The following is a 144,179-nucleotide window of genomic DNA, read 5'->3' on the forward strand; positions in this document are numbered from 1 at the left end:
TTTTCTGTATGTATGTATGTGTGTATGTGTGTGTGTATGTGCAACTTTTTTTTCTCACTCACTTTTCTCAGAGATGGCTGGACCGATTTTCATAAAATTAATTGCAAATGAAAGGTCTAGGTGCGCCATAGGTTGCTATTGAAATTCATTGTAATCGGATTTTTAGTTTAGAGGTTATGTATCAAAATGTAAAAATCACGAAACATCAATATCTCAGAAACCACATAACCGATTTCAATAAAACTGGTTTCAAATGATTGGGCTGTCTCCAGAACCCTTAACTTTTGAATTCCGTTATGATTGAACATATGGTTTAAAAGTTATGTATAGAAAAGTTATCCTGAGGTTGTTTAAACTCACTCATTTTTCTCAGTGATGGCTGAACCGATTTTCATAAAATTAGTGTCAAATGAAAGGTCTAGCTGCCCCATAGGTTGCCATTGAATTTCATTGCAATCAGATTGTAACTGTGTCCGTTTTTCATAAAAATGTGAAATCACATAATAAAAGTAAACATATTGACTTTCTCCTAACGATCACTGGCAGAAAAAAAAGGTAGAAAAATGATGGCCGAATGTCATATACTACTCAACTCAGTTCGACGAATCGAGCATTTTCTGCATATATGCATGTATAGGTGTATATGTTTGTGCGTTGGTGTGTACGTATGTATGTGCATCTTTTTTTCGCACTCACGCACTCAGAGATGGTCTGACCGGTTCTTTCTGTCTTGGTGTCAAATAAAGGGTCTATTTGCCGCTTAGGTTGCTATTGAATTTCATTGTAATCAAATATTGGCGCTGCGTCAGAATGTGAAAAACGCTCTTATATCTCAGAAGCTATGAACATAGTTGAATTCAAATAAATGGGCTTTCAAACCCTTAAACAATGAATTTCATAATGTTTAAACATGTGGTTTGAAAGTTATAGAAAGCAACGAAATCCGCAGACTGTTTAAAACTATAGCTACGATCAAAATATGTGGCCTCAACATCATTTAAATTTAATATTGTACTATTTCAATGTTTGCGGCCTTGCTCGGGATTGAAGTTGAAATTAAAAGTCATTTCTATCATTTCAGTTTTTGCCTTTCTCCTAGAAAGGTAGAGCAATCACTGCAAAAACTAAAGGTATAAAAGTGCTCAAAAGGGCCGAATGTCGTATACCACTCGACTCAGTTCGACGTGCTGAGCATTTTCTGCATGTGTGTGTGTGTAACGCTCTCCGAATCTCACTCGATTTTCTCAGAGATGGCTGAATCGGTTTCAATGAAATCAATTGCAAATGAAAGGTCTAGTTGCCCTATAAGACCCTATTGAATTTTATTGCAATCTGATTTCTAGTTTAGAGGTTATGTATCAAAATGTAAAAATCACGAAACATCAATATCTCAGAAACTACACAACCGATTTGAACAAAATTGGTTTCAAATGAACGGGCTACCTAAAAACCGTCAACTTTTGAATTTTATGAAGATTGAACATATGGTTCAGAAGTTACAGAAAGAAACGTGTTCTGGAGACTGTTTAATCTCACTCATGTTTCTCAGAGATGGCTGGACCGATTTTCATAAAATCAGTGTCATATGGAAAGTCTTGTTGCCCCATAAGACCCTAATTTTGGTTTTTTGCGAACGAATTATTACTTTTCCTGTTATGTTTAAAAATTGTGAAATCCAGCTATGAAATGAAACATATTCTGATGACTACTTGGGCTCACTCACTTTTCTCAGAGATGGTTGACCCGATTTCCACAGAATTAGTATCAATTGAAAGGTCTAGCTGCCTCATAACACCCTATTGAATTTTGCTGTAATCGGGATGTAACTTCGTCTGTAATGTATCGAAATGTGAAAATCACTAAACTTCCTTATCTTAGAAACTACACAACAGATTTGAACAATATTGATATCGAATGAACGGGATAGTTAAGGGTTAACTGATGAATTATGATTGAACATGTGGTTTCAAAGTTTGGCTCCCCCATACGTTCCCTTTTCATTTGATTGTAATCAAACTAAGCAACCGTTATGTTTTGATTTGTAAAACAACGAAAGTCTATTATCTCAAGTATTACACGACTTATTTGAACATAACTAGTGTCATAAAAACGAGTCATCTCTCAAACTTACAAATAACAAACTTCATACAAATTTGATATACTGTTCAAAAGTTTTGTAAAAAAAAAATTCAAAAACTGTTCAACACTATAGCTGCTTTGATCAATATATATGGCCTCAACATGATTTAAATGTGGTATCGTACTATTTTAACGTTTCCGGTATCGCTCGTGATTAAATTGTTCGAAATTAAGAGTCATTTCTTATATTTCACTATTTCTGAAGCACTAACATTACGTCAAATTTCATATTTTATACTTTGATTACAACATCAATATTTTAGAATCCAAAGAGTGAATATACCTTTTTAGATTTAAGCATTCATGTAAATCTATTTTTACAAATAATAAGTTTGAATGAGAAAGGCTGAGTCCGACCGCTAGGTGGATTAATTTAGGTTTTTTTTTTAACAATCGAGTTCCATCTCTGGAGTTTTCGCATTTTGTCATTGCTAAATCAGAATACTTCCCATCTACTAAGACAAACTTGACATGTCAAACATTCTTATGTCCGATTGGAACAAGTTTTGACAGTTCGATTGGAACTTTTTAGTGACAGTCGTCCAAACTTTAAAATATAGGGCTTGAGTTCGCGCTAGGTCCTGTATTTCGACAGCAGCGCTAGCCGTCGTGCATGTTTCGAATTGGGAACCACAAAAAATGTGTGAGATTGCATGACAGCACCTCAGACGGTGTTGTCGCGCGACGACTGTTATTTGATTGGGAATTTGAAATGATCGTTTTCTGCGGCGATGGAGCTAGGCTCCAGTGTTACGTCTGTTAGGCTGTGCCTTTACCCTTCTCTCTGACGCTTTCTCTACTAGTTACTCCTGTCAAATAATATTTGCCTGGGTTTGACTATTTGTTTAATTTTAGCAAAAGGGAAGAGTCAAAGTGAAGAAATGGGGGGAGAGGGCCTCAGCCTGAGAATAAACCCATACGTGAAAGTCTCTCTGACACCGAACGGCTCGATTCTACTTGACCATTCGTTTGTCAAAGCGAACTCTGTAACCTTGAGGCTACGAACTTCCATATAATTCACGTAAACCATTATTTATTAGATGAACCTTTGAACTTACACAGTTTCGATGTCATTTTTGCCTTTCTCCTAGAAAGGTATAGCAATCACTGGAAAAACCGAAGGTATAAAAGTGGTCCCAATGGCCGAATGTCATATACCACTCGACTTCTTTCGACGAACTGAGAATTTTCTGTATGTATGTATGTATGTGTATGTGTGTATGTGTGTGTGTGTATGTGCAACTTTTTTTTCTCACTCACTTTTTTCAGAGATGGCTGGACCGATTTTCATAAAATTAATTGCAAATGAAAGGTCTAGTTGCGCCATAGATTGCTATTGAATTTCATTGTAATCGGATTTTTAATTTAGAGGTTATGTATCAAAATGTAAAAATCACGAAACATCAATATCTCAGAAACCAAACAACCGATTTCAATAAAACTGATTTCAAATGATTGGGCTGTCCTCAGAACCCTTAACTTTTGAATTCCGTTATGATTGAACATATGGTTCAAAAGTTATGTAAAGAAAGATTATCCTGAGGTTGTTTAAACTCACTCATTTTTCTCAGAGATGGCTGAACCTATTTTCACAAAATTAGTGTCAAATGAAAGGTCTAGTTGCCCCATAGGTTGCTATTGAATTTCATTGCAATCGGATTGTAACTATGTCCGTTGTTCATAAAAATGTTAAATCACATAATGAAAGTAAACATATTGACTTTCTCCTAACGATCACTGGCTAATTAAAAGGTAGAAAAATGATTGAAATGGCCGAATGTCATATACTACTCGACTCTGTTCGACGAATCGAGCATTTTCTGCATATATGCATGTATAGGTGTATATGTTTGTATGTGGATGTGTGTGCATCTTTCTTTCGCACTCATTTTTCTCAGAGATGGTCTGACCGATTCTTTTTATCTTGGTGTCAAATGAAGGGTCTATTTGCCGCTTAGGTTGCTATTGAATTTCATTGTAATCAAACTTTCAGTTATGGCGCTGCGTCAGAATGTGAAAAACGCTCTTATATCTCAGAAGCTATGATCATAGTTGAATTCAAATAAATGGGCTTTCAAACCCTTAAACAATGAATTTCATAATGTTTAAACATGTGGTTTGAAAGTTATAGAAAGAAACGTAACCCGCAGACTGTTTAAAACTATAGCTACGATCAACATATGTGGCCTCAACATCATTTAAATTTAATATTGTACTATTTCAATGTTTGCGGCGTTGCTCAGGATTGAAGTTGAAATTAAAAGTCATTTCTATCATTTCACTTTTTGCCTTTCTCCTAGAAAGGTAGAGCAATCACTGCAAAAACTAAAGGTATAAAAGTGCTCAAAAGGGCCGAATGTCGTATACCACTCGACTCAGTTCGACGAGCTGAGCATTTTCTGCATGTGTGTGTGTAACGCTCTCCCAATCTCACTCGATTTTCTCAGAGATGGCTGAATCGATTTCAATGAAATCAGTTGCAAATAAATGGTCTAGTTGCCCTATAAGACCCTATTGAATTTTATTGTAATCTGATTTCTAGTTTAGAGGTTATGTATCAAAATGTGAAAATCACGAAACATCAATATCTCAGAAACTACACAACCGATTTGAACAAAATTGGTTTCAAATGAACGGGCTACCTAAAAACCGTCAACTTTTTAATTTTATGAAGATTGAACATATGGTTCAGAAGTTACAGAAAGAAACGTGTTCTGGAGACTTTTTAATCTCACTCATGTTTCTCAGAGATGGCTGGACCGATTTTCATAAAATCAGTGTCATATGGAAAGTCTTGTTGCCCCATAAGACCCTAATGATTTTTTTTGCGAACGGATTATTACTTTTCCTGTTATGTTTAAAAATGTGAAATCCAGCTATGAAAAGAAACATATTCTGATGACAACTTGGGCTCACTCACTTTTCTCAGAGATGGTTGACCCGATTTCCACAGAATTAGTATCAATTGAAAGGTCTAGCTGCCTCATAACACCCTATTGAATTTTGCTGTAATCGGAATGTAACTTCGTCTGTAATGTATCGAAATGTGAAAATCACTAAAGTTCATTATCTTAGAAACTACACAACAGATTTGAACAATATTGATATCGAATGAACGGAATAGTTAAGGGTTAACTGATGAATTATTCAAAGTTTGGCTCCCTCATACGTTCCCTTTTCATTTGATTGTAATCAAACTTAAGCAACCGTTATGTTTTAATTTGTAAAACAACGAAAGTCTATTATCTCAAGTATTACACGACTTATTTGAACATAAGTAGTGTCATACAAACGAGTCATCTCTCAAACTTACAAATAACAATCTTCATAACAATTTGATATGCTGTTCAAAAGTTTTGGAAAGCAAAGAAATTCAAAGACTATTCAAAACTATGCCCGCATTGATCAATATACATGGCCTCAACATGATTTAAAAGTGGTATCGTACTATTTGAACGTTTCCGGTATCGCTCGTGATTAAATTGTTCGAAATTAAGAGTCATTTCTTATATTTCGCTATTTTTGAAGCACTAACATTACGTTAAATTTCATATCTTATACTTTAATTACAACATCAATATTTTAGAACCCAAAGAGTGAATATACCTTTTTGGATTCCAGCATTCATGTAAATCTTTTGTTACAAATAATAAGTTTGAATGAGAAAGGCTGAGTCTGACCGCTAGATGGATTAATTTAGGTTTTGAGAGTATTTTTAATTTTGATTATTTTCCGTAGACTTAATTCTGCAACTGTTGTGTCAATCATGTTATGTATGCTCTAGAGAGTGGTTCCCAACCGAGCTCCGCGGCCTATAAGGGGGTTGCAAAGCTCAGCTGAGGGGCCCGAAGGGCTTGGTAAATTTAAAGAATGATTTGAATACCTTTTTTTACACCTCTGTGCATGGGCGCAACTAAGAAAAATTTCAAGGGGGGGGGGGGCTAGTTTTCATACAATTCATTAAAAAAAAAAGAGAAAAAAGAGTTAAAATGCGCTTATTTAAAAACGCATTAAATAGTGTCGTAACAGTAGAAGAAATCACTTCAATCGGGATTGAATCTCCGAAGATGAATTGAATACCTTGACCACAGCGTCAACGCCAACCTCTTTCAGCAACACTGATATTTGGTAAACGGCTGCGTACCAGCAGTACACCTGTACTAGCTGGCATAAATAAATCCCAGTGTGGTTCAAGACATAATGCCATATACCTACCTCCACGTGGAACCGACTGGAATTCGCGCAACCAAGGGCAGATCGGTGTTCCGGTGGGAACTTGGTCGTATGCTGACAGGGAAGGGGTGTGTCTGAGCGTTTGTTTCCTAGGATAGGGGTGGCTCAAACAGCGACTGGTTTGAAGCAGCTATGAAATGCGGTGTCTCGCTAGCTACACCCAAGACGGCAGCCCCGTCGCGAGACTAAGCATCGCAGCCCTAGTAATGCAGCGGCCAGCGATGCGTGAACTTCACAGCTTCTCGCAGACTTCTTTCCCAAAAGGACAACCACGTAACCACCTGGAGATCATCTGACCAACGTACAACAAACCGACCGACATACAAACGTACGCACCAATTGCGGTGCGGATATTGGCTCGGGCATGATCACTTCGATCGAGTCTAGAGCGACGAAGTAAAAAGTTGACGATGTACCTGATACGACTGGTAGTCCTCTACGGAATCGATACAACAACGCTTCTGGCGGAGGACACTCTTGGAATTTTAGAACGGAGGGTGCTGCGGACTATCTATTGTGGAGTATAGACGGACGACGGATAATGACGCCAGTGCAAGAACCTTGAGCTGCACGCGCTGCTTGAAGAGAACCCCATTGCACACCTTGCGAAAGTCAATAGGTTGCGGTGGGCCGGTCGCGTCGTGAGGATGCCGGACGATAATCCTCTGAAATCACTTCTCTTCAGCAACCCTGTTCAGAACTAGAGAGGCGCAGCGTGCACGATGGCTCGACCAAATCGAAAGAGACTTGCGGGTGCGAGACGTCTGGGGAACTGGGGAACTGGAGCAGCATGGCAACAACTTCTTGATACAGCACGAGCCACTAAGTAAGAGAGCTAGGTTTGAGAATCGATCCTGGGTGTAGTACTAGTTCATAGCCAATTAATGATGACATCTCAATTCATGTTGATTTTGATGCTCTGATAAGAAATATGGAACGTATTTATGTTGAACACAATCATTCTCTGGGAAATTCTAGGGAAGGGTGAAAAATATTGATTTTTAGAAAAAATATTTTTTTAAAACAATTGTTGGGGGATTTATCACAGAACTGGTATTGTTCAAAGAAGGGTCCTTTTCCACTCCAAAACTTTCCCGAAGACACCTACTTTTCCAGCTTTTTTCATTTCTAGATCCCCTCCCCCTTTGTGCTGTATGACGAGCTTGAGACGTTTCTCAATAGAATCGCACGCGGCACGAACTTGGCCCATCGGCATCTCATTGCAGATCTTGGAAAAGAGTTTTATGTATTGGTCCATAATACTTGATTTATGTTCGTTCTGCTAGGCCAGCATGTTCTTAAAAGTCCAGGGGATAAAGGTCCGGGGAACTGGGAGGCCACAAAGTCTTATCGAAAAAAAAAAAAACAGTCAAATTCTCCCGACACCACACTTGGACGATATTAGCTATGCGCCGTCCTGTTGGAAGACGTAATGATCCTTCCCGTAGCGGTCTCGAAGTGCCGGGGCTCGAACCTCGGTTTTATAGTTGAACGTTGAAACACGAGATGTTTATGTGGATGATGCCGGCCAACGTCGGCGCCTTCAGCCGATTATTTTGGACAAATAAAGAGTTTCTCATCAGAAACTCCTGACCAGCGTGTCACGAAAGTATCATTTTGGATCTGTTCAGTCTTTTCTTGGTTGTAGCCTCCGTTACATTGTTAACCTTGCTTTTTTTGTACGGCTTGGATCCCAGGTTCTTTATCAAGATGGAGTTGGCAGTCCCAATCGACACATCCAGGTCAGCAGTGATCTTCCGAATCGAGCGGTTCGACGAACCCACTCCCTTACCACCTTGATAACTGCTGGCGTTCTTGTCACGCGGCCACAAAAATTTCGCACGATCCTTGGGTGAGTCCGTCTCCAGGTACCGACGAGTGGTGGTATATATGAAGTTCCGCTTTACCCCGTGGGATTTCAACCGCCGGTATATGTCGCCGTGTAGTTCCCCGATCAAACGATTATAACAAACGGGTAACAAAAATATGTCTGAACTTGATAGAAATAACAAAGCCTGTAATATTTTTGATATGCCAGAATGATACAGAAGTACAGAAAAGTACAGAATTATATCAAATTCAGTTCATCATGCACTTGAGTGTTCAAAAGTGTGTTTTTAAAGCATATTTATAACAAAATTTGTTATTCAATCGACAAAATATTGTACATTTTAACTAATTCTGATCTTTTTCTGCCATGAACCTGACAAAACTTGCTATAATTTGTAATGATCAGTAAGTAATTTTGATAGGAATTTTGATATTTTAACTATTAACGAGACCAAGTTTAGAACACGAGTTGATACAAAAAGTTCGTAATAAAATAATAAGATTTGTTATAATCCTGCTATTTTTGACTGATCGGGTCACCTTTTGCAAATAACGTTACTACGATGTCGCGATACTTCTTTATCGAGCACAGTAATTAAACAATCAATGACAGCAAGTCGACACCAGTTAACCATATACGAGGCTATAGCTGACACCAATGAATATCAATACACAGAATGCACAGGGTACGCACCGGTACAACGATAAAAAGTTGTATTCGAACTTAATGAACACCCTGTACAGTCTCTTTCGCGTCGGAACTCGAGCAGACTATTTCATAAAAGAAGAAATAAAAAGGTTTATTGCGTCGCATGAGGCCAGTTAATTTATAATACAAAAGGTTTTTTAAAGCATAGAAGAACATTTAATGTTTGGTTTGCTATGTCTTGTCTGCTATGGCGAACATTCATTTCTAGAAAAAAATCCATCCATCCATTTCAATAATAAATACTAAATTTTAACAAATGCAACAAAATTGAAATTTCTTTTCATTAATAAATAATGTTTGAACGTATATTCAAGTTTTATTATGCCGAAAATAGCTCTCTTGCTATGATAAAGTTTACAGTTGTGCACGGTCTAGGTTTGCACAAGGGTCCTTAAACGTTGTTTAGTTTCTGATAAAGTTAAAGCATTTCTTGATATTGTTACTGAAAACAAGGTACAAGAGTTGACTACCCTACTTGTAGATCAATTCATTTTCTTGTCAAAAACTACTCTAATTGGCTCATGATAAGAAATGTTACTTACCTTGTCTGCTGAGATGTTTTGCTCTAGACCATAAAAGCTAATGGATGGCTCTCCTGTGCTTCATAGATACCGGAATCAGAAGCGAGAATTACCATCATGGTCCTTTCGGGATCTGCAACCAGCATTTTACTGTTTGAACCCTGTAACAATCACTTTTATCAAAGGGACAATAAAGCTGATAGAATAAGTACGGGGATTGCAGGGACTTTCTCTCACCCTTTTCAATCTTTTATAGGGGCATCTAATGTGGTATAGGATCTCACATTTAATATTCATGTCTCCTCTAGAATGTATTTACTTTTTTATACACATGTACATAATGTCCTTTGTTAAGTATAACTATTTTCCTTGTCCTAGATTTTTTATTAGCACTCAAGAGTTTACGTTTGCTAAATTTTCTGCCTTCTTCTGATGCTAATTATAGTTTGAGGCTAAATGTTTCACTTTTGGAAATTTTAATCAGAACAAATATTGATATTCACTGCGGTCACAATTATCGAGAAATGTGCATTATTTGAATGAGTTGTGCAGGAAATTATACATATTATTTTTTTGAATTTGAATGGTGTGAAGCATAATGCTTCTACAATTAGTGTCATTTTTATATTATGATCTTAACATCGTACTTAGTCTGCATCTGAATTGCTGCCATTAGTTGCTAAATTTGATCTTTGGTTATACTCTGTTGGTTTCGACGATTAATTATAGACTAATCATGGATTTTGCAGTCCAAAAATTGGTTTTTAATTTTTCGCATTAGTTCGATTGTTCGATGAAAACGTTCTCCTTTTTAGGAGAGCTATTTGTGGATTGCACACTTGTAGACATACAAAACACTTCTTTGGGGGCCAAAATAATGCAACTTATGCTACATGTGAAGGGTAACGTAAACATCACTTGCTGCTTAAATGTTGTCCATGCTCCGTTCTTAGTTACTGGTTGTCCATGTTTCGTGATTCAGATTCATCGGTGTCCGTTTGCTGTAGGTAGAATGAATTTGGTCTTGTATAATACGATTGTTAATACTATCAATAAATAAAACATAGAACACTTTCAAATTTCGCGACTTTTTATACAATGTACATGAAGCGAATTGTAGTTATATACAGTATGATTTGTAACAATATATTTACAATCGATCGATTATACGATTGCTATCACTTAGGTATAAATTGAAGATCCTGGCCGTCTAAACTGAAAATGATGCAATACACGAACATATCGTGATTCCCTGCAAACAGCGAATCGATGCCAAAATGCTGCATGTAATGTGTGTACAGCCTGTACATGTATGTATATTGTTTGCATCTCCTGTGTGGTGAATTTCTCTTGCTCAATTTTTTATTGATGTGGGAGGCTTACGGTGCAAATTCAACGCCTGCTATAATTAGTGCCCTAGGAAAGCACGTATGGTGTTAACCATATGAAGCCGGACAACTCAACAAATAAAATGGCTTACATGTAAAAGTAGCCGCTAGTAGAGTGAACCGAAATTAGAAACATTTATTTCTGCTGGTAGAATAGCAAACCGTAAAAGAAATGGTATTAGAATTAGGGAAAATGCAATAAGAATTAATTCAAAAATATCGGAAATTTTTTTGCTTGCCACATAATTTAATAGAGTTTAAATTAAGTGAAAGAGTATTTTAATAAAGTGTGGTAATATCGTTTTATATATTTTAGAAGTAATATGGCCACCCCAAGTCACCAACAGTGACGGTGCCCTCGCTTGAAAGTAATTGCTGTTTAGCAAACTGAACATTGAGTGCGAACATTTGCTAATTGTGGAGCGCAAAGCGCACATGGTAGAGTATATTCCTGAATGTCATCCTCCGTTCCTCAGATGAAACATCCCGTTATACAGGATTTAGCATTACACTCAATATAAACAGGTTATTCATAAAAGTATTTTAATTCGTTGAATCAACCTGGATTTTACACAATTTGTTTGCTACTGCATAGGCGGATGGAACGCATATCAGCTACATGGGACTGATAACGATGAATGATTCTTCTGAGTAGATTATTATGATGTATTTATACTATGAAATGTGCATTAACTTGACAAATATTACCTCATTAGTTTCACCCATTGGATCGTCAACTTGCCCGAGTCGAAATTGCGGCAAAGGCTTTGGGGTAGCGTCCGCAAGTTGCTTGTCATCAACTATGTGCTCGTTGTAAATCATCCAGGATGGATCGCTCCTACCAAATCGAAGCCGCAACTGAGGTGCCCGAATCGTCTTTTGTTTCATAACGTCATCTACCGGGAACTGGTCAATAAAGTGCATTTAGTATCTGCAGTGTTGGTTTGAAAGAAACTTGAGCACTAACCAATTCTCCTGAGCGACCCCATCGAAGCCTTTGAGAGGGAACACGCTTTTCGAAATAGTTTTCCAGTAGCGCATTTTCGTTAAACAATGGCCACCATGGATCACTACGACCAAAGCGTAACCGTAGTTTTGGGGCGCGAACTGATCTTGATTCAAGCAGTTCATCATCCTGCGAAAAGAAAAGTTACTTCAAAATTGTTTTAAAATTATCAATATTTCTCGTATGAACATTGGCTTAGCTCAATGTGACAAAAATGTATTTTTAGTAAACTAAGTTTAGTGTGCCAGAACGACTGTTGACATGTTTCATATCAAAAGCACTAAGAATTTTTTTTTCTAATTTTCAAATTTTCCTGATTCACAACACTTAGCGTCGCTATACAGGTGTATGAAACTCTTAAACGTTTTTTACTTATTACAAACCCACGAATACTATAAATGAAACATGTTGACATTGTTTTCCAGTCATAAATTATAATAATTCTTGAGATGATGAAATAAATAATTTACTAAGAAGGTCACGTGGTTAGCTTTTGCGCCTTTCAACCACATCTGTTTTTCGGAAACCCCCCTCCGTACCTTTCTAAAAATCTAATGTCGCATTCATGATCAAACTCCATCGGTTGTAACTTCAGAACAATTCAAGGTATCATATTGTTTGATGCTTCACATTGCTTCATAATCCATGAAAAATTAACAAATGTTACAAACATTCTCTAATGAAGATCATACTTACTGGTTTTACTGGCATGGAAGGATCGCTACGGCGTCCAAACCGCAACCGCAGAGAGGGTGAACGAACAGCTTTTCGTTTAATTTGATGATCTGCGTACGCTACTGGGGCAGCATACTCTCGTTGTAGTAAATATTTGTACAAGTCTTTAATTGTTCCTGATCATTAGATGACAGAGAAAAGAAGAAAGGAATTTAGTGTATAACTGAGTAGCAGCTGATGTAGCGTAAAGTGAATGCAAATTACAGGTTACAAGAAGTTTTCATGGGCTAAAAGAGCTTTGTAATAGTTATTTTGTACATATCAATAGCGAAAGTATAGTTAGTTATTATTTTATCTATCCGTTCTTTAATTTAATAATGTTATCGACCTATTTATAAGGAGATCCATCTCGAAGAATGTACAGTGAAAAATATAAGCTTCTTCGTAAATATTATACGATTTTTCTTTGTAAACTTGGAACTGAAAATTATAACATACCCGCTACACACGGCGGAATAGACTATGGGTATCTGGTAAAATCGCATGTTACCGACAATCTCTGTTATGCCATTAAGTAAAACCTATCGCTAACTTGACCTCGCATTTTGCAACAGCTGCGAAAAGCTAACAAACCTTCGCGACTTTAGCATACTTTTAACACCGTGTGAAAATCCAAGCGGTTGGAAAAATAAAGGCCAACAGGCTTGCGTTTCACTTGTTTATCTTTATGAATTCCCGTAGAGAAAATGTTAAAAATAATTTCCACCGGTCTAATACAGCTACGGCCGTGAAAATCAAACACCGTTGGTTCAGCTGATGTGCGCCAAAAGCGACTGAGCAAGCTTAAGAAACAAACTTTCGTGTTCTCGAAGACAACACATGTGCAGTTTTCTGGGTGTATGATGTGATTCTTGCTAATCAAACTGATTGGGATGGGAGTGTAACAAGTGAGGAGGCTTTCTGCAATAATTATAATGTTTATAGAGATGACAGATTGTCTGCTACAAAATCGGGAAGTGGCATTTTTGATGCTATCTTCTTATATGAATAATAATAATAATAATAGAACATATTTGCACATATGGTCGGCGTGCGACCAGACCGAACCAAGCGCCATTTTTTAAAAAATTGAGTTTTTACCACCAGTGGAAGTAAAAATTGATAATCTATCTTTCATGAAAAAAAGAAATCATTTTAACAGTTTATAATGGTATTATAACAATGTTTCTCTGTAGCAGCCTGTAGGAAATATACGAGGTGGTTAAACTTCAATCGCTGATTACTCGAAATAATGTTTTTGGCGCTTGGTTCGGTCTGGTCGCACGCCGACCATATAGGGGCAACAGCGATATGAGTGTATTTTGGATAACCCAAACATCTTGATGGATGATCAGACAGACATGAAGGAAGATTTAGGGAAGTCTCGTCATCAGTTGGAGGTGTTTTTTTTTAATTTTTCGAGGTGAGAAAAGCTACACAGAGAAGTAATCTTTTGTATCTATATAGGACTGAGCTTGAGCATGAGAAAAAAAAGTTTGATAAAAAATTAAATAGCAGACATATTGAAAATCTCGAGTGCACAAAAAAAAAATTATGCTATTTATATTAATACAATACAATTAAGTTCCTTATATAATTAATTACAATACGTAACGATTCCACCTCAGTTATTAAAAAGAATATTGTTTTGAAGAACTGCCTGATTTAATGTGGAAGACTCTTCCGATCAGGAAATATTTTTATTTTTTGTTACTCATGGTGGAGTTTTCGAACATTCAAGTTGAAAATATGCGACACACGATTAAACAGTCTTTGAAGCCCTGTTATAGCAGCATTGGCGGCAACGTTCGTTCTGCTGTGGGTTAATCGGAGAAATGAATTGCATCTTAATCTGCGCAACCTTACTCGGGTGTTGATGCACGCATCACAACGTCCTGTCAAAAGATCGGATACTACTAAAGCCCGAGCTATATTCCTTCAAACATGTAGAGGGTCAAGACGGATGAGTTGACATCGGTTTTCGTAGCTTGATAGTCTTAATGGATCATGCCAAGGTAACCGTCGAAGGGCGTAACGAAAAAACCTGTGTTGAACATTTTCAAATCTTTCAGCTGCATTCAAGTACCTACACTGGGTCCCACACTACTGAGCAATACTCCAGAACTGAGCGAACAAGCGAGCAGCATGCTTGGTTTCGTTTTTTTGCTCTTTGAATGCTCATTAGGCTATATTTTGTCAAGGAGGCTGAATTCGAACAAGTCATATATAAAGCACTTGTAGAGATACTCTATCCAAACATTGTATTGTTGAAATTTCCATAGATAGCGTAAAAGTCAGGCTAAGCTTGTAAAACCGGAAGGGCTGCTCTTTTGGTACCTACGAAAATAAAACAACTCTGGCTATGGAACTATAGCAATTTGAACATTACAATGATCAGACAAATTGTAAAGATAGAGTGTCTCTACAAGTGCTTCAAATATGACTCGTTCGAATTCTGCCTCCTTGACAAAATATAGCCTAATGAGCATTCAAAGAGCAAAAGAGAGAAACCAAGCATGGCGAGCAGTATATGCTTTTTAGGCAGTAAATGTCTGTGAAGTTTCTGGTCATTCGGAAGATGAAGCCTAAGTTCATGGAAGCTTTGGCTATTGTGAAGTTGATATGCTGCTTAAACGTTAGCTTAGAGCCAAGAATTATTCCAAGGTCTTACACGTGTTGAACGCGAGGAACTACCACGCCAGCAACTTTGTATTCGAACTTAATTGTATCCTTTCTACGGCAAAAGGAAGTCACCGAACATTTCATTGGATTTAATGCCATCCGATTCCATTCACACCATTTGGTAAAAACATCGATTTGCTGCTGGAGATTCAGTGTATCATCGTAAACTTCAATTCTGCGGAAAATCTTTAAGTCATCAACGAACGATAATCTCGGTCCATCGAGCGCATGATTGACGTCATTAAAATAGAGCAAAAATATTAGCGGTCCCAGGTGGCTGCCCTGAGGTATTACCTGAAGTGGCCGATGTTCACACTGAGCTGGCGATTGGTTAAATGAGACTCAAACCACCTCTGAAGCGAATCACCAAAACCTATTATTTTTTAAATTTAGCTAGGGCGATTTTATGATTAATCTTGTCGAAAGCCGAAGACAAATCAGTATATATTAGGTCTGTTCGACAATTCTTCTCGAATCCTTCGTAGACGAATAAGGTTAGCGAAAGCAGATTTATAGCGGTTGATCGATTTGGTATTAACCCGTGCTGCTCATCGGAAAAAAAAGGGTTTGCAATGGAAAATCTGATTTCATTACCACCCGTTCAAACAGCTCTGACACCGCGCACAATGCCTAAATTCCTCTAAAGTTTTCAACGTTGGCTCTCCTCTTTTAAAAACCGGGAAGACAAAGGCAGACTTCCAAGTGCATCCAAAGAGTTGGATAGGTTCCGGTACGTAGTGATGAACGAAACAGGTGTCGCAGTGGCTGTAGCAAACCTTCAATATACTTAGTCAACACGATAGCAGGAATTGCGTCAGGTCTAGAAGAAAGCGACGAAAGCTGCACGGTACTTGGTAATTAGAAGGGTACACACCAAAATTTCTCTTTATGGTTCAGCAAAGTACATTGCTGAAAGTGTATCAGACAACCACTTGTTTACTGAATCACAGCATTTTTTTTTCAAAAGTTTACTGTAATTCAGTTCTACAATTTACTGGATTTCGTTCAGTAATTTTGTTTTTGCTGTAAACCAGTATTTCATTGATAAATTTACTGAAAACCAGTAATCGATTCAGTGATTCGGAAAAATACAGCAAAACTATTTGCTGAACAGAAAACAGTAAATGAATGTTTGCTGGAATCCAGCGAAAAAATTGATATGTCAAAAAATTTTACGTGAAGCTGTCATTAGTAAAACGCGCCAAATCGCTGTGCAGTTGGTACGGGATCATCGCTGTTGGGCTAGATGAACCTAAAAGTTGAAATGATAATCATACATCCCTAGTTCAACAGTAATTCGGCTATGATCCGATGGGCGGATGGAACCTGGTGCCTGAGGGAAACATGGTTCCCTTGTACTAACTGGTTAACCAGCAAATTGATTTATGCTTTGCTGAATGTACAGCAAATTGTCATATCTGACAACCAGCAAGTTGAATTTTGCTTTACTGAACATGCAGCAAATATCTTAAAATAACAATATAGTTCACTCTCGAATTTCCCATATATTCCCGTGAAGACAGACAGGGAACACCCCCTTTTGTGGTGAAAAAGGTAACTAAACTCATTGCACAGTGGTACAGTAAGGCAATTTAGGCGGACATAGGCTTTTCGTTGCGATTTTGGTTTGCGGTTTAAAGCCATAGTTTTTGTAAAAAGTTGTTTCTTATACATAGTCCTCTATTCATGTGCGAATGAAAATTAGGGTGGTCCTAAAATCAACGAAATAAAACATTCTTTGGCAAACTTGTAGACCAACTAATTCTAAGTAACTTTGTAAAAAAACTTTTTTGTAGACATGAAATTTGGTTTCCAAAAACAGTCTTTTCGCTCTATTTTTTCAATTCAAATTTAAAAACAAAGTTTTCTTCGGTAACTTTAATCAAAAATACGCCAATTTTGACGAAAAAACATTGTCGATATATTATACAGATGAAGAGTTTTCACTATTTCTATTTTAAAAATAGGCCCTTTTGATATATTGATGTCTCCGTTTAGGGCAAACATAAATAATATTTTTTGGTATCATATGATAGAACAAATATTGTATAAATATTGTAAAGAAATACCGAAAGTTGCTTAAAATTAGTTGATCTACAACTGTGCCGATGAATGTATACATTTATTTATGCAAATAAAAAGTTAGTTTTTTCATTTAGTCGATTTCAGGACCACCCTAATTTTCATTTGCACATAAAAAATAGACTAAATATAAGAAACAAGTTCTTAAAAAAAAATTTTACTCTAAAACCACAAAATCGCATCGAAAAACTCGTGTCCGCCTACATTGCCTTACTGTATCACTGTGCATTGTTGTTGAATTTCTGTGAGCGTGTGACATTCTCACACACGAAACTGAATTTACTCAATTTTAGATTTAGTTGACTCAATTTCATACTTTCACAGAAAAAAATATGTTGCAGATTTCGTGCGTATATTGTTTGTATGTAAAACTAACGCCATTCCGGGAGTTGAATATTGATAATATAATAGATGTAGCTTATCGAGGCACGAAGAAGAAATATTCAAATAATCAGGCCACGACGTGTAAATGGTAAACTAATCCCAAGTTGCTATATACGTGGTTCCCTGTGTAACTTCACTAGCTCAGATCCATCACGGGAAGCAACTACGAAATGTGCGGCCGTCAAGCTCAAGCTCAATAATCAGGCCACGATGTGTACAATTAAATGAATATTTCAATTACCTCGTGAAAAAGATAAAAGGAGAAACCGCACAATGGTTGTCAATAGTCGTATATGGTTGTTGTGCAACTTTTAGCTTAGATAACACTTGAATGTTCTATCAATTTAACAATTTAAGTATGGATACATATCATGTTGTAATTGGTTTAAAAGCTTTATTATATTATATATAAAAGATATTCAACAAAACAAACATAATTAGTGATAACAACTGTTATGCAAAAACTATTATTTAATGTTTAGTTTTCTTCGTTTTGAAAGTATTTTTTGTTTTTTTTTTATCCCTCCGAATTTTTTGCTCCCGAGTTCTAATCTTCATATTCATCACTTGCAGCTTTGTTTTAACCAGCATATTTATGTATTTACTAGCTGACCCGGCAAACTTCGTCCCGCCTATTTTTGTGTTTAATTCAATAATTTTCAACATTCCAAATTCATTGATTTCTTGCGATTTGTTTATATCGTTTGAAATTATTGGTTTTATCGGAATGACAACATCCTCGACTTTTGCCTTTAGTACATCACCTCTATTCCGAAAACACTCATGTTAGGTGGTATTCAGTTATTTTCGTTGTTTTCCAGAAACTGAAAGTGGTCATCTTCGAATTCATTATGGTGTCCAGGGTCAATGCTTGGCTTCTATACATTATTTCGATTACGGAAATATTCATATGCAGTAGTATTCGGCTGTTTCCCAGAAGTTGCCATCTTACAATTCAAAATGGTGTCTGAGGTCAATTTTTAGCTCCATGCATCATTCTGGTTAAAGAAACACTCATATTGGGTGGTATTTGGTCCCTTTAGGTTATTTTTTTTGTAGACAATTTCTGGCCCCTGAGCGTCATTCTGGTTTAAGAAACACCAATGATAGGTGTTATTTAGTCATTTTCGGCTGTTCTACAGAAACCGGAAGTCACCATCTTAGAATTCAAAATGTTGTCTGTGGTCGATTCTAGCTCCTGTGTATCATTCTGGTATCGAAACATCTCATATTGGATGGAAATCGGCCGGTTGAAGAAATACCCATATTGGGTGTTATTTGGTTATTTTCAGCAGTTTCCTATTTACCGGAAGTCGTCATTTTACAATTCATAATGTTATCTAAGGTCGATTCGTAGCTTCAGTGCATCATAACAATCCCGGAAATACCCATAATGAGTGTTATTTGGTCTTTTGCCACTGTTGTTTAGGAACCGGAAGTCGCCATATTGGATTTCAAAATGGCATTTGGAGACAATTTCTGGCCTCTGAGCATCATTCTGGTTAAAGAAACACCCATATTTGGTTGTTTTTGGGTCATTTTCGGCAGTTTTCCAGTCACCAAAAGTCGCCATTTTACTACTCAAAATGTTGTCTGAGGTCGATTTGTGGTTTCAGTGCATCATCACGATTTCGGAAATACCCATATTGGATGGTATTTGGTCATATCTCGCTGTTTCTCAGAAACCGGAAGTCGCCATCTTGGATTTCAAAATGGTATTCAGAGACAATTTCTGGCCTCTGAGCGTCATTCTAGTTAAAGATACATCCATATTGGTGGTATTTTGTCATTTTCCTCTTTTTTCCAATCACTGGAAGTCGCCATCTTACAATTCAAAGTTTTGTCTGATTTTTCAAAAACCGGAAGTCGCCATCTTGGATTTCAAACTGGCATTTCGAGACAATTTCTGGCCTCTGAGCGTCATTCTAGTTAAAAAAACCCATATTAGGTGGTATTTGGTCATTTTCGGCAGTTTCCCAGTCACCGGAAGTCGACATTTTACAACTCAAAATATTGTCGGAGGTCGACAAACGTTCAAACCGTGGAACACCACCCATGGATTGCCTTATGCATAGGCGAACTTTATTATTATAAAATATTCCGCCGAGTCCACTTCACAATAAAATGTGAATTTTTTTCAGTGTACCCATTAGGGTAATATTATTGTCAAAAGTTGCTCTATTTCGCATGTCGTGTAGAACAAAATCAGAAGTGGCGCACCTAGCGGTCGAAAAGGTGACTAACGCTTCTGTCATTTTCAATTTGTCTTCATAATTTCACGAAAGTGAACTATATTGGTATTTAATATATTTGCATGCAGCAAACGATCTGTCACTTTTATGCAATTGAGTATTACTGAATAATCAGCAAATTTCATTTTGCTGAACAGATTGCTGGAAACACAGCACACCAAAAATCAGCAAAATTTTGCTGGTTTCCAGCAATGAAAATTTGGTGTGTATACTCAAAAAGCAAGTTCCGATATCCCGGGACATGACAAAGTTCAAGGGGTATTGGCAGCGTCCAGGAAGCTACCGTGCGAAATTTGATGAAAAGCAACAAATCTAAGGTACACAAGCACTATACAGAAATTTACAATCTGCCTAGTTATTCGATGCACTGTCATGTAAACATGAGAAGCTGTAATAAATTCTTCTGTTTCATAATTGTTTTACAAGGACTTTGTTATATATTTTTCTAAACGAATCCCCAAATAATCGATCGCACCTAAATTTTCATGCTTCGCAGTATAGCCTCCGGTCTACAATTTTCTTTATCTCGTTTTCATCATAAAGCTTACATCATTTAGAATCCAAAAATGTACAATTTTGTTTAAACGAGGTTACAAATTAGTTTTAAATTGAGTTTCTCAAAAACTCACCTTTTAAAGATCTATTTTTTTTTCATAAAAACTATACATTGTTAGCCAAACATTATTGCTTGTTCGGGCTTCGGGAAATATAAAGTAAATAAGCTGTAGTTTCCTAACAAAATACATTCTTTTTCAGATTTTTTACAGTGTATGTTTTTTTTTGGAAAGACAAAATTATTTTCTACAACTTCTGACACTATATTGATCGGTATGAACCGTGTAGACGCTAAAAACATTTTTTATGCTTGACTGAAACTCGGACCAAAGTTTGATTCATGTCAGCACCAAATCCGGGGCATCAAATTTTGGGATTATGTCCTGCGCCGAGTCTCTATTAATGGGAGGATTTAGGGGCAAACTCGACTGAGAGACTCGCAGGGAATTCAATAAATCTTTGTGAGTGTGTAGGCCTTACTACTCTAAGCAATTTTGCATTTTCTGAGAAAATTTCTCTGTACTAACATTTAATAAAAAAAACTAAAGCTATTTTTCTTATGAATCAAAAAATCTGAATAATAACAAGAGATAGAGAAAAGTTGTCAGGGATGATTTTTGGAAAACTGTCTAAACTTTTATAGAAAAATACTGACAAAATAAATTTGAGTTATTACACAAAAAAAAAAAACAATTTTAAACAATAATGTGATTTTAAGGGGCGCACTACTCTGGAAGGTCGAAAAATAATGAATTTTCATGATTTTTTTTCGAATGTTTAGAGTAAAGTGAGGTATTTGGCTATTTTGGCTATTGATTAAGGTATATTTGAATATAAATTTTGTATGTCGTGGATGCAAATATATTGAGTATTACGCTGTTGGCAGCTGGGAACGTGGATGCTCTCTCTAAATCAGTACGTTGGTGATGGTTTTCTCAGCTTCTAGTGGACCGATCTGGCTGAATTTTTTTTAGTATATAAAAATATATTATATTTTAATTGTTACAGAGCCGTTCTTGAAAATTCCAAAAATGCCAAAATGGCGGCCATTTTAGTGAAAAATTTTTTTTTTCTCATGAAAATTCACTATTTGTAAAATCATAAAACCTTGAGATCTAAGATATTCAAATACGGCTATGTAGAAATAATCCATTTTTACATGATGAAAAAAATTCAGCCATATTGGTTAAGAAGACGCTCAGAAAAACGTTGAAGTATACCCTAATCAATAGCCAAAATACCCGAGCACTTCGCTTTGCTCTAAACATCCGAAAAACAGTCGTTCATCTCAGAAACGGATCCTAAGCGACGATGTATGGAGCCGCATGAAAACTTGTGATTTTTTCTTATTGCAGCCAACACATCACAGTCCTGGTAGCGCTACAGATCGCTATAGGAGGAAGAAGGCTCGGTTTAGTAGACCCGATAACGTGTAAAAACGAAGGGTAAAACCACATTACCCACAAGCACGGATAAAACAACAATAATAAGCAGGCCACTTCTCAATAGCTGTATTGCTAAAAATAGAAATGCGGGATACAACAGACACACGGGCTTATCTCACAATAGATCAACGATTCTGGTCGCTGTGAGGAAGTCTATACAGGAAAAAAGCAATAACCAAAATTTTCATATAGATTGCCAAATTTATAAGAAACAGACTAATAATACAGCGTATAATTAGAGCCTTTGGAAAAGGAACTTTGGAGCCTTTCGGGGTCTGGTCTGCAAATCCTAATGAGGTAATACATTACATACAAAATTCAGTGCCAAATTGGGAGGAAGGGTGAGATTTGGCAACGACGATCACTTTCATCAATAGTGATATGTCTGCCACAAGTACCTAAACTAAAAAAGAGGTATACCACGAAAGATCAAAATAATGGTCGCAGTCAAAAAAAAAAAAAAAAAAACAACAAATGACCTAAAACCTACGCCAACGGTAAACATGGATAGACAGCTTCGAAATCACAGTCAAATGTGAACAATAAGGAAGGAAGTTGTTTGAATTTTTATCAAAAACTAAAGAGGAAAAACTGGAATTTTAATGTGTAAAAATTATTTGTGTTTTCAACATTCCTTTTCAAACAACAACAAACAACATTAATCGATTTAATAAAAAAAAAGTTTTGAATGTATACTTTAGGTATAACGATTCACAAAAAGGGAATTTTTATCCTTGTTCGCTTGTTCCATAAATTTTTATACGGTGCATCAGAGTACATATCACTAAGCACAAAGGAGACAAAAAAATCAGATGGCCGCTTGTGTTTCCACCTTTTATATGTCAGTGTAGTGACGCTTGATTGCTGTATCGGCGTCACCGTAAGCAAAATGATAATAAATTCGAAGCCTGCTGCAGTTCTGGACATAAATTGCTAACACTCTCATCAAACTTGGGAAGCAAATTCTTTAGCACAGAAAGACCGTCCAGGGTTGTACAAGCTGCACCAAAGAAGTGAGAAAGCTTACAATCTGTGCCTGCCGTGAATCTTCACTACAACAAAACTATATCTAAACTAAATATTACAGTATTTGGAGACAGACAGATATTTTTTCCAAAATAATCAGGTGTTCAAAAAAGGGTAAGGAACGGCTTACTCATTTGCGCCTATTTCATCAGTCGAATGGGCCTCCAACTACTGAACTTTGATCAATATCGACAATTCTAACGACGAGAACGAAACCTCTGATTAACCCAACTTTGATTGCAGTTCAACAACTATATAAAATAGTTAGAAAACAGATCAATTTTGAATATGCAATGCAGTTTGTGTCAACTTTACATGTAGATGCTGAGTAATAAGAGTTTGAAGGTTATTTTCCGAGGTAAAATCTGATTTCTCTTCGCCGGGAAAATGGAAAAATCAACCAAATTTATAGCCATTTAGGCGCCATTTGGGTGCTTAGGAAAATTCCCCGCAAAACAGATACCTAAAGCGATTTCGGGGTGATTAAAATAGTGTCCCTCGATTGTAAACTTTGTTTAATTATTGTTAAAGTTTGCTAAATTAGTTCTATAGTCTACAAACAACTGCTGACAGTGAGAAAGTTAGTAAACAAATTGAAATATGTACTTATGTGTGTATTCCACTTCACACGTTTCGAGTATTTCGTCTTAATACACAGGAGCCTGCATGAGCTACTTAAATAAGGTTCCACACCCTACAATGTTTCTCTTTGCATAATGTAAGAAAAAAATAGTTTTTTAAATATTACACCAGAAATAATTAATCAAGAAAAATGGTTGAATATTTGAAAAACAAAAAAAAAATTGAGAAGTAAACGCCTAAAGAGCATACATTTATGCTGTAGGTATCTCGTATTCGTTTTGGTAGTTTATATTGAATATTAGAAAACGAAAATTTTTCTATTATATTCGGAAAACCTCACCATCATCTGTTAGTTCGGACGTCAATCCACCAGGACTCAGTACTAGTAGTAAACTGAAGGTCGTTAGAATTATTCGGTACATTCTCTGTAAGTATAACAAAAACGAAATATTGATTAATTTTTTTTCAATGAAGAGAGGTGTTTATAATCATTATGAAAGTGTGAAATGTTAGGATTAGTTAACCATGTCGTTGTTCCTTTTGTTAGTTTTATCCGCAGCACGATTTTCATTCTCACTTCACGCTAAACTATAACCTCAACTCTCGTTGAAAGTATAAACGCTTGTTTTTTTTTCTGCTGTATATTTACTGCTTAACATTTACAGCTTTCTGTGAAAACTACTCTTTTCAATCAAGCGTTCATAAAACAAACAAGCGTCTATGTATCCGGTCACGTAGAATAGGATAATAGGATATTATAAACCTTGAAACACCATCGCGTGCTGAAATCAGAATTTTTATCTTTTCCCCAGCTACTTCAGCGAGGAAATTATGTCCACATGTAATCTTCATCTTATTTCTTTCAATATTTCGTGGTAGCTACATAATCAACAGGTGTTGAACTCCTCTCTTTCTATGCAAGGGTTCATTTCCTGACATTGAGCGTCAGAGTCATGCCCCGATGTGCGCCATGCAAACAAATCCTAGCGTGTATCTACTGGGGAAACGAACAAGAGTGATAACATCAGTATCAGGTACATGGAAATGATGTAAAATCAATAAAATATTAATAACTGAGCGTTTAAGCATGCCACATAGCATCTGTTTAGCTACACCGTGGCACTTGCTTGTCAATTATTAGCTTTGGCAGCTTCAGTATCGGAATCAGATGATTGGTTACGGTTACACTCTGTACTATAGTCTGCCTATTTCATCCTCGGTGAAGCATGAAATGTGTGGAAAATCTGCAGAAGATGCTGGTGTTACGGACTTTCTAATCCGGTCGTGCTATGGAACGATCTAAAGGGCGATAATGTACGTTGGGTTACTTACAAACAGAAAATTGTTTGAATTGGGACCACGAGTCTCTAGAATTTTCATGACATGTTGGACGGTTAACGTTAGACGATAGATCGTTTTTTTTGCGATACTGTGCATGCTGGTATATGTTGTAGTTGACGTATGAAGGAAAGTTTAAAAATTGTTTTTGGACATTACTGTCATTTGCAATTATTCCTCTTGGCGGGAAATAGTTTGACTGTGCTTTTATATTAACCAATAATGTCAAACAGATAGTACAATGTTACGATACGTGTATGTAACGCTACAACAAACACGTAGTTTTTATTAGAATCGTTTTCAATGCTGTCACTTTAAACGACAGGTTGAATAAGCGATAGCGAAAACGTTATATCGGGATCCCTTCACAGCTGGGGAAAAAACTTTTTTAATTGACGCGTTTATGTCGTCATTGTAGAGTGAAACCTTTTCTTAGCAAGTTTCCATTGGTTCGAACATTCGTTGGCTGTAGGGTTGCAGGGTGAGCTTGTACACCTTAGTTCTAGCTATCAAATGAATTCGGGTGAGCTTGTGCAGCTTAGTTCTAGCTTGAAAATGAATTCGGGTAATCGAATGAATTCAAGAGTGAGTGAGCAGCAGGCAGTGAAATTTCCAGTCGCTCATTTGGAAATGATAAATATAAACGAATTTTTTTTTTTTAAGGGGGGGATTTGTTAGTAGCTTTAGTATTTACGATAAATATTAGTAAATAATGAGTATGTGTGTCCAATCACAAATGGTGACTTCTCAACACTGTTAGAAATTTGTAATTTTAATTGTTAGGATTTGTTTGCTTTCGCAATTAGGACTTATCATTCGTAGGGATTTAAACCTACGAATGAATTCAAGTTTGTTCGCTATTGCTGGTTGAATGTTAGGAAAAGATATTTTTCTCTCATGCTATTAATTTTACAAACACCCCTAAAATATAAAGTTATGGCAAAAGATCATTTTTTGGACCATGAAATTTGTTACTTATTTTCGTTAAAAAAGTACTACAAATACACTAGCATTATAATCATAATCGTGCGAAAAAGCCAAAAGTTTTGTTTTCCTTTAAAAATATATAACTCAGCCAAATGTCAGCCAATTTTCATATAACAACTTCTTTTTATTCATAATTGGTTATAGTTTCAATATGCTAGTGTATTCGTATTGCACTTTTCTCACAAAAATAAACCATAAATTCCAAGTCAAGTTGAAAAATTGCGTATAAAAAAAATAAAAAATTAGATTTAGGCTCGAATAACTCAGCATGTTCTGATGTAGTTAGAGCAAACAAGTATATAATTTAAAAGCTATGTTTTTCTTCTTCTAAAAACAGCCGATTAAGAAACGAATGAATTATAGAAATTGCGATGAGTTCCAAAAAATGGTTATAGTAACTAATTTTGGGGATGTTTGGGAAATTTTTAATTTGACCGTAAAATACACTCGATTATACTTACAACCTACATTAGGTTCAGAACTAACTTCAGAAGTTCTTGCATTTTTTTTTCTGTTAGTACACCGAGTGAAGTACTCGGCGCACCCATTTTAACAGAGTCGATGGAGACACCAATATTGCAAATGATCATTCGGCACCTTTTCAAATTAGTGGAGACGACAAATTGGAATCAACGAAACATGTTGTTTCTTCACAGTAATTTGAATTATATTGTTAAAATACACTTGATTCAATCCTTCCAGTTGATCTCGAGGTACGATGCTGGCTTAACAAGCTAGTCGTCGTAGGTTCGAGTCTCGGCTCGGGAGAGACTGTTAGTGTCAGAAGGATTGTAGCGCTAGCCCCGCAATTGTCCTGTACGCTAAACAGTTGACTGCGAAGTCTGTGTATAATAAACAGAAGGTCATGTTCCGAATCGGAATGTAGCACCAAGGCTTTGCTTTGCTTATACACTTGATACAAATGCATGCTGCGGCTTGAATCATGATAACTGTATTTGAACTGGCTGCTTTCCCTTCTCACTGTGGGGCAGAATCCGGAAAAGTCGCGACAAAACTCAAAAAAACGAAATTCAGTTTTCATGCCTCATTTTATTTTCTACTTGCAGTAGACATGTTATCGACCTGAAATCATGATAATTTACTTTGAAAAATAATTTAGAAAATGTGCTATAATATTGTGAAAGTGAGGATTTACAAGGCATGTAAAATGGAAGAAAAAATTTTCACAGTTATTTTCCAGTAGGGCATGAAAATACCTAGAAATTAATTAGCTAACTCATATGATCCTCATAAAATAGAGTATAAACTAAAAGGGAATGTGATATTAGGACAGTTTTGTTAAAAATAGGTTCGAAGGAGGCATAGTATGTAAAACAAGTTTTTTTTGTAATTTTTTCCTCATTTTCGGCAATATGAAAAACATAAAGTTCTACGTTGTTTTGCTATGACACTATTATTGTACTAAAATACAAGGTATTGGCTAGTACTAAACCAAATATCAGCTGCTACTTGTTGCGACTTAAGCATAGTTTACAGTTCCAAGCGAAGTGAAAAACTTGACAAGTGAAAAAGCGTAAATTTTCGCTTGCAAAATCTGTCGTGAAAACCCGTTTGTGGATTTCACCAGCCTGCAGTTCACAGTTTAAGTGAAGCGAAATTCACGAGTTCACACTCCGAGCGAAGTGAAAATTGGCTGCAACTGACAAATTATAAACGCACGCAAGTTTTCGATTGCTGCTGCATTTTTCACTACCGTTTGCAATTGTGAAAAAAGTAAACCCCAGTGAAAAAGATAAGATCCACAACCTTCGATTTCGCTGGATCGAACTTGTTTACAGTTCCAAGCGAAGTGAAATTTTTGCAGGTTGCATTTTTCACGAGCGTGAAAAAATGAACATTTTGTATGAGATTTTTACTTCGCTTGGAACTCTAAATAGGGCTTTACCGAGTAATTCGAGTTTACGCAGCGATTGTTTACATGTCAATTCATATAAGAAAATCGTTAATCAGCAGGGTCCGTATCGATGTTTTTCCTACAATAGACTTTGCTAAATGCCGGTGTATGCAACACGACCGTAATTTCGTTCGGGAGTCTTTCAAAACTGACGTCCAGTAGTATGAAGACCCCTCAGAAAATTATTATTAGTACTAGGAAACAGCTTGTTATTGGATAAACAGTGTCTTAAACAAAAGTTTAGTATCTATGCCAAATGGAATAAAATATAACAAGAAGAGCTTTCAGAAAGGGAACATGACCAACTAATGTTTAATTGAACAATGTTCCTATTTGAAATATTTTGTCACAAACAATAACATTAAAATTATATTTTATATTCTTTTATATTCTTTCTGAATGATGACACATCATAGGTTGGCAAAAAACTACAGGCAACTACAAACTTCCAATAATTCATTTCATGATGACTCGGAAATTCGGATATATCTGAAATTGAAACATATGTACTTAAGCCCCAGTTATGATTCATAACTGAAATTTTGGGTTTATGAATAATGAAAATAATTTTATCTCGTTAACGGTCCGTGCTACAGTTATAATATGTTCGACAACTTTATGTCAATTGATGATATAAACAACTTTCCCGAAGAAACAAAATGGCTAGCACCATTTATTCAGAAGATAGTTGTCAGCACCATCTGTAGAAAAAAATTAAAGCTGCCTGAATACATTTCTCAAAAAGATGTTTTTATGGTGAACAACATTGCCGAAGACATGAACACTGTGGAAACAACTGTTAATGAGTTATGAGGTTTTGTCGCGCCAACGGACCAAATTGCCCCACTGTGCTTCTGGATCCATTCTCATTAGCAGAAATACAACACAAAACTAAACTAATCTGTTATGAAACGCAAGCAACTTTAACTTGGAAAATAGTCGAGAAACTAAGTATTCTGTCACCAAATGCCAAACTTTACAACAGTCGAAATACATATTAGGTTACCAACCATTAACGTGATAATTTATCGATTTGGCTTCATATGTCTGAGCTACAAAACGAGAAAAATCCTCCCAGTTGGTTTCAGGTAATGCTATACGTTCGAATCTCGGGTCGCGAGAGACAATTAGTGCCAGTAGCAGCATCGAAGCACTAACCCTGCGAATATCTTTTGTACTTCGTGGCTAATCAGTAAACCAAATCTCTATCAAAAGAACCATCCAAAGATACTATCATGGATTCAAAATTATGTATATGTTCATCTAAAATATGTTATAGGGGCTATCCACATTCCACGTGGACAGCTTTAGAGTGTTTGGGGTTCTGTTTAATGTCCACGGTTCTCATAAAATTTTTAGAATTTATATGGGCAGTTGTCCGCGGAGGGGAGGGGGGGATCTAAATTGCTAAAAATCTGTCCACGTGGAATGTGGATGGCCCCTTATATTGTACGTTATATATGCATGCTTATTGATTAGCTGCTATATCTACGTTGGTAGATGCTGAAAAACTACTGCTTGTATTTTTAGGTTGACATTTGTAAATCCCCAATAAAGTTATGTGTTGCTAGTTAATATTGATGGCGAAATTATTCCAACCAGCAACAAAATGCGGAGAAACTTTAAATGTTTTGGCTGTGAGCGATTCTAAACTTGCAAAAGGGTCATCGAATGTTTCGATCTATGAAGAACTTTTAGCGCTTGAGTCATTTCCTATTGCTTCTATTTACTTGTATGTCACCAAGTTCACGGGGGAAAAGATAATAATTATATTTTCTGTCTACTGGCTGCAAAAGGTACCTAATTTCAGCGACCAATCTAAGCTTGCAAAACTGCTTGCACACGCAAGTTGCAATAGATAAGTTTAGAGTTTGGGAAACTGTCTGTTTTTGTACGAATCTATTCATCTATATTTTTGTACGAATGTTTTATGAGTTTTTATCATCTCAGGCGTTATGATAAATGCTCTTTTTCTGCTGCCAACTTTGTACAGTTATCTAACTCATAAGTAAAGTTAATCATTTCCCCGTGGAGAGAAATCAGTTTTCAATAATTTCGAAACTCTAATTACTCGTCAACTACACATACTGTATTAAAGATTGATCTGTTCTCGATGCGTATTTAACAGTTGCATCGTTTAAAGTTTTAAATATACGTAAACATTTAAAATTTAAAGTAAACTTATTCGGCATAAAATGTCAATGTCGCCAACTTTTGTTCACCTTTTGAAAGAATGCTATTGTATAAGGTCAAGCGACTAACAGGAAAAAGATCTGCGTGAAGAGGGAGACATTCCTGCTAATTAGAATATTTCCCCGAAACAGTAATGATCAGTAAGGGAGACTGATAAACATATTAACTTATCTTATGGCATTACCTGATGTAACCTAATTTTGTTTTTATTCAAATAGAACTGCACAGGGTGAGAATAGGTATTTGTGGTGATTTTTATTTGTGATGGCGTAGAGAAATTCGACATATCCATCTTTTCGGTACGGTTGTGCTGCGGAAACGTCGAGTTATTTCGAACAGCAAACATGTAGTTACGCTATCGTCTGTTTTTCGTGTGCGGAAACTATCCAGAGAAGTTCTATGTAGCTCAGTGTCAGTAGATGAGATTATAACTGATGCTACTATCAATCATGTTTCCCAATTACTGAATGACAAACCAACGGATAGCTGTCGTTAGGTAGGTACATATAGCAAATACGGTAAATTTACTTTGTCTGCATAACGGTTTCCCTGTATGGTGTGGTATGCATATCGAATTGTAATTCATTATGAATCGAGGCGTTTGGAGCAATTGTGTGAGCACGGCAATCAATTTTCTGCCACAGTGGTCAAAAGGATCGGGTATCGTTTTAATGACGGCACCACTTCATACACATGCTGTATTAATCATTCATAAAATAAGGATTACCTATTTTCTTGTAGCCACTTGTAGAAACTTATCTGTTAGAGGGCGAACATTGATCTTGATCGATGTATACTTACTTTATAACATATGAAATTGTGTTGATATGAAGATTAGATAACTCGGTAGTGTATATAAATGACAGCTGAAGTTTAAAAAAATGCTCGGAATAGTTTGCAAATCTAGTATTACTGTTGGAATTGAATATAATTTCGTGGATACAATTAAAAAACATTCCAACGTTTAAAATATAATAGGATCAAAGAGTAATTGCACAAAAAAAAACTTGCAAAGACCAAGTTTGCGGTCTTCGCAAAGTTGTTTTTTGCGATAGTACAAGCAGGCAGATTAAACGTTATCTGAAATAAGTGACAGTTCCAGATGGCATTCTTCTACCCACACAGTAAAGAAAATTTACATTACTTTAAATGCACATAGATGGAGCATTGGAAACCACGTAATATTTCGTGTGGCATTATATTCACATGCAAAGTAAATGAATATATTGTGAATTTGCATGCATATTTATATTCGAAGCTTTAAGTTTATATCAATTAACGTACAAATTTACATGTCTTAAAACGATTCTGTATTGTACATTATTTACGATGTGAAATTGTATATGTTTTTCACTTTATGTGCTAGAAATCGTTATGTGCTTTCATTTGTATTAGTAGTAAATTTCATTTTTTGGTACTGTGCAGTAAAAAGATGAAAAATACATTTTTCTTTCGAGCACCCATAGAAAGATGCATGAATGCTATATATTCTATATGATAATCCCTCCATTTAGACTGAAATCGAAAAGTGAAAGGAAAAGAACATACGACAGAGCTGGTAAATCGGGTACCGCACCAAGTGAAAAATCCTTTCATGGTTTATAAGCAAAGAGTCTGCTCTGCTGTTTAGATTTTCTTGAAACATTGTAAGTGGAAGCTATGTAAAGTGTTTCATAGACTATATTTGTATGTCTGCTTACCTTTAGCATAATTATTTTAAAGTACTGTGGTGTGTGTGCGTAACTGTATGCATTATTGCTAGTCTGTTATCTGTCACTGGTAGGCTGTCATCTGTTTAAGTACTCTAATTGGCACGTTTTTGGATATTTCAATTGGTTATGATTCTCTTATCAACAAGAATTTTCCTGGATAATACAGAAACATGAAAACTCCTTTTGATGTCCTAGTACTGAGCGGTGCCACACTGGTGTAAAATGCATTTTTTGTTTACTAGCACCTCCCGTCTGGTCGTTCTCTCTTCCATTGAGGAATAGAGTATAGTACTACTTCGCTGTTCTTGCCAGCTAAATATAAAAATCCATATATAAAACTTCAAAAGTGCAAAAAATCACTGCTTGGTGTTCTGAGGAAGGAATAAAGCATCCTGGAAACACACTATTTTTTCGTTATCCGTAGAAGTCCGTAATCGTTTTCCCCGACGTTGCTTGGGATAAAAGTTTTCCAAATTTAGAATCATTTCATTCTATTTACTGCTCATTTAGGTATCCAGATAATCATTTTGTGTGCTAAACAAATGTAGTGTACGCACATTTAGGCGCACTATTTGTGTTAATGAGAATAGCCTATGGCCATAATTGGGATTTAGTATGCTTTTAAATGGACGCAAGTAACATTTTGTGTACCATTTAGGTTTTAGATTTGAAGTGATGTCTTTTGAACAAATCAGGTATGACTGTGCAAATGACTCACTTAGAACATTTCACAATTCGTATGTTATCATCTACAACGAACGATTTATAATATATAATTGTGTCAAATAGATGATACCTGGAAAAATCGGAATAGTTCATTTGAATTTTTCCAGTTTGCCATCGTACGGCAATAAGCAATGCTTATGTCATAATGACTTCGAGCCGTGGCTTGATACAAGTACTGTGGTGCGTGTGCGTACAGTGACTTCTAATTATAAGTGTGATCATAAATCGCGCCTTGATGTTGCAATACATCCGATGATGTATTTGAGATATTAGTACACTATAGTTGATGTCTCCTGTCAATGCCGGCGGTGCTAATTAAAATATATATGCGGAGTATGTTGAAAATATAAACCACTTTTATCATACATTACTCAATTTATTTACTGTTACATGAAAGTGCAAAGATATATAACGACGAATACGGGAAACTAAGAACGTCGACAACTTTCGACGATCTTTCATTTTTTTGATAAAATATAGATATCTCAGAATTTCTAGTAGAGTTTAATGGAAACTTATAATTTATTTTTACTGATTTTTTAAATCATTCTACTAAGACGCTCAGAAAAGTTTTTTCAAATTAGATATCATACCTTCAAATGCGTGAAAAGAAGCTGGAATCTGTTTTTCCATCAATGAGACTGCAACAATTACAATAAACATTTTTTACTGTGTATCTATATGCGCCCGTACCATCCACGCTCGGCAAACCGATAGACAATGCAAATCACCGGAAATGCGCGACTAATGGAGAACGAAACCACAAGTTTGCTCATTACATCCTATAGCTACCAGATGGAGCCGCTATTTGAGTTTTGTGCTAATGTCTGGACGCCTAATAACCTGCAAACCATCGTGGGAGCACAAAACCTGATATTGAAAGAGCGATAAAACAATCCATTTAACCTATACAGTGCGGTTCAGTAGTCCAGCAGTGTAGTTAGGGCTACTAAAATAGAACGCTTCATTTGATCTTTCTTATATAGTACAAAAACAAATAATCTAAGACACTTATAACTCAGGCAAGGGTATTAAGAGCAAAACTCGAGTTACAGCATTTTGAGGAAATTAATTCAAATTTACTCTGATATGTTTACAATTTCTATTTTTAGTTTGCAAATTTATTTGGAACTGTTTTGATAATCGGGATTCTGGATAATGTAGATTGAAGAAAATTGGCCAAGGAATTCAGAAAGTATGTATGCTTTTTTTTTCATCGAAAATGTTGCCAGTAGCTTGGATATCAAGAAAATAAACCTACACCAAAGAGTTTTATCAACGGGCAAGCCATCCGCAATAAATTCATACATTTATGGTCTTATCTTTTCTGAAATTTTGGAAAAATATGCTTTTATCTTCTTTTAAAAGCTCTATGAATTTAGAGAGAAAATGGCGACACACTAATCTGCCGTGATACAACATTATGACGTACATTCATTTGATCAGTTTTTCAATAAGGTCCAAAAACAAACGGGTTACTTGTCACTTTTGTATTGAAATGGTGCATACGTCATTTTGTTTTTTTGATTTTATGCAACGTACGAATGAGTAACAACTAAAAGAAAGATACCAAAAGATGGGTCTTCGAATAACGAACAAATTGGAATAAGAACCCCATATTCGAAAAAATGGCGATTACGTCAGTCTGCGAGATTACGGTAGTAATTGAGTTGTTGCAAAATCCGTCAATAATAATAATTGAAAGCCTTGTTCAAAAAGGTGCAATCTAAAAGCTTATTATTGTGTATGCTACGATATATTCGAAATTCTGAAATATATTTCGATAATAGATATATTTCGAAATTCGAAATTCTGATGTCTTTCATTCCAGAATGAAACATACACATGCTACATGATATGAACTTTACTGAGAATCATATCTTTCGACGTGCGGAGGCTAAACATCGACAGGCCCAGCCCAAGTAACAAAACTGGTTTTATCAAAGTTTTATAGCGCTGTTTTGGCTGTCTCAAGCGCTATAAAACTGCGATAAAACCTATATTGTTACTAGGGAGCAGCATATTAAATAATGCACACTTCATTTTACGATAAGCAGTATCTCCCACGACATTCACAAGGGCAATACTATCGCTGATAAAACACATATTGTCCGTTGGAGTGCAAGGATCTGGACCTGGAGCTCATGAACTATGTAAACCGGTTAGCATGTCAACCATTGTTACGAAAAGCATTTTAGATGCACATGTTAACAGTGTACTTGCAGTATATGCGCGATTCGCAGTCTCGTACCGAACGTCCGGTTTTTCCATTACATAGGTACTGTTCCTAAAAAACACCTGGAGCTGTTTCAGTTTTTTCCTAATGGCGAAATTGAATACCTGTTGATAGTACGTGTAGGATACGATATACCGGATAACGTTAATTTAATGGAGTGCGAAATAATCTGCTTCACATCCGCAGCAACCTTGCGGTAGCACTAGCAAACAGCAGAAAAATCGATGCGAATAAGGTAAAACCGATTTTGTACCACCTGTAAGTGATGGCATCCTTAATGCCATATCGCCTTGAATTGTGCAATAAAACTGCGAAATAAAAGGAAACGCTGAATTTGAAAACACAACAATTCCTTTGACAGTGTAACATAATCGCGTCGGTTGGCGACGTCACTAGTGTTGCGTGTACACAAAGGCAAAGCAAAAATATAAATTTAGCTAATAAAATCAACAGATCTCAGCCTTGTCCATAAATCATCACAAGTGTGTTGAACACTCGTAGCAATGATTACATATTGACTTATACGAGAACGAGAGTATTAGTTTCAGTTTCCAGCTGGGTACTATGGAAAACGTGGCGGTACGGAAACGCATGGTGAATATGCAAATAATCACCAGAATTTTGTTTGGTGACGATAAATAGAAATAGCATCCAAATGAAACCGAGAACTCAAACGTTTTTGTATTAAAAACTCTTGATTAAATCTAAATAGCGACATTTTGAATGCAGCTGTATATGTGTTAGAAGCATTTCTTTTCTAGAGCAGATTGGCAGATATGTCGCGGCTCTTTGGGTACGCTGTACGGATTCGCTTTTAACGTTGTGAATGTGTCGTAACATGTTTAAAAGAAGCTTGAAATATTTTAAAAACGTCGGAGTCCGCTTTCATTTCAGTAAACACGACACTCGACAACACTTACACTGGAGGATAGATGGATGGCATACCTCTGAAAGTTAACAATGGGAATTTGTAGCATTTCATTTCTTAGCTTGTTACAAGATACCTCCTTCTTGATGCAATTATAATTGTCTGCATAGCAGAATTGGGACTATATTTCCCCTTCATCATGTATTGACGTTATAAATTGCTTATTTGATGTAGGATCTTCTTTGGAATGAGCTTTGAAACGTTTTGGGAGGAGAAGATTTCATATGTAAATAGCGTAGACAGATGGGCAAGCTCAGTTCCCAACATGTGTAAAGATTGAACGTACTAGGAATACGGAACCAGATAGCGCTACCAGTGACGCCAGCATCGTACACCTGCGAATTAATTTTATTGTAGCAATAAGGTCAGCATGCGGCACCAGTGCACAAGAAATTTATAACGTATTTCTTCGATCGATGTTGTTCTTGATTGAACGTTTAATTATGTTAATAACTTACGTACAACTCAACGGGATGTATTAATCGAAATTTTGTTGCTTAGTTCGAATATACAACATTTTTATGGTATGATAATTGAATATTAGTTATATTTTCTTGTTACGTGGAGAAAATTGAGAAGAAGTTTTAAAGCCAAATAGGCCCTCATATTATCTATACGATTGGCTCAATTCTGTTTCAATGTCTTCAAGAAGGTAGACGAAATGAGTCCAAGCAAACGGTCATTGGCTAGCAATTCCAGCCAATTGACATTGCATTCGACCATCGACGCAGCAAAGAATCAACATGCTTGTTAATAAATATTCATTTGCAGTAGCCTGGCAGAGAAAATGATATAAGCACTTTTGCAGTGCAAATTATTATTAATCTTAATGCTTATGTTTAAAATACATATAGAATACCGTCATTTGGTGTTTGCTGTCATGTTGTACCTTTACCACTTACTTGGGTCGTTAACGATCCACAGCCGAATCCAGAATACGTCTCCACATCACTCGATCTTGGGCTTGTCTTCTCCAATTTTTTAAGATTACGAGAATAAGACTTCCCCTTTGAATCTCAGGGATTCGGTGCGCGTCTAAATTTAATCGATACCTTGGAACCACTCCGAGAATAGGAACCCAGGGACTTATCAACTTACGCAAAGAAAAAATAATATATCGTTAGTTCTTATTCCTAATTTCTATAATTTCTAATTCCTAAGACTACTATTTACATTATTTACAATTTGTACAATTCGCGAATCTTCTTATGCATCAATTTCCCTCGTCGCAGTATGTGCACACACTATCCGCATCAAGCTTGACTCACCGGGATCGCAGCGACGACGCTCAACTCCAGCAACAATACCAAACCTCCCGTCCTGTGGGATACACTGCCTTTAGATGTTGGTTTAAATTTGATATTTAATCACTTCACACCTTATTATCAATCTTCTATTTGAACACTTCTCCCTTCTACGTTCCACAGACTTTCAAAAAATATATTTTCTGGTTACTTGATTGGCTATGCTTTTGCATCCGCCAGCTTTAGACTTCTGTTTCTCCAAAAAAAACTACGACGCTTTCCAATCGCTTATATAGCGCCAATCTCTTCTTTTTCGCATTCAAATTTAAAAACGGAAACTCTTTCAGAGCTGAAATCAGGGATTACTCTTTAACCATCAATTTCCATTGTTCCAAGCGGTGTATGCGTTATCAGCAGTTATCTCCTTTTAACTTCCCCTCAACCTTCATCGACTGGGTTCATTTCGAGCAAGACGGTTAGTTCGAAAGTGATCTAAGTATCGATCGATCATCGGCCATCTTCCATTGATTGCTGGTTTGTTTTGACTTCCCCGTTCGTGTTTAATAGTGAACTGAACGGCATCATGATGGTATGCTTTCAGGTAAGTAGCCTAAATTTTTCCTTTATTTCATTCCTTAAATTATCCCTTCTTTGCTTCCCATAATCCTATTCCTACATAAACTAACCGAAACACCTTTTTTTGTTTCTTGCTATTTTTTTAGGCGAAATGGTTCCGCAGTCCGCGAACAGCAACGCAGAGCAGCTTACAATACCCCTCAACTTCGGAGAATGAAATTTGTGTAAACTCTTCTGTTTGCGCAAATTTCATTTCGATTTCTATGATGCTATTGCAACCCACGGGCAATTAATCAGACTTCTGGTTGTATATTAATCACCGTTCAGTTAACCCGCGGCAATGCAATTCTCGAGCAATCTTTCTTTTGTCCAAATCATGCAAAAGAAGTATTGGAAGCTAACCTGAAAATGATCATATCCTCGTTCCAGCTTCACACAGAATCATCCAACTCTCCTTCCTTTTTAATTTAGTGCAGTTAAAATATTTTCGTTTCATCATTATACAGTAATGATAAATTGCCAAATTTGATTCGTCAATCAAATATGAACTTAAATTATTCAACCTCAAAACCATTCCTATAATTCTCACAATCTAGCATCTGTTTGCTCAATAGACAATTGAGAAATTTTGCTTTCCTCCTCTATTTGTAAGATTTTTATTCGTATTGTTTTTTTACTTTTAGGAAATCTGAATTATGCATTTTTCCACTGTTGTGGATACGCGCGAATGATGAACAATCGAAATTAATCTATACGCGTAAATCGACAGGAAATTTATCGCATTCGATATGAGCATCCAACATCATCTCTACCCTTAATTCATTTTCATATTTATTTTGTGAGTCGATCATTTCCAAGTTGAATTGCGTAAGTTTTAATATTTTTTTTAATATTTTTTTCCATTTTATTTTCTTTATTACTACATCCTTTATATTTTATATTTAATTCCTAAACTATTGTTCATCTATGAAAATTCTTTGAGCTGAATATTCCAAGTTTTTTTCCATTCAAATCTATCAATTCATAAGTATTTTTTCCTACAACTTTGGCTATTTTGCATTCTATGTATTTTGGACCAAGTTTGGCGCTAAAATTTTTCGCAGCATTGCTTTGAAGGAATGAATCTCTCCAAACAATATCTCCCACTTCATATTCGAAATTTTTCTTAGTACTTCTGAGGTTATATGAATGTGAATAACCTTGAAAAGCCTTAGCCATATTCTGTTTGACTATTTCTCTCAACCTTTTCTCTACTTCCGGTCTTTCTTCTGGTTCTATTCCTTGAATGATAAAATTTCGCTTCAATGAATACTCTCGCCCCGAAATAACGTGTTCTCTTCCGAATACTAAGAAATACGGAGTAAACTTCGTCGATGAATGTTTACTCGTATTTATTGCGTGCTCTATTACTGGCAATGCTTCATCCCATCTTCTTCGATCGTCACCCACCTAACAACGTAACGCGGTGTTAATTACCCTATTGTATCTTTCGCATGGATTGTTTTGTGGATGATAGCTCGCCGAAAGAAAATGCTTCACCTCATATTTCGATAACAATGTTTTAAACGCCTTTCCGGCAAACACCGATGCATTATCAGATATCAAAATTTCGCTTACTGAGAATCTTCTGAATATGTATTTTTCTACGAACCGACAAAGACTTTTCGCGTTTATTTCTCTAACTGGGTGCAAAAAACAAAAATTACTAAACCAGCATGCTACTTCCAAAATGTGTCTAAATCCGGATATTGATCTTGGTAAGGGGCCATCCACATACCACGTGGACAGATTTTTAACGATTTTGACCCCCCCCTCCCCCTCCGTGGACAACTGTCCATATAAATTCTAAAAAAATGGTATGGACCGTGGACATTGGCCAACACCCCCCCCCCCCCCCCCCTAAGCTGTCCACGTGGTATGTGGATGGCCCCTAATGGACCTATATAATCAACGGATATTAACTGAAAAGGAAAATCTGCCTGTTTAGGATTTCCCATACTCGGTTTATTTCCTGTTGTTATTGGCTTAGATGCTTTGCAGCTCTTACAAGCTTTTATATAATCCTTAACATCCAGCATTAATTTTGGCCAGTAATATCGCAGTTTAATGCGTTCGGCCGTTTTGTCTACATCTAAATGTGCTGAATCATCGTGCGCTTGCTTCAATAAAAACTTCCTATTTTCCTCTGGTACTACTTCTTTCCAATCATACGAATGGTCTACTAACTCCGATTCACTCATAACATATACAACATTCAGGATCTATCTCAACTGCAGATTTAAGTTTCCTATACCATGACGACGAAATTGAAACTGTTTTAACTGGTCTAGATAACCAATCCGGTACAATATTCACAACACCTTTTCTATGTTCTAGTGTTATATCAAATGCTGCTAATCTCAAGTTCCATCGTGATAAACGGTTACTACCTTCACGTTTAAGATTTTTGAGAAAAGTTAAAGCTTGACAATCAGTTCGAACTGTGACATGTACACCTTGTATGTAACCTCTGAAATGGTCAAGAGCTTTCAAAACTGCTAAACACTCTCTCTCGGTAGCTGCATATTTTCTTTCTGCAGATGTAAACTTTGCAGAATGATAGGCGATTACCTTTATCTCCCCTTCTATTTCTTGATATAACACGGCTCCCATTGCATAATCGGAGGCATCAGTTTCCAAAATGAACTGCTGATCAAATCTCGGGTTACTTAAAACTGATGCTGATGAAAGAACTGATTTTATGCTTAGAAAAGCTTCATTGGCTTGTTTCGTCCAGCAAAATGCTTTTCCTGATTTTAATAAAACTGTTAAAGGAGTCGTCAATTGAGAGCAATTTGGGATAAAGCGACGATAAAAGTTAACTACACCTATCAACCTCCTAACATCTCTTGGTGTCTTTGGTGTTTTAAAATTTAACACGGCCTCAATTTTATCGTCATTTTTAGAAAATCCATCTTGATTTAAAATAAATCCTAAATATTTCTCCTCCTTTCTACAAAAATGAGACTTATCCATACTAATGCTTAAATTTGCTCGCTTTAATCGTTGCGCAACTTCTTTCAACAACCTGATATGCTCCTCAAACGTATCTGTAGCTATTGTAATGTCATCTAAATAGACGAACACATGCGGTAGCAAATCTACTCCCTATATTCTATCGTTGATTAGCTAAAGTCATTGGGGCATTCATCAAACCATTTGGCATAACATTCCACACAAATAGTCCTCTACCGTTAACTTTAAAACCTGTATACTTTTTTGAATTTTCTTCTAGCGGAATTTGATGATACGCTAGCTTCAAATCAAGTGTTGATAAAAAGCTACATGGACCTAATTGAGAGAGAATGCCATTCATATACGGTATCGGATAATGATCACGGACTGTCTTTTTATTCAGTTCTCTACAATCCAAAACAATGCGAACACCTCCGTCTTTTTTCTTAATGGGACAAATTGGCTGGAAGTAATCAGTATCCGCCTCAACTATCAACCCTAACTCTAACAAATGATCAAGAGTTTCATTAACTTCTTTCTGTACATAAGGGGACCATTTATAAGGATTGATTTGAACCGGTTACGGTGTTAATGAGATCTATTTTGTGCTCTATCATATTGGTTCTGCCAATATAAGTTTTCGACGAAACGAGAAATTCATTTGTGGCTGCCTTTAAAATTTCCTTTTGCTCGTCTGTAAGTTCATGTTCAGTGGCTAACTCTTCTAGTTTAAAGTTTTGTTTTTCCACCACTAATTTTACTCCGAAACTGTCAAAAAAATCTACCCCCAGTATAAGTTGATTATTCAATGTCGGTATGTACAATGTAGGAATCACGCGAACCGTATTATTATATTTGAATGGAATATGATAACAAAATTCCGCAACGTGTCTCGTACCGTCTGCTGTTTTGATACTCAAGTGAACTGGGTAACGTTCTAAATTCGCTCGTTTGATAATCTCACTCGCTGATTTCCCGATCACCGTTACTTCCGAGCCAGAGTCTAATAACCCTAACAAACCTTCATGAAGTATGTTCACAAACGCGTAATTTCTTTTATCGTTGGGTATATTGATGATCAAATTCTTATTTGCAAAGTAATCATAATGTTGAGCCTTATGCATTTTTGAGACCGACTGGCTCATTACGACAGTCTCTTTTACGCGTTTCCCGAATTACATTTTCTGCATTCCTGAAAACTTACATCTTCCGCGCCGCAACCGCCGCAAAATTTATTCCGTAATTTCGCATAACATTTTCTGTAAATATGTCCTTTTTTCCACAATTCCAACACGTTCCATCTCCTCTGTTTTCTATCGTTCTTCCACGCTCGTTGTTTATCGAGCTTTCCCTTCCTCTCATTTCATCATATCTACTATGCTGTTCGTTTCTACCCACGTTTTGTGTGTTAAACTGCCTTTTTATCGTACCTGTGTACCTTGTATTCGGTTGTTGGTTGTAATCGTTTCTGTGTCGTTCATTCAGGACATTGTTCTGACCGAAACTATTCGATTGATTCGTTTGTATTCTTGGTGGGGATTTATTCTTCCGATTATTCCAATTATTATTCTGAGGATACGATTGTCTCGTGAAATCTTTATGTAGATGATTACTGTGGCCAACACTATTAATTTGGCTGTCAATATTGCAGAAGCTGGGATATGGATGGATATTACTGGATCGTTGATTGTAATAAAAGTTTTCACTGAAATTTCTAACATTTTCATTATTTCTAGGTGGACAATTCATTGCTGCGATTCGAGAGTTCATATTCGAAGTGTTCTGGGAGGTTGTTGGTTCATTTCCGCGCAAATGAATGCTATAATCAACATCATCTAGTTGTTTGCAATAAAATTGTAGTTCAATAATATTTCTTATTTGTGCCATGTAAGGTGCTAAACGAAACAAACATGTTGGACTTAGATTTTCTTTAAGGATTTTCAGTTTTTCATAATCACTTAGCTCATAAGACAATTCTTTGAACAACTTCTCCATTTTTAAGTAATATTTATCAAATGTTTCTTCATTATTTTGCACAGTTTTTAAAATCTCTTTATACTTAAAAGAATCGTGATTAGAAGGCAAATAAAATTTGTAAAGACCTTCCAATATCTCTAACCATGTCCGAAAACTTTGGTGAAAGGTTAAATACCATTCACGCGCCTGTCCCGAGAATAAAAAAATGCATTTTTCTTGAGTTCCTCATCTGAAACATTTTGCGATTTCTTTAGCAAATCAATTGTATTCGCAAATTGTGGTAAGGTTAGCCCTCTACCGTCGCCGCTGAATGTTACATTCCATCTGCCCACAACTGATTTATCAGCCTGCTTTGATTCTGAAATATTATGTATAACAATTTGTTTCTCATCTTTCTGATTGTTAACTTCTGGTTTACAATCAAGGATAGACATATCAAATTTAAATTTATCAATTATTTCCGGAAATATTTCTTGCCTTTGCTTGTATTTTCGTAAAATCTTCATAGCCGTTTCTAATTCATCATATTCTTTTTTTGATAAACGAGTATCATTCAATTTTTCTTCGGCAATCGTACTATTGATTATTCTAATATCATTTCTATTTTTTTCTACAGCTTCTTCTTCCAATTCCTCTAACACGATTGTATTTCGTTGCCCCCTATTTGCAACTGGCGACGATAAAATCGTAGTTTTGGATCGTTATCCAGAACCAATTCTGATTAGTTAAAGCTCCTAAATGTTAGGTTCAATTCCTAACCAAATCCAGATAATTTTCGGGTTGGAAACGTTTTGGATGAGCCTTGGATCAATGATGTTATTGGAAAATCTTTTTTTTTTTAATTTTCAAATTATTGGTATTCTTTTGAAGGCTTACTATGTCTGTATTAATAACCAGTCCGTTATTTGTTTGCCTACTGGTTACATTGTATGTCTTTAAATAATATCTTTCTTAGATAAATCGACCAGCTCAAACCGATGTAGGGGTATGAGGTGGGACCATCATCATCATCCAGTTCTTCCAACAAACTTCTTTCATGCTCATACCCCATTCATTTTGTAAACTCAACAAAAGCTATTTTATTTCTTTTAATATTTTCCATTAAATTTGGCTGTAGACCTGCTCTTTCTAGCCGATCTAACCGTTTTACTGTGTGAATAGTCTTTGTTAGAAGTTTTTGGAACTCCGTTTGATCCGTTGGAACATCTTTAAAGGATAAATGAATCATTTTACACGTTAAAGCTGCAATTTCTTCTTCTGGCTTGATCCTTTCACTAGAGAATGGGATACTTTCTTTATTTTTCCGCTGTTCTCTAAAAATTTTTCTCAAGGCTCTTTGCTTTGCCTCTATAGAACCATCTGTTCCTTCAATACCGCGAATTTTTGTCTCGTAGTCTAATTCTTCGTCACTCAAATAGGCTACATTAATATCTTTAGAAATCATTTCCTCCATTTTGAAGCATAGATCTACTTTTACCTTGGGCGCCAATTATAAGGTTACGAGAATAAGACTCCCCCTTTGAATCTCAGGGATTCGGTGCGCGTCTGAATTTAATCGATACCTTGGAACCACTCCGAGAATAGGATCCCAGGGACTTATCAACTTACGCAAAGAAAAAATAATATATCGTTAGTTCTAATTCCTAATTTCTATAATTTCTAATTCCTAAGACTACTATTTACATTATTTACAATTTGTACAATTCGCGAATCTTTTTATGCATCAATTTCCCTCGTCGCAGTATGTGCACACACTATCCGCATCAAGCTTGACTCACCGGGATCGCAGCGACGACGCTCAACTCCAGCAACAATACCAAACCTCCCGTCCTGTGGGATACACTGCCTTTAGATGTTGGTTTAAATTTGATATTTAATCACTTCACACCTTACTATCAAACTTCTATTTGAACACTTCTCCCTTCTACGTTCACAGACTTTCAAAAAATATATTTTCTGGTTACTTGATTGGCTATGCTTTTGCATCCGCCAGCTTTAGACTTCTGTTTCTCCAAAAAAAACTACGACGCTTTCCAATCGCTTATATAGCGCCAATCTCTTCTTTTTCGCATTCAAATTAAAAAACGGAAACTCTTCCAGAGCTGAAATCAGGGATTACTCTTTAACCATCAATTTCCATTGTTCCAAGCGGTGTATGCGTTATCAGCAGTTATCTCCTTTTAACTTCCCCTCAACCTTCATCGACTGGGTTCATTTCGAGCAAGACGGATAGTTCGAAAGTGATCTAAGTATCGATCGATCATCGGTCATCTTCCATTGATTGCTGGTTTGTTTTGACTTCCCCGTTCGTGTTTAATAGTGAACTGAACGGCATCATGATGGTATGCTTTCAGGTAAGTAGCCTAAATTTTTCCTTTATTTCATTCCTTAAATTATCCCTTCTTTGCTTCCCATAATCCTATTCCTACATAAACTAACCGAAACACCTTTTTTTTGTTTCTTGCTATTTTTTTAGGCGAAATGGTTCCGCAGTCCGCGAACAGCAACGCAGAGCAGCTTACACAATCGATCTTCACAACCGCCGACCTACACGGGTCGGGTCTGATTGCTGTTTCCGGATCCGGGGTCTTAACGTGTTCTTGTCGTTTGGTTGGATGTAGGTGGAAGGGGATAGGACTAAACTGGGGCGTGGATGGATTTCAGGAAAACGTATATAAGGGACATGTAGGATAGGTCACGGCTCGCCAAGACATCACGAACAGGAACAGCCGGCTGCCTACCTTTGGCCTGCAGGGAAGCTATTAATCTAGACCTGGCGTCACGGTGTACAGGGCATGACCAAACAACGTGCTCTATGTCGTGATAACCTTCACCACAGGCACAGATACCACTCTCCCCGAGCCCAACACGACGGAGATGCGCGTCAAACCTATAGTGATTGGACATAAGCCGGGACATCACGCAAATGAAATCCCGACCTACATCCAACCCCTTGAACCACGGGTTCGTCGATACCTTGGGGATTATGGAATGTAACCACCTTCCCAGTTTCCCCTTGGTCCAAGAATTTTGCCAACTGATGATCGTATTCTGACGTACAAATGCGAAAAATTCATTAAACGCAATTGGTCTTTCATAAATATCACCGTTTGTTGCGCCCACCTTAGCCAAAGAGTCCGCTTTCTCATTACCCGGTATCGAGCAGTGAGAAGGGACCCACGCTAAGGTAATCTGAGTAGATTTTTCGGATAAAGCACTCAGATGTTCCCGTATTTTCCCCAGGAAATACGGAGAGTGCTTAACATCTTTCATCGATCGGAGAGCCTCAATGGAACTGAGACTGTCCGTAAAGATGAAATAATGGTCCGTGGGCATTTTTTCGATAATCCCTAGGGTGTACTGAATTGCAGCTAATTCTGCGACGTAAACAGAAGCAGGATTATCGAAGACGGTTAAATTGTATCTTCAATTGGCTTATGGAAGACGGTTAAATTGTTATTGAAGATACCGAAGCCAGTGGACCCATCAAGAAGTGATCCGTCAGTGTAGTACATATTGTCGCAGTTGATGTTTCGATATTTATTGGAAAAAATGTTTAGGGATCTGCTGCACGCGTAAATGATCCGGGATTTCACGAGTTTCTTCTATCATGGATGTATCGAAAAACACAGTAGAATCAGAAGTATTTGATAAGTCGACACGATTTGGAATATTCGAAGAAGGGTTAATATTTTGGGACATGTGGTTGAAATACAATGTCATAAAACGGGTTTGAGAATTAAGTTCGATTAACCTTTCAAAATTTCCAATCACGGGACGGTTCAAGACCTCACATTTGATTAGAATACGAGAAGACAGGCTCCAGAAGCGGTTTTTCAATGGTAGTACTCCAGCTAAGATCTCCAAACTCATCGTATGGGTCGATTGCATGCAACCCAAGGCGATACGCAAACAACGATATTGTATTCGCTCCAGTTTGATCAAATGTGTGTTTGCTGCGAAGCGGAAGCAAAAACACCCGTACTCAATAACAGACAGTATCGTTGTTTGGTAAAGCCTTATAAGGTCTCCTGGGTGGGTTCTCCCCCCAACTCACTCTTTGTTGACATTTTTCCATCAGATACCTCACGTGACAACCCCAGGTGCCTTTAGAGTCGAACTAGACACCAAGATATTTGTGTACCAAAACCTGAGAAATCGTTTTACCCATTAATTGTGTTTGAAGCTGAGCAGGTTCATGCTTCCTAGAAAAAACTACTATCTCAGTCTTCTCCGGAGAGAATTCGATACCTAGCTGTAGAGCCCAAGCAGACAAATTGTCCAAGGTATCTTGCAATGGTCCTTGCAAATCGGCAGCTTTGGCCCCTGTAACAAAGATTACACTGTCGTCTGCAAGTTGTCTTATCGTGCATGAATTTGCCAGACATTCGTCGATGTTATTTACATAAAAGTTGTAAAGAAGGGGGCTTAAACATGAGCCCTGGGGAAGACCCATGTAGCTAATGCGAAAAGTTGCCAAATCGCCGTGCGTAAAATGCATGTGCTTTTCGGACAACAAATTGTGCAAAAAATTGTTCAAAATTGGAGAAAATCCTTGTCGGTGAAGTTTACCCGAAAGAATGTCAATAGAAACGGAATCAAAAGCCCCCTTAATGTCCAAGAACGCAGACGCCATTTGTTCTTTACGAGCATACGCCAGCTGAATATCTGTTGAAAGCAACGCAAGACAATCATTCGTCCCTTTGGCACGGCGGAAGTCAAATTGAGTATCTGATAGTAGACCATTTGATTCGACTCAATGGTCTAAACGACGGAGTATCATTTTTTCCATCAATTTCCGGATACAGGATAGCATTGCAATCGGCCTATAAGAGTTGTGATCAGAAGCTGGTTTCCCTGGTTTTTGGATGGCGATCACCTTCACTTGCCTCCAATCCTGCGGTACAATGTTTTGCTCCAGGAACTTATTGAACAAGTTCAACAAGCGCCTCTTGGCATTGCCGGGTAGATTCTTCAACAAGTTGAATTTGATTCTATCTAACCCAGGCGCGTTATTGTTACAGGACAGGAGGGCAACTGAAAATTCTGCCATCGTAAAAGGTGATTCTATCGCGTCGTGGCCCGGAGACGCATCGCGAACAATGTTTTGCTCAGGAACAGAGTCCGGACATACTTTCCTGGCAAAATCAAATATCCACCTACTTGAAGACTCCTCGCTTTCGTTGACCGTTACGCGATTCCGCATTCTTCGGGCTGTGTTCCAAAGAGTGCTCAACGATGTCTCCCTCGACGTCTCGTTCACGAACCGACGCCAATATCCGCGTTTCTTTGCTTTAGCCAAACTTTTAAGCTTGGTATCAAGCTCCGAATACCGTAAATAGTCGCCAGGTATACCTCCCTTCTGGTAGGCCAAAAACGTGTCGGATCTTTGCGTGTAGACATCGGAGCACTCTTGGTCCCACCACGGAGTGGGAGGCCGTTCTTTAATCGTTACGCCGGGATATTTCTTCGTTTGGGCTTGCAACGCGGCGTCGAGAATCAAGCCCGCGAGGAGGTTGTATTCTTCAAGTGGTGGATGATGTTGAATCGAATCGACCGCTTTTGAAATCATTTCCTCGTATAACTTCCAATCGACATTCCGTGTGAGGTCATACGGAATGTCAACTGGTCGCATGCGAGTTGACCCGTTATTAATTGAAATAAGAATATGGTCGCTACCGTGAGGATCGAGGATTACCTTCCATGTGCAATCCAACCGTAGCGACGTCGAACATAAAAATAGATCCAAAGCGCTTGGGCGCGCTGGAGGTTTCGGGATACGTGTCATTTCACCGTTGTTTAAAATAGTCATGTCGAAGTCATCGCAAAGGTTATAGATTAAAGAGGAGCGGTTATCATTGTAAGGGGAACCCCAAGCCACACCATGAGAGTTGAAGTCTCCCAAAATCAAACGTGGCGAGGGAAGAAGTTCTATTAAATCAAAGAGCAGCCGTTGCCCAACCTGTGCTCTGGGAGGAATATATATTGAGGCAATACAAAGCTCTTTACCTTGTATTGTCATTTGACATGCGACAACTTCGATGCCTGGAATCGAGGGGAGGTTAATACGATAGAAAGAATAGCACTTTTTAATCCCTAAAAGTACTCCTCCATATGGGGTGTCTCGATCAAGGCGAATAATATTAAAATCAAGTAAGTTGAGATCAATATTTGAAGTAAGCCAAGTTTCACAAAGGGAAAATGCATCGCATTTGTTTTTATTTATCAAAACTTTAAACGAATCAATTTTTGGTAAAATACTTCTACAATTCCACTGTAAGACAGAGATAGAATCCTTCATATACGCAGTTGAATTAGGCATCGAAGGATACAATCGCTGCAAGGAGGCGCCATTGGGCAGTCAACTGTTTCAAAAATGATTAAACTGTTGGGAGGAATGCTGTAAGAAAAATTTTAATTGGATCGGGTACATTGAAATTTTCAAAAATCCAGTCCACAATGTCAGAAAATTTCACTAATCCAGAGTTTGTTTCATGAACTGGATGTGCAAAAGGAACAACTGGGGTTTTAGATGTTCCTGGCAGTGCTGGGAACTCCTTCTGGGACTTTGAATTTGCAAGCCCAGGAGGAGTTTGCTTCGGTTTTTCCGCAGCACTGTTTGGTTTGTTCGTACTTTTTATTACACTTTGGGAAATCTTAGGACCTTTACGGGGAAGTTTAGGAGAAGAAACATTTTTCCTCTTCCTAGACTCCCCAGGATTGGCATAAGATGTTCCCGCTGATGAATCGTCAGAATCGGTTTCATCAGAGGACAACAGATCAAAGGGGTTCGATGTTATGGTATAAGTGGTCACGGTCTTCTTCAGCATCTCAGCATAAGAACGCTTTGATTGCTCCTTAAGTGACCGCTTGATTTTATCTCTGCGCTGCATGTACACCGGGCATGTGGAGAGCTCATGCTGGTTTTCCCCACAGTGAATACATTTTTCAGCATTAACACTGCAAGAATCTTCCGCATGAGTCTCCCTACACTTGCTACATCGTGCCTTATTGCAGCAGTAGGCGGCTGTGTGGCCTAACTGCTTGCAATTGGTGCAATTCAGAACACGGGGTACATACAATCGCACAGGCAGACGAACCCGGTCGATCGAGACGTGGCTAGGGAGTGCAGATCCGGCAAACGTAACGCGAAACGAGTCTGACGGAGTGTAAACTTTTTACCGCCGACGAGAGACATGGACCGCAATTGCTTACAATCCAAAATCTTCACCTGTGTTTCGGTATTTTTGAAGCAACCGGTTGCGCTTTTTAGGATACACTCGACAGACAGACTCGAATCGGTTATGACACCGTCGATCTCAACGTCTCGTGCGGGTATGTAAACGCGATACTCGCGTGTGAAGAGCTCAGAGCAAGCGATAGCATTGGCCTGTGCCAGATCACTGACCACGACACGGAGCTTGTTAGGTCGGACCTTGGAAATTTCGGTCACGGCCTTGTACCCCTTCGTCAGGTCTTTAGAAATTTGCAGTATGTTTAATCGCTTTGAATTCACTCCTGCCTTTGGACGAAAATAAACAGTATAGCTGCCCTGTTGAGATCCGTCCGGGTAAAGCCTGGGGCGAGGGGGGACTGGAGAATTAACAGGAGAGGGGGTAACAGAAGGGTCAGGGTCAGGGGGGTTCGGGGATGGTGGCACTGGAGGCGAGGGATCTATATCCATCGCGCTAAATGTAGCGCACTAGCGCACTAGCGCCGACAAGAACACGTACCTATTTACTTCTTCCTTCCAGCAGTGGTTGTCCGATCGTTCGAATCTGCACCCAAAGTAGCCAGCAGCATCAGTACAGCAGCACCAATACAGCCACCAGCAGTGAGCTGGGTGTGAGATCACTCAGCACAGCGACACGACTCGACTGTAAACTGATGGCCTTGAATTAGAAAGATCTATTCACTGTGCACAGATCAAAACTGCAGCTGGTATTTTGCACCAATACAGCCAAAGTTGCGAGCCGGGTACAGAACGTAGCGACACAACTCACAATCTAGTTGGCCTTTAGCGCGAATAATACACTCTTTTGTTTGGCTATTCGTACAGACGGGCCGGATTGTAATAGAACGACCTCTTTGGACGTCCGTTTCTGTCGAGTGTTCGACGCGGAATGGTGACATCGTGAGTGTTATAAAAAGTTAAAATTCCTCAATCTGAGGTCTGTTTTCGTAGTTGTGTTGTTTCTATTTAATCTTTCAAGCTATAAGTTGATATTGTACTCAATCGGTTCTATCGACTAATCCGAGAATACTTTTTATTCAATTTCTGTAATCGCAACGCATTATCTAGTTTTTTCGCACTATCATGCACGACTCTATAACCAATAATCGAACCAACCTTTAAACATTTCATCGTCGGTTCTAAAATCTAACGCGATTACAATAATGTGAGCGATATGTTATAATGTTCGCGTTAGCAAAAATCGAATCGAACATTCATTTACCGGTGCCGCTTGTTAAAGGGCAAAGAAAGATCATTCACATACGTTCACACAAATTCATACACAGTCATCAACACGGTCAGCATAGAGTTCTCCAGACGCGTTTGTATTAATGCGATGTATTCGATTTGTTCTGTTAGCTGTAAGAATTTTTTGTCACCTGTGAGAACTGTCATCAAAAAGAGAGAATAAAAAACTAGCGAGTTTTAATCACACTCTCGCAAATTTCTATATACAGTGTAAAGCGGGCCGTGTCGTAGTGATCGTGTGTTTTCGCTTGGAGAACTTTATACTGCCGGTACCCGCATAACTGTCCCATACTGATTTCGGTCACTTTTGAGTTATCATCGGGAATCGACTTAATTGTTATCATATTTTCTGGGAAAAAATTAAAATTGATACTTTTGTATGGAAAAACATGGAAAAAATACCAAGTTGTTTTTGTCCCATATTGAAAGTACCCGCATTACAGTCCCACTGCATAGTGGTATAAACTGCAAACATATAATTTTGCTCTAGATTAGTGTATATCGGATTATTTTAAGCATATAGAAGTATGACATTTAATTAACTAGACTAATGTTGTTTTTCTGTAGTACAATCTACGTTGCCAATGATACTGCCGGTTGCTGGTTGAATTTATATGGGATGGGACAAAATATGCGAGTACTTTTGAAATGTACCCGCATATTTTGTCCTATTTTGTCTTCTTTTCAAGTTGTATAACGTAAAACCAATTCCATCCATGTTTATTTGTTTTCAACGATAAACTTGTGCTGCCATGAAACTGTTATGGTCATTGGTTCTGGGTGTTATTGCTGGAAATCCGAAAATTCACGGATAATATTAAATCGCCGTTTTCTCAACATGTTGTTTTTCATTATGGGACAGTTATCCGGGTACCGGCAGTATAGACCTTTCTATCTGCGGTAGTATTAGTGGTCGATTTCACTAATACATGTTTTTTGTTGGTTGCAAATAAACAACACGCTGGTGGGTAACAAAAAATTTCTTCCTGCCCCGAACTTTTATTCAAGTTATAAGCCAATTTTTAGTTTTATTTCATCTGTTTTTCTACTGAAACAATACAGATAACACTTATGAGTTAAGTTACACAAGTCAATCATTTTTGGAAACCGACTATCAGCTGATTTTTTGGTTGAAAACAAATCGGTTTTATACGGTCACACGACCAAGGCTGTAGTGGTGAGATCTCAGTATGGTCTATAGAGGGTGTGGCAGAAGTATACGTGAAATTGTAGTGGCGAGTCGAAAAATGTAAACAATATCCGAGTGAGCCGTTGTGACGTCATACCACAAATTATTGTACGTTCTCTTATGGCATTATATTTTGCTTTTATGTTAATGTTCATTTTAAAAATAATTTTTATAAAGAAACTATTTCCGAAAAAAACAGGGGAGCATACTGTTCTTGAAACGGTTATTTTTGATTTTTTTTACTCAGTCACATCATTTTTACAATGAAACATAACAAACGTAGCAAATCGCAGTGCAGGATGGCTGTCCGAAACGCTAGTTTTACTGGAATTAGCAGAAAACTACGATGAGTAATCCGAATACGAATATGTTCTGTTACTCTACTTTTCTGGAAAATTCAAATAAGAATGCTTCCATGTCACCATGTTAGGTCTTATTGCATGGTTCCCTCCACATGAATTTCTCGGTCAGATGCTTTTTGGGATCGCGGGTTCAAGAAGCTGGAGCAAAAAGAAATAGTTCATTTTAATTAAGTGCTTCTACTTCACAAAAAGTAAGTAACTAGTTTTTTTTCTTGCACCTCCACGATATAATTTAAAAATTTTGCTGCTAGAAATGCTGTGGGCCTGTAGGTCCCGTGTATTCGTTTCAACACCACAAAACTTCATGAACTTTTTTCATAACACCTGTAAGTTTCGTCTGAAAACAACGTAAATCCATGCCTTTTCCGGTTCAATGTGCACAAATATCTCAACAGGAAACGGCACATTCAGGCATTTCTTATTTTTTCCATATTGCCGGGAGAAAATCGAATTTAAGATAAAATGGTATTTAATTACTTTATAACACTGCAGGAATATGACACCGAAACATTGGTATGACATAGTAACCTTTCATAGCAACGGTAGTGTAAATAAAATCATAGCAGTTTTACACATGATATTGAAAAGTGATTTAAATGTATATGTAAAACTATGATACATCTGCCACACCCTATATAAACCATACTGGTGAGATCTGGCGTAGAAAACTCTATTGGCAATGCACTGATTTAGTGTGTGTAACGCAATAACCCCTACTGCACACCTGCACGAAACCATAAGTTCATTACTGTTCTTAGGAATTTTTATTCAGTGAGAATTTTCGTGATTACGTTAATCGTTATTTTTTCTTATCCTACATGTTGTATGTTGTTACCCTATAAAAAAGCAAAGCCTTGGTGCTACATTTATTTATACACAGACTTCGCAGCCGACTGTTTAGTGTACAAGACAATTGCGGGGCTAGCGCTACGATCCTACTGACACTAACAGTCTCTCCCGAGCCGAGACTCGAACCTACGACGACTGACTTGTTGGGCCAGCATCGTACCTCGAGACCAGCTGGGACCCTATATGTTTTCTATTAATTAATTAGCTCAATTCGACGAAGTTACTAGCCAAACTATTTAATCATGTGTAATTTTAAAATTGCCTACAAATTAAACGAGAACACTTTATTTTTTATTTGAGGCACCAAATTATTTGAGAAGAGTATATATATATCATTACCAGTATGAAGATCGCAGAAATCGAGTTTGTTATGTTTCCACTAAGCTCCACAATATTTGAAATAGTATATAAACATACGTATACTTCATGAAGTCACGAGTAAACTTGAGCGAATATACGAAAGATTCGGTGGACCGCAGCAAAACACAAACACCGGAAAGCTGAACATTACGGCTGTCAGCATATTGGGCTGTTTGGGCGCGAAGTTTTTTTATTACTGTTTTCCTGTCCCTAAAAAAGTTTGCATTTTTGTCAAGTAATTTGTTTTTGAACATGTTTCAACATTACAAACATATCATAAATTTTTTTTTGTGATATTAGCTTTAAAGCCTTACGAAGTTGGTGTGTGGAATAAATGCTTTCATTCATTTTTTCCGCAAAATATTTTGTTCCGGACCGTATTTTTGCGGAAATTATACGGATTTTGCAATGCGGAACGTCTAAATGAATGTGAAAACAGGGACATTCTGGTGCGAATTATTTTGATTGGCATTTTAAAGACCTTTGATTTCAGAAAATAAGTTTGATTTTAGAAAATAAGTCATCTTTAGTTAACGACGGGTGCCTTGAGCCTTAGACAGATTTTTTAAAAATTTTGTCACGGCAAAGCTGGTAGTACCTGGTACTGATAATCTGTTTGATTGACTTCCACGGTGCTCCCGCAGACCGTTATTATAAAACAAAATGCACCAAAGAATCTGAGTACACCATTCGATTCGTTATGACATCCAAAATCTCTGGTCAAAATTACAAAATCATCGTACGGTACATTTTTGAGTAATGCCCTTTTGAAGGTCGTAAAGTACAAAAAAGTGATATAAAACCGACGAAATACTTATTGTAGAGCACGTTTTTCAACCATCATTTTATGAATTAACTTACAATATAGTTTCTACACATTTCAAGGGTTATATTTCAAAACATTAACAATTGGGGGAAAGATTTGTTTGAAAATCCCACAGTGCACAGTGGTCTAAGCTTGAAAAATCGTGATCGTTTCAGATTTGACTGCGAAAAATTGATTTTTTGTACTCAATGTCATCAGAAAAATTGTTTCATAGAACAAGGGCTTAGTTGAATGAGTAAAATCTTAAAACATTTTGCATTGTTTGACCATTACTGACAAAATGATAGACAAAAAAATGATTTTAAGCAGGAGTGTTCCGCAACGAACTCTATTTTGTCGTGTCTAACGTACAGATAGGGCATCGCAGTATTCTGCAATTGTTTTTATTTTAAAATTTTCCACAACTTTGCTGAAGGAAGCAATCTGATATAGTGGAAATTAGAAAAAATATTTTTTTCATCTAACTGTTAGGTGAATTGATCAAAAAACCGAAAACGCAAAAAGTAAGGCCTTGTTCCATAAAAAAAAAATTTGGCTGAAGACATTGAGTACAAAAAATCAATTTTTCACAGTCAAATCTGAAACGATCACGATTTTTCAAGTTTAGACTGTGCACTGTGGGATTTTCAAATAAATCTTTCCACCAATTGGTAATGTCTTGAAATATTCCTTGGAATGTTTAGAAACTATTTTGGAAGTTATTTCATAAAATGGTGGTTGAAAAACGTGCTTTACAATTAGTATTTCGTCGGTTTTATATCACTTTTTTGTACTTTACGACTTTCAAAAGGGCATTACTCAAAAATGAACCGTACGATGATTTTGAAATTTTGACCAGAGATTTTGGACGTCATAACGAATCGAATGGTGTACTCAGATTCTTTGGTGCATTTTGTTTTATAATAACGGTCTGTGGGAGCACCGTGACTTCTAGTGAGTTTAAATATTAAATGTTCGCTGGGTGCCTGGGCATGTTGTAAGATGTCGTACAACAACCCGGTGAAGATGGTTCTTGATAATGACCCGACTGGAACGAAGCGAAGTGGCGCGCAGCGACGACATAGCTGGCGTGCTGCAGCCATGGGCCGAATTGAATGGAGATGACTTCTTTAAACAGCACGGAACACTTCGGCCTGGAGCTGACTGGCAAGGTAAGGTAAGACTTGGGGACCGTACATTGACTCTGACCACTATCTCGTCGTTTCTAAGATCCGCGTACGGTTGTCAAATGTGCTGGAGTCTCGCAGAGAGAGAACGATACGTTTTAACATCCAGCGGTTGAAAGCTGATGGCTTGGCAGAAGAATACGTCAGAGAGCTGGATCAATGAATCGCAGAACAGCAGGACGAGCAAGTGGATGACATAAATGGGCTGTGGAGTAGTATTCACGGTGCCATTGTAATGACTGCGAGAGAGGTGGTTGGTACGACGCGTGGAAGACAGCGTAACAGCTGGTTTGATGCTGAGTGCCAGAGAGTGACGGACAAGAAGAACCGCATGCTCGCTGTGGCTGCACGTCAGAATAGGAAGAGAGATACATGAAGGTAAGAGTTACCGAAAATAGATTCAATCACCCGGAAGAAGCGCTGGCACGAGAAGCAGGTGCTCGCCAGCGTAGAAGATAACTTTGCTTGAAACGACGTGTGGAGCTTTTATAGAACAGTCAACAGAGTCAAAAGCAGAAATTTCCCTGTACCGGTGATGTGTAATCACAAGGATGGCAAGCTGCTTACAGATAAACCGACGTTTGCAGCCAGGTTGAAAGAGCACTTTCAAGCTCTATTGAACGGTAAAGTGCAAGAGTAAAACATGAACAGGATGGGGATTATGAGCGACGAACAACCTGTGCCACCAACACAGGAGGATGTTCAATAGGCAATTAGTGAACTGAAACACGGCAAGGCCGCTGGGAAGGATGATGTCCAGACCGGACTTTTGAAAGCAGAAAGCGAGTGGCTGTACTATGCGATCCACCAAATCATGCTGAGGATCTGGGTGGATGAACAAATTTTTTCGAACTGAATTTCTTTTTTTAACAACGCCTTTTTCCGTTAACACGCAAGTTCATTAAGCAGACAGTATGTGAGTAGAGGAAGAACGCAAACTAAGTGAACTGGAAATATGATACAGATTTGGAAAAATATACCGCATCCCGACGGGACCCGTCCAGTTCACTTAGTTTGCGTTCTTCCTCTACTCACATACTGTCTGCTTGATGAACAAATGCCGAACGACTGGTAGGAAGGCTTCACATGCCCAATCTACAAGAATGGCCATCGACCGGATTGTTGCAACTATCGAGGCATTACGTTGCTCAACTCCGTATACAAAGTGCTCCCCCGATAAGTTCCGGGAGTTTAACTTGCAGGCTCACCATATGTTAGTAGATTGTAAAGCGGCATACGACTCAGTGAAAAAAAACGAACTGTGGTATACCATGCTGGAACACAAAACTGCTGACGAAACTAATTAAGCTGAGTGAGAAAGACGCTGGAGGGATTGAAATCATGCTGGCGAGATATCAGTCGCGTCATCACGATCATAACGAAAACTCACATGCTCTTTGTTGTTGCGGACGACATGAATATCATCGGTATCGAGCGTAGGGCCGGCTGTGGAAGAGGCCATCTGGCCTTTCAATAGGAAAGCGGCGAGGCTGGAAATCAGCAACAACTCTGCCAAAACAGAGTACATGGTAACTGGCAGGGAGCGAGGACATTCCGGTGGTGTTGGTGTTGAATGGAAGATTGATGGAGAACGAGTTGAAGTGGTTGATGAATTCTTTTATCTTGGTACGTTTGTGACATGTGACAACGATATGGGCCGCGAAGTGAACCGATGAATTGCAGCTGCGAGCAGGGCTTTCTATAGACAATGTAACTAGTTATTTGCAAATTTGCACAAAACTAGCGCTATATAGGACGCTGATTTTCCCGGTAGTCCTTTACGAACATGAAGCATGGACACTGAAGGAAGCTGATCGACGAATGCTTGGAGTTTTTGAGCGTAAAGTTTTGCGATCGATACTTGGTTTTAAATTGGAAGATGGAGTGTGGCGCAAATGCATAAATCACGAGTTATACCAGGTATACAAACATGCTGATATAGTGAAAGTGATACAGCGAAGCTGACTTGCAGCCACAATGCCTGACGCAAAAGCCGTCAAAACTATCTTCAGCAGAGAACCAGGAAGAGTCCGTCGACTCCGTGGTAGGCCTCGCACACGGTAGAGGTGCACGACCTGCTGGTGTACGACTGGACAAACGGCTGCCCAAGACAGAAGCTGTACATCTCTTATTCGTTCAACCTTAGATCGATAACAGGACCGTCGACCAACAAAGTAAAGTTAGTTCTAGAAGACTTTTGCCCGACTAATGTAAAACCAAATCATAGGAATATGTATTGATTTGCTAACATCGCATTGGCAAATACTTCACCACCAAACCATTTTTTTAAGTTTGGGAACAGATTGTAATTCGTTGTAGCTGAATGAATAGGGTGCGTGACGAAGAACTTAACGCAAGTTAATTTTCTGACGAACTTCGAAAAAATCACAATGAATCTTTATAAACATTTTTGAGTATTGATTGAAGCTTTTCAAAGGTGTAACTGAAGACCGTCTGAAGGCGGCACTAGAGGGTTAAGGTGAAATTGTGTTAAAATCACAAAATGCCACTTAGTGGCCGACTTCGAATTTTCAAGATTCGGTAATACTTAAAGTGTCATATGCGAAAATACTATTGCTGTTTGGTGTGGTGATGTAAACATAAATCAGCGTTTTAACAGGGAACGCATTACTTATTTCCGAGTCTTGTGCTTTTGAAAATTCAAAGTCGACCACATGGTGGCTCCAAGTCGGTCATTTGTGGCATCAAACTCACCTTAAGCTTATTGAGTTTGGCCAGTGTAATAATGCATATGTGAATTGATGCATTGGCTTGAAGATACAGTTTTTTCTACCAAATGTGATCTTTTTGCTCAATTTTGCCACTCGCCGTTCAATGATTGACATTGCCAATGATAACCAATGAATGTCATAATACACGCGTCCCAGAAAACCGATGCCTTGACTTTGCCAGCGTATGGACTTGACCTTTCCATGTTATGGCTGCTAGCTCGCATGCTAACGATTCCTGGTGTGGTTATCTCATTTGATTGTTTTTTGCGAGGCTAGTCTTCATAGTTCGCACTTACGGCCTCGCTTAGACTTAGACTTTCGCATCCCCATGCGAACAGCGTAGAATCGAGTTTAGTTTCGGTATTAGTTGTAGGATGGGATTGAACCCTTCCAACTATTCACAGTCGCACAATGATAACCTTTTTTTCAAATTTATAAATGCACTGCAGAATTCAGGCTGGAAAAAATATTAGAGTCAGTAGCATGGTAGCGCTAGAGCCGCAGCAGCACGGCGTCTGTGTCTCACAGACTTGAGATAAAATTCCAGCTGTGAAAAATAAGCTTTGTTTTGTTTTTCTTAAAAAGCAATTATGGCCGAACTAACGCAAATGGTCTGTCTCTGTGTGAGTTAAATGATGACAATTGCAGAAAATCTTTTAAATTTGATAATTTACCTTACGTAACAGCATCAAAACGTATCACTGATAGCACAAACTGTGCCCACATAGATTAGATCCCAATTCAGAATTAAAAATCAAGTGGAAGACGACATTCTAAGATCGGTTCGATTCTAAGATCCGCGTACGGTTGTCAAATGTGCTGGAGTCTCGCAGAGAGAGGACGATACGGTTGAAAGCTGATGGCTTGGCAGAAGAATACGTCAGAGAGCTGGATCAACGGATCGTAGAACAGCAGGACGAGCAAGTGGATGACATAAATGGGCTGTGGAGTAGTATTCACGGTGCCATTGTAATGACAGCAATAGAGGTGGTTGGTACGACGCGTGGAAGACAGCGTAACAGCTGGTTTGATGCTGAGTTCCGAAGAGTGACGGACAAGAAGAACCGCATGCTCACCGTGGCTGCACGTCAGAATAGGGAAAGAGAGATACAGGGAGGTAAGAGTTACCGAAAATAGAGTCAATCGCCCGGAAGAAGCGCGGGCACGAGAAGCAGGTGCTCGCCAGCGTAGAAGACAACTTTGCTAGAAACGACGTGTGGAGCTTTTATAGAACAGTCAACAGTCTGTGTGAGTTAAATGATGACAATTGCAGAAAATCATTTACATTTGATAATTTACCTTACGTAATAGCAACAAACTGTGCCCACATAGATTTGATCCCAATTCAGAATTAAAAACTTACACTAATTTATCATATTAGATTGATTTCCATTTTTGCTCCTCCTTATTTTTCATGAAGAAGTCATAGTGAAGCGTTAGCTCGTCTTTAACCCATTTCCAGCGGAGAGAAATCGGGTTTTACCTCAAAAACTGAACTTCAAACTCTTATTACTCATCAACTACATGCACAATTGACACAATCTGTATTGCATATCAAATATCAATCTGTTCTCTATCCATACTAAATAGTTTCATCATACAAATTTCCAAGTATAATTGTGAATCTTAAGTCAAAGTTTAAATGTCAGGTGATGCCATATGGCATCACCCACTGTGAATGGGTTAATAAGAGTGTTTCGTGGTGGTCAGTTGCTCCTAAACAGTATTATTTTTTAGTGTCAAAAGTTTAAAAAATTAAAATGAGTGGAGCAGGTTTCCTATCACCGCAAATATAAGTTTACGTTCCTTGTCTATCATTCTTCTGCCCAATGCAAATGTTTAATATATATACATATATATATATATATATATATATATATATATATATATATATATATATATATATATATATATATATATATATATATATATATATATATATATATATATATATATATATATATATATATATATATATATATATATATATATATATATATATATATATATATATATATATATATATATATATATATATATATATATATATATATATATATATATATATATATATATATATATATATATATATATATATATATATATATATCGTAACTGGGTGGAAGACTGAACATATTGCAATGGGAGGTTTTGCTCTCGCGAAACAGTTCTGACCGACGGCAAACGGTTGTACGCAAAACTTACCCTGGCACAACTTGAAACACATCGAGAAAAACAATTTAATTGTTTGGATAATTAAATAAGACGTGGTTATAGATTGAGTTATCATGCACTGTCAGCTGTTTCATGTAGCATTGGACATACTGAAATTACGTTCCTTAAAAAGTGTACAAGGAATTTAATAAATATTTCATGAGCGTCTAGTACTCACCTTTTCGTACGCAGCGATTATTGGTTGTACTAATGGAGATAACACAATTTGTCAGCCAAAACGAACCGGACACTGCGGTAATAACGTAGGTGGTTCAGACCACGTAATCGATTTGCAAAAACCGCAGCCAGCAGAATGAAGTCTTCAATGTTCCACCAAGGATTAATGCAAAACCAAATTACTCACTACTGTACTGTAACATGTATGATTAGAAGGATGGTGCAGAACGTTATATAAGTATTTAAAGATTAGTGCAACAAGAGATTCGTTTTGACATTTTTCTCCGTTTCTTCTAGCCCGTTTTAGTCAACTGCTTTTGATAATTTATTAACTTTTTGCGTCTCTGGCATGTAGAATCGAAAAATCCTCTCCGTAATCAAAAAGCTAAATTTTTCTTATTGCTTGTAGTTATAAAAGACTTTTGGTGAATTTCATGATGAAAGGTTGAATGACAATTTTTTGCATGAAGGGTTGAGTCAGGAGCATATTTTTAAATTCAACATTTTTAAAAACAATTTGCTTCTAATGATGTTTAATGAATTTTAAAATGAAAACGTATATAATAATTAAATTTCTTAATGCATCCGTTTCCAAGTCTTGTTTGAATCTAAGCTTATAAAATCGTAAAAAAAAACAATAATTTGATATAATTTGTTATAATTTGTGTTTGGTATAATTCATCTGACAAATAAAGTCTTAATGAATAAAATAATCTAAATTATCACAGATCTAAGCCTATTTGCGAATCGTCCAGTAGTCTCATTGAAATCGAAGTGCTCTTCCGAAGCCGTAAACGTCCGTATACTTGCTGAGATCGGTTCATTTTGACCATACAAGGTCCGATGAAAGATTGGCTGCAATAACGTTGTATTCCGAAGAGTCCTGTTTGGTACACGAAAGTTCAATTTTTCAAGCAGAGAGGGGGCATCAACTTCACCGTGCAACATTTTTGCCACGAACAGCGCTTGTTGAAGTTTCCTTCGTCGTTCCAATGTGTCGAGGGCCAGTAGCCGACATCTGTCAGAATATGGTGGCAAATTATCAGGATTTCTCCAAGGCAGATTTTTCAGTGCCAAACGGATGAACCGTTTCTGAACACGTTCAATTCTGAGTCTCCACGAAACCTGATACGGTTGCCACACGATTGACGCGTTTTCTAAAATTGGACGGACGAGAGCACAGTATAATGACTTCCAGCAATGGGGGTCCGAAAAATTCAAAAAAAAAATTCATGATAAAACAATGAAGAGTTGAATTTTACTTCGAAACAAATTTTATTGAGACATGACATTATTTCAAAATTTTTGTTGAAAAGTTAATAATGTAAAACTATAAGACAAATTTTTATTCAAGGGTAACGTTTAAAAGATTTTATTTAATTTAAATTCAAGGATGCAAAATTATTACAGGATGTAAAATATTACAACAAGTGGCTAGAACTAGGATAATTTTTACAATATAGAGCAGATCGTGATAGGTCACTGAAACAAATTATTAAAATTCTAATGTGCGTCTGTCCTACAGATCAGCCGTGTATTCGGTTGCTCGTGGACTGGTCTTCGATTAGGCTAGCTTCAAAGTTTGTGTTTCGTCAGTGCATCTTTTAAAGACTACCTGAAAGTTATTCCGCATCAGTCTTTATCAAGACTACCTACTTTTGAATTCAACATTTGTTTTTAATTTTTTTCGTATCACCTGAAATGACAGGGCAAAAAAAGAAACTGGGCTTCACTACGAGGAGAAAGAGAGAGCATTCTCTCTCGGACAATTTGAGTGTCTGCAGCGAAAACATAGGCGTAGCCAGAGGGGGGCAGGGGGGGCCGTTGCCCCCCCTAAATGTTGACATTGGTGCAGAATTTTGTTTTCGATAATTCTAATAACACAAAACGACATCTTTAGCCCATAGAAACATCTGTGTAAAGTAACAGCCAGATCAAAAAAAATTGATTGAAATGCTTGCACTATGTTGCGTTGAATTGCACAGGTTTTTCAGTTGATCCACCAAGGATATTGCAGCGGCAAAAGTACCGGGCAAATCCGCCTGCGTCAACTAGTATTGGAGTATTGGAACCGAGCTATGACAATTCCTTACCTTGGTTCTCTTGTAACCTCACTGAAAACACAGTTCGGTAAAGATAGTGCACCTGCCTACGCGATGTCCTTGCTGCATCCCGCTAACTTAATACGCATGTCGTTGGAAGAGTTCATGAGCAAAACCGAAAAATTTCGTCATTTTTTATGAAGTTGACCATTTTGTTGGAAAGGTGGAAGTTTTGTATTAACATTGCAGCAGTATGAGAGCAGATCGTAAGAACTTGAAAGAGTTGGATCTTATAGACCTGCTAGCTAAAGCCCGTTATTTCTTCCCTGCGACTGAGAAGGCAGTTAAAATTGCACTTGCGCTACCATGGAAACATGCACGATTGAACGCTCGTTCAGCACATTACGTCGGGTGAGAACCTGGCTGAGGTCAACAATATTTGAACAGCGGTTGAGTGCTCTCTGCTTGCTGAGTGTTCATCGGCAGATGGTCAACAACAATCGTGAAAAGACACATGAACCGCTTCCGGAACGTTTGATGTTTGATGCCCGAAGGTTTTATTGAGAATCTTGACTGTGTCTTCCATCTTCACGTTCTTGGGAAGCTTTGACAGGATGTAGTTGAGATAGCGGCTGTGCGAATGGGTGTCCAGCTTTCGGAGAAGTAAACGTACCTTCGCCGTATCATTCAGCTGGCCTGCATCGTTCTCGAAGAGGTCCTGGCAGCGGTTAAACAACAACGTCCGACGGTAACTCCGTTTTCTTCGTCGAAGACAAACTCGATGATGTTCGAAGAGAGGGACTCCAAAATCTGCTCCAGGGTTTTATACTGACGCTGCTGCTGCTGGACCGCTATCCGCTGTACAATTTGGGCCATCTTGTGAATCATATCTTGAATTCCCGGTTGCGGCTGCTGATCAACTTTATCTTCTGCCATGTTCGTGGATTCTTGAGATCCTCGTCGCTAAAATAATATGTCCAAAGGTTTAAATGAACTTAAGAGTTTTTAGTAAAGCACATCTATTTATATTCGAGGTTGGACAAAGAACAATCAAATTTTCCACTCTGATGTCAAGAACAACTTTTCACTGGTTGCCTTGATGTAACAATCACTAATGACTAGTATTTATTTCTATTTTTCAAAACACACTAAAGTCGCTTTTTACGCGGGGGATACGTACCGCGTAGAAAAACGCGTAAATTCCGGAATCCGCATAAAAAAACGTGTAAATTCCGGAATTCACGTAAAAAAACCGCATTAAAAAAAATCCGCGTAACAACAACCGCGTAAAAAGCGACCTTAGTGTACCATTTTTTTACTTCTAAAATTTTGAAGAGCTCGCCCCCCCCCCTATTTGAAATTCTGGCTACGCCCATGAGCGAAAACCTTTTTGATATTTTGCCTGAGCAAGAAGCTGGTGAAATGGAAGTAATTACTAATAAAACTACACAAAATGTCAATTCTTTTAAAAAGGTGAAAGTTCCCTCTATTGTGGTAACTATTTCTTCTGAATTCAATATTTTTAAAAAGAACCTTTCAACGTTTGTTTCTGACGTTAAAGTTACCTACTAACTTGGCCGTAGAGGTGAATGCCGCTTATTAGCCGACTTAATAGAGGGTCGTAATCGTCTTGTTTAGTACTTAACTGACAAGATATACATTTTTTTACCTACGACACCAAGAACGCCAAGCCGTTCAAGGTTGTCTTGAAAGGTCTCACCAACAATAAAACCGTTGATGAGATCAAAATTACTTTGACAGAATTACTTGGCATAGCCCCTACCCAAGTAATTCTAATGAAATAAAAATCACGTGGTGGAAACAATCAGAGAACTGGAGTTTCCCTTGTAAACTATTTAAGGGGTAATATCTACCAAAAAAATTTTTCTTGTCATATTTTTGTATTGGCTTAAATCATGCTAAAACTATCCTTGAATCAAAACCGACATCGCCCAAGTACTGATCTATACTCAAAATTCGTTTAAAACAATTTTTACCGAACAACTTTTATGCTTCAAAATAACATTTTTCGTTTATTTTGGCGATGCTCGTTTTTCTTTTTATTTCGAGGCTTTGTAAACTAACAGAAGTTATCTATGATCGTTATAGTAATTCAAATTTGAAGTATAAAGGTCGCTGCATCAAGTTTCGACCGTTATAGCGTCTCTACAGCACGTGTTTACTCACAATTTCCCTTTGTTTAGTCGATAAGCCATTCTCGTTGTGTACGTTCTTTGTTTGCGTTTTTCTATACGTTTTAACTGTGAGTTATATTCAAAAATGCTTAAATGTGAGTGACAATTTTGAGTTTTGCGTGGTATCGGACGCCAACCGCGTCAAAGTCGCTAAGCATCTCATGTCTGATTTCGCGAATGAGGCTAGGCGCAGCCTTACATCAGATAACAAAAAGGAAGAAGAGGAAAATAAATCCCAGGAAGGACAACTTTACGGCGCACGAATAGCTGGCTGAAGGTAAAAAAAATATTAAGGGGCTTTATTATTGCGATTCTTAAGATTTATAGCATTTTGAAACTTTAAACGCGTTTTTCTCAAAACCATGTTTTCAAAATCGGCGAGCAGTAGAACTTAAAAAGTTTACATCCGATTGACTTGAAATTTTAACTGTAATTTCTTCATTAGATTATCTAGTGAAGTACACACGATTTCATCAATTGATTAACAACAACAAAAGTTATAAACAAATAAAGTCGATTTTTTTGTCAAAAATGATTTTTTTTTTCTTCAAACCGTTGCCATTTTGCGAAGAAAAATTTTAAAAATACAATCATGTGTACTTCACTTGCGACACTTATGTAGATAATGAAAAAAAAAATTGTTTTGGTTATAGGTGGCTTATGATTTTTTTAAAATACATTTGAGGTTTAAGGTATATAAATTATATATTATCGGATTAAGCACCTCTTGGAGAATAGAAAAAAAATTATTGCTATTTTTTTACGAAATGGCGGCTGTACAGCGATTGCCGTGAACCACTTTTTTTAAAAGTTCTTGTCGTGCCCAAGACAAGAACTTTTAAAAAAAGTGGTTCACGGCAATCGCTGCACAGCCGCCATTCCGTAAAAAAAATAGCAATGATATTTTTTTCTATTCTCCAAGAGGTCCGATAATATCCGATAATATATAATTTATATACCTTAAACCTCAAATGTATTTTAAAAAAATCATGAAAAAAGCCTTGTTTTTTTGAGCATTTGGTGGATATTACCTTTTATTTCATTTTAGCCGCAGTGAAGGTAACAACGTGAAATTTTTTGAAAAACTACATGCTTTATATAATGTGCGTGTAAAATGAAAAATTTATAGGAAGTTTGGCGGTGGGGAAAAGCATATCACCTAATGCCGTACTTGCCAACGATATGGCCATGGATCTCATTTCTATAACATGGACAAAAATGTCTTTATTGTGGAAAGTCTTACAAAAAGGACACATGTCCTGTGAAAGAGAGTAGAAAAATTCGGTGTGCCAAATGTAATGGCAACCATATGTCAAATTTTTACAAATGCCCTGTCCGTTTAGCTATTTTAAGGGCAAGGCAAGGCAAACAAAATTCAATTTCCCAATCAAAACCAACTTCAAAACAAAATTCTCCAAGCGTACCAGTACCGCCCAATTTTTCTACTCCTTTGCATACCCGTTTAACGAATGTACAGGTAACAGGTAGCTCGAACATTATTTCGCCTCATGTTGGTAGTTCGAAAATGACCGTTAATGTGGGGGGTAAACGAAAACCGGTAGAAAATGAAAATACATTGATTACCCCAGCTAATATTGCTACCGGAAATATTTTTTTCTAATGTCAACTGCCCGGGGCCTATTACGGCCTATTTCTTTCTTGCACCAGCCAATGTTCTGTTGTCTTATAAACGCCATGTTGCAGGCAAATTCCATGTTTAAAGCAATTGAAATTGGAATAAATTTTACACGTAAAATAGTTTCTTATTTAAAATTTACCAATGATTGTAAATAAATCAATCAAAGTTTTAAAATGGAATGCTCGCTCATTGATACCCAACGAGAATGCGCTTTTTAATTTTTTAACAGTAAATAATGTGCACATTGCAATTATTACTGAAACATATTTGAAACCTAACATCAAACTTAAATATGATATCAACTACGTGGTTCATAGATATGAATATATGATAGGATTCAGGGTTCTGGCGGTAAAGTTGCAATTGTTATTCACGCCGAATCAAACATCGTGCTCTTCTCCATCTTGAGACGAAAGTTATTGAAACTTTGGGAATTGAAGTTCAAACTGAACTTGGGCATTTATTTATTGCCTCAGCATATTTACCATTCCAATGCACACGCGAGCACGAAAATTATTTTTGAGATGATTTACAAAAACTCACCAGAAATCGTTCAAATTTTTTTATAATCGGCGATTTTAACGCTGAACATCGATCATGGAATAATTCTCAAAGTAATTCCAATGGCAAAATTTTATTCAATGATTGTTCCTCAGGATACTATTCTATTTTGTCTCCGAATAGTTCTACATGTTTCTCTTCTGTAAGAAATCCATCAACAATCGATATGGTACTAACAAATCAAAGCCATGTATTTAGTGAATTGATCACACATGCTGGTTTTGATTCTGACCATCTTTCAAGATCTTTTTCTATATAACATGAATCTGTTTTAAATCCTATGAGCTCTGTTTTTAATTGTCACAAGGCCAATTGAGAGAAATATAAAACTCATATTGAGAGTAATTTGAATAATGAGCTGGATTTGCAAAACGAAGTCAATATTGATTCCGCTTTGGAAGCATTGAAATGTGCAATTATTGATGCCAGGGATTATTTTGTTCCAAAGGCTCAAGTTTAGTTTGATTCACCAATAATTAACGAAAATCTTCAACTTCTAATTCGTTTGAAAAATGTCCGCAGACGTCAATATCAACGTTCTCGTGACCCTGTTTATAAACTTTTTAGAAAGGTTCACAGAAAGAGATTAAACATAGATCTGAGAAATCAAAATGTTGAGACTAACGTGTAAAAATTGAAACCATATTTGGAAGCTGTCGAAGATTCTTAAAAAAACCTTCAAAGCCTATTCCAGTTTTTAAAGATGGTGAACGTTTTCTTGTCTCCAATGAACAAAAGGCTCAAAGACTTGCTCAGCAGTTTGAGAGTGTTCATAATTCAAATTTGAATTTTGTGAGTCCAATTGAAAATGAAGTCACACGTCAATTTGATTTAATTTCTTCCCAGAATTTTTTACCTGCAGAAATAATTGAAACTAACTTAAACGAGATTAAATCAATTATTAAAAATTTTAAAAATATGAAAGCACCTGGTGACGATGGAATCTTTAATATATTAATCAAACATCTCCCTGAGAGCACAATGGAATTTTTAGTAAAAATTTTCAATTGCTGCTTCAAAATTGCATATTTTCCCAAATTATGCAAAAATAACTCTAATTTTAAAGCCGGATTAGAATCCAGCTGAGGTTTCAAGTTATCGACTAATCAGTTTACTTTCTTTAATAAGTAAACTGTTTTCTTAACAGGATGATGTCACACATCAACGAAAATTCAATTTCTGCAGATGAACAGTTTGGATTTTGCCATGGGCATTCTACTACTCATCAATTGCTTAGAGTTACTTATATGATACGAGCTAACAAATCTGAAGGTTATTCCACTGGAGATGCTATTTTAATCATATAAAAAGCATTCGACAGTGTTTGGCATAAAGGTTTGATTGCGAAATTGCAAACTTTCAATTTTACAATTTCCCAATCAAAATTTTAAAAAATCATCTTACTGATCGAGCTCTGCAGGTTGTAGGTAAGAATTCAAAATCTGATAGATTTCCTGTCAGAGCAGGTGTGCCTTAAGGTTCAGTCTTGGGTCCAGCCCTGTATAACATATTCACTTCAGATCTTCCTGATTTACCTCCAGGATGCACAAAGTCATTGTTCTGCGATGACACAAACATTTCCGTAGAAGGAAAAAATCTCCTACTTGCAAAAGTGGAAAATCTCTCCCAATGCTCCTAAAACTCAAATTATTATTCTTCCCCATAAGACTAGGGCTTCTTTCCTCAAGCCAAACAATAATCACGTTGTCAAGATGAATGAGGTTATCTTAAGTTGGTCTGACAAGGTACTGGGGACTAATTTACGATAAAAAACTTATTTTCAAAGAGCACATTGAGAGTATACAAGCAAAGTGCATCAAATATACAAGAAGTTTATATCCTCTCATTAACAAGAATTCTAAACTTTGTTTAAAGATAAAACTTTAGATTTACAAACAAATTTTTAGATCAGCAATGCTTTATGTAGTACCGATCTGGTCAAGTTGTTGTTTAACAAGGAAGAAAACGCTTCAAAGGATTCAGAATAAAACTCTGAAAATGATTTTGAAGCGTCCTCCTAGGTTTGGTACACTTGAATTACATAGAACTACTGGTGTTGAACCACTAGAAACTATGTCAAATAAAATTATCAACAATTTTCGACAGAAATTGTTGCAATCCTCAATTGCTACGATAAACTCTCTCTATAGTCAATAAGTTAACAATCAAGTTAGTTGTGAATTTACTTCCCTTTTTTTTTGTTCACACAACATTTATTTGACACGGCACAAGTTTACTTCCCTTTATTGACAAGTAGGTTTAAATCCTTGCGAATGATAGGTAAGTCCTAATTGCGAAAGCAAACAAATCATAATAATTAAAATGACAAATTTCTAACAGTATTGAAAAGTCACCATTTGTTTTTGGACACACATACTCATTATTTACTAATATTTATCTTACTTACTTAATACTTAAGCTACTAACAACCCCCTTACCAACCATTCCTGTGAATTTTTTTGTCTCTAGCCATTACTGTTTTTTTTCAGAGACTTAAATGAGTTTCCTCGTAAACATAACGTAAAAGCAATGAACCCGGCGAACAATTTCTATACGACACTCTCTCGTAAGTTGACGCGTTTTGGTAATGACTAGTGGCACCAAAATTCATAGGAATGGTTGAATAGCTACAATCTTTCATTTTATCGGGTTTGAGTTTTTGGAATGCATTTTTTTATTTTGTCGACCAAGTGCTAGTCAAGCTTGTCCAGAAAACTTACTTACTTTTAATACCTGGTGCATTAAACTTTTGCTCGAGGTGGTTCATTCGGTATCCGGAACGTTTTTACAAAAAATGGTAACTGAGAAACAACCTACAAATCGATGTTAAAAATCACTCGTTACTATAATTCAATAATGCATAGCGAGGAAAATATAATTTTGATTAATGATAACGTTTTAACCTTTTCATGCCTAAGAGATTAAAAAAATCTTATTTGGTCACATGTTCAGTAAAGTTTTTATATCACCATTACGAAAAATGTATCTTCTACGCAAGTATGCTATCTTCAGAACAAAATAAAGCAAAATTCATGTTCAATGATCACACACGATGATAAAACTTTTTTATTTGAGGATTGAGCGAACGTTCTTTTTTATATTTCGCTTTATTATTAGACGTTTAAAGGTTAAGTTACATGAAAGCATACTTTCAGCTTCAATTGCAAAGCATACATCTAAAGAGCCTATAGAAACTCAATATTATAGTGTTTCTTAAGGCAATTTGTCGCATTCCATCGCACGTATCCGCAATCGTGGGTTCTCTGATGCGAATTCCTACTTAGAAAGCAAATTGTGCAAAACAGCATACGACCGACGAAACATCGAGGACAGGTTACGAGTATCGCGTGCACCCAGATCAAATTACGATAGATGTAATAATCAGAACACTGTGAATCGCGAATAATCTTGTTTCAATATCTTCTCTTGTAGCATGATAGTATCCACTTATCAATCGTTTTTCTCTGCCTGCTTGTGTGCACGTGGAATGTGTGCATCCTTGCCTAGGCATGCCGCGTTGAAGTAGTGAAGCATAGACACAGGCTGAAGGAGGCGGTATAATTTTTCTTCTTCAGGTGGAAGGAGAGGAGGAGGAGAAAGCTTTTCATAACACTAGATAAAGAGCATCAAATAGTGGGGAGTTTGCCCTCCAGCCCATCGACTCCGCTTCGCATCGGAATGCTGATGTGGTTGGTTCGGTTTCTTAGTTAATCGACTCTTAGGGGTAATTCATCGTTAGTAGGAGAATGTCTTTGTAGTGTGAATTTGGTGCAGCACTAAATGGTTCAGATTGATCGGAAATAAAATAACAGTAAGACTGATAAGGATACTATTTACTTTTTGGGATGAATGCACATAAACCTCTACGTCAGTTTCTAGTGTCGTTCTCACTAATATAGAAAGGAATATGAATATTATAGTCGACCTCACAATAGCAGGACGAACAGCATTCATCATTCAAACTAATTATGGTGATGATGATAGAATGTCTGAGTGCTACCTTTTTCGTAGCTTACTTTTCTCAGAGGAGATAGAGCCAATTTCTATACATACGAATGGAAGGTGTTATGTTATTGCCTGCTATTCTATGTTTTGTAGTTTCTTTAACTTCTGGCTCGACTGATATTGCCCTTTTGGAAATTGAACGGATCACGTTTCAAATTGAGTGGAATTGATTTTAAATGGTTAATTTTTGCACAGATTTCTCTCTTATCATGTGAGTAAAGCTTCTATTCAAAGTGAAATATTTTAACCCCTATCATAAACAAAAGGCTTATTATATGGTAAATTTAGTATATACCTACTTATATTTTATTTAGAAATATGCTATTCATCTGCCAACACGAGTAAGCTTACTAAAATATCAGTAATAGTGCTACTCATTGCTAGTCTAATTTACAAATAGGACCGCATCAAATATTTCCAATTCTTTTTAGGTTCACTACATATAGACTATGAGCTTTGGTCAAAATATGCCATTAAAGATTAAACAAAAATTCTCAAAGACACCTCAGATGGAAAATCGTGTCAGTCACATGAAAATAGAAATTATTACCGGAATACCGAGCACACTGTATTTATTTTGCATTGTCCCACAATTTTATAGAATGGCGAAGTGTCAGTCACCTTGCAGAAGTGTAATTAAATTTTACTCCACATCCGTAACTATCACATGTGAAGCTCAATCCTATTTCACTCGAAATTTGCATGATATCCAATCAAATGTCACATCTATTTTCAGTCGACGCTGCAGTGCCCGCGAGTTTAAAAGTGTGATGCGTACTAGCAATTAAGCAGGGGCACACGTGGTAACCGCCATGGCGGAATCTAAAATTATGTCACATCACAACAATGACAGTTAAGATAATTGCTTTAATCAAGCGCTTGTCAATTCTTCGACACTTCCACTACAGAGGGTTTGATAAATCTCGATTCAATTCCGCTTTTTTACACATGGTTTGTTACATGCGGAACTAACGCAGTAGTGGTAGAGTCAAATATTAACAACTGAACATATCAATAACAAGTACTCTATGCATTCAAAACGAGTGGAGATGATATTCACCGTTCAAAGAAAAGTCATTTTGTTTTACCTACTATTGCAGTAAAGCCGGTTAGTTGTTCTCGAGTTTTTATATGCACGAATGCATTGCACGTCATACATTCATTTGTACAATATTCTCAAATGGAAAGAACCACAAACACATGAGACACAAGTCCGTATCGTTCAATTTCAATTCTGCTGGTAACTTATAGCTAACTTTATAGCGTTGAAATGTGGATAACCTCAACAACGTACTCCATCGAATTGCGAAAGGCGTTGGTGGAGGAAAATCAATATCTTGAGGTTAATCCCAAAATCGACATCTGTACAAACCCATCGTTACTCACGGCTTTATCACAGGCTTTCGGAAAGCATGAAAAAGATTATTTTTGACACATAGGAATGAAAAATTGACTGTTGCGTTTGCAATTACTTCTTAGCTTGTCAAATAATATGATCAAAAACTGTAGGAAAATGTGCTAAATAAATAATTGATAACATAATTATTAATTCTGCAAAAAATTGTTTCTTTATATTTTGATTTAATTTAAATTTGCAAACTTTCAAATAAAGTTTTGAGACCTCACATTCAAAACTTATTCGTTTTCATGTGTTATACATTCAGCTTCTATAACCGGAAGGTCGTTAGAATAGTTTGTCGCCTTAGATTTCCCGAGAGCGCAGTCGAATGTGCACCGAGATTCTCGGCATAAAATGACATATGTCATATACTGGTTTCCCGAGATTATCGGCAAAATAGATTAAGTCGAGATGGTTGCCAGCTGTCCAAATCTCGGCACAGATAAGACCGCGATTCGGCAAAAATCTTTAAGAGTGTAGTGAGTAAAGAAATTCATTCATTTTGAGTATTGAATGTTTACGGAATATTCAAGAGTTTCACGTCCTCCTTTAGCGTTTCTGTTGAACCGCGTCCATTTTACTTTGAGGTGCTTTTTTTCGTTCAGTGCTTGTTTGCACTCCAGGCGTTAAAACTCTTGTACTCGGCTAAAAAACATCCGAGTTCACTCGGCAATATGGGATCCAACCGATGTTTCATTAAAAAAAAAATGCCGGTTGCCGAATGGGACCAAAAAACTGAGCTTGACGAATCTAATCTCTGTTTTTGAATTTATCGTTAAACGCTGTTGATGCCGTGGTCAGCAAAAAACATTACTGGTATCTTGGCACGAATTTTACTTGTTGCCGTGTTTCGGCAAAGCAGCTGACATTCACATGAACGGATTGCCGCCATTTTTCATAGTGCAAATTAGGGATGGGGAATATTGACTAAAACGGCTATCGATAATTATCGATAATTTTCTCATACAATCGATACTATTATCGATAATTTGACAGCTGAAAACAGATGAAGGAAAACAACAAAATGTTGCTTCCGTTGTGGACAGGAACAATATTTAATAGCTTATTCGCACACCTAGTTCGCACTAATGCGAAATCTCGTCGTTGTCCGCACGAGTTAGAGTGAGCGAAAATGATTATCTCTCAATTTTCTAACAATTTTAAGGAGGATTTCGTGTAAGAGCAAACAAGCATCGAAGTCTCTTTCAACACTGACAAGGCCAATTTATTTTTTTCAGTTCTGGCATCATTGTGGAGTATCAATGCCCCAAGAATAAATGACAGTTCTAAAAGGTATGTTATTCACGTCGATGCATTAGTATTAGTGAGCGTTATGAACTTTTTCCAATTTTGTATGAGATTTAAAATGATTATGGATTTTAAACTAAACTTATAAAACATACTTTCCTGAAAAGTTATAGAAATGATGGTGAAACATGTTTTATTTGTAAGAAATATGCTTATTTAGGTAAAATATGTTTTTCATCATTTTGCCGGTAGCCTTTTTGCACTTTTTGTTTTTTTTTTTCTTGTACTCTAATAGCGCTTCTAAATAGAGCCGCGTATGTTTCATAGTGTAACAAAAGTCATGAGCTATCACAATGATTAAGATTATGCTCCAACTTTTAAAAATATAGCCTTTTTATATATTTTATTTCGATGGAAATTCACTCTCCATCCAAAAAATCAAATATAAAACAATATTAAACGAGAAATTCCCAAAAATGTTCCGAATTCCATACAAAACGGGAAAATTTTCATAACGTGATTTGTTTGTGTGTGTGAATAGACAAAAATGTAGCATACCTTTTAGAACTGTCATTTATACCTGGATCAATGCCAATAGACTATCTCACCGAATCTCTTTAACCTCACTTTCTTGATAGTTATTGGTAACTTTGTTTACATTTTGGACTTTGTGTTTTTTTTTTGATAGAGCAATCGTGTGCGCAGTGGAAATGTTGCTCAACTTATAATTGTTCTTAGTGTACTAGCATCTCACGCACAACATTTAAAGGGCATTTCAGTCATAATTGAAATGATCTGCTATAATTGAGAACAAAACTGCATCACCCGAAGGTAAACAATGTTACCAGTAGCTGTCAAACTCGGGTACATGACGTCACCGTGCGATGGTCTATGCCCAAGTATGATGACAGTTCTACAAGGTATGCTATTCACGTCGATGCATTAGTATTAGTGATCGTTATGAACTTTTTCCAATTTTGTATGAAATTTGAAATGATTTTGCATTTTAAACTAAACTTATAAAACATACTTTCCTGAAAAGTTATAGAAATGATGTTGAAACATGTTTTATTTGTGGGGAATACATAAACATGCTGCGGTTCAGGTGAAATATGCTGTTTTTCATCAATTTGCCGGTAACCTTTTTGCACTTTTCGTTTTTTTCTTGTACTCTAATAGCGCTTCTAAATAGAGTCGCTTTTGTTTCATACAGTAACAAAAGTCATGAGCTATGACAATGACTAAGATTATGCTCCAACTATTAGAAATATAGCATTTTTATATATTTTATTTCGACATATTGTCGCCATTTTTTACACTAAATCTAAATTAATATCAATTTCTAGTGTGTTTCAACTGGAGATTCACTCTCCAACCAAAAAAATTAGATATAAAACAACATAAAACGAGAAATTTCCAAAAATGTTCTGAATTCCATACAAAACGCGAATTTTCTCATAACGAGATTTGTTTGTGTGCGTGGATAGACAAAAATGTAGCATACCTTGTAAAACTGTCATCATACTTGGGGTCTATGCAAAGGAAATATCAATAACTATCGATAACACCGAAAGCTTAACGATTCTATCGATAAACGACAACTATCGATACTATCAATAATTATCGATAGGCTTCCCATCCCCAAGGATGAAAATTATTGCTCGCGCTCATTTTTTTAGCAAGCCGATAGCTTATTTAATAGGCACAATTCTGAACAACTTTGTATGACAAACTTGAAGTCCTCAAGTAGTACTACAACATTGTCGCAGCTTGTATTGCTCCTACTCAAACACTGGAGCCGTGAGAGGACAAATTATCGCGATAATTATCACGATCACGATAATTATCGCGATAATTTCCTTCAATCTGCTCCCACGGCTTCGGTGTTTGAGTAGGAGCAATATTCTCTTCGACAAAGTTGTAGTACTTCTTGAGGACTTCAAGTTCGTCATACAAAGTTGTTCAGAATTGTGCCTATTAAATGAGCTATCGGCTTGCTAAAAAATGAACTCGAGCGATAATTTTCATCCTTGCCCACCTCTAGTGCAAATTTGTGCGTGTTACGAGTGAGTAAACAGAAGGCAGATAAATGTTTGGTTGAAATTTGTGCAAACTACAGGTGTTTACAGGTGTTAGCCGAAAAAGCCGTTAGCCGATTCGTGGAAAGTGGCTGAAACTCGAAAAAGTTATTCTATTTGTTTTAAGGATAAGCATTAGACGTAGTTTTAAGCTTAATGTTTTGCTTAATGCCCTACTGGTGGGCAAGGACATTCAAGACCCAATATGAATAATTTTTTTACTTACTAAAACTCTTATAATTTATTCTCTGCGATTGTATTCAACCTGAAAAAAAAACGGCTCTCTACTGTGCCGAAACATTCAGCGTATATAACCGAAAGGTCATTATACTCCGTTCACACTACACCGCATATTACCTGATATCAGGCGATGCATGCTATCGAGGCCATATCACCATCGATATCACCTGATATCCCATACAATCGAGCTGTCACCGGATATCACCTCGGCTACATGATATCGCGGATATCATGTTCGAAAACCAATACAAACCAGATTTGTAGCAGTTGGCAACACGGATCAGAGACATTTGACGCAACCCTACAAATTTCAAAATTCGCGTTGCATGCGAAAAAGAAGGAAGGGAATATTTTCGCTCTTATCATCCTGCACATTTTGATAATTGCATATGAGAATTCGCGTTGGTGCGAGCCAACTAGCTGACACCTCTACCCTAATTGCTTTGCTCTTGTTGTCTAGTTTTTGCTTTGACCTGTTTTTGTTTTCTTATTTTTTCAATTACCAAACCATATCATCTCGCTGTAGTGTGAACAATCGAAGTGATATCCGAAATCATTCTGTGATATCAGGTGATATGCGACGTAGTCTGAACAAGGTATTAGACTGATTTGCCGGCTTCTGGCTTGTGAACATTTGTAGTTTACAAAAATTTTAGCAAAACATTCATCTGCTTCCTGTGTGCTCGTACACAGGGCCCAACATTTTGTGTTCAATGGGTATAATTCATACTGAAAATGAATCACCCGAACGTCACTTTCAATTAAATTCGTGCGGTTTCAACGTATTGCCACCAGTGCTGATAAAAGTCATTTTCCCCAGCAAAATTCTTCGAAAATTACAGCCAATCATTTTCAATTTTCACTTTCAATTATCGCAGCACTCTTTCAGATACACTAGATTTTCGTCCTAGTAACGTGCTGTTATACTCAGATGAAATAGATCGCGCGCATCGTTCACGGTTACGGAATAAAATTTGACGACAAATCCAATCAAGTGATCTTCACTTCAAAGCGAAAAAGAAAAACAAACAGTCCACTCAACCAAAATAAACCTCACCGAAACACTTTTTCACTGACACTGACCGATGCCTTGACAATCTTCGTTAACTGATAAACTGATTTTGTTGTGTTGCTTTCATCGCATGAAATATAATGAGGTGTTTTGACAGTTCACTTCTATGCAAAAAGCGGGAAGGGAGAACTCTGAAAGGATTGTAAAAAAATAACGTTTCTGGATGCGTTTTTTCACTTTCACTCAAGACTGTCAACAAATATCAACCCTGATTGCCACACTCTTCTCGCCCTCGATTGAAAGGATATTTTTTCAAGCTTCACGCTTTATTCATTGTTTCATTTTCATTTTTGCCTTTCTCCTAGAAAGGTATAGCAATCACTGGAAAAACCAAAAGTATAAAAGTGGTCCCAATGGCCGAATGTCATATACCACTCGACCCCTTTCGACGAACTGAGCATTTTCTGTATGTATGTATGTATGTATGTGTGTATGTGTGTGTGTGTATGTATGTACAACTTCTTTTTCTCACTCACTTTTCTCAGAGATGGCTGGACCGATTTTCATAAAATTAATTGCAAATGAAAGGTCTAGTTGCGCCATAGGTTGCTATTGAATTTCATTGTAATCGGATTTTTAATTTAGAGGTTATGTATCAAAATGTAAAAATCACGAAACATCAATATCTCAGAAACCAAACAACCGATTTCAATAAAACTGGTTTCAAATGATTGGGCTGTCCTCAGAACCCTTAACTTTTGAATTCCGTTGTGATTGAACATATGGTTCAAAAGTTATGTAAAGAAAAGTTATCCTGAGGTTGTTTAAACTCACTCATTTTTCTCAGAGATGGCTGAACCGATTTTCACAAAATTAGTGTCAAATGAAAGGTCTAGTTGCCCCATAGGTTGCTATTGAATTTCATTGCAATCGGATTGTAACTTTGTCCGTTGTTCATGAAAATGTGAAATCACATAATGAAAGTAAACATATTGACTTACTCCTAACGATCACTGGCTAATTAAAAGGTAGAAAAATGATTGAAATGGCCGAATGTCATATACTACTCGACTCAGTTAGACGAATCGAGCATTTTCTGCATATAAGCATGTATAGGTGTATATGTTTGTGTGTGGGTGTGTACGTGTGTATGTGCACCTTTTTTCGCACTCACTATTCTCAGAGATGGTCTGACCGAACAGATTTCAATGAAGTTAATTGCAAATGAAAGGTCTAGTTGCCCTATAAGACCCTATTGAATTTTATTGTAATCTGATTTCTAGTTTAGAGGTTATGTATCAAAGTGTAAAAATCACGAAACATCAATATCTCAGAAACCACACATCTGATTTGATTAAAATTAGTTTCAAATGAACGGGCTACCTTAAAAACCCTTAACTTTTGAATTTTATGAAGATTGAACATGTGGTTCAGAAGTTATGGAAAGAAACGTGTTCTAGAGACTATTTAATCTCACTCATGTTTCTCAGAGATGGCTGGCCCGATTTTTATAAAATTAGTGTCATATGGAAAGTCTTGTTGCCCCATAAGACCCTAATGAATTTTTCTACAAACGGATTATTACTTTGCCTTTTATGTTTAAAAAAGTGAAATCCAGCTATGAAAAGAAACATATTCCAAAACAAATTACTTGGACTCACTCATATTTCTCAGAGATGGTTGACCCGATTTCCACAGAATTAGTATCAAATAAAAGGTCTACCTACCTCACAACACCCTATTGAATTTTGCAGTAATCGGACTGTAACTTCGTCTGTAATGTATCGAAATGTGAAAATCACGAAACTTCATTATCTTAGAAACTACACAACCGATTTGAACAATATTGATATCAGATGAACGGACTAGTTAAGGGTTAACTGATGAATTATGATTGAACACGTGGTTTCAAAGTTTGGCTACCCCAACGTTCCCTTTTCATTTGATTGTATCGTTATGTTTTATTTTGTAAAACAACGAAAGTCTATTATCTCAAGTATTACACGATTTATTTGAACATAACTAGTGTCATACAAATGAGTCATCTCTCAAACTTACAAATAACAAACTTCATAACAATTTGATATGCTGTTGAAAAGTTTTAGAAAGAGAAGAAATTCAAAGACTATTCAACACTTTACCTGCTTCGATCAATATATATGGCCTCAACATGATTTAAATGTGGTATCGTACTATCTGAACGTTCCCGGCATCGCTTGTGATTAAATTGTTCGAAATTAGAGTCATTGCTTTTATTTCGCTATTTCTGAAGTACTAACATTACGTCAAATTTCATATTTTATACTTTAATTACAACATCAATATTTTAGAACCCAAAGAGTGGATAAACATTTATTGGATTTAAGCATTCATGTAAATCTATTTTTACAAATAATAAGTTTGAATGAGAAAGGCTGAGTCTGACCGCTAGGTGGATTAATTTAGGTTTTTCTGTTTCATTTCGTTCATCATACGGACGCGAGGTTCTGGAACGTCATGGGTCGCAGTGAAAACGAAAGGTTACCCTTCCGAGCAGTTTTGCATTAAATGAAAGCCTCACAAAAAGAAGTCAAGACAAAGTCACTGAAAGACAATTGGGTTGTTTAGCTATAGCAGTTTCTTATATCATCTGAAAGAGCTGCATTTTCTAAGCGAAACGTGACTATCAAAAATTTTCGTTGTCCTTTAATTTGCAAATTAAGAAATAAAACTGCTCGAAATCTGCTCGAAATCGTTATGTTATTCTTTATTTAAAAATTGAAGGACAATGACATAAAATTACATATTATATTATCCCAGCAGTTCTCGATTTATTGTCCCAGCTGGTATCGAGGTACGATGCTGGTCTAACAAGCCAGTGGTCTTAGGTTCGGGAGAGACTGTTAGTGTCAGCAGGATCGTAACGCTAGCCTCGCAATTGTCCCGTACACTAAACAGTTGGCTGCTAAGTCTGTGTATAATAAACTTTTGGTCGAGTTCCTAATCGGAATGTAGCACCAAGGCTTTGCTTTTTAGCTGATATAAAAAATCTGAAATTCGTGAATAGATTAACACCCCAATTGCCTCAGTCAGTCAGCAACAGCCTGCAGCAGCAGGAAAAAAATGTTCTGGAAACGATTTTTCATTTTTTATATTTATATTTTGAGTTTCAGACATTTCCTTTTTTGTCAAAATGCTATGGCGAAAACATATTGAAATAAATAACAGGTCAGAATAAAAAATAGATGGCTGTCTGACAGATTAGAACAACATTTTAGTTTTCCTCGGTAAACGATAGTGTGACTTATTTTAGTGGGAAGCTTTTTTCAAAAAAGCTGTCTACCTCGCGTCGTGAATCACTGGAACGATTGTTGGCCCTGACACAAGTAAAAGAGATTTTTGAGGCTGTTCGCACCCACGCGAGTTCTCATATGCAATTGTCAATTTATGTGTGAAACCATTTGACAAATGTAATGACCAGGCAGAGATGCCAGGTGTTTTTGAAAAATGTCTACAACTGCTCGAAAAACCGGAAAAGTGTGCTCGAAATCTGAAAAAAATCTATCCGTAATCCGAAAATAATTTCGCTCGCGCAGGCAAAAGTCTGTAAAAATTTGCACACATTCTAAGAAAATCTGCGCAAATATAAGGAGACTTTGACAAAAATCTGCAGAAACCGTGGAAAAACTGCAAATATCTGCAAATCAATAAATATCTGCACACGGACTTCAAAAATCTTTGTTTTGCAGACAAATCTGCACATTTGGTATCACTGTGACCAGGCCTGATTTCAATCAGGTTAAAAAGTGATTGAAAACCTGTCGGCAGTCAAGCTCATTAAAGGTGTTCACGAGGTGAGCGGTTGAATTCCAAGTTGCCGAGTCGGATTTGTTTAGCCGAGCTCGAGATCCAGATTATTGTGTAGGTTTCCAGATTTGCTTGCGTAGAAATATTATTTAATTGTGCAAAAAAGTAAAGTTTATTGTTTCTGAGCTTTAAACATTTATAATCAAGTTTTATAGGCTGACCAGGTTTCTTGGAAGGAAAATGGGACGAATAGGTTTAATAAACGGGACACTTGAGAAGAGAGGTTTTTGAAAATTTTTACTAGAAAAACAAAAAAGTTTAGAAGAACACCATTCTATTTGCAACTAGTTTTGATATAAATCGTTCACGATATCTCTGAGAAAATTTAGTTTATTTTTTTACAGCTGATGGAAACCCAACCTTGAAACTAAAAGTCCGATTGTTATGAAACTTAATCATGCCCCTGAAGGCAATTAAACCTTTTCGGACACTGAGAAGAAGGGTCTAGAATGGCAAGCGTAACGCCCGCTTCAATTCACGTTTTTTTTTTGTGATTACGTTCACACAAACCTAGCAACTTTTACCAACTTCCTGGCATGGTTTTTCACTTTTTTCGGGTACATAGGATTAAGCCTTGAAACGATTGAATCCGGTGTTTGCAAAAACAAAACAGTTTACGTAATGTTTGTACACATCGAGTGAAAATAATGGAAAGCAGCCATTTCAACAATCCTTCGTGTACATTATATATCATTCAATATATTACTGATCAGCCTGTTCACTTTTAAAATTATTTAAATGAGTTTCCCAGTTCAAAAACTATTCATAACAATTCGTCCGATGATACGTTTCATTAGATAAAGAAAACACACTAATTGCATATTCAAATTTGAGTAATAAAAAAAACAGAAAATTGATTAGTACTATTACAAATAACTTGTAAACTTGTAAAATCGATCAAATAAAATTCATTCATAACTCTGTGGTAAACTGCCGTGATTCGTATATGCGATGGCTTATTTTCGTTAATGCCTTGTTCACACTATATCGGATATCATGTGACATTGCGTATCTTGATTTCAGAATTTATACATCTAGTTTTCACGGAACATTTGGTCTATGAGATTTGATATCAAGATAGGCGATATCACATGATATCCGCTGTAGTGTGAACGGGTTATAAAACTAGAATCTTTCTACCTTTTTTGATAAATTTATTATAATGAAAAGCGGTACAGATTTCAATTATAGCATTCAAAACAGAATTATTTTCGTGATCGATCGTGTATTTAAAAATAAATTGATAACTGAATGGGTAAACGTATTTTTTTTTTTTGTTTATGTTAGATTTTTCCTAAAACGGTGGCTTTTTACTTGACCCCTTTTAATAATTAAATTAACACATTATGTCGCCTGATCGTTTTCATATCCCAACTGAAATTTGCAAGGGAATTAACTATGTCTCTATGGTACTTGGAATTTTGACAAAGCAGCTTAAAACTCGTAATAGAACCCTGAACCTCTATACTGTGCAGACAACAATATTTTAATATTCACAATCATCAACAACGTAAGTGCAGCCATCCTTTCTAAGCAATGATCCGAACAATTAATAAAAATTTTCACATATTAAACTTTCACTTCCGTGTCAAACCGATGCATATTGCACGTTTCTAGCACAAACTAATTCTCAACTGACCAAATATTCACCAGGTTATAAACCACGCGCTTGTCTTCTTTTATCCTCTTCCGACTGGATGCAGAATGACCGAACAAATAGTACTTTACTGATCCTTATATTTCACTGAGCTGGAAATTGCTGGTTCCTATGTCTTTTAGCACACTGAGTCCTAGCTCCTAACAGTTTTTGTTGAGCTGTGTCTCATTCAGTTGGCACAAGCTTTGTGTCATTAGCAGCATAGAAGCGCACGTATTTATAAAGCAGCAAAACGAAAAAGGAGTACCTTTTTCTTCGGTTGCCTTGTACCGATGCCGGCCGATGTTGTGACACTGTTGCTTCTCGTCGTGCTAGCGTTCATGTTCTACGTGGACTTATGCTACTGTTGCTGTTGCCGTCGTTGCTGTTGCTACTGGCAGACATACATAAATATCTATATGTATTTACAAAGTAGCGGTATTAATGGCATCCGCGTATGATGCGTTATGTTTTGCGCGCAGCACAATTTTCATAAGAAGCAAAAGAGTCGGTCGACTCGATTTTCCCGTACGTTGATGCTGTGGGAGCACCACGGATATGCGTGAAACTTTGCGACATTATTCTTCATTCATAGAATACGAAACAAATAGAAAATAGAAAAGCGCGCAAAACCATGCGACTGTTGTACGACTGAATAATGTTGCGCGTCATATTTTCAAGCAAATTGATCGCATAATCCTTTTCGCAAAAGCACGCGGAGTACTTTCAAATCAGCCTTAAAACTTACCATAATTGAGATTTTGATGTTCGATTTTGTATTGACAAAACAACAAAAGTTCAGAATGAAAAATTAAAAGGTATTTTTAGCAACATCTAGGTAAGTGTTGATAGGGTAAGGAACATATTTTAAGGAGCTTATGAAGCCTTTTGTGTATTGAGACCTTACTCGAAATGTGTAAGGTGAAATACAAACATAGGTATATCAATTTGTTAGCACTTTCCAACAAACAATTTTGTTGGATAATGGCTCATTAAGCTAGAGTTCAGCCGGAATCCACTGAATAATAGCTTATTAAGCTGTAAATCAACAAAATTGTTTGTTGGGTTGTTTTCAGATTAGTTAACTGATTTTGCAAACTTTAACAGTAATCAATTAAAGTTTCCAATCGAGGGACACTATTTCAATCACCCCAAACCTATTTTATGTAGTTTGCCTCGGTTTTACAAGATTTTTTTTCAGCACCTGAATGGCGCCAAAATGGTTGCATTTTTTTTTATGATAAATATTAGTAAATGATGAGTATGTGTGTCCAATCACAAATGGTGACTTCTCAACACTGTTAGAAATTTGTAATTTTAATTGTTAGGATTTGTTTGCTTTCGCAATTAGGACTTATCATTCGTAGGGATTTAAACCTACTTGTCAGAAAAGAGGAAGTAAACTTACAACTCACTTAATTGCTAACTTATTGGCTATAAAGAGAGCTTATCGTAGCAATTGAGGATTGCAACGATTTTTGTCGAAAATTGTTAATAATTTTATTTGACATAGCTTCTAATGGTTAAACACCAGTAAGTCTATGTAATTCGAGTGTACCAAACCAAGGAGGACGCTTCAAAATCATTTTCAGAATTTTATTCTGAATCCTTTGGAGCGTTTTCTTCCTTGTTGAACAGCAACTTGACCAGATCGGTACAGCATAAAGTATTGCTGGTCTAAAAATTTGTTTGTAAATCAAAAGTTTGTTCTTTAAACAAAGTTTAGAATTCCTGTTAATGAGAGGATATAAACATCTCGTATATTTGATGCACTTGGCTTGTATACTCTCAATGTGCTCTTTGAAAATAAGTTTTTTATCATAAATTAGTCCCAAGTACTTAACCTTGTCGGAACAACTTAAAATAACCCCATTCATCTTGACAACGTGATGATTATTCTGCTTGAGGAAAGAAGCCCTAGGCTTATGCGGAAAAATTATCATTTGAGTTTTAGAAGCATTGGGAGAGATTTTCCACTTTTGCAAGTAGAAAGAAAAAATATCTAAACTTTTCTGCAATCGACTGCATATGACACGAAGACTTTTTCCTTTTACGGAAATGCTTGTGTCATCGCAGAACAATGACTTTGTGCATCCTGGAGGCAAATCAGGAAGATCTGAAGTGAATATGTTGTACAGGACTGGACCCAAGACTGAACCTTGAGGTACACCAGCTCTGACAGGAAATCTATCATATTTTGAATTCTGATAGACAACCTGCAGAGTTCGATCAGTAAAATAATTTTTTAAAATTTTGACTAGGAAAATTAGAAAATTAAAAGTTTGCAATTTCGCAATCAAACCTTTATGCCAAACACTGTCGAATGCTTTTTCTATGTCTAAAAGAGCAGCTCCAGTGGAATAACCTTCAGATTTGGTTGCAATTTCGGTTGATTATTTAAAGTGATGTTGTTTCAAAGATTTTTTTTGTGTTGAACGGTACTTTATACATTCGTTAGACTGTTAGTTAGTCAGAGTTTACGTTTTCCTCATTAAAACTGCTTATTTCGTTTGCTCATTAAAGGCTCGTTTTCTTGGAATGATTAGAAAGGCGCCACTGCCTAAACCGTTTCTTACCCTAGACCGTCTAATTTTTACTGAACTTTACAAAAGAGTTGAACTTATTTCAGTTTACAAAAAATAACAGTATTGTTTTTGTAAATCTCGTCAAGTAAATTTTATTCAACAGTAGTTAAGCAAAAATTTAAACCGACCTCAGTAACATTGGAGGATATTACAGAATGGTTAGTTTGATTGAAAATTCACTGAACACTGCTTACTGATACGTACGATTGTGTACGGTCTGCGTAGCAAATCCAATTGCACTGGAAAGTTCATTTGCGATGCCCTCACGGCGCGGAATTTGTCGGTAGCATCATGCAATATATCGTCCCCTTGATGCTAGAACTAGATAACTCGAAAATTGATGTTTCGAGAAAAATGAGTTTGAAAATTTGACCTATTCTGGTGATGACGATTCAAATGTAATTATTAAAGGTTCAGATTTTATGAAACGCATTCATATCGTTTCAGGCCCGTTATAGTAACGGAAAAATCAGCAAAAAGCCGAGTTATTTAGTTTTATTACAAAATACACTTGTTTTTCGTTGAGATATCTAGTTTTTCATTAGATGAATAACACTTTTTCTTGTAATCGTGTTTCAACAAGTCTTGGATATGTTATAGAGCTCGACGCGATGAATATAATGGCATACTTAACTCAAAATTGACAAATTACGAGTTATCTAGTTCTAGCATTAAGGGACGATATGGTCTAGCAACTTCAAATGCTGATAGCTGAGCTAAGATATCCACATTCTTAGACTGGACACTAATAACCAGTGGTGGGCACTATCCGCAAATTCGCTAATCGTTAATTAGTGACGCTAATATTCAGTTAGTGATTTAGCGATTCCGATAATTTTTGAGCTGGTCATCGAAACTGTGAGCGTCGCTAAAATTTCGGTCTTCGAAACGCTAATGGCTAATTCGCTAAATTTTGTAGAGAAGCGACGATAGAACTATTTAGAAAACCTGGAATTTTTTTTATTTTTTCAAAAAACCATAACTTTCATTGTTAAGGTGATCATTTGAAGTTTTTATAAAAAAAATAGATTTTAAAAAATGAGCTATTTTAGATAATTAATTTCAAATTTTTATTTCACCTTTTTTTCCAAAAAAAAATATTTTTTTAAGCGTATATTTTTTTCCGAAAGACAAAATTGTTATCTACAACTTTGCGCCAAAAACGCCATACCGCTCAAACAAACCGTTTTGGCCCTAAAAATATATGAAATTATCAGCACCTTCCCAAAAAAAGCATTTTTCAATAGCTTCTCAAAAATGAGTCGTGATCCAAAAAATTAAACAAATAGCACAAAATTGCATCTTTTGCCTATCTATGCAAAATTTCAGCTAAATCAAAAATGGTCGATTAAGCTGGTGGAGGAAAGAAGAAGCCCGCCGTGTTTAGACGTTTTGTTTATCGCGTCATCAATATGTACATATGCTTGTCGCCGATGGCAAGTTCTGCTGAGAGGCAGAAGTCGAGAGAGCGGTAACTGTAATCATGAAAACGGTTTGTTTGTGCTCGGGTGCGAGCGCAGTGGCGTGTTTGACTCACTGAATGCTGCTTCGGTGTCTATTCGTTATTATTCGTTTAGGTTCAGTTTGCTGTGACTGGTGATCTGGAGATTCGTATCGCGTAGCTTACTCTCCCAGGACATAAAATCGGTGCCTGCGAATCAGCTCGTTGATTCGCGCTTAGCTTTTATATCTGACGATTTATTATTTGGTTAAAAAAAATATTCTTCGCGCGGGGAATTTGAAAATATCTGATCGTATTGCCTACCACGGCGAATCCTGATCTTTCCTACCCCGGCGAATCCTGATCTTTCCTACCCCATACTAACACAAATACCCTTCCTGTGACATTTCCTAGAGATGCAGAGGTGAACTCGGTCTCATAACGACATTTGTCGAACTAACAATCCTCTTGCTATTTTTCCCCAACGAATGTTAGGGCGTGACCGGCGCCGTTCTTGATCTTTTTAAAGTGAGAGTTACGGAATTGTTGTTCATTGAAGATGGAAAAAATCCCAAAAACTATCTATGTGGTTCTCTGTGCAACTTCACTAGCTCAGGTCAATCACGGAGGTGCAACTACGATATGTACGGTCGTCAATGCTCATGCTCATGCTCAATCAAAAATGGTTGATTAAGCTGGTTGCCCATATTTTGTGGAATTGCTCTAATCGAAGTCTTGGCAAAATAGCAAGTGAGTTCACCGACCTTTTTTGTTTTGAAGCACTGTACTATTTCTTCGTTCGTTCGATACTTTTTGCAAGTGTTATTTGGGGTCCTCATGAGATAATGTGGATGAACAGGCTCGAAAGTGTGCAACGCAAATTCGCCCGATATACGCTGAGACAGCTTCCCTGGAGAGAGCAATAATTCCTAACACCGTATAAAGATCGCTGTCGATTACTGGGTACAGACACGCTAGACAAACTTAGGCAAGTGCTACAGATCCTTTTTGTTTCTACGTTGCTGACCAACGAGTATGATGCACCAGATCTTCTGTCGCAGATTGGATTCTACGCAATCACGCGAGATTTGCGACTGAGAATGTATGGAAGTTATTCAACACACGCTGCAAACTCGCCATTAGCTTCGATGATCCATCAATTTACCCGACATGCTTGTATGTTTAATTTCGACGAACCGTCCTATTTGTACCGAAAACGTATTGCTTCTAACCAAATTGTACATGATCAACCTTAAGGAAGGGACCCTGCTCTAAAAGGTGCAAAAATGATTTTTTCACATGTTTAGAGTAAAGTGAAGTGTTCAGGTATTTCGGCTATTCATAAGGGGATATTTGAAGATGTATTTTGCATGTCGTGAACGCAAATATAGTGAGCATTGCGCTGTTGACAGCTGGGAACGTGGATGCTCTCTCTAAATCAGTACCTAATACAACGTTCACACTACACCGCATATCACTTGATATCAGGTGATATCACCATTATTATCACCATTTTTATCACTTGATATCCCATACAATCGAGCTCTCATCACATATCACCACGGCTATTGCGGATTTGCAGCAGTTGGCAACACGGCCAAATGACGCAACTCTACAAATTTCGCGATTTACGTTGCATGCGAAAAAAAGGAAGGACATATTTTTGCTTTTGTCATCCTGCACAATTTGACAATTGCAAATGACCGTTCGCGTTGGTGCGAGCCAGCTATCTGGCATCTCTATCCAAATTGCTTTGCTCTTGTTGTTTTGTTTATCCTTTGACCTGCTTTTGTTTTCTTCTTTTTTTTCCATTATCAAACCAAATAAAGCAAATGTCAAAATATCATCTCACTGTAGTGTGAACACACCAAAGTGATATCCGATATCATCTGGTGATACCAGGTGATATGCGGCGTAGTCTGAACCAGGCATAACTGGTGGTAAGTTTTTCTCAGCATCTACTAAACTGATTTGGCTGATTTTTTTTCAGCATGTAAGAATAAATGATTGGGATGCTGGATAGTGGATGTGAATTTATTTATCTATCTACTCGGGACATGTGGCAACGAGGTGAAGAGGCGGATTTTAGCAGCGAATATGGCTTACAACGAATCGCGTAACAAGCTTATACCCCGTTCACACTACACCGCATATCACTTGATATCAGGCGATTCGAGCTATCGAGGCCATATCACCATCCATATTACCTGATATCCCATACAATCGAGCTGCCAAAGGATATCACCTCGGCTACATGCTATCGCAGATATCATGTTCGAAAACCAATAATAACCACATTTCAAGCAGTTGGCAACACGGCCAACAGACATTTGACGCAACCATACAAATTTCGCACTTCGCGTTGCATGCGAGAAAAAAGGAAGGAAATATTTTTGCTATTTTCATCCCGCACATATTGACAATTGCATATGAGAGTTCGCGTTGGTGCGAGCCAACTCGCGGACATCTTTATCCTAATCCCATTGCTCATGTTGTCTTGTTTTACTTTGACCTGTTTTTGTTTTCTTCTTTTTTCAATTACCAAAGCAAATGTCAAATCATATCAGCTCACTCTAATGTGAATGCTCGAGGTGATATCCGATATTATCTGGCGATATCAGGTGATATCCGGCGTAGTCTGAACAAGGCATTAGGTCCCGTAGCCTACAGATCCGTACGAAATTTGCGCTCTATACACACTTAACTGTTGCATGCTTTCTCGGTAAAGTAAAATACCGAACTACTTGAAAATATTTTAGTTTACCGTTATTCGGAAAGAAAATTACTGAGAAATCGGAAACTCAACGTGTTTACCGCAATATCGTAAATTTGTTTACTGAAACCGAAACCTTCGAGTTCAGTAAACTAAAATACCGAATTATGGAAACCAAGATTTCGTCGAACAAAAACGCTCTTACCGAGATTCCTGACAACTGAGCTGTCAGCGTGTTTCAGGACACACACTAACAGTTTTTTCGTGGCCGGGTTTAAAAAAAAACAACAGATTTTGCGGCTGATTATTATTATATAAAAAAATCTGCAATGATCTGATTAACTAAAATATTGAGTGAGTATACACTATTTTTTCTCAGAGCTGGTTTTTTGCTGCAAAGAAGATTCGCTGATATTGTCAAGCTGATGAAACACGGCAGTAGGACAAATGGCGGATGACCAACCGGCGAAGATGACATTTAGCAGAGAACCGGATAGAGGCCGACGACTACGAGGCAGACATGTGTTCTGTGCATGCTAGAATAATTATTTCATTATCTTTGGTTTAAGAAGACATTGTTCTAAGGGCATCCTTACCCGTGCGCTACTATTTAAGTTGTTATGGCGACTGTGTAAAGCGCGGCTATTTTACGCACTTACCCGTTTTCACACCGGTCGTTGCTATCATCTCTGTTTGACGTTTCATCCAGCATAAGCCTTTAGCAGCGCTGTTACCAGGCTGCCAAATTTGAGAGCCGAAGCTTCCCGGAGGCCCGGCTACTATTTCTCTAGCGCGTTTAGCAGCGACCGGTACGGTATGAAGTGATGATAGAGCGCTGCCAAAAGGGGTATAGAAGCGCACTGTTAAGAGCATCCTTAACAGTGCGCTACTATTTAAGTGGTTATGGCCGACTGTGTACAGCGCGGCTATTTTACGCACTCACCCGCTTTTACACCGGTTGTTGCTATCGGCTCTGTTTGACGTTTCAACCAGCATAAACCTTTAGCAGCGCTGTTACCGGGCTGCCAAATTTGAGAGCGCGATGCTTCCCGGAGGCCCGGCTACTATTTCTCTAGCGCGTTTAGCAGCGACCGGTACGGTATGAAGTGATGATAGAGCGCTGCCAAACGGGGTATAGAAGCGCACTGTTAAGGATGCCCTAAAAATGCTAAGTTGTAACCTACCGTGGGAGACTGAGGAATTGAAGTTTCCATGGATATACGCACTTTGGTGAATATAAAATCATCTTTCCAAAATCGGTGCAGGGAGAAATAAAGATTTCAGCGTGTATCAGTTCAGGAAACCTTCTTTCAAAAATACAGAACCAAAAAATTTGAAAGACGACTATGTTTTTTGAATGTTTTTGAAAATGAAACTGGAATAATTTGAAAACTTCAAATTTCACTCTTATCCACTTTAATCATCTACCCGATATGATTTGATACATGGAGCAATTGATACGTATCGTATGAAAATTCGCAGCATTTGCTCAATCTATTTGAAAATGTAGAAAACACACATATGTTACCATCTCACGGAAACGGGGAGGGGTCCAGAGGGGTGGTACCTTTACCAAAACTTAGAGCAACTGTTTGACGACTGGGTGTCACGTGTCAGGGGTGCCAGATCTGTTCTCAAAGCGCAATGCTGACTAGTATGATGACTAGTATGATTATGCGACTTTGCGACTAGAAAACAAGCAAAACTTTTTTGCGACTAGGAAACAATCAAAACTATTGGAAAATATTATAGTCGCATATTTCGGGACATTTTATGTTGAATCAAAGACTACATTATATTAAAATACTACGATATTCGCTGGAAAATCCTTGTCAGACAAGCGACTCATCGCTTCCGATTTTTTTCTGCATGCACAAAATAATGGTGATGATAGAAATCCTGGTGAATAATGAAGCGCATCGCAAAAACCGTGAATTGGATTGTATAGCTTTTCGCGGATTTCTGATTTTTATATATCAGGTAAAAGAGTGTAATTTCCTGGCCAAAACGTGATTTTTTTTTTAATTTTATATCATTGTCCTTCGATTTTTAAATGAAAAATAAAAATCGCTACAATGACAGTGTTTATATGGGAGAACTGTCATTGTAGCGATTTCGAGCAGATTTCGACCAATTTCAATGCAGCTCTTTCAGATAACATAAAAAACTAATGATGCTAAACAACCCAATTTTATGTTTATGTTTAATTGTATACACTTCCTCCACAATTGATCATTATTTTGTGAACCATGCAACAGGTTTGTGAACCTCCCACTGTGATAATCTAATTTTGAAGCATTCCCAGTTCTTCGTTTAGCAATAGAACAAGGAAAACGCATGAAAATGAACACGTCCTATATCGTACCTGATTGCAATACCTCTTAACGTATTGTTACTTCTCTTGTTCGTTTGACTCAGATTTTGACAATTCGTTTGGCTCACAACATTCTCTTCGTTTATCTCTCCCTCTGAGCAGAGTCTATGTGTATATAGAGTCGCGCAAAGAGAAAATCTATCGTTTCGGCAACACAGTTTTTGTGCCGTTTGTTGCCAAGAACTATCAGTTTTTCACCATGCATAAGCGAATATCATTTTTTGAAACTCTTCACAAGGTACACAGTTTTAAAAGATTACATCGGAAATGTTTTGTTAAATTTGAGTGAACCAGTGTACAGGTTTAATGTTGGATTGAAATGTGTAAGTAAAACTTCGGAAAAACACATATTCTTTATGACGCTCAATTACATTTGGTTCCTTTGGTTTCATTTTTGCGGAACTCTCATTATAAACATAGACTCTGCCTCTGAATACTGCTAGTCTTTACGGGTTAAGTGCAAATACCACAGACAAACAGGCGTACCATAAAATATATTTTCGTGTATCAAAATGACGGTCAATCCAAATGAATTTCAGTAATGCGGAATATTGCCGTCGCAGTGGTGCTGATGTGCTTTTTTCTTTTGAACTCAATTGACAGTTGTCGTGCGTCGTGCTGCCAAAACAGCAGAAAGGCAGAAAATTTATCTTTTGCGGAATATGTCCAATGTGTGTAGCACAAGTTAGCAGACAATTTTCTTTGAATTTTGTACGGAGTGGTACGTCTATTTGTCTGTGGGGATACTACAAACCGATTTATCTGCGAAAAATAAATTTTGAGCAAATTTTTATGTAGAAATTTGCATATCCAGATTTTTGGGAAAACACGAAAATTTTTCAATTTTTAAATATTTGATACGTAAAATCATCCTTATATGAAAAATTGCAAATAAAGATGATTTGTTAAACTATTTATACCACAATACGTCTACGGTGAAACTTTTTAGTGGGGATAAGCCGAAAAGCCTTCACCTTCAAATATGTTGCTGCTAAGCACCGCTGAGAACCCTATCATTGATTTTTTTCTCTTATACTTCTGTCATCTGCCATATTAACAGCTTTGGCGCGCTTTCATGCTTTGTGTTCAGCAGGTAATTCCACAGTTTTCTGTTGTTCTTGCTGCTGTTGTGTGATTTTGGTGTGGTACAAGTTTTTAAGTAACAACTGTATAAAAATTATTTTAAGTGTTGAAACATAAATCTCGATTCACGAATCACCACTGAGAAACAAAGATAATGGATGTTGAAGACGCATATATAGGACAACTTCGTGTTCGTGATGAAGTTGGAATTCGCACTCAGAAATTGTTTCAAGATTTTTTAGAAGAGTAAGTTTATCATTAAATCATTTGAAATTTACAAAATATTTTAAACTTTAACTTAACAGGTTTAAAGAAGATGGCGAATTGAAGTATATGCGAACAGTGCAAGATTTAATAAATCCAGACCGCTCAACGTTGGAAGTGAGCTTCGAGGATGTTGAAAAATACAATGAGTGTCTCGCTACGGTTATTATTGAAGAATACTACCGAATATTTCCGTTTCTATGTCAAGCTGTTTCTAATTTCGTGAAAGATAGAACCGACTTGAAAAAGGACAAGGAATGCTATGTTTCATTCACGGATGTTCCGACCCGGCACAAAGTACGCGAACTTACGACGTCAAAGATCGGAACTTTAATACGCATTTCTGGGCAGGTGGTTCGTACACATCCAGTTCATCCAGAATTAGTGACTGGAACATTTGTCTGTTTGGATTGTCAGACAGAAATAAGAGATGTTGAACAGCAATTCAAGTTTACCAATCCAACCATTTGTCGCAATCCTGTTTGTGCAAACCGTCGCCGATTTATGTTGGATGTTGATAAGTCGAAATTCATTGATTTCCAAAAAGTGCGTATCCAGGAAACACAAGCAGAACTTCCTCGAGGTTGCATTCCACGTTCGGTTGAAGTTATTTTACGGGCAGAAATAGTCGAAACCGTGCAAGCTGGTGACCGATATGATTTCACTGGAACGTTAATAGTTGTCCCAGACGTAGGTGCCCTTCAAATGCCTGGTGTAAAAGCTGAGCTTGGCTCGCATCATAAGCATGGTGATAATGCGGCTGAAGGAATCCGCGGATTGAAAGCGCTTGGTGTTCGTGACTTAAGCTACAAAATGGCATTTTTGGCCTGCTCCGTGCAGGCGACCTCTTCTCGTTTCGGTGGAACTGATATGCCAATGAGTGAGGTAACGGCAGAAGACATGAAGAAACATATGACAGATGCTGAATGGAATAAGGTTTATGAGATGTCGCGTGATCCTAAACTTTACCAAAATCTTATCAACAGCTTGTTCCCTTCAGTATATGGAAACGATGAAGTAAAACGAGGAATACTACTGATGCTTTTTGGAGGCGTTGCTAAGACCACTCATGAAAGTAAGTTTGAATATATCTGATAACGACTATATTTTATGCTATAAAAGTATACGATAACATATTCCATGATATTTTTCGCAGAAACCACGCTGCGAGGCGACATCAATTGCTGCATTGTTGGTGACCCCAGCACGGCTAAATCACAATTTCTGAAGCAAGTCGCTGATTTTTCGCCAAGAGCTGTGTATACATCTGGCAAAGCGTCATCCGCAGCTGGTCTGACGGCAGCTGTAGTTAAGGACGAAGAAAGTTTCGACTTCGTAATTGAAGCTGGAGCGCTTATGTTAGCTGATAACGGCATCTGCTGTATCGACGAGTTTGACAAAATGGATCCACATGACCAGGTTGCCATTCACGAGGCAATGGAACAGCAAACTATTTCAATTGCTAAAGCTGGCGTACGAGCGACGCTGAATGCAAGAACCTCAATTTTGGCTGCTGCAAATCCCATCGGTGGCAGATATGATCGATCAAAATCATTACAGCAAAACGTTTACCTAACTGCTCCTATCATGTCTCGATTTGATTTATTTTTTATTCTTGTCGACGAATGCAACGAGGTTGTGGATTACGCTATTGCGCGGAAAATTGTTGATCTGCATTCGAATATTGAAGATCGTGTTGATCAAGTTTACTCTAGGGAAGATGTCTTACGCTATGTTATGTTCGCTCGTCAGTTCAAACCTCTTATTACACAAGAAGCATTAGAATTGCTCGTGGAAAACTATGGCCATTTGCGACAACGGGATACGGGTACATCCGGTAAGAGTACCTGGCGAATCACCGTACGCCAACTGGAAAGCATGATACGACTTAGTGAAGCGATGGCCAAAATGGAATGTAGTGAGGAGGTTGGGGATAAGCATGTCAAAGAAGCTTATCGTTTGCTGAATAAATCAATAATTCGTGTAGAACAACCCGACATTCATTTAGACGACGAAGAGGATGCTGAACTTGCACTCGCTATGGATGCAGAGGAAGCAGTGTCGCAACAAGACTCAGAGCAGATAACGAATGGTCACGGAGAAAATGGTCATGGCACTAATGGACATGAAGTGCCAAAGAAAAAACTCACTCTATCCTTCGAAGAATATCGGAATTTGTCAAACATGCTTGTCATCCACATGCGCAGTGAAGAGTCTCGCTTTGAGAGTGAGGAATCTCAAGCTGATGGTATTAAAAAATCGGAACTGATAAACTGGTACCTTGAGCAGGTTGGCGACCAGATAGAAAGTGAAGAAGAGTTGTTCGAAAGAAAAACTCTAATCGAGAAAGTCGTCGATCGACTTATGTACCATGTAAGTAAAATTCTGATTTTGTTGGAAAAGTTTACCTAAGACGTTTTTATTTCCAGGACCAAGTTATTATTCCATTAAAGACTGGTACTCTAGGCGACAAAGATACCCAAGAGGAGGAAGATCCGCTACTTGTTGTGCATCCAAACTACATAGTTGAAACATGAAATGGTTTTTCTTGCCATGGGTAGTAGTAGTCTACAGTTTTAAAGTATACCTGATTTTTTTTGAGAAATAAATTTGTGAAAAAGTTATTACGCATGACAATACCATTTACTAAATTTGTTTTAGTGTCAATACTCAGGTAACGGTGTCGACATAAATTCAAAGTTAGCCCAAAACTTTACCAAACACCGTCATATTGATTCTATTGAATATTTCAAACCAAACTTGTTCCAATAAATTGAATATCTTCCGAAGCGCGATAATCAACCAACTTGGTGTTTTTTAATAATTTATGTGTCATCGATTTGTGCATTCCTGAATAACCCCTAAAAATATTTAACACACCTTAACTTGTTGTGACGATGAGTCAAACATCTACCAAGAATATTGGATCGAAGGCTTGTGTTTCTAATAAAGCCTTCTAATAAAGTTAATCATAATTTATTAAATTTATTAGGAAAACAAATTATTCTGCTTTATCAACCACAATTTAGCCACGGGTGCGTTTGCTTTAAGAGTTGCTAAAAAATATTTGTCCTTTTTGTGGTATTGCTTAGTAGCACTTGTGTGAATTCGCCCAACAAGAAACGTACCCAACAAAATCGTGAAATATTTCATTTTGTTGGGTAGCTGGTTTTGTTGGTTTAAATCCGGATTCATATATGCTGCGTGATTTTACCCTCCGGAACTAAGCCAACAAAAACGAAATATTTCAACAGAAGAAAGCATAGAATGCAGCGCTAATGGTGGGCAGCACTGAAACTAAAAATTTGAATTAAACCAACAAAATTGATAAGAGATCAAACTTAACAACTAATTAATAGGCAAGATAGAGCAATATAATGAATTGGAAATGTCAGTAGAATCCTAGAAATGTTGCAAAATATTGAGTTGTTCGGCCCAATTGACATTCCTGGTCACCAGGGTAGATATGGGAAAATTCAAGATTTTTCGATTTTTCCCCATATAAGCCTCCCCCTTATCGCATATAGCAAAAGTCTGCCTACTGATAGGGAAATCTAATCGATTGGAGATGTTGACTAGGACCCTAGGCAAGTTGGAAAATATTGAGTTGTTCGGCCCAATTGACATTCGTGGTCACCAGGGTAGATATGGGAAAATTCAAGATTTTTCGATTTTTTCCCATATAAGCCTCCCCCTTATCGCATATAGCAAAAGTCTACCTACTGATAGGGAAATCTAATCGATTAGAGATGTTGACTAGGACCCTAGGCATATTGGAAAATATTGAGTTGTTCGGCCCAATTGGCATTCCTGGGCACCAGGGTAGATATGGGAAAATTCAAGTTTTTTCGATTTTTCCCCATATAAGCCTCCCCCTTATCGCATATAGCAAAAGTCTGCCTACTGATAGCGAAATCTTATCGATTGGAGATGTTGACTAGGACCCTAGGCAAGTTGGAAAATATTGAGTTGTTCGGCCCAATTGACATTCCTGGTCACCAGGGTAGATATGGGAAAATTCAAGATTTTTCGATTTTTCCCCATATAAGCCTCCCCCTTATCGCATATAGCAAAAGTCTACCTACTGATAGGGAAATCTAATCGATTAGAGATGTTGACTAGGACCCTAGGCATGTTGAAAAATATTGAGTTGTTCGGCCCAATTGACATTCCTGGTCACCAGGGTAGATATGGGAAAATTCAAGATTTTTCGATTTTTCCCCATATAAGCCTCCTTATCGCATATGACAAAAGTCTGCCTACTGATAGGGAAATCTAATCGATTGGAGATGTTGACTAGGACCTTAGGCATGTTGGAAAATATTGAGTTGTTCGGCCCAATTGACATTCCTGGTCACCAGGGTAGATATGGGAAAATTCAAGATTTTTCGATTTTTCCCCATATAAGCTTCCTTATCGCATATGACAAAAGTCTGCCTACTGATAGGGAAATCTAATCGATTGGAGATGTTGACTAGGACCCTAGGCATGTTGAAAAATATTGAGTTGTTCGGCCCAATTGACATTCCTGGTCACCAGGGTAGATATGGGAAAATTCAAGATTTTTCGATTTTTCCCCATATAAGCCTCCTTATCGCATATGACAAAAGTCTGCCTACTGATAGGGAAATCTAATCGATTGGAGATGTTGACTAGGACCCTAGGCATGTTGGAAAATATTGAGTTGTTCGGCCCAATTGACATTCCTGGTCACCAGGGTAGATATGGGAAAATTCAAGATTTTTCGATTTTTCCCCATATAAGCCTCCTTATCGCATATGACAAAAGTCTGCCTACTGATAGGGAAATCTAATCGATTGGAGATGTTGACTAGGACCCTAGGCATGTTGGAAAATATTGAGTTGTTCGGCCCAATTGACATTCCTGGTCACCAGGGTAGATATGGGAAAATTCAAGATTTTTCAATTTTCCCCATATAAGCCTCCTTATCGCATATGACAAAAGTCTGCCTACTGATAGGGAAATCTTATCGATTGGGGATGTTGACTAGGACCCTAGGCATGTTGCAAAACATTGGGTTGTTCGGCCCAATTGACATTCCTGGTCACCAGGGTAGATATGGGAAAATTCAAGATTTTTCGATTTTTCCCCATATAAGCCTCCTTATCGCATATGACAAAAGTCTGCCTACTGATAGGGAAATCTAATCGATTGGATATGTTGACTAGGACCCAAGCTTTGTTGGAAAATATTGAGTTGTTCGGCCCAATTGACATTCCTGGTCACCAGGGTAGATATGGGAAAATTCAAGATTTTTCGATTTTTCCCCATATAAGCCTCCCCCTTATCGCATATAGCAAAAGTCTGCCTACTGATAGGGAAATCTAATCGATTGGAGATGTTGACTAGGACCCTAGGCAAGTTGGAAAATATTGAGTTGTTCGGCCCAATTGACATTCGTGGTCACCAGGGTAGATATGGGAAAATTCAAGATTTTTCGATTTTTTCCCATATAAGCCTCCCCCTTATCGCATATAGCAAAAGTCTACCTACTGATAGGGAAATCTAATCGATTAGAGATGTTGACTAGGACCCTAGGCATATTGGAAAATATTGAGTTGTTCGGCCCAATTGGCATTCCTGGTCACCAGGGTAGATATGGGAAAATTCAAGTTTTTTCGATTTTTCCCCATATAAGCCTCCCCCTTATCGCATATAGCAAAAGTCTGCCTACTGATAGCGAAATCTTATCGATTGGAGATGTTGACTAGGACCCTAGGCAAGTTGGAAAATATTGAGTTGTTCGGCCCAATTGACATTCCTGGTCACCAGGGTAGATATGGGAAAATTCAAGATTTTTCGATTTTTCCCCATATAAGCCTCCCCCTTATCGCATATAGCAAAAGTCTACCTACTGATAGGGAAATCTAATCGATTAGAGATGTTGACTAGGACCCTAGGCATGTTGAAAAATATTGAGTTGTTCGGCCCAATTGACATTCCTGGTCACCAGGGTAGATATGGGAAAATTCAAGATTTTTCGATTTTTCCCCATATAAGCCTCCCCCTTATCGCATATGACAAAAGTCTGCCTACTGATAGGGAAATCTAATCGATTGGAGATGTTGACTAGGACCTTAGGCATGTTGGAAAATATTGAGTTGTTCGGCCCAATTGACATTCCTGGTCACCAGGGTAGATATGGGAAAATTCAAGATTTTTCGATTTTTCCCCATATAAGCTTCCTTATCGCATATGACAAAAGTCTGCCTACTGATAGGGAAATCTAATCGATTGGAGATGTTGACTAGGACCCTAGGCATGTTGAAAAATATTGAGTTGTTCGGCCCAATTGACATTCCTGGTCACCAGGGTAGATATGGGAAAATTCAAGATTTTTCGATTTTTCCCCATATAAGCCTCCTTTTCGCATATGACAAAAGTCTGCCTACTGATAGGGAAATCTAATCGATTGGAGATGTTGACTAGGACCCTAGGCATGTTGGAAAATATTGAGTTGTTCGGCCCAATTGACATTCCTGGTCACCAGGGTAGATATGGGAAAATTCAAGATTTTTCGATTTTTCCCCATATAAGCCTCCTTATCGCATATGACAAAAGTCTGCCTACTGATAGGGAAATCTAATCGATTGGAGATGTTGACTAGGACCCTAGGCATGTTGGAAAATATTGAGTTGTTCGGCCCAATTGACATTCCTGGTCACCAGGGTAGATATGGGAAAATTCAAGATTTTTCAATTTTCCCCATATAAGCCTCCTTATCGCATATGACAAAAGTCTGCCTACTGATAGGGAAATCTTATCGATTGGGGATGTTGACTAGGACCCTAGGCATGTTGCAAAACATTGGGTTGTTCGGCCCAATTGACATTCCTGGTCACCAGGGTAGATATGGGAAAATTCAAGATTTTTCGATTTTTCCCCATATAAGCCTCCTTATCGCATATGACAAAAGTCTGCCTACTGATAGGGAAATCTAATCGATTGGATATGTTGACTAGGACCCAAGCTTTGTTGGAAAATATTGAGTTGTTCGGCCCAATTGACATTCCTGGTCACCAGGGTAGATATGGGAAAATTCAAGATTTTTCGATTTTTCCCCATATAAGCCTCCTTATCGCATATGACAAAAGTCTGCCTACTGATAGGGAAATCTAATCGATTGGAGATGTTGACTAGGACCCTAGGCATGTTGGAAAATATTGAGTTGTTCGGCCCAATTGACATTCCTGGTCACCAGGGTAGATATGGGAAAATTCAAGATTTTTCGATTTTTCCCCATATAAGCCTCCCCCTTATCGCATATGACAAAAGTCTGCCTACTGATAGGGAAATCTTATCGATTGGAGATGTTGACTAGGACCCTAGGCATGTTGGAGAATATTGAGTTGTTCGGCCCAATTGACATTCCTGGTCACCAGGGTAGATATGGGAAAATTCAAGATTTTTCAATTTTCCCCATATAAGCCTCCTTATCGCATATGACAAAAGTATGCCTACTGTAGGAGAAATCTAATCGATTGGAGATGTTGACTAGGACCCTAGGCATGTTGGAAAATATTGAGTTGTTCGGCCCAATTGACATTCCTGGTCACCAGGGTAGATATGGGAAAATTCAAGATTTTTCGATTTTTCCCCATATAGGCCTCCTTATCGCATATGACAAAAGTCTGCCTACTGATAGGGAAATCTAATCGATTGGATATGTTGACTAGGACCCAAGCTTTGTTGGAAAATATTGAGTTGTTCGGCCCAATTGACATTCCTGGTCACCAGGGTAGATATGGGAAAATTCAAGATTTTTCGATTTTTCCCCATATAAGCCTCCTTATCGCATATGACAAAAGTCTGCCTACTGATAGGGAAATCTAATCGATTGGAGATGTTGACTAGGACCCTAGGCATGTTGGAAAATATTGAGTTGTTCGGCCCAATTGACATTCCTGGTCACCAGGGTAGATATGGGAAAATTCAAGATTTTTCGATTTTTCCCCATATAAGCCTCCTTATCGCATATGACAAAAGTCTGCCTACTGATAGGGAAATCTTATCGATTGGAGATGTTGACTAGGACCCTAGGCATGTTGGAAAATATTGAGTTGTTCGGCCCAATTGACATTCCTTGTCACCAGGGTAGATATGGGAAAATTCAAGATTTTTCGATTTTTCCCCATAGAAGCCTCTTTATCGCATATGACAAAAGTCTGCCTACTGATAGGGAAATCTTATCGATTGGAGATGTTGACTATGGCCCTAGGCATTTTGGAAAATATTGAGTTGCTCGGCCCAATTGACATTCCTGGTCACCAGGGTAGATATGGGAAAATTCAAGATTTTTCGATTTTTCCCCATATAAGCCTCCTTATCGCATATGACAAAAGTCTGCCTACTGATGGGGAAATCTAATCGATTGGATATGTTGACTAGGACCCAAGGCATCGATTGGAGATGTTGACTATGACCCTTATCGATTGGAGATGTTGACTATGACCCTAGGCATATTGGAAAATATTGAGTTGTTCGGCCCAATTGACATTCCTGGTCACCAGGGTAGATATGGGAAAATTCAAGATTTTTCGATTTTTCCCCATATAAGCCTCCCCCTTATCGCATATAGCAAAAGTCTGCCTACTGATAGGGAAATCTAATCGATTGGAGATGTTGACTAGGACCCTAGGCATGTTGGAAAATATTGAGTTGTTCGGCCCAATTGACATTCCTGGTCGCCAGGGTAGATATGGAAAAATTCAAGATTTTTCGATTTTTCCCCATATAAGCCTCCTTATCGCATATGACAAAAGTCTGCCTACTGTAGGAGAAATCTAATCGATTGGAGATGTTGACTAGGACCCTAGGCATGTTGGAAAATATTGAGTTGTTCGGCCCAATTGACATTCCTGGTCACCAGGGTAGATATGGGAAAATTCAAGATTTTTCGATTTTTCCCCATATAAGCCTCCTTATCGCATATGACAAAAGTCTGCCTACTGATAGGGAAATCTAATCGATTGGATATGTTGACTAGGACCCAAGGCATGTTGGAAAATATTGAGTTGTTCGGCCCAATTGACATTCCTGGTCACCAGGGTAGATATGGGAAAATTCAAGATTTTTCGATTTTTCCCCATATAAGCCTCCTTATCGCATATGACAAAAGTCTGCCTACTGATAGGGAAATCTAATCGATTGGAGATGTTGACTAGGACCCTGAGCATGTTGAAAAATATTGAGCTGTTCGGCCCAATTGACATTCCTGGTCACCAGGGTAGATATGGGAAAATTCAAGATTTTTCGATTTTTCCCCATATAAGCCTCCTTATCGCATATGACAAAAGTCTGCCTACTGATAGGGAAATCTAATCGATTGGATATGTTGACTAGGACCCAAGGCATGTTGGAAAATATTGAGTTGTTCGGCCCAATTGACATTCCTGGTCACCAGGGTAGATATGGGAAAATTCAAGATTTTTCGATTTTTCCCCATATAAGCCTCCTTATCGCATATGACAAAAGACTGCCTACTGATAGGGAAATCTAATCGATTGGAGATGTTGACTAGGACCCTAGGCATGCTGGAAAATATTGAGTTGTTCGGCCCAATTGACATTCCTGGTCACCAGGGTAGATATGGGAAAATTCAAGATTTTTCGATTTTTCCCCATATAAGCCTCCTTATCGCATATGACAAAAGTCTGCCTACTGATAGCGAAATCTTATCGATTGGAGATGTTGACTATGGCCCTAGGCATGTTGGAAAATATTGAGTTGCTCGGCCCAATCGACATTCCTGGTCACCAGGGTAGAAATGGGAAAATTCAAGATTTTTCGATTTTTCCCCATATAAGCCTCCTTATCGCATATGACAAAAGTCTGCCTACTGATAGGGAAATCTAATCGATTGGAGATGTTGACTAGGACCCTAGGCATGTTGAAAAATATTGAGTTGTTCGGCCCAATTGACATTCCTGGTCACCAGGGTAGATATGGGAAAATTCAAGATTTTTCGATTTTTCCCCATAAAAGCCTCCCCCTTATCGCATATAGCAAAAGTCTGCCTACTGATAGGGAAATCTTATCGATTGGAGATGTTGACTAGGACCCTAGGTATATTGGAAAATATTGAGTTGTTCGGCCCAATTGACATTCGTGGTCACCAGGGTAGATATGGGAAAATTCAAGATTTTTCGATTTTTCCCCATATAAGCCTCCTTATCGCATATGACAAAAGTCTGCCTACTGATAGGGAAATCTAATCGATTGGATATGTTGATTAGGACCCAAGGCATGTTGGAAAATATTGAGTTATTCGGCCCAATTGACATTCCTGGTCACCAGGGTAGATATGGGAAAATTCAAGATTTTTCGATTTTTCCCCATATAAGCCTCCTTATCGCATATGACAAAAGTCTGCCTACTGATAGGGAAATCTTATCGATTGGAGATGTTGACTAGGACCCTAGGCATGTTGGAAAATATTGAGTTGTTCGGCCCAATTGACATTCCTGGTCACCAGGGTAGATATGGGAAAATTCAAGATTTTTCGATTTTTCCCCATATAAGCCTCCTTATCTTATATAGCAAAAGTCTGCCTACTGATAGGGAAATCTTATCGATTGGAGATGTTGACTAGGACCCAAGGCATGTTGGAAAATATTGAGTTGTTCGGCCCAATTGACATTCCTGGTCACCAGGGTAGATATGGAAAAATTCAAGATTTTTCGATTTTTCCCCATATGAGCCTCCTTATCGCATATGACAAAAGTCTGCCTACTGTAGGAGAAATCTAATCGATTGGAGATGTTGACTAGGACCCTAGGCATGTTGGAAAATATTGAGTTGTTCGGCCCAATTGACATTCCTGGTCACCAGGGTAGATATGGGAAAATTCAAGATTTTTCGATTTTTCCCCATATAAGCCTCCTTATCGCATATGACAAAAGTCTGCCTACTGATAGGGAAATCTAATCGATTGGAGATGTTGACTAGGACCCTAGGCATGCTGGAAAATATTGAGTTGTTCGGCCCAATTGACATTCCTGGTCACCAGGGTAGATATGGGAAAATTCAAGATTTTTCGATTTTTCCCCATATAAGCCTCCTTATCGCATATGACAAAAGTCTGCCTACTGATAGGGAAATCTTATCGATTGGAGATGTTGACTATGGCCCTAGGCATGTTGGAAAATATTGAGTTGCTCGGCCCAATTGACATTCCTGGTCACCAGGGTAGAAATGGGAAAATTCAAGATTTTTCGATTTTTCCCCATATAAGCCTCCTTATCGCATATGACAAAAGTCTGCCTACTGATAGGGAAATCTAATCGATTGGAGATGTTGACTAGGACCCTAGGCATGTTGAAAAATATTGAGTTGTTCGGCCCAATTGACATTCCTGGTCACCAGGGTAGATATGGGAAAATTCAAGATTTTTCGATTTTTCCCCATAAAAGCCTCCCCCTTATCGCATATAGCAAAAGTCTGCCTACTGATAGGGAAATCTTATCGATTGGAGATGTTGACTAGGACCCTAGGTATATTGGAAAATATTGAGTTGTTCGGCCCAATTGACATTCGTGGTCACCAGGGTAGATATGGGAAAATTCAAGATTTTTCGATTTTTCCCCATATAACCCTCCTTATCGCATATGACAAAAGTCTGCCTACTGATAGGGAAATCTAATCGATTGGATATGTTGACTAGGACCCAAGGCATGTTGGAAAATATTGAGTTATTCGGCCCAATTGACATTCCTGGTCACCAGGGTAGATATGGGAAAATTCAAGATTTTTCGATTTTTCCCCATATAAGCCTCCTTATTGCATATGACAAAAGTCTGCCTACTGATAGGGAAATCTTATCGATTGGAGATGTTGACTAGGACCCTAGGCATATTGGAAAATATTGAGTTGTTCGGCCCAATTGACATTCGTGGTCACCAGGGTAGATATGGGAAAATTCAAGATTTTTCGATTTTTCCCCATATAAGCCTCCCCCTTATCGCATATAGCAAAAGTCTGCCTACTGATAGGGAAATCTAATCGATTGGAGATGTTGACTAGGACCCTAGGCATGTTGGAAAATATTGAGTTGTTCGGCCCAATTGACATTCCTGGTCACCAGGGTAGATATGGAAAAATTCAAGATTTTTCGATTTTTCCCCATATAAGCCTCCTTATCGCATATGACAAAAGTCTGCCTACTGTAGGAGAAATCTAATCGATTGGAGATGTTGACTAGGACCCTAGGCATGTTGGAAAATATTGAGTTGTTCGGCCCAATTGACATTCCTGGTCACCAGGGTAGATATGGGAAAATTCAAGATTTTTCGATTTTTCCCCATATAAGCCTCCTTATCGCATATGACAAAAGTCTGCCTACTGATAGGGAAATCTAATCGATTGGATATGTTGACTAGGACCCAAGCCTTGTTGGAAAATATTGAGTTGTTCGGCCCAATTGACATTCCTGGTCACCAGGGTAGATATGGGAAAATTCAAGATTTTTCGATTTTTCCCCATACAAGCCTCCTTATCGCATATGTCAAAAGTCTGCCTACTGATAGGGAAATCTTATCGATTGGAGATGTTGACTATGGCCCTAGGCATGTTGGAAAATATTGAGTTGCTCGGCCCAATTGACATTCCTGGTCACCAGGGTAGATATGGGAAAATTCAAGATTTTTCGATTTTTCCCCATATAAGCCTCCTTATCGCATATGACAAAAGTCTGCCTACTGATAGGGAAATCTAATCGATTGGAGATGTTGACTAGGACCCAAGGCATGTTGGAAAATATTGAGTTGTTCGGCCCAATTGACATTCCTGGTCACCAGGGTAGATATGGGAAAATTCAAGATTTTTCGATTTTTCCCCATATAAGCCTCCTTATCGCATATGACAAAAGTCTGCCTACTGATAGGGAAATCTAATCGATTGGAGATGTTGACTAGGACCCTAGGCATGCTGGAAAATATTGAGTTGTTCGGCCCAATTGACATTCCTGGTCACCAGGGTAGATATGGGAAAATTCAAGATTTTTCGATTTTTCCCCATATAAGCCTCCTTATCGCATATGACAAAAGTCTGCCTATTGATAGGGAAATCTTATCGAGTGGAGATGTTGACTATGGCCCTAGGCATGTTGGAAAATATTGAGTTGCTCGGCCCAATTGACATTCCTGGTCACCAGGGTAGATATGGGAAAATTCAAGATTTTTCGATTTTTCCCCATATAAGCCTCCTTATCGCATATGACAAAAGTCTGCCTACTGATAGGGAAATCTAATCGATTGGATATGTTGACTAGGACCCAAGGCATGTTGGAAAATATTGAGTTGTTCGGCCCAATTGACATTCCTGGTCACCAGGGTAGATATGGGAAAATTCAAGATTTTTCGATTTTTCCCCATATAAGCCTCCTTATCGCATATGACAAAAGTCTGCCTACTGATAGGGAAATCTAATCGATTGGAGATGTTGACTAGGACCCTAGGCATGCTGGAAAATATTGAGTTGTTCGGCCCAATTGACATTCCTGGTCACCAGGGTAGATATGGGAAAATTCAAGATTTTTCGATTTTTCCCCATATAAGCCTCCTTATCGCATATGACAAAAGTCTGCCTACTGATAGGGAAATCTTATCGATTGGAGATGTTGACTATGGCCCTAGGCATGTTGGAAAATATTGAGTTGCTCGGCCCAATTGACATTCCTGGTCACCAGGGTAGAAATGGGAAAATTCAAGATTTTTCGATTTTTCCCCATATAAGCCTCCTTATCGCATATGACAAAAGTCTGCCTACTGATAGGGAAATCTAATCAATTGGAGATGTTGACTAGGACCCTAGGCATGTTGAAAAATATTGAGTTGTTCGGCCCAATTGACATTCCTGGTCACCAGGGTAGATATGGGAAAATTCAAGATTTTTCGATTTTTCCCCATAAAAGCCTCCCCCTTATCGCATATAGCAAAAGTCTGCCTACTGATAGGGAAATCTAATCGATTGGATATGTTGACTAGGACCCAAGGCATGTTGGAAAATATTGAGTTATTCGGCCCAATTGACATTCCTGGTCACCAGGGTAGATATGGGAAAATTCAAGATTTTTCGATTTTTCCCCATATAAGCCTCCTTATCGCATATGACAAAAGTCTGCCTACTGATAGGGAAATCTTATCGATTGGAGATGTTGACTAGGACCCTAGGCATGTTGGAAAATATTGAGTTGTTCGGCCCAATTGACATTCCTGGTCACCAGGGTAGATATGGAAAAATTCAAGATTTTTCGATTTTTCCCCATATAAGCCTCCTTATCGCATATGACAAAAGTCTGCCTACTGATAGGGAAATCTAATCGATTGGAGATGTTGACTAGAACCCTAGGCATGTTGGAAAATATTGAGTTGTTCGGCCCAATTGACATTCGTGGTCACCAGGGTAGATATGGGAAAATTCAAGATTTTTCGATTTTTCCCCATATAAGCCTCCTTATCGCATATGTCAAAAGTCTGCCTACTGATAGGGAAATCTTATCGATTGGAGATGTTGACTATGGCCCTAGGCATGTTGGAAAATATTGAGTTGCTCGGCCCAATTGACATTCCTGGTCACCAGGGTAGATATGGGAAAATTCAAGATTTTTCGATTTTTCCCCATATAAGCCTCCTTATCGCATATGACAAAAGTCTGCCTACTGATAGGGAAATCTAATCGATTGGATATGTTGACTAGGACCCAAGGCATGTTGGAAAATATTGAGTTGTTCGGCCCAATTGACATTCCTGGTCACCAGGGTAGATATGGGAAAATTCAAGATTTTTCGATTTTTCCCCATATAAGCCTCCCCCTTATCGCATATAGCAAAAGTCTGCCTACTGATAGGGAAATCTAATCGATTGGAGATGTTGACTAGGACCCTAGGCATATTGGAAAATATTGAGTTGTTCGGCCCAATTGACATTCCTGGTCACCAGGGTAGATATGGGAAAATTCAAGATTTTTCGATTTTTCCCCATATAAGCCTCCTTATCGCATATAGCAAAAGTCTGCCTACTGATAGGGAAATCTAATCGATTGGAGATGTTGACTAGGACCCTAGGCATATTGGAAAATATTGAGTTGTTCGGCCCAATTGACATTCGTGGTCACCAGGGTAGATATGGGAAAATTCAAGATTTTTCGATTTTTCCCCATATAAGCCTTCCCCTTATCGCATATAGCAAAAGTCTGCCTACTGATAGGGAAATCTAATCGATTGGAGATGTTGACTAGGATCCTAGGCATGTTGGAAAATATTGAGTTGTTCGGCCCAATTGACATTCCTGGTCACCAGGGTAGATATGGGAAAATTCAAGATTTTTCGATTTTTCCCCATATAAGCCTCCCCCTTATCGCATATAGCAAAAGTCTGCCTACTGATAGGGAAATCTTATCGATTGGAGATGTTGACTAGGACCCTAGGCATATTGGAAAATATTGAGTTGTTCGGCCCAATTGACATTCGTGGTCACCAGGGTAGATATGGGAAAATTCAAGATTTTTCGATTTTTCCCCATATAAGCCTCCCCCTTATCGCATATAGCAAAAGTCTGCCTACTGATAGGGAAATCTAATCGATTGGAGATGTTGACTAGGACCCTAGGCATGTTGGAAAATATTGAGTTGTTCGTCCCAATTGACTTTCCTGGTCACCAGGGTAGATATGGGAAAATTCTAGATTTTTCGATTTTTCCCCATATAAGCCTCCTTATCGCATATAGCAAAAGTCTGCCTACTGATAGAGAAATCTAATCGATTGGAGATGTTGACTAGGACCCTAGGCATATTGGAAAATATTGAGTTGTTCGGCCCAATTGACATTCGTGGTCACCAGGGTAGATATGGGAAAATTCAAGATTTTTCGATTTTTCCCCATATAAGCCTCCCCCTTATCGCATATAGCAAAAGTCTGCCTACTGATAGGGAAATCTCATCGATTGGAGATGTTGACTAGGACCCTAGGCATATTGGAAAATATTGAGTTGTTCGGCCCAATTGACATTCGTGGTCACCAGGGTAGATATGGGAAAATTCAAGATTTTTCGATTTTTCCCCATAGAAGCCTTCCCCTTATCGCATATAGCAAAAGTCTGCCTACTGATAGGGAAATCTCATCGATTGGAGATGTTGACTAGGACCCTAGGCATATTGGAAAATATTGAGTTGTTCGGCCCAATTGACATTCGTGGTCACCAGGGTAGATATGGGAAAATTCAAGATTTTTCGATTTTTCCCCATATAAGCCTTCCCCTTATCGCATATAGCAAAAGTCTGCCTACTGATAGGGAAATCTAATCGATTGGAGATGTTGACTAGGATCCTAGACATGTTGGAAAATATTGAGTTGTTCGGCCCAATTGACATTCCTGGTCACCAGGGTAGATATGGGAAAATTCAAGATTTTTCGATTTTTCCCCATATAAGCCTCCCCCTTATCGCATATAGCAAAAGTCTGCCTACTGATAGGGAAATCTTATCGATTGGAGATGTTGACTAGGACCCTAGGCATATTGGAAAATATTGAGTTGTTCGGCCCAATTGACATTCGTGGTCACCAGGGTAGATATGGGAAAATTCAAGATTTTTCGATTTTTCCCCATATAAGCCTCCCCCTTATCGCATATAGCAAAAGTCTGCCTACTGATAGGGAAATCTTATCGATTGGAGATGTTGACTAGGACCCTAGGCATGTTGGAAAATATTGAGTTGTTCGTCCCAATTGACATTCCTGGTCACCAGGGTAGATATGGGAAAATTCAAGATTTTTCGAGATTTTTCCCCATAAAAGCCTCCCCCTTATCTTATATAGCAAAAGTCTGCCTACTGATAGGGAAATCTTATCGATTGGAGATGTTGACTAGGACCCTAGGCATATTGGAAAATATTGAGTTGTTCGGCCCAATTGACATTCGTGGTCACCAGGGTAGATATGGGAAAATTCAAGATTTTTCGATTTGTCCCCATATAAGCCTCCCCCTTATCGCATATAGCAAAAGTCTGCCTACTGATAGGGAAATCTAATCGATTGGAGATGTTGACTAGGATCCTAGGCATGTTGGAAAATATTGAGTTGTTCGGCCCAATTGACATTCGTGATCACTAGGGTAGATATGGGAAAATTCAAGATTTTTCGATTTTTCCCCATATAAGCCTCCCCCTTATCGCAAATAGCAAAAGTCTGCCTACTGATAGGGAAATCTAATCGATTGGAGATGTTGACTAGGACCCTAGGCATATTGTAAAATATTGAGTTGTTCGGCCCAATTGACATTCGTGGTCACCAGGGTAGATATGGGAAAATTCAAGATTTTTCGATTTTTCCCCATATAAGCCTCCCCCTTATCGCATATAGCAAAAGTCTGCCTACTGATAGGGAAATCTAATCGATTGGAGATGTTGACTAGGACCCTAGGCATATTGGAAAATATTGAGTTGTTCGGCCCAATTGACATTCGTGGTCACCAGGGTAGATATGGGAAAATTCAAGATTTTTCGGTTTTTCCCCATATAAGCCTCCTTATCGCATATAGCAAAAGTCTGCCTACTGAAATTGACATTCGTGGTCACCAGGGAAAATGCACCCGAAACTGCGACTCCGTCGGTTGACTAGGCAACGCAGTCCTAGTAAAGGAGCATGTTAAAATCAATATGCTACATACATCAATCATGAATTGAATATGAACCGGAAAAACCGGCAATGACCTAGCCGACGAAATAAGTACGACGATTTGGATTCTGCTGGATAAGCTAGAACCCCGCCACTTCGGCATCATTGCGCTCCAAGAGCTTTGTCGAAAAGGAAGGACGGTACGAAATCATTTGAAATGGTTTATATTATCGAAATAGGGACATCATCGTCAAAATATTTATTTCGAAGTATCGTTGCTTTTAATATGTTGGTATTTAGATGCTTAACGTCAATTATTATGTAATGAGACAAGAATAACATAATTTTGGTAGGTTCAGGTTTCGAGGCATGGAAACTGGAAATGCTCTCATTCATGGATCTCATGATTCTGACAGATATTCGGGAACATATTTGTAATAAGTTTCTCTTTTGTCGATATCACTATGACTATTTGGGCAGATAGTGCTCCCGAGAAAGCTCACCGAGCAAGAGACCGTGGATCTTGGATCACCGGGTCGGCTTGCTGCGGGGTAATCGGAGGGACTACGCGCGAAAAGTTGTGCAAAAAACAATTGGATTCCTAGGAGGTTTTTTTTGACCTTAAATGGAAAAACTGTTCATTCAATCTTTACTTTGTTTAATTACGTATCTAAGGGGGTGCGTGTGTGGGGGGGGGGGGGTGGCGCTAGCGGATCACTCTTCTTCTCACGGTACGTACCGGCTACTTCGAAGGGTTCTGGTTCTGCTGGGCTGCGTTGCTGTTGCTGCGATGCTGCGTTGCTGGTTGCGGGGGAGGGGGAAAACTCGTTGCTGTTTTACGCTGCTCTAGTATGATGACCAAAATCGCAATGGCGGATGCGTGGTTTGGCGGGGAAGCAGGTTCTACAGCGTCTTCCTTCTTTGACTCAATCGATGGGCCACGGACGAGACCGTATTGGCGCCACCGAGAAGGGTCCTCCTTTACTATCAGGGTCAGTTGTCCGAGGATTCCGCGGGCTCGTCGCTGCCCGGAACTCCTTTACGGTTAGACGTAGGCGGATTTCACCACCTAGGCCGACTCGTGTGAAGTGAGCGAACGACGAACGAATAAAATATTCGTTTTGGTGAAAAAACAGAAAAAAAGGTCCTACTCGAACATAAACTATTAGCACGTCATAGCTAAAGTGGGGTGGTATTCTTTACCTGAATGCACTCTTTCTTTGGCTGATATTCGGTACTCACTTAGCTTTTTTATATTTTTTTCTAAATCTCTACTCACTTGCTTCTTACACGAACGCTGCGGTACTTCTGATCGTTTGGCGGTTTTTCAACTCTTGATTTCCCTCCTTTCACCACCCACCATTTTCTTCCCTTTTCCTGTTACTTTTTGATTGCCCGGCGTCACTCTTTTTTTCAGGGTCGGCAAAATGCGCTCAAGGAGGCTAACCTTCCAATGTAGCTTCAGTTCGGTCACAACCTAACATCGAAAAGCTTAGCTTAGCTTGACTGACTGCACATATCAATGGTTGCACTCCGTGATTGATCCGAATCAGTAAAATTGCACAGTGAATCAACTGAATGGGGCTGGGAGTCACCGACCATTCTCATTGTACAAGTTTTAGTGACTCAATACTTTAAAGGATCAATAACAACGCCGGCCACGTCCTTGCAATCAGGTAGGAAGAGGGTAGGGATGTAAGTGTGACTCTTGCTATTTGGAGACCGTCTTTATCTCTGCATCTCCACAAAGGTCACGGGAAGGAGGTGTTGTTAGTTGCGAAGGGTAAGTTGGATCAGGATTCACCTTGATAAGTGATGCGATCATACATTCACTCGTCGCTTTTGAAATATTACCGGTTTATTCTCCGTTCGGTCGGCTGATTAGAAATGCAAATTTGGTTTATTTATATTTGATAGCGGTTTAAACTAGCAGACATTAGTAATGCTGTAGGGACCTGTAGCCGGCCCTGGTCGATCCCTAATCAGCGTGCAGCTTAAGCGCCACTCCGTTAGGAGACTGCACGCCACGCTATGTTTGCCCGGTAAGACTCCCCTACGAATCAGTCAAAGTTGCCATAAAGAGAAGGAATCAGGATCGGACCAGATAGGCTAATAAATTTAAGGCTCCAAAAGCGGGTAGAAAACCCTTCTATCAGCCGGCAGAAATTTTCAACACCTACGTAAACGCATAGAAAGCTTGCGGTAAGGAATCACCCATACCTTGATGATATCATCACAGGCAAAGTCGCTATTTGCCGCTAGACGGCGCAAACATCTCGAACAATGAGCTTTGCTCGGCATTCAAATTCCGCCACGCGGAAGACACAACGAACCGAACTACACGAATACGAATGACGTGAACATATTAGAACGTACTAAATCCTTCCAGTAAACACATTACATCATTTGTTTAACTAATCAAACCGATTATTGGAGACAACAAAGGACAGGTTTGTATTTTATATTACTAGCATGCTTTCATGTGTGTTGTATTGGTATAGAGCAAGATCGCGCCAAATCACCGATGGTCGAATATCGACCATTTTTGATTTGAATGAAACTTTGCACACGTATTTGGCTTAGCAAACTGAGCATTTTCCACAGATGGAGCGATTTTTTACACCCATGAGTTACATTCTAAAAGGGCGTATGCCTTTTGGCATAGGTTTTATTCGAAGCATTGTAGCCCAGAAACCGTTGGTCGTATAGAAAAACTGTCTGAGAATGAGTTGTAGGGAATTGAAAATGCACCATAAAAAAATCACCATAAAATAAATCATCAGAATACAAATATTTCGAAAAATGTTTAAATTAGAATTTTCATAAAAAAATTAATCTACCATAAAAAAATTATTTTTCATTTCTCCATCCTGGACTTTTTTTTTAAAGTTGCGTATTAACGTCAAGTTTCTTTAAAAAAAAATAAAAGAAAAATTCAACTCATTTTTTTTTTTAATTGAAATTTAATGTTTATTTTTAATTTTTTTTGGTCAACAAAATTTTTTTTGTACAGTGTATATTTTTTATGGTGCATTTTCAATTCCCTACAACTCATTCTCAGACAGTTTTTCTATACAACCAACGGTTTCTGGGCTACAATGCTTCGAATAAAACCTATGCCAAAAGGCATACGCCCTTTTAGAATGTAACTCATGGGTGTAAAAAATCTCTCCCCCTTTGAAAAATGCTCAGTTTGCTAAGCCAAATACGTGTGCAAAGTTTCATTCAAATCAAAAATGATCGATTAAATTTTCGCGTATTTCAGGCGATTTGAAATGATTTTGCTCTATATGTACTTAACTCTAGGCCTATCTTCTATTGTTCGTGTGCTTTTTCTCCCTACTGTGCTCGTGGACCCATGTGCTTTATATTTCAATCAGCTGCTTTATAATGAATCTGCAGTGACGTCACCGGCTTAAGCAAATGCTTGCACCCGGGTGTCTAATCTGGTAAGGTGGCGTTCATAAAAGTGGTTCTGTTATATTTGCGTGCACGCTAAATTATGCTCACCCTATAATTCAGGACACGGCGTTAGCATGCCGGTCACGGCCGACTTAAGTCGGGAAAATTATTACAGCATCTACAGGGCGTCCTTTAAGGAGGCTTCTTTGATAGAAAGAACGATACGACTCACCGAGACTGCTGCGACGGTCGCTGTTGTTGCTGCTATTGGTTGCTTCGCTGGATACTGCTACGGCTGGCTGCTGATGATGATGTGAGTTGCTTTGCTGGCTACGGCTGGCTGCTGGTGATGACGATCACATGTGGCAACGGGCGTGCGATCGGTCGGCAAACGCCGATGGAGGATGAACTGCGGCGGGGATAAACTCGCTTCCTTAGTGCCGCTCACAGGGAGATATCTCGACCTGAAACGGACACTAGCTCACCGGAGGACTCCGGTCTACAGGATGTCACAAGATGATGCGGGTTTTGGGAATACCGCGTGTCTTGCGACGATGTAGCGCTGTCGGGAATTTCGTCCAATGGAAAAAAAACCAGTGCGCGGTGCGCCTTTCGCTGTCCCTTTCCTCTCGTTCGTCGTGCAGATTTACCTATTCTGAACTTTCTTGCACACGTTTTGTATTTTAGCGAAACTATTGCACACTTTATCGACACTTCGAAATCTAATTTAAAATAAAGAAATTTAATACAACTCTACTACGTTCACATTATATGACTTACTATTAGAAACTCAAAGGAAAAACGCGGACAACAGACACACGCGCGACACTTCCGAAATGCTTGGCGGACTAGGACGAAATGAACGAGCAATGTAAGTCCTCAGATAAGGGAAGGTGATTCCGTACGACTTACAGGAAATACGTAATGTCCCGCCAACTTCTTCGGGTTACTTCGGAAATCTACGATTCTTTTGGCTGTTTCATTTTGGAATCTTAAATTGGCTCTATCTGTCCCTTTCCAACCTTTCTTCGAGGTTTCTTTAGAGACTATCGCGCTAAGTGAGTCTGAACGGGATTGTGAGCGGCTGACACTTAGAGAGAAATTATGCGATGGGATTGCGACAAGTGTACCGAAAGAGCTAGCCTACATTTTGGCGCCAGCAGTTATGTTGATTTCGAAGTTACTAATAAATGATACGGCTACAGACCACGTGCGTGTGTGGTTTACTTCACTAGAGCACAAAACTGCTCAACATCCCGATTTTGAACCGATTCCAACCAGCGTACAAATGCTGTTTGGGCCACTTCCAGTTAGTGGTTTATTTCAGTGTTCTGCTGAATGTTATGCTACAAGATGTGGTTCTGATTTACACCGACGTACAACCGAAAGGTCGTTCGTACCACTCACAAATTTGTGGTGTTTACTTGGGAGGAATGCGTCATATCATATTTGATTTTTGTTTATTTTTTCGACCGTATTAAACCGACAAATACTAAATCTGTTGTTGGGACTAGTGTTGTCTAGTAATTATCAGAAGTGTATTAGATTCTACCAAACCAACAACAGAAGATGCTGTTGGTGCCAGGCACACGTGTGCATGGTTCGTAACAAAAAATACAGTGAGGTATTTTTTTTTTAATTTTCAACAAAGATTTTTTAAACGAAGTGGTTTTTTTCACCGTTTTTGTCCATGCGTTAAACAGCTGCCATGAGTAACAGACTACTGTAACAGTTAGATATTTGTACACATTTTCATTTTTACACGTATGTTTACACTCTTATCTGTATCATCGGTGTAATGAACAAATTACTTTATTCAATACAAAATTTTCTATATATTTTGAAGGGAAGCCTATATATAACGAAACGAATCGAAATAATATTTGAATTGCCTAGTGTATCCGGAAGTATATCATCTACATTCACAATCATTATCTTTTTATACCACGATAGCCGTCTCCAGTATTACGACGATATACACTGGCCTTGTCTTCGTTGACGCGGGAGAATATTCCTATGAAATTCAAAAACTTGGCAACATTCATGAATCCAAAGCCCAAATATTAGACAAAAGTGCTTCAACACTATTTACAACATAAAATTCCCAATTTATCCTCGAAACGCCAAAGTAATCATGATTGGCTTTATATTTTTGAACTTGTGCCATAATGATCCTTGAACATATAACATATTTATCAAAAACTCTGCCTGGGAGCAGAGTAATTATTCAAAAGCTATAAAAGACATAAATAGGTATGGAGTTCAACATCAAGTTCGGTATTATATTGCACACAGATTCATCAACGCGAATGCACACAATTTCATACGATTAATATAATGTACAGCTCTTTATTCTTCATTCTCTAATGCAAGAAAGCAAGTGAAAAACAGCAATATCGTGTTGAGTTTCTCAAAATAGTATTCCCTACAAACTACCTTTAGACATTATCCTTCTTTTTTGCTTCCTTTAGCAATTAGCGACAGCGCGAAATTTGAATTACCCAATAGTTTCAGGATCAACACTCGAGAAGGAATCGTTCATCTCGGAAGCAACCCCCAGGAGTTATTAATTTGGCCCTGATTTCAGCCCTTTCCGAACACTGTGCCACGTCCACCTCTATCGCGTGGATCGGCCACCAAAATTAGAAAAAATTCACATCAGAACAGAAGAATAAATAAAATAGTAGGAGGGTGGTATCCAACATACGACCGCATAGTTGACGTAGACATACAATAGTTTTATATTTCCCTTTGAGGCTCTGTTTGATTTGAGCTCGTTTTACTTTTAGCACGGTTCGATTTTGGCACACATGTGCCAAAAACGAGCGATTATGTCTAATCACATTTCCTAGTTTTCTTAGTTCCAAAGAAGGGTATTTTGGTTCTTTATGTTGCCGAAGCGGATGACCGGAATCGGTAAAACGGTTCCTGGAATATGACCGGAACATATGCCGGTAATATAATGATCATGATCTAAGCAGTAGCCTCTAATTACTCGGGTAGTAATATCAAGTATCTAGGTCGTCAGCTTCAATTCATCAAGCGACACCTCAAACGACTTGGAACTAAAACTATTTTATTGGTGGAAATATTTATGAAAAAAGTCATGAAAAGAGAATCGTTCATTTTTGGCATGGTTCTATCTTGGCAACAGGAAAATTCTGCCATGTCTTATTTGGCAAAATTGAACGGGGTCTGTATTTTGATTATTTATTTGCAGCACTCTATTTTAGAAGAAAAAAATCACAGGAGGGTTGTGTGCAAGGCCACGACCGCAAGGTTGAAGTAGAATACTTTTAAACAGCTCTACTCACGGCTGTACATTAACCTACGGCCTAATGCGCACGGCCAACACAATAGAAAGGTGTTTTCACATTGAAAATTAGACACGGCTTTACTGGAGTAAGTGTTGGCAAATGCATCTACCGCTAATACCGCCGCTATCGTACGAAAGCGCCTCGTTTCATGTGGGGAATAATATCAACAACGAAAAATGACGCGCGTCTAAGCACACCCGAACTGTTTCGCCGTGCCGCTTCCATTTACTTTCTTATAACATCGGCCTCATGGAAGTACCGGCTGCACCTACCGCTGAGGCTGTTACCATACTGCTACTGGTACCCAAAACTATTAATTCTTCAAATCAAGTGTTTTATTTGTCCTCAGAAGAACAATTGGTCGGCGTGCGACCAGACCGAACCAAGCGCCAAAAACATTATTTCGAGTAATCGGCGATCAATGTTCACTCACCCCGTATGCTTCCTGCAAGCTGCTGCAGAGAAATTTTGTTATAATACCATTGTAAACTGTTCAAATGATTTCGTTCCTTCGTGAAGTATAGATTATCAATTTTAACATCCACTAGTGTTAAAAACTCAATTTTCAAAAAAATGGCGCTTGGTTCGGTCTGGTCGCACGCCGAACAATTGTTCAATTCCATATCGGATATAATGCAATCGCATCTCTGTAATATTACCGACAGTAATATTCTTCTGAACATAATGATCCAACTTTTCCATTAGAGGAAGTGCCGGCTGATGTACGGCAAAAATCTCGCCCGATCGCTCGCGTTGGCGTTCGTTCTCAGGCAGAGGCCTGAGACGTGGTGACCAACCACAGGGCAAGTGATTTGTTTATTTTGAAGGCAGCCACAGGCGCGACCCGCTGCTATGGTCTGTTACTGCTGAGTGCCGATATCTGCTGCTGCTGCTGCTGACAACGTTGTGGACGGTCCATCCAGTTCACCTTCCGACTAATGAATGTAGCTAGTTTTCCCAGAAACACTCTTTAATAGCCGAAGGGTGCTACGTAAAAGGCCACGCCTTTCAGTTCAGTTTTACCATTTCCTAATGTTCCTATGTTGCAGAACTTCCTGAGAGAAGTATTCTACTTCAAAATATTCTCTTCAACATTGATGAATATCTTTCATTTTTTTTTCTGTGTGGACTCAGTACTGCGACCAGAGCTTAGATCTATTGTGATATTGCCCAGGTGTTTTCTGTACTCGCACACTTACACACTTAATATTATTAGCAGTAACACTATTGAAGTAAGTGATACGCTTATCATTCATATCAGTGCTTGTGTGTAATTACCTTTCCGTTTCAAGCTTACTGCTCTACTATACCGAGCCACTGTCCATCCTAACAATATCGCCTAGTTACAATTCCCTGGAGAGAACTTTCATATGTTACTCACACCAGTTTTATTATAATAGGGACTTTTTTTGATAGGAGGAGAGTCAACAGAGGTACTGTAGAATCCAAATTGAAGGGAGGGTACGTGGTGGGGAGCCTGGGAATAAACCCATGCTAAAGTCCTTTGACAACCAAATGGCCTGATCCTATTAAGATTCGAACCCACGACCACCCGCTTATCAAAGCGGACTCTGTAACCTTGCGGCTACGGAGCTCCCCAATACCTTTCATTCTAATACAGTCAATTTTCTTTAACCCGTAAAGACCCGGGACGGAACTTGTTTTTTGAAAATGCTCGTTCTCAGAACTGGAACGGCCGATTTGGAAAAACTTGGAATTTTATTCAAGAGGAATAGTTGCTGCTCTAAAGTACGTTTTTTCATGGAAACCCGATTTTCTCAGTCTCTCACATTAGGTTTCAACTTAGCTCTTCAATTTTCAAGCTCTCAGTTTCTAGAGTAACGTCTTCTGAATTCAAAGATGGTGAAAATTTATTCTAGTATGCACAGATTTAGAGAAAAACGAGTTTGAATTCACTGAAGTATGAGTTCTTTTGAAAACTTGATTTTCTCCAAATCTGTGCATGCTAAATAAATCTTTAACCATCTTTGGATTCAGAAGACGTTACTCTAGAAATATAGAGCTTTGAAATTGAGGAGCTAAGTTGAAACCTACCGTGGGAGACTGAGAAAATCAGGTTTCCATGAAAATACGTACTTTGGTGAATTTGAACTCGTTTTTCTCAAAATGTTTGCATGCTAAAATAAATGTTTAATCGCGTATGGATTTAGGAGACCTTACCGCAAAAATGCAGAGCTTAAATTTTGGAGAACGGTTTTGTTGTTTGAATTTTTTTAAAAATACGCCACGTTCTCATAACTGGTAACTCCAGGTATCGATTTGATCCAGTCGTACATTTTTTTATAATTCATATGAAACGTAGTTTCTGGTCAACCCCCTACAGCCCCTTAATAGTCCACGTTGTTTATGGTCGTCTCTATACTCACTGTTTTATCATATTATTCATGTGGATTATTCTTAGATGCGCTACTGTTTATTTAACAGGTATTAAATTCAACTTTTTGTTTTTGGCACAATCTCACCCCATAGAAGGGGTGAGATTAGGCCAAAGTTCATTTAATTTTAGCAAAATTATAGTTTATTATAACTTAACCATATTTGCGGCAGTCGTTACCTAAACATTCAAGTGTGCACTGGCGTGATTTAGATCACACTCATTGCCTAAATGTGTGCATTACAAGCTAAGGAACAAAAACATATCCTTTTTTGGCACAATCTCACCCTGGCAGACGGTACTAAAAACTTCAATTTTACTTTCGTATGACGAAAACACAAAAAATCTCGCATTTTCTCACAACGGCCGGCCTAGCGGTAAATTGTGAGTATGAGCGAATGTTGGTCTACTAGTGGGTCACCATTCCTGAAAATATCATTTTTGGGAATTTCCTTATAGTGGAGTAGTAGTCGAATAAGTGACCTACACAACAAGAATACAAGGCAAATTATTGAAAAAATCGAATTTCCCAAGAACGGCCGGCCTAATGGAAAATTGTGTCTATCAGTAGGCAGACTTTTGCTATATGCTATAAGAAGGCTTATATGGGGAAAAATCGAAAAATCTTGAATTTTCCCATATCTACCCTGGTGACCAGGAATGTCAATTGGGCCGAACAACTCAATATTTTCCAACATGCCTAGGATCCTTGTCAACATCCCCAATCGATAAGATTTCCCTATCAGTAGGCAGACTTTTGTCATATGCGATAAGGAGGCTTTTATGGGGAAAAATCGAAAAATCTTGAATTTTCCCATATCTACCCTGGTGACCAGGAATGTCAAGTGGGCCGAGCAACTCAATATTTTCCAACATGCCTAGGGTCCTAGTCAACATTTCCAATCGATTAGATTTCCCTATCAGTAGGCAGACTTTTGTCATATGCGATAAGGAGGCTTATATGGGGAAAAATCGAAAAATCTTGGATTTTCCCATATCTACCCTGGTGACCAGGAATGTCAATTGGGCCGAACAACTCAATATTTTCCAACATGCCTAGGGTCCTAGTCAACATCTCCAATCGATTATTTTCCCCTATCAGTAGGCAGACTTTTGCTATATGCGATAAGGGGGAGGCTTATATGGGGAAAAATCTAAAAACCTTGAATTTTCCCATATCTACCCTGGTGACCAGGAATGCCAATTGGGCCGAACAACTCAATATTTTTAAATATGCCTAGGGTCCTAGTCAACATCTCCAATCGATTAGATTTCCCTATCAGTAGGCAGACTTTTGCTATATGCGATAAGGAGGCTTATATGGGGAAAAATCGAAAAATCTTGAATTTTCCCATATCTACTCTGGTGACCAGGAATGCAAATTGGGCCGAACAACTCAATATTTTCCAATATGCCTAGGGTCTTCGTCAACATCTCCAATCGATTAATTTTCCCTATCAGTAGGCAGACTTTTGCTATATGCGATAAGGAGGCTTATATGGGGAAAATCGAAAAATCTTGAATTTTCCCATATCTACCCTGGTGACCAGGAATGCCAGTTGTGCCGAACAAGTCAATATTTTTCAATATGCCTAGGGTCCTAGTCAACATCTCCAATCGATTAGATTCCCCTATCAGTAGGCAGACTTTTGCTATATGCGATAAGGGGGAGGCTTATATGGGGAAAAATCGAAAAATCTTGAATTTTCCCATATCTACCCTGGTGACCAGGAATGTCAATTGGGCCGAACAACTCAATATTTTCCAACATGCCTAGGGTCCTAGTCAACATTTCCAATCGATTAGATTTCCCTATCAGTAGGCAGACTTTTGTCATATGCGATAAGGAAGCTTATATGGGGAAAAATCGAAAAACCTTGAATTTTCCCATATCTACCCTGGTGACCAGGAATGTCAATTGGGCCGAACAACTCAATATTTTCCAACATGCCTAGGGTCCTAGTCAACATCTCCAATCGATTGGATTTCCCTATCAGTAGGCAGACTTTTGCGATAAGGGGGAGGCTTATATGGGGAAAAATCGAAAAACCTTGAATTTTCCCATATCTACCCTGGTGACCAGGAATGCCAATTGGGCCGAACAACTCAATATTTTTCAATATGCCTAGGGTCCTAGTCAACATCTCCAATCGATTAGATTTCCCTATCAGTAGGCAGACTTTTGTCATATGCGATAAGGAGGCTTATATGGGGAAAAATCTAAAAATCTTGAATTTTCCCATATCTACCCTGGTGACCAGGAATGCCAATTGGGCCGAACAACTCAATATTTTCCAATATGCCTGAGGTCCTAGTCAACATCTCCAATCGATAAGATTTCCCTATCAGTAGGCAGACTTTTGCTATATGCGGTAAGGGGGAGGCTTGTATGGGGAAAAATCGAAAAATCTTGAATTTTCCCATATCTACTCTGGTGACCAGGAATGCAAATTGGGCCGAACAACTCAATATCTTCCAACATGCCTAGGGTCCTAGTCAATATCTCCAATCGATTAGATTTCTCTATCAGTAGGCAGACTTTTGCTATATGCGATAAGGAGGCTTATGTGGGGAAAATTCGAAAAATCTTGAATTTTCCCATATCTAACCTAGTGACCACGAATGTCAATTGGGCCGAACAACTCAATATTTTCCAACATGCCTAGGATCCTAGTCAACATCTCCAATCGATTAGATTTCCCAATCAGTAGGCAGACTTTTGCTATATGCGATAAGGAGGCTTATATGGGGAAAAATCGAAAAACCTTGAATTTTCCCATATCTACCCTGGTGACCAGGAATGCCAATTGGGCCGAACAACTCAATATTTTTCAATATGCCTAGGGTCCTAGTCAACATCTCCAATCGATTAGATTTCCCTATCAGTAGGCAGACTTTTGTCATATGCGATAAGGAGGCTTATATGGGGAAAAATCGAAAAATCTTGAATTTTCCCATATCTACTCTGGAAACCAGGAATGCAAATTGGGCCGAACAACTCAATATTTCCCAATATGCCTAGGGTCCAAGTCAACATCTCCAATCGATTAGATTTCTCTATCAGTAGGCAGACTTTTGCTATATGCGATAAGGAGGCTTATATGGGGAAAAATCGAAAAACCTTGAATTTTCCCATATCTACCCTGGTGACCAGGAATGCAAATTGGGCCGAACAACTCAATATTTTTCAATATGCCTAGGGTCCTAGTCAACATCTCCAATCGATTAGATTTCCCTATCAGTAGGCAGACTTTTGTCATATGCGATAAGGAGGCTTATATGGGGAAAAATCGAAAAATCTTGAATTTTCCCATATCTACTCTGGAGACCAGGAATGCAAATTGGGCCGAACAACTCAATATTTCCCAATATGCCTAGGGTCCAAGTCAACATCTCCAATCGATTAGATTTCTCTATCAGTAGGCAGACTTTTGCTATATGCGATAAGGAGGCTTATATGGGGAAAAATCGAAAAACCTTGAATTTTCCCATATCTACCCTGGTGACCAGGAATGCAAATTGGGCCGAACAAGTCAATATTTTTCAATATGCCTAGGGTCCTAGTCAACATCTCCAATCGATTAGATTTCCCTATCAGTAGACAGACTTTTGCTATATGCGATAAGGGGTAGGCTTATATGGGGAAAAATCTAAAAATCTTGAATTTTTCCATATCTACCCTGGTGACCAGGAATGCCAATTGGGCCGAACAACTTAATATTTTCCAATATGCCTGAGGTCCTAGTCAACATCTCCAATCGATTAGATTTCCCTATCAGTAGACAGACTTTTGCTATATGCGGTAAGGGGGAGGCTTGTATGGGGAAAAATCGAAAAATCTTGAATTTTCCCATATCTACTCTGGTGACCAGGAATGCAAATTGGGCCGAACAACTCAATATCTTCCAATATGCCTAGGGTCCTAGTCAACATCTCCAATCGATTAGATTTCTCTATCAGTAGGCAGACTTTTGCTATATGCGATAAGGAGGCTTATGTGGGGAAAATTCGAAAAATCTTGAATTTTCCCATATCTAACCTAGTGACCACGAATGTCAATTGGGCCGAACAACTCAATATTTTCCAACATGCCTAGGATCCTAGTCAACATCTCCAATCGATTATATTTCCCAATCAGTAGGCAGACTTTTGCTATATGCTATAAGGAGGCTTATATGGGGAAAAATCGAAAAACCTTGAATTTTCCCATATCTACCCTGGTGACCAGGAATGCTAATTGGGCCGAACAACTCAATATTTCCCAATATGCCTAGGGTCCAAGTCAACATCTCCAATCGATTAGATTTCTCTATCAGTAGGCAGACTTTTGCTATATGCGATAAGGAGGCTTATATGGGGAAAAATCGAAAAATCTTGAATTTTCCCATATCTACCCTGGTGACCAGGAATGTCAATTGGGCCGAACAACTCAATATTTTCCAACATGCCTAGGGTCCTAGTCAACATTTCCAATCGATTAGATTTCCCTATCAGTAGGCAGACTTTTGTCATATGCGATAAGGGGGAGGCTTATATGGGGAAAAATCTAAAAACCTTGAATTTTCCCATATCTACCCTGGTGACCAGGAATGCCAATTGGGCCGAACAACTCAATATTTTTCAATATGCCTAGGGTCCTAGTCAACATCTCCAATCGATTAGATTTCCCTATCAGTAGGCGGACTTTTGCTATATGCGATAAGGGGGAGGCTTATATGGGGAAAAATCGAAAAACCTTGAATTTTCCCTTATCTACCCTGGTGACCAGGAATGCCAATTGGGTCGAACAACTCAATATTTTCCAATATGCTTAGGGTCCTAGTCAACATCTCCAATCGATTAGATTTCTCTATCAGTAGGCAGACTTTTGCTATATGCGATAAGGAGGCTTTTATGGGGAAAAATCGAAAAATCATGAATTTTCCCATATCTACCCTGGTGACCAGGAATGTCAATTGTGCCGAACAACTCAATATTTTCCAATATGCCTAGGGTCCTAGTCAACATCTCCAATCGATTAGATTTCCCTATCAGTAGACAGACTTTTGCTATATGCGATAAGGGGTAGGCTTATATGGGGAAAAATCTAAAAACCTTGAATTTTCCCATATCTACCCTGGTGACCAGGAATGCCAATTGGGCTGAACAACTCAATATTTTTCAATATGCCTAGGGCCCTAGTCAACATCTCCAATCGATTAGATTTCCCTATCAGTAGGCAGACTTTTGCTATATGCGATAAGGAGGCTTATATGGGGAAAAATCGAAAAATCTTGAATTTTCCCATATCTACCCTGGTGACCAGGAATGCCAATTGGGCCGAACAACTCAATATTTTCCAATATGCCTAGGGTCCTAGTCAACATCTCCAATCCATTAGATTTCTCTATCAGTAGGCAGACTTTTGCTATATGCGATAAGGAGGCTTATATGGGAAAAAATCGAAAAATCTTGAATTTTCCCATATCTACTCTGGTGACCAGGAATGTCCATTGGGCCGAACAACTCAATATTTTCCAATATGCCTAGGGTCCTAGTCAACATCTCCAATCGATAAGATTTCCCTATCAGTAGGCAGACTTTTGCTATATGCGATAAGGGGGAGGCTTATATGGAGAAAAATCGAAAAATCTTGAATTTTCCCATATCTAGCCTGGTGACCAGGAATGTCAATTGGGCCGAACAACTCAATATTTTGCAACCTTTCTAGGATTCTAGTGACATTTCCAATCGATTAGATTTCCCTATCAGTAGGCAGACTTTTGTCATATGCGATAAGGAAGCTTATATGGGGAAAAATCGAAAAATCTTGAATTTTCCCATATCTACCCTGGTGACCAGGAATGTCAATTGGGCCGAACAACTCAATATTTTGCAACCTTTCTAGGATTCTAGTGACATTTCCAATCGATTAGATTTCCCTATCAGTAGGCAGACTTTTGTCATATGCGATAAGGAAGCTTATATGGGGAAAAATCGAAAAATCTTGAATTTTCCCATATCTACTCTGGTGACCAGGAATGTCCATTGGGCCGAACAACTCAATATTTTCCAATATGCCTAGGGTCCTAGTCAACATCTCCAATCGATTAGATTTCCCTATCAGTAGGCAGACTTTTGCTATATGCGATAAGGGGGAGGCTTATATGGAGAAAAATCGAAAAATCTTGAATTTTCCCATATCTAGCCTGGTGACCAGGAATGTCAATTGGGCCGAACAACTCAATATTTTGCAACCTTTCTAGGATTCTAGTGACATTTCCAATCGTTTAGATTTCCCTATCAGTAGGCAGACTTTTGTCATATGCGATAAGGAAGCTTATATGGGGAAAAATCGAAAAACCTTGAATTTTCCCATATCTACCCTGGTGACCAGGAATGCCAATTGGGCCGAACAACTCAATATTTTTCAATATGCCTAGGGTCCTAGTCAACATCTCCAATCGATTAGATTTCCCTATCAGTAGGCAGACTTTTGCTATATGCGATAAGGGGGAGGCTTATATGGGGAAAAATCGAAAAACCTTGAATTTTCCCTTATCTACCCTGGTGACCAGGAATGCCAATTGGGCCGAACAACTCAATATTTTCCAATATGCCTAGGGTCCTAGTCAACATCTCCAATCGATTAGATTTCTCTATCAGTAGGCAGACTTTTGCTATATGCGATAAGGAGGCTTTTATGGGGAAAAATCGAAAAATCATGAATTTTCCCATATCTACCCTGGTGACCAGGAATGTCAATTGTGCCGAACAACTCAATATTTTCCAATATGCCTAGGGTCCTAGTCAACATCTCCAATCGATTAGATTTCCCTATCAGTAGACAGACTTTTGCTATATGCGATAAGGGGTAGGCTTATATGGGGAAAAATCTAAAAACCTTGAATTTTCCCATATCTACCCTGGTGACCAGGAATGCCAATTGGGCCGAACAACTCAATATTTTTCAATATGCCTAGGGCCCTAGTCAACATCTCCAATCGATTAGATTTCCCTATCAGTAGGCAGACTTTTGCTATATGCGATAAGGAGGCTTATATGGGGAAAAATCGAAAAATCTTGAATTTTCCCATATCTACCCTGGTGACCAGGAATGTCAATTGGGCCGAACAACTCAATATTTTCCAATATGCCTAGGGTCCTAGTCAACATCTCCAATCGATTAGATTTCCCTATCAGTAGACAGACTTTTGCTATATGCGATAAGGAGGCTTATATGGGGAAAAATCTTAAAACCTTGAATTTTCCCATATCTACCCTGGTGACCAGGAATGCCAATTGGGCCGAACAACTCAATATTTTTCAATATGCCTAGGGTCCTAGTCAACATCTCCAATCGATTAGATTTCCCTATCAGTAGGCAGACTTTTGCTATATGCGATAAGGAGGCTTATATGGGGAAAAATCGAAAAATCTTGAATTTTCCCATATCTACCCTGGTGACCAGGAATGCCAATTGGGCCGAACAACTCAATATTTTCCAATATGCCTAGGGTCCTAGTCAACATCTCCAATCGATTAGATTTCTCTATCAGTAGGCAGACTTTTGCTATATGCGATAAGGAGGCTTATATGGGAAAAAATCGAAAAATCTTGAATTTTCCCATATCTACTCTGGTGACCAGGAATGTCCATTGGGCCGAACAACTCAATATTTTCCAATATGCCTAGGGTCCTAGTCAACATCTCCAATCGATTAGATTTCCCTATCAGTAGGCAGACTTTTGCTATATGCGATAAGGGGGAGGCTTATATGGAGAAAAATCGAAAAATCTTGAATTTTCCCATATCTAGCCTGGTGACCAGGAATGTCAATTGGGCCGAACAACTCAATATTTTGCAACCTTTCTAGGATTCTAGTGACATTTCCAATTCATTATATTGCTCTATCTTGCCTATTAATTAGTTGTTAAGTTTTATCTTTTATCAATTTTGTTGGTTTAATTCACATTTTTAGTTTCAGTGCTGCCCACCATTAGCGCTGCATTCTATGCTCTCTTCTGTTGAAATATTTCGTTTTTGTTGGTTTAGTTCCGGAGGGTAAAATCACGCAGCATATATAAATCGGGATTTAAACCAACAAAACCAGCTACCCAACAAAATGAAATATTTCACGATTTTGTTGGGTACGTTTCTTGTTGGGCGAATTTACACAAGTCTTAGTAGCTGGTAGAACAGTTTAGCCTTTTTGTGTTTTGGTACTTTCCGTTTTGTTTTATTTCCACTCAAACTCACATTTGTACTAAACTATAGAAAATTCGTATTAACGTTTTCATTGACAAGAACATGAAAAAAAAATTTCAAGTCAAGTCACATATTCTTGTTTTTATCATAAATATTGGGTTTAAACGAAAACAGGAATGCAAATTTCCGATACTATCGTACGAATTTATTCACTACTGTTGTTCGTCCCATTACAGGTATTCCTAACATGTTGAACATGTAAAATTTATGACTACCAGCATAAAAATTCAAAACACAGTTGGATATACTGGGGCTTATTACGGATGTCACCTCACGGTGAGAACGAAGTGAAAAAATCTCACGGTGAATAAAGACGCGTGCAAATCAAACGGGAATCACTTTCACCGTGCCAATTACGGTTGTCATTTCACCGTGAAGTGACTCCCGTGATAAGCCCCATTGTTTTCTCATTTCCACTACCCTACAGTAATTCGATAAACACACGGACATAAACAGTTTTATTTTCCAGTGTATGCAATACGTTTGAACTTAATACAAATTATATCTAGTTTTCATCATCCTCGATTTTGGGAGCAAGGTAGTATCGAATATGACCAAGATCCGTAATTTTATATTCAACAACCAGTGGCACATCTGCCGACATGGAAAGCTGCACCTGGTTTGATAGCGGCGTGGCTTTGGTGAAGGAGTTCAGGTATCGACAGGCAAATGTGAGTGTTACTGGTTCTTGCATTTCAATGATGACTGCCTCGTCTTCCTTATCGACGGATGACGTCTGTGCAAGTTTAATATTTGCCGATCCGGCATCACCAGATGCCGAGAATTTGACTCCTATAAAAAATATATATGAGAACAAAAGCAAAATTTGCATTTTAAGAAACAACCTTCTTTAGTGCAGGAGATAACAACCGACTCTCCAAACTGTGACAAATCTCGACAGATACGGGCAAATTCGATAGCTGGCATCCGAACAATGCACGCGTAATCAGTTTCTGGGATGCCTAAGTGTTCTTGATCAAGGTTCATTAATTTCATCTCGTAGTCGGAAACTTTTTCTTGATTTTGAGATTCGAACATAAAAGTCACTGTATCTGCATTATCCTGTGCTTTCATGGTAACAGTATCGTCGTTATTCGCACATTTCATGATTTTTGACATATTTGCAAGGTTCATTCCCATTGAAAGGTTCCGGTCGCAGCGATATTTATCGAAGCCATCTGAGCGGAGTGAAAGGGAAACCAAGGAAACGTGTGAGTTGTCCATAGCTTGTAGCTGGATCCCGGAGTCACTGCAATCAAATGTTGCTTCATTCAAAAGATCCTTGATGGCATCCAGAACCTTTTTGAGGGTGGTGCTGGCAACTAATCGAGCTTCGAACATGATGACCCTTGAAATACAAATTACATGATCAAAAAACATTTCTAATCACATATGCGCAATATAAGCATTACCTTTCAAAAAATATTTGTTGATAAAACTTAAACTTTTTGTGATTAATATAATCGGAGCGAAAACACGTCAGAACCTGAATGAAGTTTGTAGATAAATGAATGGTTATAGTATTTCTGGTGGGAATTTTCGCAAAAGCTTATGAAAAAGGCGCGCACCGGCGGGAAATAAAAAAGCCGTCAAATGAGCTGTCAAATTTCAGGTAAATGAAGGGCTGTTCGATATTTTATTCAGGGAACAGGGCGATTAGACCGGATTGATAGGGTTGTTCTTTTCGCCATATTTTGTTAGATTTTCGCCTTGTGTTTTGCGGTGAGAACAGAGAATGGCCAATACCTTAGGACAGGACGTGACAAGAGAAACCAAAAATCACCCAAAGTTCTGTTAAAGCGAAAGCCCTCTCTGATTGGTCGATTTCTCTTAGCGCACTGTTAAATTTTATTATTAGTCGGTACGGTTGGCTGTGCTGCGAAAACTATTGGTATTTTTTGTTCACACTGTTTTTGCTTACCAAGTGAATGAACAGCTTTTGGTTCAACAATTTTTTGAAACTTTTTCATACACTATACTGTGTAATATCTATGAAAATCAACATTCGAAAAGTTATTCATGTTTTTGAAACTACGTATGATAAACAATAGCAGATTCATTTCATAAAAACCAAGAGGAACCCAAAATGAGTTGAAATTATGGCTGGTTCAAATAAGTTTAACATATATCTTCTAATCAATTGAACTAGCATTATCAAATGAATAAATTTAAATTGAAATCCAGAACTTGGAAAATCCTTAATATTTATATCTTGCTAATCAAACATTTTTGGAAACACTGGCAAGCGTCGTGCCGAAAATTCACAATGTTTCATGAGGGCAATTTTGAACGAAAAGAAGAATAACTAAAAGCCACTTGTCACGTCCTGTCCTAGGCCAATACGCATGCATAATCAACATAAACACGGATGATAACCCATAACGATTTAATAATAACCCAAACAGTCGTGACTGTGACATACGAAACGCATTGATTAATTACCGAATTTAATCAGATAGAAATAAACACACGTGTTACAGCTTTACTACCTATCCTTTATTTATTTCCCTTTTCCTCTACAGTGTTCCCAGTTACTTTTCTTCTATTCCAATGTAACACTTCCCTTTCGATGAAATTAAGTAGATGCCATGTGTGGTTTTAATTTAAATATCTATTTCATAGTCTTCGAAGTATGACGGACGCTTAACCTCACGACGCGGTCTTTCTAACTGTTCGCTTTGATTCTTAACAAATTCTGCAGCTGGTGTTAGAGATCTATCGACTATCTCAGAAAATGGCGTATCGTTGTTCGAACATTGTTGTTTCTGCTGGCTGACTTCGACGACTCCTTCAGGTTCTACAAGCTTCTTTACATGTGCTGAGTTTCGTCGATATCTTTTCCCGTTGTCCATCTGTACAAGTACACTGTTTCCTTTCTTTTCTAGAACTGTAGCCGGCTCTGGGTTATACGACGAAGATAACTTGTTTTGAGAGACTAAATTTCGCATTAGAACGCGATCTCGCGGTTGTAAATTTGATTCTTCGGTTCTATCCTCTGTGTCGTATCGTGTCTTTGATTTCTGTTTATAAATCCAATCATGGTCTTTGATCTCTGCATAAAAATTGTCGTTAGCACAAATAACTTCTGGGATCCAGTCTTTAAATTTCCTACCGAAAGCCATTTCAGCTGGTGAACGACCTGTTGCGGGATGATTGATCATTGAGTAAACATAGTTCGCCTCTTCCAAATCGTGTTTCCAGTCTGTCCCGTTCACTTGAGCAATGCGTAATATCTTCAGGATCGACCTGTTCTGCCTCTCCACTTCGCCGTTAGATCTTGGCCAATATGGTATAGTATGCTCCAACTGAATACCAAATTTCTTGCCAAAAGCACTTATTTTACTACTTGAAAAGTTTTTAGCGTTGTCGGATATAAAAACTTCTGGAATTCCCAGTCGGAAGAATATTCGCGTCAATACATTTATGATATCGTCGGAGGTGGTAGTGTCCATAGCCTCGACAACTCTATATCTACTGTACATATCAATAAGTACTAGGATAGACTCACCGGACGGTAGTGGCCCCAGGAAGTCCATTGCCAAATCGTGCCAGGGTTGACACGGCAGTTGCCTCATTGCCATGGGTTCTGGTGTTGACAAGTTGCTCACTAACTGACAATCAATGCATGATTTCACTGTACGTTCTGCTTCTTTGCATGGGCGCAACTAAGGAAAATTTCTAGGGGAGGCTAGTTTTCATGTATGTCATTTTAAAAAAGAGAAAAAAGAGTTTGAATATGCTTTTTTAATGACGCTTAAAATAGTATCGTAAAAGCAGAAAAAATCACTTCGGGATAAGATCTCCGAAGATGTACTGAATATCTTGAACACATCGTCAACGCCAAGCTCTTTCAGCAACAATGATTCGATATTGAGGAGAGCTAGATTTGGTAAACGGCTGGGCAGTGCTTTTTAACAGTTCACCCGTACTAGTTAGAATAAAATAGACCCCACTGTGGTTCAAGGCATAATGCCCTATTCCTACCTCCATGTGGTACCGACTGGGATACGAGCAACCAAGGAAAAACCGGTGAACCGGTGGGGTAGTTGTTCTCCTTAAAGAGCAGGTTGTCTGCGCGTCTACCCCACAGGGTAGGGGCGGCTCAAACAGCGACTGATCCGGACCGGACGGTTGAACTATGAAATGCGGTGTCTCGCCGGCTACATCCATGGCGGCAGCTCCGTCGCAAGACTAGGCATCGCAGCCCTAGTAAGGCAGCATACTGAAATAAACATACTACGAAGAATCAAGAATTCAAAACGAACCGGAACAATCGGCAATGACCCAGCCGACGAAATAAGGACGACGATTAGAAGCTCAGTACATGTAACAGTAGATCGCTTAATGACCCGGATGTCGACCGGATTCTGCTGGATCAGCTAGAACCCCGCCACTTCGACATCGTTGCGCTCCAGGAGCTTTGCCTGAAAGGAGAGAAGGTACGGTGGATTTGTGGCCGCAAGGCACAGTACCACCAAAGCGGCAGGCAATCAGCGACAGGTTGTGTTTGTTGAGAATTAAAGGCCGGTTCCACAACTACACTATTCCCAATGTGCACTGCCCTCACGAAGGAAGACCTGATACAGGGAAAGAAGCGTTCTACGCACAGCTGGAGAAACTCTACGATAGCTGCTCGCGTAGAGATATCAAGATCGTCGTTGGGGACATGAACGGAAGGATAGACTTATATAAGCCGGTTATCGGCCCGCACAGCCTGCTATGCACCAACTTCGCAGCTTCCCGCGGATTAGCAGTCCAAAGTCCCTTCTTACCTCGACCAACGTACAGCAAAACAAATTGACCACGTTCTCAACGACGGCCCGTTCTTCTCAGACATTACAAACGTACGCACCAATCACGGTGATGATCGGACATGATCACTTCGATACAAAAAACTACAAAACCCTGATAACCGGTAGTCCTCTACGGAAGTCCTTTTGATATTTTCGAACAGAAGGTGCCTATCGGCGAACAGAAGGTGACTATCTACGGTGAAGCACAAGCGGACGACGGATAATGGCTACAGCGCATGAACCATGAGCTACAAGCGCTGCTTGGAGAGAACCCCATTGCACACCTGGCGAAAGACATTAGGTTGCGGTGGGCCGGTCGCATTTTAAGAATGCCGGACGACAACCATGTGAAATCTCTTCTCTTCAGCAACTCTACCGGCACAAGAAATTAAGGGGCGCAGCGTGCATGATGGCTCGACCAGATCGAAAGAGACTTGCGAGTGATGAGACGTCTGGGGAACTGGTGAAACACAGCCCAAAACCGAGTAAACTGGCGACTACTTGATACAGCACGAGTTACTACAGCTCTCGTCTGACTGGTAAGGTGAGTAAGAGAGCAAGGGTTGAGAATTGATCCTGGGTGCAGAACTAGTTCTTAGCCAATGAATGACGACATCTCAATTTGTGTGGATTTTGATGCTCTGATAAGTAGTATGGAATGTATATATATTGAATACAATCATTTTCTGGGAAATTCTAGGGGGGGCTAAACACGTTCCAGGGGGGGCTTCAGCCCCCCTAGCCCCCCCTAGCCCCCCCGTAGTTGCGCCCATGCTTCTTTGTCAAAATTCGGCCACCATACCTTACTTCGAAGTCTCTGCTTTGTTCGCTCAATACCTGGATGCCCAATATGAGCTAACTGCAGAACTCGCCGGCGAAGACTGATTGGAACAACGATTCTTTCGTTTCGCATCAGCATCTTGTTTACAATTAGCAAATCTGCTCGGAACGGAAAATATGCCTTCGATTTTTCAGTCCAGCGCCCTGTATTTAAAGCTTCCTTCACCGATGTCAGCTCAACGCCCGATAATGTTTGTTCCACTGAATCGCCCATACTGAGAGCAGTAGGCTTTGCTGAATCTAGCACTGCAAGTAACATAATTTCACCTTTGTGATCATATGTAGAACAAGATTGAAATTTTGGTAAGCGTGACAGAGGATCTGCTATGTTAGCTTTTCCTGGAATGTGCACAATTTTATAGCGGAAGGATTGCAGCCTCATTGCCCAACGCTCAATTCTTGGACACTGTATTTTCCCATATTTTTGTTGCAGCAGTACTGCCCCAAGGCCAACAGGACTGGCATCAGCGATTACAATTGTTTCATCAAGCGGCGAATAGTATCCCAAGTTTTTAGGATCTGACACTTCTTTCTTTAACTTCTCAAAGGCAATATCGTGGTGGCTTCTCGTCCATTTGAATCTCACGTCTTTTTTTAGTAACTCACGCAATGGAGCCGTGTGAGTGGAAAGATTAGGAATAAATTTACTTAGATAATTTATTAACCCTAAAAAACTCCGAAGCTCTTCGACTGTTTCTGGGTTACGGAACTGCTTCATTGAATGAACTTTTTCGTCTGCAGGATACATTCCATCGCTACTCAATCGATGTCCCATAAATGTTACCTCACTACGCCTAAACTCGCATTTTTCTTTATTGATGGTCATTCCACTTTGCTGAAGCATTTCTAAAACGAGGGCAAGAGCTCTGTCATGTTGTTCTTCACTTGCTCCAAACACTAAGATGTCGTCAATAAACACCTTCACCCCGACAATACCTGACAGTACTCGCTCAATAACACTTTGGAAGACCTCCGAAGCACAGTTCATTCCAAATGTCAAACGCTTATAACGGAAATAACCACAATGTGTAGCAAAAGTCGTAATCGCTCGTGACTCCTCCGCCAGTTCTATTTGATGGAAGGCTTTGTTGAGGTCAGTTTTCGAGAACACCTTACAGTTGTTTAAATGAGGAATAATATCATCAAACCTCGGGAGTGGATATTGCTTAGGGATTATTGCTTTATTGGCATCACGCATATCAACACACAGGCGAATATCCTCAGAGCTGCCAGGTTTTGGCTTTATTACCACACGTGAAATCCACGGTGAATCATGCGGAGCTGGTTCTATTATATCCTCTTTTAATAGCTTTTGTATTTCTCGCTCCACCTTAGGTTGCAAGGGATTGGGATTCGGCTTTGAGTGTGTTGAACTGGTTTAACTGAAGAATCGTTCTGAACGGAAACCACCACTCCATTTACTTTACCGATCTTCCCGGATTGTTGTTGAACAGCACAGATGGAAGTGTCAATTGTTAAAATTCCCAGCTTGGTAGCAGCTTCTCTGCCTAGCAAATTGCATCCAGTCTCTTTAACGACGAACACTTTATCTCTAATGGATGATTTTTTGGTTGAGATCTCTGCAACAAACATGCCTTTCACTGATAATTGATGGTTACCATACGCCATCAGTTTTTTCGCCACTTTGTCTGTTTGAAAATCTATTTTCACTTTTTTCGTTTTCAGGTACTCCCAAGCGGATTCACTTATTAGATTGACACCAGCACCCGAATCAACCATCCAGCTAATCTTCACACCTCCGATTCTGCAATTTACTTTTTCGTTGTTGGCTGGACCCACCGTGAAAGCATAGTGTACACTTTCCTCATCACCTTCTGAAGAGTAATTCGATAAGCCGTCTTCATTACATTCATCACCCATCACTTGCCGAACACTTTCTTTCCGCCCGTACACTTTCTTTCCGCCTTGCGAACCAGCTTTTGTTTTGCAGCATCTTTTGAAATGGCCAATTAGCTTACAGCGCTCACACTTTTTATCCTTCGCAGGACAATCATCATTGTTGGCGTAGTGGCCAATGCGCCCACATCGAATACATTCACCCTTCGTGCTATATACACATTCACTACACTTCTTCATGGCATTGAAGATTTTTCTTGTGTTTAGTAATGGTTTCTAGAGAGCGACCCAACTCGACCGTCTGTGCCAGCGTCAGAGGTGGTTTGGTTAATATCTTTCCCCGTAAGTCATCCGAATATCCTTTTTCAAATATTTGTTCTTTTATGTTTTCCTCCAACCCGTTGTCGTTTTCACAAAGATTTCCCTGCTCACGAAGACGCAACACAAACTTTTCAATGGACTCATCAGGTGCCTGTTCCAAATTTTTGAACATGTGTCTCTCCCTTGGTAAGCATTTGAGTGGCAGAAAGTAATCATCTAGTATACCAATTGATGCCTTGTAGATATCTGATCCTGCGGGTATTATTACTTCTAGCTCTCCTCGAAGATTGAAAAAAATATCCTGCACATCACTGCCGGCATAATGAAGAAGATAAGAACGCTTTCGTGCTGCTACAGTGACGTTGTTTACTTCGAGAAAAATCTCAAAGCCCCTCTTCCATTTCTTCCATCTACTGGACACAGTTGACGTGTCGCTTGGATAGAATTTGACTATGTTTGCATTTCCCGGATTGTCCATTTCTGATCTTCCGGTGGGCTCGTTTCAGCCGTTTCGGGCACTGTCTTTATATTGTTTGTTGTTCAGAAAATTTCCACTTTAACTGACTGACTGTACTCAGTATCACTTAGCTGTTTTTTTTTAGTTTTCCGTATACAATGCGACCGAATCAAATCGTTTCCGTAAAAACCAGCATTTAAGCTCCAAAATAAACTCGTCGCCAAATGTTACATACTAAACGCTTTGATTAATTACCGAATTTAATCAGATAGAAACAAACACACGTGTTACAGCTTTACTATCTATCCTTTATTTATTTCCCTTTTCCTCTACAGTGTTCCCAGTCACTTTTCTTCTATTCCAATGTAACAGTGACTGTATTACGATCTAATGGTCATGCACGTATTTTGGTTATTGATTATGCGGGAAGATGAGATTCCAGTCGTTACCATGTTGTAACAACGTTTTTTGTTGTTATCGACAGCAACTTTACTATGAAAAACAATGTCAGTCATATCTAAATGTTTGGGAAAATGCCTGAAAATGCTGTTAAGATACAATACAACCCCCCTCTTTTATATATAATGATATTTATTGTTTTAGACAATGCTATTTGATGTAAAATTGATGTATTTACAATCTAGGACAGGACGTGACAAGAGAAACCAAAAATCACCCGAAGTTTTGTCAAAGCGAAAGCCTTCTCTGATTGGCCGATTTTGTTAGGCGCACTGTTATATTTTATTATTAGTCGGTACGGTTGGCCGTGCTGCGAAAACTATCGATATTTTTTGTTTACACAGTTTTTGCTTAACAAGTGAATGAACAGCTTTTGGTTTACCAATTTTTCGAAACTTTTTCATACACTAGACTGTGTAATGTCTATAAAAATCAACATTCGAAATGTTATTTATGTTTTTGAAACTACGTATGATGAACAGTAGCAGATTCATTTCATGAAAAGCAAGAGGAATCCGAAATGAGTTGAAATTATGGCTAGTTCAAATAAATTCAACATATATCCACAGACAGACGTCCAAGCAAGAACAAAACTGATCGAAAATTCTGTGTAAATTTTCAAAGATAATTGCGTTATAAATCACTTGTATACTAGCGCCGCCTGGTGACCTTATCGCTACAATACATTTTTTTTTTGCTGCCGTATGAGGCTGGCGTCACTGGTAGCGCTATCTGGTTACGAATTACTACTACAAAAATCTTTACACAAGTTTGGAACTCAGCTTGGACGTCTGTCTGCGATATATCTTTAAATCAATTGAAGATTTAATGAACTAGCATTATCAAATGAATTAATTTAAATTGAAATCCAGAAAGGGGGAAATCCTTGATATTGATATTTTCTTTATTAAACATTTTTCGAAACACTGGCAAGCGTCGTACCCAAAAATCACAATGTTTCATGAGGACAATTTTGAACGAAAAGAAGAAGAACTAGAGGCCACTTGTCACGACCATGGATGCCACATATACAGATTTTTCTGTATTTTACAGATTTTTAAACTGAAAAAGCAATACAGAATCTGTATTACAGAATTACAGAATATTGCCAAAAATACAGATTTTACAGATTTTTTTTGTTATGAGCATGAGTATGATTGACCGCCCGCGGTCGCTACTCCGTTATTGCCAGATCAGCTGTAATTACACAGAGAACCAACAGATGATGCTTGGGACCAACATGCATCCTCAATGTGTAAAATCTGGTGACCTTAATCTTTATATTAGGCAATACTAGCGCCGGCCGCATCCTATAAAATGCAGGTCAAAGAAGGAATTTGTATAGGAAATGTTGACGTGATACTCGCTTATTGGAAGCCGAGAACACCTCTGCACTTCCACGAGAAATCACTGGGATGTTGGAGAAAGGGCAAGGTACACAGCAGGGTTCGTTTTGGTAAACGATGCGCTGGTTTCGAGTGTCGGGTTCTTTAGAACAAGTATCGCGCGAACAAGTTCATTATATCCGCCATGATATTCATAATGCGATTCGAACTTATTCCGTTTTACAATGTAACACCGCAACAATAAACCGTACGCAAGGATACTGGACTTTTGATCAAACTGGGACAACTTGAAATGATATGATATCTCCTCGTAAGGTGATCCTCTTTACACCGAAATTTATTGCGCGTTGTTGATCTATCTGCAGATAATTCGACCTCATGAAGGTATCGACGCGGAGTCACTAGGGGTTCGGTCAACCGGGCATTTTCTACCTAATTGATCGACCAACGACGTTTCTCGTACACACTTTGTCTGCTCTAAAAAAAAAAAACGATACGATCCCGCGAAAAACACACCTGAAAAACAGAATATAACAATGTTGCGCGCTTATTACGAAAACAAATCATGAGTATATTTCTTGCCAAACATCGCGATCCTCTGCGTACGACGCACGCGATAGATTTTACAGATTTTTTTGTTATAACAACGAACTGAAATCAATTTTGAAGGTAGAATTCGATTCGATTTTCAAAGTTTTGTAAAAAAAAACAACATCAGGATTATGTAGGTATCGATACAGAAGAAATGGAATGTGACTTGAACGAAGCCCGAAAACGAACGTTTCGAAATATTTGTCAGGATTTCTATTCAAAATTCGTAAAACAAATTGCAAAGAGGTGCGATTTCACCGATTCTGTTATAAAAATGGCAGCTTTAAGTAATCTTAAATCGTTCGTGAAATTGGAAAATTTAAATGATGCGATAGTTCCCCAAATTCGCAACAATAACTGACTGACAAGGGCTGTCTAACGAATTTCGCACGCTTGAAAAAAAAACTTTTTGACCGGAAGATTCATTGCAACAAATGACTTAACTTGGTCTGAGCTGTTGAACACCATTAGGCGGGATGGTAATTTCAAGTTTCTATTACAGATCATTTGTGAGAATTTTTTATATAAATCTACACTCTTCGGTTTGTTTAGAACGCATACTTTTAATATATAATTGAAACCAAAAATTGCATGGCCCCTAAGCTAATGATCTCAATTTTAAAAGCTGAAAGCTACGTTGCAGAACAAAAAGGAGATTCTAATATTAAATTAACGAAAACTTTAAAAAATAAATTTAACAAAAACCTATATGAACATCATGTAGAGAAGAATGAATTTGTTTAAATATGTTCTGCAAGTAAATTTTTTCCATCCAAGATTCTGAGTTTGCTCAATACAGATTTTTAATGCAGATTTTTTGGCCCGAGATACAGATATACAGATATTTTCAAAGAAAAATACAGATATAAATGTGGCAACCCTGATCACGACCTGTCCTAGTATACAGTATAAAACATAGTCGAATTATGGTATTTCGATGTACAGTAAGGTCGCTTTTTACGCGGGTTGCTTTCCTCCGTTACTCAAAAACGGTACAAGATATCGACCTCATTTCAATCAAGTTTTCCGTTTTAGGCAACGAGTGATCATATATCAGTTTTCAAAAAAAAAATCACATTTATCGTAGCTGCAATAAAGCTGAAAAATTACTTTTTCAGAAAGACAGAATGTACAATTTTAGCCATGGAATTGTCATATACGCGCTTATTTAGACTATGAGCCAGCTACTGTTGGCTGTAAAAGAGTTTTTCCACAGGATGTACAACGAATGAATAATCGCTTCTACAGAATCGATCAGTAGGTATAAAAGTTTGTCAAATGGCTGAGCTATTTCTTATTCAGCCCTTGTTCGGCTTTTTAGGAAGCCGAATGTAACAAGTAGCTGATTTAGTTCTCCAAAACTGACTGATCAAAAGCTGATTAAATACTTAGAAATACATTATTCGACCTACGTTCAGCCGTCAGCTGAATAAGATTAGTTATAAAAGCGCTTATTTAGCCAAAAAAATGTTTCTTGGGAAGTATACTGGAAGCCTAGTATACAATTCTTGACTCTATTGAACTAAAGGACAATGTCAATTTTTATTTGTATCAAAACACGTCCTTCTAGAGATACTGTAAGATAGAGAGACGATAAGACACTCACCGCTATAGTAACTGTTACACCAAAACGAATAACGGCCGTGCTTTTGCATGCGCTGGTACACCGCCTTTATGAACTACTCAAACAATGATATTATTCAGCGGATGGCACCGTTCGAGTAGTTCATGTTGTACTAACTTTTTTTGGAAGATTTCTGCTTGAGTGTTATACATATATGGGTCATTCCATAGGAAGTGACCACGAAAAAGCTCAAACTTGGACACGACCATCACAGATTTTGCTAGAAATTGGAAGAGTTATTCATCTACTGTCACTTTGGAAAAATCCCAAATTTGGTGTCGAATTTAGTTTTAAAATACAAAAATAATCTATCTGGCAACACTTCCGGTCAAAAATAATATTTTTTCTGAATTCCTTGGTTTATTTTCAACAAAATTCACTTATCACTATTTTCCGGGTATCTTATACGTCTAAAAAATGTAAAAAAAAATAATTACGAAGTTTACAACTTTTTTCGTAAAAATGTTATATCTCTAGATTGGCTTATATTAACTCGGGATGATAGTTGTTTCTTATGTGAAATTTTCCAAAAAACACGATGAAATTATCAAATTTGAAATAAAAATGGCTGCATTTGCCGAAAAATGTAAATTTAGTTTTCAAATACAAAAATAATTTATCTGGCAACACTTCTGGTCTAAAGTTATATTTTTGCCGGATTCCTTGGTTTATTTTCTTCAAAAATGGTCTATCAGTATTTTTCAAACATCTCACGTCTATGAATTGTAAGAAAAAGAAAAAAGAGATTTTTGACAAAAATTGTGTGACTTTGCAATAAAGAGGGGGGTCCTTCAGAGCGGGGGGTGTTCCAATCGACACCAAAATTTTGATTTTTCCAAAGAGACAGTAGATAATTTCCCCAACTTCGAGCATAATCTGTGATGGTCGTGTCCAAGTGGCATGTACACTTCGTATGGAATGACCAGTCTAATACTGGGACACGGTTATATGGGAAAAAGCGATGGTGTCATTTTTTCGCTCCCTTGCACTTTTCGTGTTCCTTATGGGTCCTATAACAACTGTGTAACTTTTCAGATCGATCGGTGAAACGCCCGATTTGCGCCCGATTTTTAAAGCTTCCATACGATTTTATATGGGAAAACCCACTTTTTCAAAACTTTCTCCATAGAGATGTCCAGTTGGCTCCTAAAATTATATCAATACATGATATTTATAGTAAATTTTCCTGGGAAAAACTCTTCTGAAGACTGCAAGACGGAACTTTGCTTGTGAAAAAAGATATTCACCCCAGACTGAATGAATATCTGACGAACGGCTCACCATTGAATTTTACTAGCAATACTACTGCAGCATGCTGCTTGGGGTTCCTACTAACTCGTGCGACACCTACTGGACATACTCCGCAAAAGATACATTTTCAGCCTTTCTGCTGTTTAGGCGCACGACAGCTGTCAACTAAGTTCAAAGGGAAAAAGCACATCAGCGCCACTTCCGCTGCGATTATGTGGTTATACCACAGACAAACAGACGTAATGAAAGCCGCTGGGCTGGCAACCTGAAATACAGCGTTTCTTATGTAAAATTTGCTATATTTCAGGTTTCCAACTCAGCGGCTTCTGATTAGTGGGAATTTGGGTTATTTTTTTTCCCAGTGTGCATTGACGGGTCGTCTTCAACCCGTATAAATTTTGTATGGTGGCTCATGGAGAAATTGATGAAATATGAGAGACACATGGTCGGTGTTAAGTCAGACCGGACCAAGTGACATTTTGATCATTTCGAGAAAAACGAGTTTGAAGTTTGTTGCTCTGGGAATTTTGAAGTTTTCAATATGTATGCGCAGTTTTGATGTTATAAGTTGGAGTAACCTTCTAACTGTATCATGCAATGTGACAATTGAAAAAAAGGAGTGCCGTGAGCTCAAAAAGGACAGGTTTGTAAATGATTAAATGTACTTGGTCCACTCTGATTGAATCGAAGAAGAATCATTTATGACTTGGTCCATTATGACTGAACAATTGAACAAATAATTTCAGTCCATTGATCGTCGAACAGTCAAAAAGTTTTTAATCTACATAGTTAGCTTCTGCGACATCAACAATTATTGAAAATAGTTTGAATAAACTTGAAACTGTGTTTGTTTCAACAAATCAATGGTAGGAGCGGAATGTTTTAATGGAACAAAAATATGGTTAATTTACTCAATTAAGTTATTCGTAATCATCCATTTTCTCTGCAACTTTGGCCAAAATTGCCGTAGAATTGATGATGGACTGGATGGTTTCCTCGTGTTTTGGTTCTGGAATTTCTGTCGGGTTTGGAAATTGTGGAATGTTGTGTCACCCACACAAATGACTAACGTTTCTCATTTACGTGTTCAATCAGAGTGGACCAAGTACATTTTCCTCATTTACTGGTGAAGTATACTTTTTCGACTAACGGGCAATGAAGCATTCCGATAAGTTGCCTGATAGTGTTGAAATTCATTTATGTTCACTTCAAACCGATGCTGTAAATTCCGATAGTTTCAACTTTTTTCTGCTTAACACATGGTTCACTTTGTCTGCACACTATAAAGCATGATATCAGGTCATGTTAGTGACAGCAATAAACGATCCAAAAACACATCCAAAACCACGGCAGTGCGTGAAACTTTACAGATTCCGATGGGGGTGAGTGAAAGAGTTCTCTGATACAAAGAAATCTGGAAAAACGCTTGAAAATTCTTCCGTTCGTTCGCTTTTATCAATAGCTGACCGAAGGCAGTCTCCTTGAAAATAACCACTTGGTCCATTCTGACTGAACACTGTAATCGCTTTTCATTGGTCATGCAGACAAAAATCATGCTGTTATTTCTGCTGTTCTAGAGATAAATAAAATCTGATTGTTGTGTGGTGTAGCTTAAGAAAATCTTTATCCAATACTATCGTTAACTCGTTTTTTTCAATTTTGCGACTTGGTCCGGTCTGACTTCACACCGACCACATATTATTCGAATCATCATTTTACTGTAAATCAGTATTCCATTGATCAATTTACTGAAGACCAGTAATCGATTCAGGGATTCGCGAAAATACAGCAAAACTATTCGCTGAACAGAAAACAGTAAATTAATGTTTGCTGGAATCCAGTGAACGAATTGGTATGTCAAAAAATTATACGTCAAGCTGTCATTAGTTAAACGCGTCAAACCGCTGTGCAGCTGGAACGGGATCATCGCTAAGTTCCTGATAGCGGATACGAGACCATATCTATGTTACTGTTGGGCTAGATAAACTTAAAAGTTGATATGATGAACATACATCTTTAGTTCAACAGTAATTTGGCTATGATCCGATGGGTGGATAAAAGCTGGTGCCTGGGAAAATCATTGTTTCGCCTAAACCTACTGGTTAACAAGCAAATCGATTTGTGTTTCGCTGAATGTACAGCAAATTATCATTGCTGACAACCAGCAAGTTGTATTTTGTTTTACTGAACATGCAGCAAACGATATGTCACTTTTATGCAATTGAACCTTACCAAAAACATCATAGCAAGTAGAGTGGTATCTGTGGATCGATCCTATACAAATGACAAGCGTCAAATTAAACAGCACACTCCATCTATTGAAGGTGGAAGTTTGCATCGCTGCGAAGACACAGTGGGCGTATGTGGTGGTCCAACCTGTGCGATCGGCTTGCATTCGCATCGCCAGCATACACACTAGCATGCGTCAGTTCCACTTTTACTCAAGGACTGCGCTGCCAAAACTGTCGCTCAATCTCAGGCAGAGTTCCCAGTCTTCTTGATATGATGTTTTTGACCTTACTGAATAATCTGCATATTTCATTTTGCTGAACAGATTG

At 38.2% G+C, this 144,179-nt stretch overlaps 4 protein-coding genes across 10 annotated transcripts; 1 reads left to right on the forward strand and 3 right to left on the reverse strand.

The window, feature by feature from the left end:
• Nucleotides 1–9,717: 9,717 nt before the first annotated feature.
• LOC129726602 (short neuropeptide F) lies at nt 9,718–82,857 on the reverse strand. Of its 7 annotated transcripts, none has more exons than XM_055683509.1 (7): nt 82,647–82,857; nt 60,733–60,925; nt 23,889–23,973; nt 12,523–12,677; nt 11,788–11,955; nt 11,529–11,726; nt 9,718–10,433 (listed from the first exon to the last, which is right to left on the reverse strand). In XM_055683509.1, the coding sequence occupies exons 3-7, from the start codon at nt 23,968–23,970 to the stop codon at nt 10,386–10,388; spliced, it is 651 nt and encodes a 216-aa protein (XP_055539484.1). In that variant the 5' UTR covers nt 23,971–23,973; nt 60,733–60,925; nt 82,647–82,857; the 3' UTR covers nt 9,718–10,385. The 7 variants fall into 7 exon arrangements, with proteins under 7 accessions (XP_055539484.1, XP_055539486.1, XP_055539483.1 ...); XM_055683511.1 differs by having other exon boundaries at nt 60,733–60,874; nt 82,636–82,857; XM_055683508.1 differs by having other exon boundaries at nt 60,733–60,920; nt 82,636–82,857.
• A 9,941-nt stretch (nt 82,858–92,798) lies between these two features.
• Nucleotides 92,799–95,716, forward strand: LOC129727931 (DNA replication licensing factor Mcm6). Its single transcript, XM_055686217.1, has 4 exons — nt 92,799–93,074; nt 93,134–94,167; nt 94,249–95,465; nt 95,522–95,716. Exons 1-4 carry the CDS (start codon nt 92,983–92,985, stop codon nt 95,627–95,629), a joined length of 2,451 nt encoding a protein of 816 aa, XP_055542192.1. The 5' UTR covers nt 92,799–92,982; the 3' UTR covers nt 95,630–95,716.
• A 32,796-nt stretch (nt 95,717–128,512) lies between these two features.
• On the reverse strand, nt 128,513–129,672 carry LOC129729535 (proliferating cell nuclear antigen). Its single transcript, XM_055688167.1, has 3 exons — nt 129,495–129,672; nt 128,928–129,430; nt 128,513–128,874 (listed from the first exon to the last, which is right to left on the reverse strand). Exons 2-3 carry the CDS (start codon nt 129,421–129,423, stop codon nt 128,588–128,590), a joined length of 783 nt encoding a protein of 260 aa, XP_055544142.1. The 5' UTR covers nt 129,424–129,430; nt 129,495–129,672; the 3' UTR covers nt 128,513–128,587.
• Nucleotides 129,673–130,685: 1,013 nt separating this feature from the next.
• LOC129728554 (uncharacterized protein K02A2.6-like) lies at nt 130,686–131,657 on the reverse strand. Its single transcript, XM_055687002.1, has one exon. It carries the CDS (start codon nt 131,655–131,657, stop codon nt 130,686–130,688), a length of 972 nt encoding a protein of 323 aa, XP_055542977.1.
• Nucleotides 131,658–144,179: the final 12,522 nt, after the last annotated feature.

Source organism: Wyeomyia smithii, chromosome 3, assembly GCF_029784165.1.
Source record: "Wyeomyia smithii strain HCP4-BCI-WySm-NY-G18 chromosome 3, ASM2978416v1, whole genome shotgun sequence".
Classification (NCBI taxonomy): domain Eukaryota; kingdom Metazoa; phylum Arthropoda; class Insecta; order Diptera; family Culicidae; genus Wyeomyia; species Wyeomyia smithii.

Excerpts from the sequence above, each read along its gene's own strand:
- LOC129726602 (XM_055683513.1), bottom strand. The coding sequence starts at position 23,970 with ATGTACCGAATAATTCTAACGACCTTCAGTTTACTACTAGTACTGAGT. Across the intron at positions 12,678-23,888 it reads GTCCGAACTAACAGATGATG|GAACAATTAAAGACTTGTAC; the intron begins GTGAGGTTTTCC and ends TCTAATGATCAG. Across the intron at positions 11,727-11,787 it reads GGGGTCGCTCAGGAGAATTG|TTCCCGGTAGATGACGTTAT; the intron begins GTTAGTGCTCAA and ends TTTATTGACCAG.
- LOC129727931 (XM_055686217.1), top strand. The coding sequence starts at position 92,983 with ATGGATGTTGAAGACGCATATATAGGACAACTTCGTGTTCGTGATGAA. Across the intron at positions 94,168-94,248 it reads TGCTAAGACCACTCATGAAA|AAACCACGCTGCGAGGCGAC; the intron begins GTAAGTTTGAAT and ends TATTTTTCGCAG. Across the intron at positions 95,466-95,521 it reads TCGATCGACTTATGTACCAT|GACCAAGTTATTATTCCATT; the intron begins GTAAGTAAAATT and ends TTTTATTTCCAG.
- LOC129728554 (XM_055687002.1), bottom strand. The coding sequence starts at position 131,657 with ATGAGGCAACTGCCGTGTCAACCCTGGCACGATTTGGCAATGGACTTC.
- LOC129729535 (XM_055688167.1), bottom strand. The coding sequence starts at position 129,423 with ATGTTCGAAGCTCGATTAGTTGCCAGCACCACCCTCAAAAAGGTTCTG. Across the intron at positions 128,875-128,927 it reads TATCTCCTGCACTAAAGAAG|GAGTCAAATTCTCGGCATCT; the intron begins GTTGTTTCTTAA and ends TATTTTTTATAG.